Source organism: Pararge aegeria, chromosome 17, assembly GCF_905163445.1.
Source record: "Pararge aegeria chromosome 17, ilParAegt1.1, whole genome shotgun sequence".
Classification (NCBI taxonomy): domain Eukaryota; kingdom Metazoa; phylum Arthropoda; class Insecta; order Lepidoptera; family Nymphalidae; genus Pararge; species Pararge aegeria.
The window spans coordinates 12,985,925-13,130,103 of record NC_053196.1 but is presented as its reverse complement, the minus strand read 5'-3'; the positions used below and the strand labels follow the sequence as shown (position 1 = coordinate 13,130,103).

Below are 144,179 nucleotides of genomic sequence, written 5' to 3'. Positions count from 1 at the left end.
TAAATACCCCTAAATATACAGCACACGGTCTGACAGTAAGTAAATATAAAGTAGCGTATATTTAAATTAATATATTCATAGGCAGCGTTCTTGTAACGAGTGTATAGCGCAATAAAATTGCTGTGACATAGGAACCAGGCTTAGATTTTAATTAGTAAGCTCATGTTAATATGCAAATCGCGGCCTCGATAATGAGTGAAAATGATATGTATTATTACTGTGCGCATTCGCAAGCGGTAGCAAGCGGTAATCCATGCGGGCCAGCACTTTATAGGAGCAAAATATAACTGATAATAAATACAAATAAATATATCTGGTTGACTTAGATAATTCAAATAAGCATTGTTTTAGTGAGAATTTAAAAAAGTTACTAAACTATGCCAGCACTGGACTTTGATGATAAACTTTCAATACAAATAGATCCTGCCTTATTTTGGCATCTATACGCCGCTATATATTTAAGTATCTAAAAATATACTGTGGCGTAAAAGACTATATGACTTATGCAACTTTTTTTTTGTGTGCATGAGCTAAGCTTGCTAAGTTAGAGATTACTTATTGTAATTCAGAAAATTGCACAGCATAGCATTATGATATAAATATACTACTACTACTAGCTTTAGTGTATATTGCTACCGATCGCGACTAAGTCCACGTATTGTTCTGGAAACTTCCGAAGAAACAGTTACTTTCTCCGGGTTTAAAAGTATCCTAAGTCCATGCCCAGGATGTAATTCTGTCTCTAAAAAAATCTCACTCAGATCGGCTAAGTTTTAAAGCCGTGCAAAGGTAATTTTTTTAATTAGCCTGGCAACGTTATTCTGCTGCAGTGGTTAAGCAAAACAAAAATGACGCTTAAAATAAAAATAGCTGACCCGTGCTACTTAGTCTGCACCAAATCGGTTATTACAGGAAAACACAAATAAAATTACATTTTCTAAAAATGAATCCTAACTAGATCGATTTATCGCCCCGAAACCCCCTGTATGCTAAATTTAATGGAAATCGTTGGAGCCGATTAAAATTATATATATATAAGATTTGCTTGTTTTAAGATATAAGATAATAAAAGATAAGATAAGATAAATAGTCTTTAGAAAGGCATTCCACATCTACAATCATCATCATCAACGCATTACAGACCCACTACAGTCTCCTCTCCTAATGAGAAGGGCCTTAGTGAAGCCTTCCTTAGCCTCCACGCTGGCCAAGTGCGGGTGCCTTTGAGAACGATATAGAGAACTCTCAGGCGTGCAGGTTTCCTCACGATGTTTTCCTTCACCGTTGAAGCAAGTGATATTACAATTGGTTAAAATAAAAACGCACATTACTCTTAAAAGTTAGAGGTGCGTGCCGGGAAGCCGAAACCCTAGCCGTTTTAGGCTAGTACTACTTAAAAATATTATATTTTGATTATAATATCGTTATAGCATGTTTTGCATAGCACACGTAGTATTGCCTAACGCCATTCAAATTCGTGTGTGAAACGTGCAAAAATGTTATCCGTACACGCCATAAGTCCGGCGCGTCGTGAGCTATTAAGATACGTGAATATATTGCTGCGAGGGTTTATTGTTGCACCGTTTTTATTTAGAATGCACGTTAAAGCCACATGTATTGAACAATTGCATTTAGCTGTGTCGCGTATTGCCTAATTTATGGTACCACTAGCTGACCCGACATTGTCCTGTCAATCGATGCAAAGCTAAATTCCGATATCCTAATCTATACTTGCTATACATTTTCTATGGCAAAAGAAAAACGCAATATTTTTTTTTTCGCTACTCATCAAATAGACCTCCAGGTCCGTATCACCCTATGCTAAGAAACTACTCTTCCATCTTTTATACTCTTCGTATCTCGAAGACAACGAAGTTTGTCAATGGAAGTTTTGCCAAATAGCTTGTAGGTCTTTTTTAAGTAATGCCATTTTAAATTATTTTTATTTTTATTCTATATTTCAGAAATGGATGTGTAAATAAAGTTTATTATTATAAACAGAGCAACACTTCTCAGGGCAACTCGTCCTGCAACTTGCCACTCTCATCCGACATTAAAGCTGTTTGTAGTTTTCTTTTGTTTTAAATGTCATTCTCTGAAAGTAATCATTAATAACTATTGGAATATATAAAGTTTAGAATGAATAACAAATATAATACTTCTACTGGAGCATAAAAATGTTTTCAAATTAAATTCTATTACCATTTGCAGGATATTGTGCAATATGCATAAATATAATTTTCCCCTTGATTTCGCCCGAAGCTAAAAGTTACGTTGGCAGTAATCGCAGAGTAGGAAGTGTGTGGTGATAAGTAACTGTACTGAACTATAATGTTGTTTATATTATCTTATCTTTTATCTTAGTTATAGACTTTTTTTTTTTTAATACGATCCTACAAATGTATCACTAGTTCAGTAGTAAATGAACAATTGGATTGTTTTACAATTACGCAAAGGTATTTGTGATTTAAAATGTACCTTCGTAATAAATAAAACCTATAAATATTATACATCTAAATAATTTGTGAAGTTTTTACATATTTGTAGTTGATATGTGTACAATATGTTAATGAATGAAATAAATAAAGTAAATAAAAAAAAAAAAAATTGTACAGTGTATTGAGGTAATGTATTTATTTCTTTTTATTCTTGTCTTAATGCCGAATTCTTTGACGGCCGATTGGCGCAGTGGACAGCGACTCTGCTTTCTGAGTCCTGAGGCTGTGGGTTCGATTCCTACTACTGGAAAATGTTTGTGTGATGATCATTAATGATTTTAAGTGTCTTGGGTGGTTATTTATAAAAGTATTCGTCAGTCATCTTAATACCCATAACACAAGCTATGCTTACTTTGGGACTAGATGGCGATGTGTGTATTGTCTTAGTATATTTAGTAAGGCTTATCCGCACACTAAGTATATATACCTAAGTGCTATTTGTTCCAGGCTTAAATATCGTAGCTGTTGGGTTTTTCCAAAAACAATATCCAGTACCAAATTTTATAATTAAGAGCCCACCAATATTCGATATCCAATTCATGTATAGGACATCCATTATTACTAGGCTATAGGAATATTTATTATTACTCCTAGTACTTACATTTTAGATATAACAAATCTAATGTTTGTTTGTTGGTTTCTCCTTACTTCACGTCCTAACTAAGCAGATAATCTACTTAATATTTGGCATTCAGTAAGTTGAAATGACGGAGAGTATCAAAGGCTACTTTTGAACCTTGAAAAGCAACAAATTCCCAAGGGGGTTTACGCCTAACAAAGCAACCAAACGATAAATTGCAGCCAGTGGCGTGCACTTTATAGAAGCACAGATGCACTGCCTACCCTAAAAATTTCATACAACTTGTATAGAAGGAGAATTTTTCTGCTGCTGGTTAAAACCGCTATGCACGCCACAGGGCGCAGCTAATAATATAATAATTTGTATTTTTTTGGCTTACTCCGCGATTTATCTCGAAGTTTTCTAAACATTACTGCAATGGTATCGCTTTCGCGTATCAGAATTGCTAATAAAGGGAGAATGTGTGCCAACCGGGATTATAGGGTTGTCGACATAATTCTGCAATCATTTAAATAACATCTCTGTAAGCTCGAAGGCAGGTGATCGATTGTCAAAATATATCGACGACCTCCCACGGCAGTGGTGAGTGCTGTAGTCTTAAGTGGGAAGTCCCGGGCAATTTGGATATTTATAATTTCTGAATTTCATATTCTCCATCCGTGGCTTGTTACCCAGCCGATAGAAAAGTGGCGCCAAGCCGATTTCGGTGTCCCGTACGATGCCGTGTAGAAACCGTAGAGGTATGGGTTTCAAAATCAAAGTCAAATATTTCTGTATTCATATAGACACATAGATGGCACTTTTGATTCGTTGATTACATACAAAATGTGTATGTACACATTTTGTAGTGAATGGCGATAAATACATTCGTTAACTTTAAACTAAAGCTACAACCAACTTAGCCGCGTGTTATTTTTGTTATCACCATCTAACATCGTAATTAAAAATTTTTAAGAAGCAACCTGGTTATAGCAATAATAGTTCACACCGAAGCTTTTTTATCGTTCACTTAAGGTTAGCCCGCTGGCATTGCAGTCAAAGCGCTACCTTGTAGTGGAATAAATAAACCAAAAGACTGTTGAAGAAGTTTGAATAACACATGTTGTGTCTAAGGAGGATAAGGGCAGGAAAAGAAGATTTCTGTAATCAAAAAACACTTAATAATTAAACTTTTAATAACTATAAGTTGACACGTGCTATGTATTTTATTAAATAGATAAGCATTTTTACAAATTAAGAAAAATAAACTTTTAAATATAATAGTTAAAAGTTAGCAGCCCTGAACAAGTGCGCGGGCGCAGCTTAATGTGCAGTGGCGCCCTCCGGACAATCGGCCGTTACGTGAACTAGCGTGAATGAATTAATGGACACGTTCCAGTGCAACCTTTTTGCATATAGCTGCTTATGTTTGGTATTTAAGTCGGGCTCAATAGGCTATTTTGATAGCAATAGGAAATTTCTGTGAGTGGTGTACAATGAAAGTGTTTCATTCATTCATTCCATTATTCATGTTTTTTTTTTGTTATATAGGGCCAAACAGATGATGCCATGGTAGGAATTGGCAGATCTTGGTAAGTGGTCTCCTTCTGCGAGGACGTGATGATGCAGAACGAGGTGCATTTCGTACAAGCACAAAAGCATTGCCTACCCTAAAATTGATACATAACTGGGATAGAAGGAGAATTTTTGCCCTTCTTGTGCAATTGACCTTCTGAATGCATACCCTGGTAAGGAATGAGATGCACGCCTTTGCTGCTCCCTTGTGAAGGACCTCTGTAATTCTATCGCCCATCGGTGAAAAGAGTCCGACATAACTACTGCACCTCCCCGTGATGTAATGGTATCCCCACGAGAAATAAAATCAAAAAGGGCCAGATGATGCGTTTCTTTGCTACAAGAAATAGGACTTTTGAACTCCTTGAGCCATAGAAGTGAGTAGCTTGGTAGAAATATTTGTTCATTTAATATTTAAGCCAATGCTTTATGGCCCATTGTGTACAAATCGGCATATGAAATAGGTACAAGAGCAACAGCCGATACATTCCGTTTTTCATCCATTCCAGAATGCAGAATCAATTTACCATCACTATTATAATATCTACGCAGGTTCCCATGCGCCCGATGCATTTATTAGCATTAAACCGCCGATACAATGTAGATACATGCATCTGTAACATGCGATATACTAAACTGGCGTCCGTTAACTGAAACTCAGCAAACCTTACAAAGTAAATTTTGCGATGCAAGTTATCGACATAAAAATTGATGCACTAATCTGCTTTCCTAATCATTAGTGCAGTATTTAAAAAATAAGAATATTAAAAAAAATAGAAGCCTTTTGAACGAATATATCTAATTTTACACCAAAAACAGTGGCGTGCACTTCATACACGTCAAAAGCTCTGCCTACCCAAATTATTTGATATAGCTCGTATTGGAGGGTAATTATTCCTTTTTATGCCATGTATCTGCTTTATGCATACCCTGGCCGAAGACCCTGTGTCATACGCCATGGACCTTATGCTGCATAGCGATCTCTTCCAGGCAAGTTATGGCGTATAAAATCATAGCCTTAGTAGGTGTAGGATTTCATCCGATTTCTGACAACATCCGAATGTGAGTCCTTACCACGATAACGGAGGCGTTCGAATTAAACTCGAGACCAAAAAGCCAAACTTGTCCATAAACCAAGGTCCGAGCCCTCACATGAGACACCCCACCCAGGAGCTAAACTCCTGGCGGCAAACACTCTATGACGCTGCTACGACTTCGAACCTTAAGCACGTTAAGAGGTCGGCTAAGAGAAGAAAGATCTACGATCCTTCCAAAATTAAAGTAAAACTATATGGTTTGTACGTTCCTAATCAGAGCTTGATTTTGACGAACGATAGTGACATGTTACAGAGATCAAATTTATGAATATATCTACAGTAAAGCTTAAACTATGTTGAAACAGAATATTCACTGAATAATGTTGTTGGATTCATATAAAGGCACATACTCACACACACGCCTTCCACACATACACACACACACCACACACACACACACGTATACGCACTCACTCACACACACACACATATACACACACATTCACACACACACACACACACACACACACACACAAACACAACAATTGACAGTTTAAAAAAATAGGTTTACAGTATAAACTACTGTAAAACTAGTTGCTTTGGGTCCATTTGCTTTGACGTTACAGTGTTTCTATTCTGTGGAGGAATATTCCATGCCATATACTTAGTGACGATTGAAGAGCACTCTTTGATTTTTTTTATTACTTTCTTCATTTTGCAATATCAAATCAATAAAATAAAACAAAAAATCTCCTACTATAGATTAAATTAAACACAGTTAGTCCATACACTTACCGTCAAATTAAAGTTTCTAAAAAAAATACTACATAACATTTCCAACGTTATGCCGCGTTTATAAGCGCCTTATAGTAGTTTCAGAAAATCTAAAAAGTAAGTATAGGTTAGGTATGTTTACAAAGCGGCAGTATTGTATGTCCACATATAACCATGTACAATATAACATAACACTGAACAACATACTCGATACAAAATCGCATATGCAAATGAAATGCAGTGCAATAATCCGCACAAAATGGCCGATTTGTCAGGCTAATATATGAAACTCACGGCTTATTACGTCAAGCGATTTTATGTGGCCAATAACAGTTTATCGGTTCGTAATTCTAGCATTCTATTAATGCGCTATCTATAATAATATCGGTGTGATAAAACGGCACACTCGCCTTCCACTTATGGTTGGTGCTAAGCTTTGCCCGCAGTTTCTCCTGCGTTTACTATAAGCTTGCTTATTTACGCCCGGAGTTCGTAATTAGAAGCTTTGCTGTGTTCCCTTTTGCCTGAAGGACGTGGTTGTCGGTGCACTTACAGGTAAATGAGGCTTAACACCTACGCTTTAGGTTGATGGACACAGTTTTAGATCGTGCCCTGCGAAGTTTTCATATTCGTGGTCCGTCAATTATTTCTATAAAAATACTTACTTAGGCAAAAAGAAGGTATAAAAATATAAACTACGACAATACACCCAACGCCATCCAGCCCTAAAGTAAGCGTAGCTTGTGTTATGGGTACTAAGATGACTGGTAAATATATTTAAGAATAATATACAGATAACTAAAAAACATTCATGTACATCACACAAACATTTTCCAGTTGTGGGAATAGAACCCCCGGCCTTCAATTCAATTCAATTCAATTCAATTTTATTTATTTGCTGATACAGGTAAATAGGTGTTACAGGAAAAAAAATATATGCAGATCTTAACTGTACCACGCCAAATTGGCATGCAAATTGTTTTCAGGGTAGTGTTTAAAATTTTAATTTGTTACTACTAGGTACAATTAAAATATTGGCAATTTCAATGTTTATAATAACACAAATACAATTAATAAAATAATAAATTACAATTAAGTTTATATGTCAAAGAAATACAAATAAATTAATAATCACTAACAAATGTCATTTTAAATATTCATCAATAGTATAAAAAATATTCATCAAGAGCCTTGGACTCAGAAAAATGAATCGCTGCACACTGCGCCAATCGGCCGTAAAGGTATGACATTATTGTCACTTATGTGACCTATGACTTAAGAATAGATTTCGTAAGACATTACTTCTAAATTGCATACTACACAAAACTCTGTTTGAACTCCACTCCACGCCTCGATCTAACAGGAGAATGACCAACCAACATAAATACTATCGCTTTTATAATATCAGTAATACTAAGAGTAGGTATGTTAGTGCATATTCCGACAAGTAAATGGCTTAGAAACTGCATCATTATATCGACACCGGATATATTATGCAAACAGTAAAATTATTAGCTCATTCTGTTGGCAAGGGCATGAATTGTATTAGAGCTTAGCTTAATGGCTTTAAAGGGATTTAAAAAAACAGCTATATAACAACCTATTGGTTTGGCGCGGAGTGATGGCAAGAGACCTGATGGTATGAAGCTCATTCCTTGGAGGCTAGGAAGTATACAATTTTACAATAAACTACCAGTTGATATCTCGGAGATGTATTTTAAAAAGTTCAAAGTTTGTATTAAATGTAAGCTTATAGAAAAGTCCTATTATAGTATTAAGGACAACGTTAACGATACAAAGGCTTGGGTGAAAATATTGCTCAAACCAGATTGCTTCTTTTATAGTTTTAAATGACAATGAGAGATGGTGATGGAGATAATGATTTCAATTAAGTTTTATTTTAAGTTTTTGAAGTTATGCTTCTTTAGCGGCGTTACGAAAAAATCATGATAGTGGAATTAAAGATGTAACGAAATGCGCGCGCAAATGGGTTACACGATTTTAACAGGATGAAGGTAGTTGCGAAACCGAGTGTGTGGGGATACACCGTGCGCCAGCTCACTTTTTGTCGATGCGCGGACCAACCGTCAAAAAACCGACACACTGAAGAAGCTATAAGGTTTGACATTGTACACTTTCAATTGACAAAGTCTGCGGGCTCATTCCGGTGACATAATTGTACAAAAATTACAAATTTTAATGTTCATTGATACTTAGTGGTCTGATATTTAGATAACTGACAATGCGTTATAATTAAACTTTCAATGTATTACCTTTATACCTTTTTTCTATTATTAGCGTCGTTTCTTTACAAAAGTATAATAAAATTTTTGAAAAGATTTTATCTTGTTACGCCAAAGAAGTAAAACTTCCAACGCGAGTGCATAAGTACACACACGTTTTTTTTTTATTAACTTTACATAAATGTGTTTTCGCTTCTAATTCTTAGACAGCCGGTTAGCGCAGTGGGCCGTGGCTCGGTTCCCACAACTGAAAAAAAATGTTTGTGTGATGAACATGAATGTTTTTCAGTGTTCGGTGTTTAACTATATATTATAAGTATTTATGTTAATTATCAAATCAAATCAAATCAAATCGTTTATTTGCAGATTGGTATTAATTTGTTGGTAGGTACACAAAACATAGGGACAAACAATCCGCCTTAGATGGCATGCAAAAAATATATATGATCGTACAATAATTATACAATAATAATACTATCTTAAATCAATCGATATTATTAAAATAAGAATAAAATTTAAGAGTGATATCAAAAGTACAAATATTATTTATTATTCATGTCAAATTATAATCACTGTAAATGTCAAACCTATAATATTGTGTCTGTTAAATATTCTTGGATGGTATAATACGGTTTACACGTATCTGTGGGACGCAAGTGACATATAGCTCTTAGACACTTCTTTTGACATTTAAATATTCGCTCTCTATCAGACGAATTACCCCAAAATATTATACCATATCTTAAACTTGCTGTGACATACGCATTGTATGCAATTATATTCATTAAAATATTCATCAGCTATCTTAATACCCATAACACAAGCTGCGCTTACTTTAGGGCTAGATGGCGATGTGTGTATTGTCGTGGTTTATTCGTAGTTAATTTATAATAAACGAACTAACTAAAACACAACCCAGCTAGATTTATGTGAACCACTACTACGGGCAACTAACTATTTATTTATTTATTTATACTCTTTATTTTAACACCACTCTAAAAAAAACTATAAAAAAAGAACAAACACATGAAGAATGAAGCAGGATACACAAGGCGGCCTTATCGCTAAGTAGCGATCTCTGCCAGGCAAGCTTACGATTAGGAAAACCAAAGTGAAAAACGAAAAGGTGGGGTACACTATTTGGAACATACATACGAATAATTACATGCTAATACATAAACCAGACTACACAAATACAACAATACTATTCATAGATATTAAAAATAAATATACTAATAAATATTTTTACATACCATAAATTCTCAAATATGATTAAGAGTACATAAATAAATTTATTGAGCAAGATAATGAGCCTTAACAGCATTTAACTATGAGGTGTAAAGCTATAGTGTAAAGCTATTGATAGTGTCGCGCCATCCAATAATTTAAATCAATCTAAATCACACTTGGTCGCTCCGCACAAGGAAGCTGGGCATCTGTGTCCGTTACCAGTTATCACTGTATTGATCAGGGACGTTCGCCGGTGTCTCATTAATATTTCACGTTTTCCATTTACATTAAAATACGCAACACTGAATAATATACTATCTAGTGACAATTGGTTAGCTTAGGAGTTCTCTTTAGCATGTGTTCTGTTAGGAGGCTTCGGCCGCAGTTAGCTACCACTCTTCCGCCAAAGACGTGCCGCTAAGCGATTTAGCGTCCCGGCACGTAGTATGTGTTCTGTTGTCTGGGGGGAGACTTCGGACGTGGTTAGTTGTCACTCTGCCGCCAAAGACGTGCCGCTAAGCGATTTAGCATCCCGGCACGTAGTATGTGTTCTGTTGTCTGGGGGGAGACTTCGGACGTGGTTAGTTGTCACTCTGCCGCCAAAGACGTGCCGCTAAGCGATTTAGCATCCCGGCACGTAGTATGTGTTCTGTTGTCTGGGGGGAGACTTCGGCCTTGGTTAGTTGTCACTCTGCCGCCAAAGACGTGCCGCTAAGCGATTTAGCGTCCCGGCACGTAGTATGTGTTCTGTTGTCTGGCGGGGGACTTTGGCCGTGGTTAGTTGTCATTCTGCCGCCAAACACGTGCCGCTTAGCGATTTAGCGTCCCGGCACGATGACGCGCAGTAACCGTTTTGTGGTATGAGTTTAATATAAATACCATATTCCCTTACAGGTGAGCCCGCTACTATCTTAGACTGCATCATCACTTAACACCAGATGAGATTGCAGTCAAGGGCTCGTAGAGGAATGAAAAAATGATGATGATGTTTTCCTTCACCGTTGAAGAAAGTGATATTTAATTGGTTAAATTAATACTTCGAAAATTAAGAGGTGCATGGTGGGATTGGAACTTGGCCCCCCGAAAGTGATATAGTAATACATCCTAAATATCAGTATTACATTATTAAGGCCGGATCATTGACAAAAAAAAAGCATCGCTTTATTGGTGCTTAAACACAGCCGCTTAGACAGCCGATTGGCGCAGTGGGCAGCGACCCTGCTTTCTGAGTCCAAGACCGTGGGTTCGATTCTCACAACTGGAAAATGCTTGTGTGATGAACATGAATGTTTTTCAATGGGGTTTATCTGTATATTGTATTTATGTGTATTATATTCATAAAAATATTCATCAGCTATCTTAGTACCCATAACACAAGCTACGCTTACTTTGTGGCTAGATGGCGATGTGTGTACTGTCGTAGTATATTTATTATTATTTATTATATCCTAATAAAAAAATTAAAAAAAAACGTTTTAAGAGCTCCAGCACGTTATAACTTTGCAATGCCGACCTGACATTGATAGTAGGATTTAACTTAATACAACAAACGATCCCTCACCTGACGATAGGTATTTTCGCACTTTCATACTAATATTAATAACAATAAAACGACGCCGCTAGACTCGTGGTTTTCTAGTTCATGAGTATACATATAACAAAGTACAAAATTTTTTTTTTTTGCCTTGGCGTTTACACTATTTCGTACTTTTTGCAGTCAGTACAAAAACTACTAGTAATACATTTTCCTCGATGTCATTAGAGTAATGAGAGAGACTGACAGGTATCAAACTGCTCAATGGATCGAAACAACCGCCAAGGACAAAAGTGACACTTTTTTGTTTTAATACCTAGTACCTACTCTTACACATTGTAACACATTTATCTCTATGTACAAACTAAAACAGTAATATAGTTTGGCCTTAAAGGACTTGAATCCATGGCCGTAGAATAAATCTAAAAAAAAAAGTAATATAGTTTAATAATAAAGCTGAAGAGGTTTTTGTTTGTTTGTTTGTTTGAACGCGAATCGGATTTGATGTATTTTTTCTTGAATTCCCGAGGAAGGCTAACTAATTTTTAAATTCTACCCCTTAAGAAGTTAAAACAGAAGTTTATTTATTAGAAAGCTTTAGTTATTTAACATCACACTACTAACTTTGGATGTCGGGCAACGGGTGTGCGATAAAATGCGGATGATCGTAGAGAAGCTTGCATGGAACAAATTTACTCATACCAAAGTATTGTTAGCGAGGCACCACCAGTATAATACATAAAAACTGTTCCTATTTCAACAATACCCTTGATAATCTCTTTTTCTCTCTTTTCTTCTCTTTCTTTGAGTTCCATGGAAAACCAGCGGTCTCACCAATGTTGATATTCACTGGATCCAGTGAATGGAACAATGTGAGCTGGCCATAACAGCAATAAAACACTTCAGCTAAATCAATGTAGTAAGTATATTTATCTTCTGGTGGCATCTGGATTGTAGACGGTGTATTATTCCTCCTTAAAAGACAATAATTCACGCATTCAAATTGCATGCCGCCATTTTTTATATCGCGTGTGTTTAGCGCCTTTTTCGGGTGCGGGCGCGTCCTTAATAAAATTAAGCTTGAAATATATAGAGCTATATGATATTAGATGTGGCAAAATAAAATATATGTGCATTGATTAAATAAGTTTTTTTGTTTGAACTACGAGTAAAAGCAAGATTTCAAGCGTGGAAAGTTATATAGGCCAAGATAAAGATTTAAAAATTGATTCTGCTTTTGTCAGTTAACAGTTTGTTTTAATTTATGAAGGGAGGAAATAATTAAATTATTCACATTTCGGAAACTAAGATTCTGTTTCAACAAAAATCTTAATCAAACCCTTTTAAGCACCTAACATAAATCCAGGCTTAATTAGGTCCAAAATTAGCATAGACGCCTTCCAAAAGCCACTTAAGACTTAGCAGAAAGCGCCACTAAAAATTTTAGACCCTGCGAAGGCGAATCGGATTCGACTCCGTTACGACACACTAATTTGTAGATAAGTCTCTTGTACGTACAAAATTGTTGATTAGTTATTTGTATACTTGTATACAATTTAAAAAGAACAGCTGGCAACGCGAAGGCTAAAATGGTAACTCACATATACTGACACTTTGCTTAAAATTGTATTATGTTTTTTTTTCGTCAGTAAAATAATTTTTGGAAAACCAAAGAGTATTAATAAATTATAAGGCTTATTTGTATTAGGCATTAAGTAAAATCTTAATAAGCGCTAAAGGCAATTTATCATGTTTAGTAAAACCTGTCTGATAACCTGAGAAATATAGAAAAGGTGCATATCAAATTAATGCTCTAATCATTATTATGATGAAGAGATAGGAGTTAAGGATGATTTATTAAGATGTCAGTTTTGTTACTTTATTACCTAACTATAAGCTAAGAGGTTTTAAGACCAGCGATAAACAGAGTCTTGAGTGTTGTTTCCTAAAGTAAGTAACTTTACAAACGAGATACAGAAATTAGTTTTGTTCGGGACTACATAAAATACGGCTTATTCACTAACTAACACACGTAGTAATACTTGTTAAACGGTAGACACGTAGTAGTTCCTATGCCTCCGAGGGGAAGTTATGAAGACTGTGTGAATTTTAATTAGTTAATTTTTGTTTAAAAGATTATCACATTTCTTGTTCAGAGTAATAATATTTAAAAAAAAATCCGGTCCATTGAAAATACCGAATTTACACCAACTGAAGATTGAATTTTTCATTAACTTTAATAAATTTTACTATTTGGTTTAACTAAGATGCTAATAACGAAAACCTCCATACTGGCATCGCAATATTAATTTAACATTGTTAATGTTTTGTTACTTTTAGGACGTCATGATATGTCAAATAAACAGCTATGCTAATACAAAACTGTTTTAAGCGACGCGAGGGTAAGACCCAATGCCAAAGAATTTTGGTATAGCAGATACAATCCGTTGATGTAAATGGTACTTCAGTGACAATGAAATATACAATCGCATCATTTACGCCAGCTCTAACACTTGCCAGGTCTGTAGTAGGCGACCATAAATTCCGGGATACATTTCTTGTCTTGCCTTCCCAATGTTGATTTAACGCGGTTTTAGTCTTATTGATTCTTTACGCGGCATTGTCTATGCGCACGCGATGCTTAATTAATACACGAGCCTTTTGTGTTCCCCTGATGTATGTTTATTGTTTTGTGTTTACTTTTCGGCGGCAATTAAATTATATTATCATAACAGTTCACCGCTGGGCTAATGGCCTCTCCCATCGGGAGGTTTTGGCCATATTAACCAATATTGGATAGAAGCACCGAGATCTCAAGTCAAGATCCTCGGCAATGTACCCTCTACGCACGTTTCGCTCCGAAACCGAAGCATCCTCAGGAGATGTTGACTTTACAATGACTAATTGTTAAGTGAACAATTAACTTTACAATGAATAATTGTTAAGTGAACAATTAACAATTATTCATTGGGGATCTGTTTGGTGTGGAGTATACGGATTGAAGTAATTATAAATTACACAATACAGTTTCTGCTGCTGTTCGCGGAGTATAGCAAATTAAGCTTAATTTTCATATCATATTTACCAAGCTGGGCGGACGGGTTAGCGATCGCATTAGATGTTAGTAGAACAGAAAACGATGGTCTCCGCTCTCCGTTATAATATTCCCTTATTCGCCTCGTACGAAACCTGCGGGTGTGGCGAAATTATTTTATACATATCTAAAAAAGCAGCGATAGCCTAGTGGTTAGGACTTCGGCTTTACTTTCGGGAGTGCTTAGTTCGGACCCGGGCATGTACCTCTAACTTTTTTAAGTAATGTGTGTTAAATAATTAAATGTCACCCATTTTAAATTTTAGTTCTCGATCATGTTCTGTATTCTGTGATTTTAAGTGGGGTTTTAAACGGGATTCGAACCCGAGGAATATTGGAGGAAGGCTTCCGCCGTGGCCAGCTACCACCTTCTCGTCAGAAACGTGCCGTTAAGCGATAGTTTCGCGTGGAAATTGCTTAGGAGTATGAAATTAATATATCTGCCATACTCCCTAGCAGGTTAGCCAGCTGCCATCTTAAACTGTATCATCACTGACCATCAGGGAAATTGCAGTCAAGGGCTAACTTGTAGCAAAATAAAATAAATTAAAAAAAAATCACCGTGTCACTTAATTTATGAATTTTAAGATTCGTAGGCAATTGACAAGAAGTGATTATTGTAAGGCTGCGTATAATCTATATTTTTTCCAGCTAGGCTATAGCTGACATCATCAAAGAATTCTATAGCCCGTTTACGTGCAACTTCAAGTACTCCGGCTATTCGATGGAAGTTTCGCTAATAAATCGGATGGATGTAACGCGGAAATTCCCCCGCCTCGATAATATTTCGCATAGTTCTGTATTTTAATGGCTAAAGATCTCCAGGCGGGATATCCGTTCGTCCCGCGTTAAGTTTAACGGATAAAAAGAGATTCCATTCCTTATACTCGAGTTTATAGACCATCAAGATTAGTTCATGGAAAATAATATCACGAATATATAACCAACTACCCACAGCCGAGTGGTGACAGCAGGACGGAATGCAGTTGTCACCGCCCCCCCCCCCCCCCTCCTTCTCCCTCGGGTGTCGTACGAGACGATTAAGGAATATCAATAGGAATGTTACGGAGGACGGGCAGCAGCGTCCTCTGTGCTACTTCTGCCACCAAACATTCCGCCCAGTGTTGGGACTGTGGGCCAACCCTCCCGATGGGAGAGACCTTTAGTCGCCCAGCGTTCAAATACAATGCCGTGTAGAAACCGATATCTGTATGGGTTAAGTGTAAAACCCTAAAAGGTTAATCCGCGGATTTTTTTTTAATTCCATCACAACTTAGCCCTTAACTGCAAGACCTTGATCTCATCATCATAACACCACATTAACGGCACATAACAGAGCACATGTCTCCTCCCACAATTAGAGGGGGTTAAGGCCGTAGACCACACTGGTCCAGTGCGGATTGGTAGACTGCAATCTCACCTGGTGGTGATTGATGATGCAGTCTAATATGGTAGCGGGCTAACCTATTAATGAGTATGGCAGTTATATTTAACCCCTAATCGGTTTCTCTACGACATCATAACGGCGCTAAATCGCTGAGCGACACGACTTTGTTGGTACGGTGTAACTAGCCGCGGCCGAAGCCTCGCACCAGACCAGCCCAGGGAAAATTCAGAAATAATAATTTGTCAAATCTCCCATGCCCCAGAAAAGAACGACTGAACGAACCCTGGACCTCCAACTTAAAACCACAGCGCACCCCTTTTCGCCAGGGAAGTCGACAAAAATAGCAGGATTGTAGTTAAAGGCTAACTTCAATACACAAAGGTTATAATCTCTATTAATTGATTCCAAATCACTGTGCAGTAAAATTACAACCCATTAACGGCACACTACAAAAGGGCTCCTCTTAGAATTTAGGGTTTAGGCCGTAATCTATAGTACGTATTGGTAGACCTCACACATCTTTCAGTACATTATGGAGACCTCTCATGTATGCAGCCCTTACAATGTTTGTTGTCATAACTAAAGCATACTTTAAATTCCTAAAATTTAAAACGCACATACCTCCAAAAAGTGCAGGTAGGGGATCGAACTCGGTCACACGCAATGGGAGGCTTTTTGCATCACAATATGCAAAAGATTTTGAGACAAAGAAAATACATGTAATTATCAATCAAATCCTTGAAACACAGTAGTGATTTTTCGAGTCGGTCCAATCGGTTGAAGTAATGATTATAACGCTAAAACGACGGGGTGTTATAAGTTGGACGTACTCGTACATCCGTTTGTTCGTGTGTGTATGCGTGTGTATGCGTGTGTCTGTGTGAGTGTGTGTGTGTGTGAGTGTGTGTAGAGGTCACCCGGAAAGGGAGGCTGAAACTCTTATAACTAGGACACCGCTTTTGCAGCACAATAGTAAGTGCTTAATGTACTTAATATGTTTATGCATATTTTTTCACAACTTCCTCAATATCGGTATCAAATGTAGACGATATTAAAAGTCGGGGTGTTATTTTAATGTAAAAAACTACGTTTATTAATACCATAATACGGTATAGGTATAGTCTGACTAGCCTTTTATAAGCTTCGAAATAAAGTCTACATCTAGATATCTTATACATAGTATACGGTTTGAATTGGCTTTGTATTGGCTCATACTCAGACCGAGTGAGCAGTAGGCATAAGTTATACCATTCGCGAACACTGTTGAATGCAAGGCTACCACCCACGTGATCTCAATTTTAATGCCCCCATATCAGCCGGTATAAATACGATCGGAGCGAATTTAATATAAATTGTAATCAGATCGGTTCAACAGGTGAAATCTCGTTAACGTTGGTACTGTTTATACTCGCGTAGCATAAACTAAGGGGTCGAACAACTTTTTGACGACCTCACTGGCGCAATGGTAAGTATTGTGGTCTTATACGTGGTAGGTTTTTCCGGAGAAAGCCAATTGGGAATTTATTATTTTTAAATTTTCTCTGGTCTGGTTAGGTTGGGAATTTATAATTTCCAAAGTGGAAATCCCGGGTTTTATCTTCATCGAGGGAAATTCTGGAATAATAATTTCTGTATTTAATCTAGTCTGGTATGTTGAGAGGTTTCGGCTGTTGCTAGGCACCATCCTACGAACAAACACGTGCGGGAAAGCGATTTAGTGTTCCGGTACGACGCCGATAAGACGTTTAAATGAATTAGCTCTCTACCATCTTAGAATGTTCAATGTATAATCACTTACCACCAAATAAAATTACAGTCACTTTTAGTGATAAGGCCGCCATTGCACCCTGGCACTAAGTACTATTACTGTTTTCCTTTGTGTTGTGTTGCAATAAAGTTTTTCTATTCTATTCCATTCAACGGCTAACTTGTTGTTTGCTTTTTTGTACGTCATTGTCGGCAGCATGGTAACTAACCACGGGCGAAACCTCCCACCAGACCGGAGAACATTCAAAAATTATGATTTACCAAACTAGATGCCGAGGATAGTTCTCGGGACCTCCCACTTAAAAACCGCAGTTGTTTATAAGTGAGTGGGGCTACAAAAACATAACCCACCCCTTGGACCAACAAAGAATTCAGTATTACATAAACGAAGAAGAATTAGATCAACCAGGAAGTCAGTATGACATAAACAAAGAAGAATTTGACCATCGAGGAATTCAGTATGACGTAAACGAAGAAGAATTAGACCAACGAGGAAGTCAGTATGACATAAACGAAGAAGAATTAGACCAATGAGGAAGTCAGTATGACACAAACGAAGAAGAATTAGTCCAATGAGGAAGTCAGTATGACATAAACTAAGAATTATTAGAACAACGAGGAATTCAGTATGACTTAGACGAAGAAGAATTTGACCAACGAGGAAGTCAGCATGACCTAAACGCTATATGTTTTCTTAAATGGGATGTAAATGGCAGAATAGAAATATTATTCATCCGATTTAACATGTTTATAACGTTATTTCCACAGATTAATAGGTCTACAGAAGCCGTCGACGCGACATGTCACTTGAATGGACGCCCGTATTCCGACTATTTACATATTTAATGACGTAAAACGTCGAGTGCCCGCTTAATGAGATACACTATCGGGTTGAATAAACGCGCAGCATCATTGAGCCAAGCTGTCTCAAGGGCGAGAAGGTATATGCAATAATTGTGCAAATACAAGACCCCTTGGTCCATATAAATATGTAGTTCTCAAAAAGTGTGTTTTCCTTTTCGATAACCATCCGCAAACTAGTCGGTCGGAAAATATCCGGTAAAATACGAGTGATTTCAGCCGTTAATTACGCATTATAAAAATAAAATTATAAATAAAAAAATATATGTTTATTGTTTTCACCTTCGTAACCCTTCTGAGCAGTAGTAGAGCATTTTGTGACACAGTAAGAGGGAAGAATGACTGGCATGCTTAATTCTGCCCCCAAGAAGTTCTGCTCTGTTCCGGTTTTGAAGACCTAGTGTTTCTTGCATGCCGTGGGAAGTGTTGATCGGTTTTTACCCGATGTTTTTCCACTTACCATTAGGTGGGCCATCTGCTTGGTCTGTCAATTATTAATTGCATATTAGCTGTTTTCCGCATTTTTCGTCCGTGCTTATTATGTTTTTTTTTTTTCAAATCGCGTGGGAACTAAGTGTTTTCGTGGGATAAAAAATTATAATATTAGCTAGGATATCAGACAAGAGAGCCTTCTCTTAGGCGAGCTGCTCAATGAGCAGCCTCGTTTACGTCTCCAGTGCGAGACGTGAATTTAGGTGAAGTGGAGGTAAAATAATGGATGGAATTGTTTGATTTCGTTAAAAACCCTGGGAGCTAGTGCTGTTTTTATAGGACTTCAAACAGATTATCCATACTAATATTATAAATTTGAAAGTCGGTCTGTTTGTTGAAATTTGCACCGATCTAGATGAAAATTTGCACACTTTATTTAACGATGTCATGACGTCCGTCTGTCGTTGCAAAGGATTACCGCTTTGCCATGTATACGTTTCAAAAAAGATATCAAAACTATTTTAATTTAAGAATATTTATCGGAGACTAAGTTCATTTATCTCAAAGATTACATTTATAAGATAAGGTGTAAAAATAATTCGCTCACAATAATATCAATTAATACAATCATAAAAAATTGAGAATCTATAATAAAAAGACAATATATTAATTCCTAGCTACTACCCTATCGTAACAGACGTGCTGCTAAGCGATTTAGCGTTCTAGTACGTTCGGATTAGTGGTATAGGTTTAATATAGCTGCCACACCACCACCATCACTTACCACCAGGAGATATTTCAGTCAAGGGCTTATTTTTAGTGTAATTTAAAACTATATTTCAAAGTCAAAAATTCAAGATGGAACTTTTCATGCGTACATTTCATGAGAAATGTGTACACGGTAGTGAGCTGATTATTAAGTTTTATTTATTATGTAATAAATTTTATATAAAATTAAAAGCAGGACTCACTCTTGCGCATACGCATGGCACCATTATTTAATTATTGTCATTCGTGCATATTTTTAATTAATTCTTGCTAATCTTTTCAGCTATGTCGGTGAAATAGGTTCTCCTACCAAATACCTTGTTACATATTTATTTATTTATTTATTTATTAGCTTTTCAAGGGAAACAAACAGTATAATTATACATAAAAGTAATGCCGTATTTTTGTATCACATAGACCAATGAAGTTTCCACAACTTGGTTATACATATAACACGATAACATTAACCACAATTGCTTAGGAGTAAGTACCTAGCAAGCAATTATTATACAAAAAAAAAAAAAATAATAATAATAATGTAATTAAAACAAAAATGAAAAACAAAAACTTTAAAGCTATAGTACTTATTTTGTCATAATACATTTTCTAAACGTGCCAATTTTGACATGAAAAATGTCCGTCTCACAATATTTGTTGTTAAAAGCATTGCACGCACGAGATAAAAAGTTATTTGCCGAATACCTTGTCTTCCATCTATATTATATTTTTCAAATTGAACTTTCTAATCCTTTGAGCTATATAGGTTCTCCTACCAACTGCCCTGTTGTGATTTTTGTCCCAAGATCACTTCCAAAACCGCTTCAACTTGCAAATATTTTAAGATATGTAGGTGAAACAGGTGCTCCTACCAAATGTCTTGTTACTTATTGTCCCGTAGATAAACTTACAAAAAGATACACTTTTTAATACAATCCCTTATAAAAGTTCAACTGATATGAACAACAGTGCTAACAGTCCACGCACCTCTAACAAGGCCCACATAAATCACACATTCCGCAACATAACAGTAAACCGCACAGAAGCGATTTCTTCGCAATGGCCCATTCAGCCACTTGCGCACACGCATGGCGCCATAATGAGGGCGGTGCGGAATCGCAGGATTGTCATTTGTGCGCTATTGTTCACTCTATACAGTGAGAGCCTTATACGGCCGCGTAACCGCGCATGCGTCTTCTCGATTTGGACGTGTCTAAATAGGCGTAGATCTATGTGCGCGGCATCGCTTGATACTAACTCCAATATAACTTGATCCTATCTGATATCTACTATTTGCGGGTATTATCACATGAATTGAATAAAAGTACGTGTTATTTTGAGGAATATAAATATAACCTAAAATAAACGAATTGTTTTATAAATATAACATAAAATAAACTCTTTAAAACCAAATAAATCTAAAACGTCCTCGAAACCACCGCAGCGAGGCACAGTTCCTAAGATGCTGGCAGCATTGCCCCTTTGGATGGCCAAACTAATTCGTTGGCCAAGGTAACTGCCCGCTTTGAGGAATAAGTTTTGAGGAATTCCTTGATATGTTATGAAAATTAAGCTTAATTTGCTAATAAGAACTGTTAAGTCACAAAAATTATTCATTGTAAAGTCAACATATCAATGGTCCGGTGTCGAAGCGAAACGTGCGTAGAGAGTACATTGACATGTATTTTGTTTATTTCGTATTCTATATATTTTTGAGAGTTCTTTTATTATTTATTTATTTATTTAAATTTTTTTTATTTATGTATTTATAGTAGAGTATTTGTATGTTTGTATGTTTGTGTAAGTGTATGGAATATATATTATATTTTTGCACATATCTTTAATATGTTATGTTTAATATTTTTTTTTTTTTGCATATTTTTTTTTCTATTTCATTTTCATTTCAATTATGTTCTATGTTATATGTTTATTTTAGGCAAATTTAGTTTAAAATCCTAATATTTCACTAATGTTTGTTGTACCCTACCTACTAATTTCGTATAGCATTTTTTTGTATGCCTTTGTTTGCCTTTAAGAGATCGTTATTTAGCGATAAGGCCGCCAAATTGTACGTTCTACCGTTGTATCTCTGTAAATTTTCTCTGTGGTGTACAATAAAAGTGTAGTCATTTATTCATTCATTGCCGAAGATGCAGCTTGTGTGTAGCTGTATGCAGCTGTATGGAATATAAAGATTAATGAAATTATATATTACCGATTCTCCTGCTTTTAACGGAGTATAGCAAATTAAGGTTAAACATGTTATACTTTCATGTACACCAATCCGCACTGGACAAGCGTGGTGGATTACGGCCTTAACCCCTTCTCATTGTGGGGGGAGATCCGTGCCCTGTTGTGGGCCGGTAATGGGTTGATATGATTTATTTATTTTTATTTATTTTTATTTTTTATGATGATTTTATAATGCGGCTGCTGAATAAAGTACCAGATGCCTGTCAGTTAAAGCGAAATTAAATGAAAATACACTTTATTGTACACCTTATGTACAGTAGCAACAACCATTTTTATGTAGTAGCAGAGCTTTTTGTGACAGAGTCCGTCAGGGGAAGTACCTACCACCATCGCAGAGCAGTAGTGTTGCAATGCTGTGAAAAGGCAGATGAGACACCTATGTCTTAGGTTGATGGACACAGGGGGTTTAAAGGCGATGATTTCCATCACCATCAGCACGGTTAGCTTGGGCAGGAGATAATTATCTCCCCAAGGAAAGGATAAAAAATGTCTCTCTCTCTTCTCCCACGGCTGTATAAACTGGCTGTATAACTTATTTATCGATAACACAATTAAAGAATGAAATAACTAAACTGCTTCGCGAGAGGATAATAAATGATGTGAAATCATTAATTTAAGATTGATTAAGATTGCACTTCTACATAAATGAAGACTCACACACGCACCCAAGCACCTACGTTTGCACACTTATCAACACACGCACACACTTACGCACACTCACACCCACTCACACTCATTCATGCTGTTGTGAATATCGTAACTGATTATTTTGTATATCTTGTACTTGCACCTATTGCTTTATTGTCACAGTTTTTATATGTAATCTAGATTTGCCTTATTTTAGTATTAAGATAAACCCTTAACCAAAATAGTTTGTAACGCTGTTGGATTACTAATAAAAAAATAAATAACAGAGCACTGGCGCACAAGTGAAAATAATATCTAAACAATATACTTATGTGTAATATTAAACGTGGGCAAACTTCGCCTATTCTTGTTACCGTGCTTAAGCAGTTAATATCTGTTTGCTTGGTTCGCCAATTAGTACTATACATTAAACATTTAAGAAACCACCTACAGAATATAAAGCAATGTTATTCGCCTTTTTCTGGTGGCGATCCGATAAGGGATTACAAACACACACACACGCACGCATACACACGCACACACGCACACAAACACACGCACACACGAACACACAAACGCACACACACACAGGCACACTAAGAATAACGTCGTTTTTACGTCGGAGGTTAAAAGAAAATCTTATATTGGCTGTTGATGATTATCAGGAAAGGCACTGTTTGTAATTCCAAAGCCAACAGTGTCTCAAATGGATACGCAGCTTTAGATAAACGATAGAACCAAAAGTTACCAGTGTAAATTTATCCTAAGAGTAGTTAGAGGATCAAGATTTTCTGGTCGTTTCCATAGATTGTTACGTATGGAGTAACGTTGTCAAAGCTACAGTTTTCTTCTCGGTTGTTGACTTAATTAGCGAGTTGGATATGTGAATGGCAGCGCAATGCATTCTATACCGAGCCTAGTTAAACTTACGTAAATCTAGGAACATCGTTATGGTTAAAATACGGTTGTCGGTCGATCGCTGCGATTGTGACGTCTCTTTGTATACCTAATCCGTTTTGTTGTTCGGGCTGTTTACGATAATTGCGATTTATGAGGTACTTTGCTTGAGCGGTGTGTCATTTGTTTTATTTTTAGATAGGTATACCGCCGGTGTCTTGTGGGAGGCTTCCGCTGTGGCCAGTTACCTTTCTGCAGACAAATACGTGCCGCCAAGCAATTTAAACATAAATACATAAATAAATAAATATATTAGACAATGCTGTAGGCTCAGAGTTACTCAGCGGGCGATGGAGAGAGCTATGTTAGGAGTATCTCTACGTGGTCAAATCAGAAGTGAGGAGATCCGTACGAGAGCTCTATAGAGTTACCGACATAGCTCAGCGAGTTCCGAAACTGAAGTGGCAATGGGCAGAGAACATAGCTCGGAGAACCGTTGCCGAACCGTAAACGCAGCATAAGTTGGCCCCCAACGCGGTGTACAGATGAGATCAGGCGTGTCGCTGGGAGCCGCTGGAGGCAAGCGGTCCAAGACCGTGGATTGTGGAACTCCCTACAAAAGATCTATGTCCAGCAGTAGACGTCCATTGGTTGAAATGATGATGACGATGATTACTACAATACACATAGCACCAGACAGCGTAAGCCTTCCTTGTGTTATAGGACACAGAATTAAGAACATACAGAAACCGTGTACACGACTAATACTGAAGCATCAAAACCACTCAACTTTAGTGTTTCTTGAAAGTTTAATTCCGTTCAGCAGTTGACAGTAATTATTTTACCTCTTATGTTCTAAACGTTTAACATAATATAGGAAACATGGGAAAAGTTTGTGAGCTAGTAACATTCCGCGGGTGTGAAGTGAGAAGTACGTGAAGTGGTTTCGATTTTCGGATAGAAACTTGCCGATAACCACCTGAGGGGTTGCTACGGCGTCACGGGGGGAGTGGGGCCTGCGCAAAAGCTCATCATGAGCGGTTTGGTTTGAATGAGGGATATGTTTTTAATTCTATGGGTACTAAGATATCTGATGAACTATTTTGTATATTATTATTTATGAATAATAATATACAAAATACAGTGATAAAAAAGCTTGGGTATGAATTTCTCTAACTTCGTAGCTCAACATTAACTAGACAGAGAGCCGGTTGTTGTGGGCTCTTCTTAGACCGGGGTGCTTTTGGAACCCTCCTAGCTTTAGTTTTAAGTTAACGAATTCAGTTATCGCCATCACTGACATTAGTGTAACATATTATGAAAATTTAGCTTAATTTGTTATAGTCCGCGAAAAGCAGGAGAATCTGTATGGTGTAATTTATAATTTCTTCAATCCTTATACTCCTTACCAAACAGATCTTCGACAATGCATCAATCTTCATAAGTGCCTGTAATAAGGTCTACATGAATAAAACATTTTTGAATTTGAATTTGTGCTCTGTTATAAGGCTATGGTTCTCTATTTTCCATCAATTAGGCCATCTAAGATGGTAGCGGGCTAACTGCTAGGGAGTATTACAATTATATAAAATCAATCCCAAATCGGTTAGTCTTTGAGCGGGTAGTAACTAGCTACGATCGAAGCCTCTCACCAGACCAGACAAGAAAAATCAGAAATTATAAATTCCTCCCCGCCAGGAATCGAACCCGGTACTCCACCTACCCCTCCAACTTAAAATCACAGCGCTCACCGCTACGTCAGGGAGGTCGTCGATAAACAATATAAAAATAGGTACCTCTACGTAACATTAAATACAGAATTTCCTCTGAAGTTATTTCTCCTTTTCGCTCGGCGCACGCAGACTTCGTCACCTCGTCGCAAATTACTTTAGCGATCGCCTTCACTGAGGCCCCAGGGATCCGTGGACTATTTTATGTTTTTTTTTTTTATATACAATTTTATTATCCTGAACCCTCATAGAACGTAAAGTAATTTTTTAACCCTATATCTATATATATATATATTTATATAAAGCATATAGATCTTTTAGGTGAAAACTGAAAAGACAACAAAAACTGTCCGAATATCCGTTTTTCATTCATTTCAAACAAACTTACATTCACATTTATAAAATATTCACATTTATAAAATAAGGAGGTTTTATTAATTATTATATGTAATGTATGTATTATTATAGGCAAAATAACTGCAAAACCTATATTTTTTAGCAAAAACTTACAGCAATGACTGAGAAATAAATAGAAAAAAGCACTACAAGTCTTTTATTTGTCTAGTTTTTGACTGTGTTGCTTTAATATGGTCTTACGGAATCAGTTGAGAAAGATTCGTCTTTTGGCTGCCACCTACAATAGATTACTTACTTCATGCACGTTAAATTGTTGAAAATTTACAAATTAATTCGCCACAGTTGCAAAATTGAAGCGATAAATGTGGCTTTAACTTTACGCAAGATGAGATTTCAATAATATGTAAATAGTGTGTACAAAAAAGCGAACAATTTTTGGACAATGCTCTCCACGAAATACTTAATTTAAAAAAACCTGAATTGTTTAACGTGCTGGTCAGGGGACAAAAAGAGGTATGCTCACGTTAGCTCATTAAGTTTATGTACATTTATTTTACACACTGGACGCTTTGACGGTCCTGTGGCCAGCACCTTTTAGGGATGGAAGAGATAGAAAAGGTTTTTTTTCGGTTTCTAGTCATCTTACTAGGAATCTAAATCGCTTGGCTCTTGGAACGTCTTAATCGTTGCAAAACCTACGGGAACACACAGGGTAGACCTATTGAAAATTTAGTGAGCAATAGCTAGATAATATTATTGCGCTTGCCGTTAGCATATTGTTCTTGTAGAAAAACAACAGGAGAATAATTTTCACAATTTTTTTTCATATACCGTTTACTAAATCCGTATATGTGCGAAATACAACGAGTTATCTAAAAAGATACCTGGCATCGATATGACTCACACACAGCTTTTAGGAAAAATCTCACCGAGCACTTATCGGTGAGTTAAATTTTTTGGCAAATTAAGTTAACATCACGCTTTGTCAATGCTATGTGCACTCGTAATTTTGTGTGTGTGCTATATTTTAAAACGTGGAATATGCACGTTGTTAGTGCTTTTATTAAATAAATAAATAAACAAATTTTCACTTAAAATAAGTCATATATACCTAAAGAGAATAAAACAATGGAACCTGGCGATTATGCTCACTAATAAACTTTTCTCAGATATTAAGTTCTTGCATATCTGACCTATTTCAATAGTTCTGGCTCTTAGAAACTGACGAATTAACATAGATGAATTTTGTTGAGTAGAAGTTGGATGAATTTAGTAAGCAACTCGGACGTAGTTATGAGGTATTTTAAAAGCCTTTAACTCGAAACAACATCATCAAACAATTTCTTGTAAGACTCAAATTATTTTCTGAGCTAAATAGTAGATTGTACATGTTTCTATTACCCCACCTAACTCTGTGTCATTTTTAAGAAGATAAGTAACAAATAATCTCCCTTATGGATACGATGTGAAAAAGAGCTACTGCTGAGTTTCTCGCCGACTTCTTCTCGGCAGAATCTGACTTCCGAACCGGCGGTAGAGTCACTACAAACAGACAGACTTGACGTTTCAAAAGTGCTTATATTAGAGCTACTTGAAATATATGAATTTTGAGTTTGAATTTGATTTCCTGAAAGTGGTAAATATTTTTTTATTTTAAGTCAAATCATAATCATTGCCCACTTTTAGATTAGACTTATAAAAACTTACTTCAATTACCAATTTAAACAAAATGCCTAAAATGAAATGTGATTGAATATTAACAGTCAACAAAACATTTTGGAAACAATCTTTTCGCCATAAAAGAATTCCACCGTTGCCACTTAACTAGTATTATTTCCAGTTCTATTAATTCAACTGGTAATATTCATAATATCGTAAGTTAGTGTTCATTTTTTATAAGAGCAGAATATTGTATTCTTAAGGAATATACAAACGCTGGTAGAGTCACTGCATACGGAGATACTTGACGTTTCAATCTCACCTCGTGGTAAGTGATGATACAGTCTAATATGGTAGCAGCGTATGGCCCGTAGCAATATACAGCTTTTGTTAAGTGGCCAATCCGACACTGCTTTAGCACGTAAGTCCTACGTTCATCGGACCTATTAAAAAAAGAAAGAAAGAAAGAAACATTTATTTTTTACATTGCGCCACACATTACAATATTCACAACACCACATATGTTATGTGTGGCACAACCTAGAAAAAAGGTGCCAGCTCAGCATTGTGCTGCATGCGCCAGTGGGAGCATACAGCGCTGATTTTCAGTTTGCACCTTGTACCAGGTAACACCACGGAAATACGTAGCCATCCACTGACCACATTTTAAGCTTAGTTTAAAAAAAAAAAAACTAACTTAATAAATCCACAACTATAATAATAATAACTATGTGTCCCATCCATCGCCACTTCTGATGCTCAACACGAAGACGGGTTAAGGCCACCAATCCACACTGGGCCGGCGTGGTGGACTACGGCCTAAACCCTTTGGATTGAGGAGACCAGTGCCCTGTATTGGGCCTGAATAAAGGCCTCTTCCAACCGGAGGATCTCGTCATAATCACCACGCTGGACAGACGGGTTGGTGATTGCAGTAGATTGTAGTAGTAGCACGGAGGACCCTGCTGCCCGTTCCTCACGATTGATGAATTCCTTAACGACAAGGCTGCTTGGAAGCAGGCCACTCCGCTCTCATCTCTCACAAAACAGAAAAATTCTAAATATTGTTAAACTTTCAAAATGATGTTGGAAAAGAGCAATCTGCTGAGTTCCTTGCCGGCTCTTCTCAGTGGAATCTGCCTTCCGAACAGATGGTGGAACAGACTTGACGTTTTAAAAGCGCTTATTAATTAGGCCTACTTTAAATAAATGTTTTTTTTTTAATTTTCTTCGTTATATCCCCTTAGTCGACTCGCACGACACCCGCGGGAATAGGAGGGTTGGTGGCAACTGGATTTCTTGTCTGCCGTCACCATATGGTATAACAGAAGATATACGGAACCTTCGGTCATAATATCCAGAACGTTTTCTGTAAATTTTTTATCGCTAAAATTAGCCTTCGTATTGTTATTGGTTAAATTATTCAGACGGCGTCCGATGCTCTAAGTGAATTTCGCGATCGGCCACCGTTCACCGCCACGCGATCGCGCTTAGCTACTGTTGCTATATTGATCAGGACGTAAAAACGTTTAAAAAAAATATACACTGGCCATTTTGAACATCACACTACTTTTATTTAATAATATATTTTTGACGTATATTTAGTCCACCAGTCCGCACTGGGCCAGCGTGGACTTCGGCCTTGGGCTGCCAGTCCACCGGAGCGGAGCGAGCCAGCGGAGCCGAGAAACAGAGAAATATTAGCCAATAGAATTGCACAAAATCTCCGCTCCTCTTAAGTAGACAGGGACTTGTGAGCTAGTTTAAAAATTCATATAAAACCGGTAAGCGGAGCGGGGAAACGGGGCGGAGCTTGAAATCACTCGTCGCAACACAGTAAAAACACAGCAACTCCGCTTCGTATTACTCTCTCACTTCGCTCCGCAGCCTCGCTCCGCTCCGGTGGACAAACACAGTACGCAACTCCGCTCCGCATTAGTCCGTTCCTCGGCTCCGCTGCTTCTAGAGCGGATCTAGTGGACTGGCAGCCTTAACCTCTTTTTGTTATGGTAGGAGACCCGTGCCCTGTAGTGGACCGGTTATGGGTCGATATGATGAGATATATTTGGTAAGTTATATACAAACCAAATCCTAGTCCTAGTCTAGTCCCATCTCAAAAAAAAATTATATATATTATTATTAACCAGGATATCATGCACCAAGCTTGTCAAGCGCATATTGGTGGACTCCACACGACTGTGAGAATATTATGGAGAACTCTCAGGCATGCAGGTTTCCTCACCATGTTCTCCTTCACCGTTGCAGTGATATCTTAAAACGAACATAACTCCGAAAAGTTAGAGGTGCTGGGATCGAACATAGTGCCCCGAAAGGGAGGGTCGTGGCCTATCATAGTTGGCTATATTGCTAAAATATAGCCGTCGTAAATGCACTATTCAAACGCCTGCTTCTTAGTATTGCTATGCCTAGCCGTTAGCGTCAGCTCTTGGTCACCAGGCGATTTTAAGCGTTGATACCTAAACGGACAGAATATAGGTTGGTAACATTTTACCATTTAACCATTTTTTTATGTAACTTTTTACAAAAGTCATAATTTTCTACCTGCTTTTTGTTTTTTTTACATTCGATTCACTTTTAGAGAAATGTATGTAAAAATAAATCCAGACCACCCATCATGGTTCTGTAAACGATAATGGCTTTAGGAAAATGTGATTTACAGAAGTCTACAATCAATTATACAAAAATGGAAAGAGTGCGTCAACAATTGCGAAACCAACTTTCATTCTTTTGATAAACCATAACAGCAATTTTGTTACCTACGTCACACTCCACCCTTCGCTGTTTCACTTTCTAAACAAATAATCACGTGTGCCCAAAATTGCCGTAGTTTCGAAACAATTAGGATGTTTTCCCAACAAAATGGTATCGACAACTTTCGTCTACGTGACTTCTTGTCGTGAAAATGTCAACCCACGATTGCCTTTTCAACAACTTTTTTAAAGTTTATTCTTGCATTGTAATTTTTACACTGTTCTTTTTTTAAAATAGCTTGTTCTTACGTAGCCAATGCCCTTTTGTCTAAAGAAACATGCTAAGAAGTGGGATTGCGTTCCATAATGATGGACAGCTGAATTTGATCATTATTATGGAACTATCCATCTAATCTTTGACAAACTCATTATGTAACTTTAGTTGTAGACACTACACAGACAGATCTCTGTCTGTCATCTGTTAGCAAGGTGCTTAATAAAGTCTTTATAACTATAAAAATAATAATAAAGCCTTTATGACACAGAATTTTACAATTTATTAATATACTCTGGTTAGTCTCTGGTTAGACTCTGGTACTCGAAGACACCGAAAACTTAATCTGTTTGCCCAACGTTGGCAAAGACCTCATCCATTCCTTTCCATTATTTTCTGTTTATAAGTTTACCTAGTGCTGGTTTTCCCTGCTATTGTTTTTATTTCGTCTTTCACAACTATCTATCCCGACTCCTTTTCCTATTTATTGGGTACAAAAATAAAATATTTTTGTTCTATTTCTCGATACCTCTTATTACATGCCCCGTCCATATCCACTTTCGAACGTTTTCTGATGGGAAAAAAGTTTTGATTTTATAAAGTGACACACAGACAATTTTTTTTCATTGGCTTCTTCTTCCTCATAAATACTTAGTCTTACATGAAGCCACTCTGTTTGTAGTGACTCTTACGCCAATTTGGATATTTCATCGAGAAAAAGAGATCAAAATATTTTTTTATAGAAATAAATTGAAAACAAAAATCTGAGGCTAAGCACGCTCTATAGAGAGAGATAGAGTTTCGTCTGGTGAGAGGCTTCGGCCGTAGCTAGTTACCACCCACCCTACCGACAAAGACATGTCACCAAGGAATTTAACTTTCTATTTCCACGAACGGACAGCTTGGTTTAATATAACAGCCGACCTCAAATAGCTTAACCTGCTACAGTCTTAGACTGCATCTTCACTGGAGAGTCATTGACTAACGTATAGACGAATTAAATTTTAAAGAGTTCATCAAACACTCAAAGCACTCGATTTCTATGGAAGATCCTGACATGGTGACATCGAATTACTTTAAGATAGAAATCTGTTCACAACTGATGCAGTAATCGGTGAACGAACATAAACTGTATGTATTTTTTACGGCAATCATAGAACCTCCTCTTTTTTTGAATTTCATCAAAAATAGTCCTCGTAGCACATTCTTTTTTTGAATTTAGTTAAAAATTATCCTCGTAGCACATTTTTTTTTTTTAATTTAATTAAAAATTATCCTCGTTGTACATTCTAAGTGCAAGATTAATAAAGATATAGAACATGAAATCAATATTGTCCAGAGAATTACAGCCTGAGGGCGTTATGCTAAAATATGTTTCCGTTAGTAATAAATGGCGATAATTGGACACTTCGGGTAATAAACAACTAATCAAAACAGGAATTCCGATAGCCTGTGTGCTGTGGCGTAATTCCAGCACTAACTAAACTTGTACGGTTATACAATATACCTACTAGTTGCAGGCACAAATAGTTTTGCTTGTATTTAAACGCCAGGTATTTATAACCTAAGCGATTAAAGAATAGTTTTTTAAAAGGCGACCAGTGTCGTGTATTTTCTTACTCACAATATAGGCCTGTATGATATGCGAAAGACACCCGCCGCCGTCTGCAGGGCTAGCACAGGAAGGAGATAAAAATGATGTATATATATATATATATATATATATAATTTTTATCTCCTTCCTATATATCTATATACTTATACTTCCTATATATATAATTAACGTGTCCACCAGCTAAAGCACGCGAACATGGAACTGGAGAAGTTTGCCCTCGTTTATTATTACACATATGTTATGTGGATAATATTTCCACTTGTGCGCAAGTGCTCTGAGAGTTGATAAAGCTGTGGGAGGAGATAAATTTTTATCCTTTCGCAGCAGGGCTATCACGGGCAGGAGATAAAAATTATAACCAACGATTATACCCCCTTACAAGGGATATAATTAACGTGTCCACCTGATAAAGCACGGGAACATGGAATAGGAGAAATTTAACCCCGTTTATTAAAACACATGTATTATTTGGATATTATTTCCACTTGTGCACCAATGCTCTTAGAGAAAAAGCTGTGGGAGAAGAAAAAATTTTATCCTCTCCCCGGGGATGTGTTGTGAAAGGTTATTCCTAATGTTACAAAATAAATCCAAATCCGTGCCTAACCTAACCCAACAAAATTGATTTACAAAATAATCTTCAAATAAATAACTATATTTAGTTACTCATAGCTTTTAGATCCGATGGACCGATGGCTCCAAGATGTTAGATATATAATTATATATTAATAATAATATATTAATAATAATTATATATTAATAATTTTTACGGCAAACATAGAACCTCCTCTTTTTTTGAATTTCATCAAAAATAGTCCTCGCACATTCTTTTTTTGAATTTAGTTAAAAATTATACTCGTAGCACATTCTTTTTTTGAATTTAGTTAAAAATTATCCTCGTAGCACATTCTTTTTTTGAATTTAGTTAAAAATGATCCTCGTAGCACAATATAAATGTATATTAGACCCCTGAAAATCTCCGATAACCGCTGATATCAAGCAAATCGTAGAAAGCCCCTATAGACACATGTGGTAACTGAAAGTTATTTTGTACATGTGCAATAACACGTTTTTAAATATTGTTAAACTTTAAGTGTTAACGATTATCTCAGGTATTGAAACAGCACACCCTCACACAGTATGCTTTTCTTTCTATAATTGTTTTTAGTTTTAGACAGTATATTTAGTTCTACAATTTACTTCTTTCTATATATTTCTTTTTTTTTTTTTTTTTCCTATTGTTATCCTGCAATCAGTCCTTGACTATGAGCAGATGTGTTCATAGATATTTTTAATTATTTTATGATAATTTCCCATTGGAAATTGTCATATTGAGGAAAGACTGGTTTAGCATTTATTTAGGTCTAGAATTTTTTTTCTTTTTAGCCGGCTGAGACAATCTGGTACGGTGAGTTGAACTGCCAGCTGGTTGGGATGGTGCCTAAGTCGTATTTGGTAGTTGTTACTACACTGTTGCAGTTCTTCTTTTACGTTCCTGATCCTCAGATGCTCGTGGATCTCATTGTTCTTGATAAACCAAGGGGAGTTCGTTATTTGTTTGAGAATAGAGTCTTCAGCTCTTTGGATTATTTTGATGTTGGAATCGCAGGCGGAGCCCCAGAGCTGTAATCCGTATGTCCATATGGGTTTGAGTACTGTTTTGTATATCAGGAGTTTGTTGTCTGTAGACAGCTTAGAGTTTCTAGCAAGCAGCCAATAGAGTCCTCTATATTTAAGGTTTAATTCGTCGCGCTTAGCTTGGATATGTTTTTTCCACGTGAGTTTACGATCCAAGTGCATACCCAGGTATCTTACACACCGAGTGTGGGGTAATTCGTTGTTACCAAGTTTAACTGGAGGGCAATCACCTGTTCTCAGAGTAAAAGTTATGTGCAGAGATTTTGCTGGGCTAGCTGTTATTCTCCATTTCTCCATCCACATCTGGGTCTCTAGAAGGCTTTTTTGTAGGATTTCAGATGCTTTAACGGGATTTGTGTGAGACGCAAGTATTGCAGTGTCATCAGCAAAAGTTGCCACTGTTACTCCAGGACTTTGAGGTAAATCTACAGTAAATAATGTGTAGAGAACTGGGCCCAATACAGAACCCTGAGGCACTCCAGCATTGATATCATAGAATCCAGACATACATTCGCCTTCCCTAACTTGAAAGATTCTACACGTAAGATAAGATTTTAGTAATGTATAAAAAGAGTGTGGTAGCAACATTTTAATTTTACATAGCAATCCTTTGTGCCAAACTTTATCAAAGGCCTGCTGTATGTCCAGGAAAGCGGAGGAACAATATTCTTTCTGTTCAAGGGACTTTCTAATAACTTGGCATACACGATGAACTTGTTCGACAGTCGCATGTTCCCGCCTAAAGCCAAATTGATGATCTGGTAGAATCTTCCTCTCAGCTATTGCGCCAAGTAGCCTTTTCAATAAGATCATCTCAAACAACTTAGACAGTAACGGCAGCAGACTTATGGGTCTGTAAGACACAATATCATGATTAGGTTTACCAGGTTTGCAGATCATTATTATCTGTGAAACCTTCCACAATAGCGGGAAATATCCTATCCTAATAATACTATTAAAAAGTATAGTGAGAAACATAAAGCCCTTTCTAGGGAGTTCCATAAGTACTTTTTTGTCTATTAGATCAAATCCGGGGGCTTTTTTATCTTTCAGAGTACAAACCGTTCTTCGAATCTCTTTGGGTGTGACACATTCAAGCGGTAGATCTAGTTGAAAGTCCCGGCGCAATATCTCATCTATGTTAGATTCATCCACATTTGGTGATGCAGCGTTTGGCATGAATATATTTGCTAGATGATTTGCAAATAAATCGGCCTTCTCTTGTGGGCTTCTCGCCCAAGGATGCGCTTTTAAAGGTGGTTTGGCAATAACAGGTCGGCTTATGTTTTTAAATTCTTTCCATAGAGAATAATTTGAGGCTTTGTTAGGAGAAAGTGATTCAATACGAGTTTGATTTGTTGCATCATTTGCTTCAATTATCATATCTTTTAATTCTCGTATAGATCTATTAAATGCAGTTTTATCATCGGGATGTCGAGTATCGTGCCATATTCTACGGAGGCGTCTTTTCTCTTGAATTTTTGATTTTATCTGCCATGGAACAGTTTTTTGACGAGGTTGTAACCGTACTATTTCAGGAGTGGACTTCCAACAAGCTTCTTGGATTCTCATAGTGATTTCCTTAGTTGCATTTTCAATATCTACTTCTGACTTCAAGGTCACTTGAAGTTGCAATGTATCCTCAAGTATCTCTCGAAAAGCATCCCAGTCTGTTCGATAATTGTGGAGTATTAGGGGTTTTTCATAATTGAGGACCGTAGTACTAGCAGTAAGGACGACAGGAACGTGGTCAGATGAACCATCCAAACACGTCTCTACGCCAAAGAAAAATCGTGCTAAGCCTTTGGTTATGAAGAAATCCAACACATCTGGTTGCCTATTGTTGTCTGTTGGCCAATATGTTGGTTCAGAAGGGGACAAGGTTTCAAGGTGTAGAGAGTCTATAGTTTTTTTTAGTTCTCTACCTCTAGTGGTCGCCAATCTAGATCCCCAGTGGACATGTTTTGCATTCCAGTCTCCACCCACTATAAAGCGATTGCCTAAGCTCACAAGATACTGCGAGAATAACTCCCTGGTTATTTTGTGTTTTGGTGGGCAGTAAACAGCGGATATTGCGAAGTTCCCATGTTTGTCCTCTACTGAAACAGTGGTAGCTTGAATATGTTCAGTTTTGAAATTTGGGAGTTCGTAATGTTTTATTGAAGATTTTATAAAAATTGCAGTGCCACCATGTGCAGAACCATCAGAATGATCAGTGTTATACATGTCATAGTATTGAATTTTTACTTTACTACGAGAAGTGAAATGGGTCTCAGATACAAGCAGTATGTCGAGTTTGTGAAGTTGAAGTAGAGTTTCCACTTCGTATTTATTTGGGGCTAGTCCATTGATGTTCCATGTTGCAATTTTTAAGGAGCTAAAAGCGATAGTTTACTTACAAGTGAGGTAATGAGACTCATCAATGTGCTCATTTGTTGTAGGATTAAGTCGAATTTTTCAGATTGTTTTAAGATTAATTGTTCTAGTGTTGAGTAGTTGATAGGTTTCTCATTATCCCTGCTCACATGTGGTTTGGGCGATTTTAAGGTTTCTGCATAAGTTCTCCTGTCTGATTTATTTTCTGGCCTGTTTTGTTCATGGTTTGCTTTGGTAGGGTCTGAATCTTCTTGAAATTTTGTTATTTTGTAAGACTGTACTTTATTTTTCCTTTGTAGTATTTCTGTATATACTTGACACCCCTTATAGTTTGCAGGATGTGCACCAAGGCAAAGGGCACATGTAGCTGGGGTGTTACGGTTAGTTTTTGGACATTCTGACGTTTTATGACCTTGTGCACACTTTACACATCTATATGGTCTTAAGCAATAATTTTTTGAGTGTCCATATTGTTGACATCTTTGGCACTGTATCACAGTCGTCCTTTTCTTAGGGTCTTCGATAATAACAGATTGGTGATAAATAAATTTAATGTCTTTGGCCATTTTGTTGTTAGGTCCAGGGTTGAGATTAACAAAGAATGTTGAGGTTGGTATTTTTTCTGGACCATATCGAGCGTTGATAATTTCGCCAGCAATAGTGTTGCCTGTGTTCTCTATTGATTCCTTTATGGCATCATGAGGAGTTGTGTGGTGTAGATTTTTAATAACTATTCGATAACATCTCGCATCTTTTCTATTGAATGTATGTCCTATCAATCCATTCTCCCTAACCAAGGACATTATTTTTTTGTACACCTCTGTAACGCTGCAGTTTATCCTTAGTTGGTTTCTATTGACAATTCTGTATGTAAAAGCAGACTTTCCAGCCACAGTTTCTAATAATTCTGTGAGTTTATTGACATCTTCTATGCCATATAGTATTATTGGTGGTGGCTTTGGAGTCTTTCTTTCCTTAGTTTTACTTTCAAGTTCTGGTTGGTCTACAGGTAGCTGGCTAAATCTGTTTGCAGTATCAATACCCTCTAGAGGTGGTGAGGTCGATGTTTTCTTTCTTTTTGGATATCTGAGACTGGGCACTCTTTGCCAAGAAGGGTGTTTATTACTTTCTGTATTGTCATCTGATAGTTGAGTAATATATGAATCATGAACACCATGGTGGTGATCATATTGTATGTCTATAGTAGAGGATGGATTTGGAGCACTAAAACTTCCAACTGATGAACTCCTAGGTCTTTGTAAAAAGAAACTTCGATGGAAGACTTGTTGCACACACTTTTTGTTTCTATATATAGGTATTATATGTATATTTATATTCACCACCTACCTCTTTTCTTGAGCTGTGTGTTTGGTTGCGCCATTGGTAGCCTGGAAGAGATCGCTATATAGCGATAAGGCCGGCAAATTGTATACTTTGTGTTAAACTTTTATTTACAATGTTTATGTGGTGTGCAATAAAAGTGTATTCGTTCATTCATGATATGACTGTAATCGTTGTGCCGCGTAAACTTTTCGCATGAAACATTCTGCGTGCCGCTGAGTCGCGATTTCGTATACCAAGTTATTAATTACGGCACGGGCATTGAAGGGTTTGTGCATACTAACCGGTGTGATTTATTGTTGAAATACCGACGATACGTGCTGATACGTATTTCGGCGTTACTATTTTTATGAGCCGGCTGCACGCGAATGTTGTCAGTTAGCTAATTTGATAAATAATATCACTATTTGTCATGTTAAGTAACTACTAACTAAGTAGAAATAATGACAGCTTTAAAGCTTATATTTTCACTCTGCTGCCGTAGAAAGAGGGTTATATTCCTCGGGTTTTTCGATAAATAGAATATAATATGGATTTATTGCTTTATCTGTGTACATTATATATAGTTTTAGTATAATTTATTTTACCTTATAGGGAAATATGTATTAGTTTATTTTATTTATTTTATATATGTACTGTTGTTGTAATTATTAATATGTATGTATATTCTTAGAGCTTTGCGCACCGCTATAAGGATTTATTGGATAGGATATATTACCTCTATTGTGAGCCAATTCCTCATAATGGTTGCCTGGAAGAAATCCCTATAAGTGATAAGGCCGCCTTTGTTACAAAAATTTAAATGACTTGTACCTTTGTCCTCTTTTATTTATTTCAATTGCAATAAATTATTTTAGATTCATTGATTGATTGATAATATTGTTTTGATACACATGCTTATATATTTTTTATTATTTATTTGTTAGCCCTTGACTTCAAACTCACCTGGTGGTAAGTGATAATGCAGTGTATGAAATGAAGTGAAATTAAATGAAATGTATTTATTTGTATGAATATCTGATAAAACGTTCTTAACAAAATAAAAAGTCGCAACATATTCGGTCAGACAACCCCAACATACAAAATTTGGATACAGAAATTTATCAATTCAATAAAATACGTTACTCAATAGCCATTTTTGTTTCACACAATGTATTCTTATTTTTTTTCTTTTCTAATACAAAAAGGCCTGAAACATATCTTCTACAGTAGTTGATTATTATGGAAAATATCCATCTAATCTCCGACAAACTCATTATGTAACTTTAGTGATAGACAGCGATATTACCAAGGTGCTTTTCTTTTATATTTTTTCATTAGTAATTTTGAAAGTACTTTAAAAGAAACTTCAAAATTCAAAAACTCAAAATTCATAAATTCAAAATTCAAAAATTCAAAATTCAAAATTCATTTATTTCAAGTAGGCCTAATATAAGTACTTTTGAAACGTCAAGTCTGTCTGTGTGTAGTGACTCTACCAATAGTATTATATTAGTGTCACTGCAAGGAATAAAATAGAACTATATCTGTGTCAGACACATGTGTGTCATAAAGGCTTTATTATTATAAATATTTCTTCGATCCCACAATGAAACCCAAAGGTTTCCATTAGCCTCGTAACCAGTAGTGTCTACTGAACCGGCTAAAAACAGTGCATGGACGCTGCAACTATCTTTCGTCTTATATCGTATTATCTTACGTATAAGTAGGGTTGGAAACCGTCTGCTACATGTGGCTATGGTGAAGAAGATCAGACGGTTTAGCACATAATCCAGCGCTGCCCCATATTTTCATACCAGGGATTGCCCAACGATCTTTTTGATCTCCCTGCTCGGACCGTCACATGGTTGGAGAATCTGGACATTGACTTGCAACTTATGAATTTGTAGATAATATCAGTAATTAAAACCGTTTATTCGTAGAAAATGTCATACGACTAAATAAATAAATTATAACACACAGAATTTTAGAATTTATACTTATATTAACGACTCAGGTGGTTATAATCTGCCATAGCCAGATGAACCTAAATTAAAGTTTGTATGAAAAAACCGTAGGCTGTAGGGGTTTGAACCCATACGGCGGAGTCGACCGCAAATTTCCTGCTCTTCCGATGTGATTGAGGATTCATGCTCCACTCCACACACCTGCTGCGGTTTGAGAAACATTATAAAACGATGATCTGCTCATATTTGCGTTTACACTCGCACTAAAGTGGTATACGGTTCAATGATTGGTATTATCCTGACAAAACTTGTTGTACCGTGTTCAAGCAAAAAAAAAACATTAAAGTGGTGACAGCCTCGTGGTTAGGACGACGACGATCGACCCCCGATACGATAACTTTCAAAGTGCATTTTAAGCACTTGACATAGATGCAGTGGCGTGCATAGAGGGTATGCACAGGGTATGCAGATGATATAAATTGAAGAAAATCTCCAGTAGGGACGAGTTATAAAAAACTTACGGATTGGCATTGTAACAGTTTTACAAAACATAACCTTAAGTATTTTTAACTAGTACTGGAGATTTTCTTCATTTTATATCATCTGCATACCCTGTGCATACCATGTATGCACGCCAATGCCCTCGATACGACCTTTAACTTTCAAAGTGAATTTAAAGCAATTGAATAGGACATGGATAAATGAATGAACGAACGAATGAATGAATGAATTAATACACCTTTATTATACACCACATAAAAATACAGGCTAACGCAATGCTACAATCTATCGCTACACGGATCTTTTCCTGTTTCACAAACACACACACATGGTCGTTAGCGACCATGTGTGTGTGTAGTAGTGTATGGTTGTAAATAAAAAGTATGGGCCTCATAAGAAGGATCAGAGTCATTCAGCGGCCGCGAAGCTGAAGTGGCAATGGGCGGGCACATAGCTCGGAGAAAGGATGACGTTGGGGTCCCAAGGGCAGCCCCGCTGGAATGGCAGCCCCGCACTGGTAAGCGCAGCGTTGGTCAACCCCCAAAACGGTGGACAGACAAAATTAAGCGCGTCGCAGGTAGCCGCTGGACCCAAGCGGCACAAAACCGTGAAATTTGAAACTCCCTTCAAAAGACCTATGTCCAGCAGTGGACGTCTATCGGTTGATATCAAGATGAGATCTTTTCCAGGTAACCTATTAGAGTTATGGGTAACCGGTTAGACCAAAAGAAACCAAGGTTCCAAGCGTAAAACACCGCTAAGATAAGTTTTTTTTATATTTTTATTTAAGGGACTTTTATACCTATATGTCAGCCCCATCGTTCCACACAATATGAATCCTAGATACACATAAATATTAAACTACAACAAATTGAGATAATCACCAACCAATAAATCTATAAAGAGAGTTAATAAATAAAATTAGATAAAGTTTCATTGCCGAAATGCTTAACGGTTCTATCAACAAATTCTTAGTACCAACCCGGTGTTTTGAATTTGGCTGTGGTTCATCCTCGTGCCTCGAATAGCACGTTGAGCTGTCCTCCGGCACCTGATCTCTTTCCGGTAGTGTCAGAGAGAATAGAGTGTGCAACTGTGTAGTAGTTAGAAAATCTCTCTAGAAACTGACCACCCTGCTAGAAATCTGTCAGGGAAAATGTGAGTGTGTATGTGTGTACCCTTTAATTCTTTCTTATTCAAAATACATTAATAAAAATGAATAAATGCAGCACGTTATTCATCTACCAATATATTCTACCTATTATTTATTGTATATACGAGTTATGTGAATGAGAATTTATGTATATACCAGTAGATCAACACTCTTAGCACGATCCCGTTCTCTTGCTGTAAGTCCTGTCTAAAAGGTTGCCTGTAAGAGATTGCTTGCAGCAATAAAACCGCCTTTGCATGTCTACATTGTGTACTGTCTACTCTGTACATCTCTCTGGAGATTGACCACCCTGCTAGAAATCTGTCAGGGAAAATGTGAGTGTGTGCGTGTACCCTTTAATTCTTTCTTATTCAAAATACATTAATAAAAATGAATAAATGCGGACGTTTTTCTTTTACCTATATATATATATTACGTTTATTTATTTAAATAATCTATGTATTTGTATCAATACATTAAGGTATTTATAATAAAAATAATTGTCTTTATTGTGTATTTACAACGGATTCTTATAATCTAAGGAACGGTAACAACTGTGTTAGTTAGAAACTGTGTTACAGCTATTAACGCCCACCTCCGGGTTTGCTTAAATACAAAAAGACTAAAACAAAGTATATACGAGTTATGTGAATGAGAATTTATGTATATACGAGTAGATCAACACTCTTAGCGCGATCCCGTTCTCTTGCTGTAAGTCCTGTCTAATAGGTTGCCTGTAAGAGATTGCTTGCAGCAATAAGGCCGGCTTTGCATGTCTACATTGTGTACTGTATACTCCTTATTGTTTATCTGTATGTTATACGTGCAATAAAGTGTTTCTTCTTCTTCTTCTGACCATACAATTTATTTATTAGATCTATAAAAGCGCTCGACAAAGACATCTGAAGCACCAGAAAACAACATAACGAGCCAAAGTTAAAACTGTCATTTGGAAGCAACCCGCTAATTCTAAACGTGACTAAACTAAATATAAACTCAACCACAATACTTTAACGTAACTCGCCAACTTGGATAACCTTAAAAATACTTCAAACTATAGCACTAAAAAACTTTCGCGATTCATTTCGTACTAACCGCAGCCACTACTATGTGTATACTGTAGAAACTTCAAAATATATAATAGGTAGTACTTGGCCACGACTAAGTTGACTAAGAAACGCTGCTAAATACGACCGACCGAGAAGAAGATATAAGTCAGCGCTTGTCACTGCACCAAGGAGCAGTTTATCTTCTTCTTTAACTTAAGAACTTGAGCTTTTGTGTGTTCTCTATCCATGGCTCTCTCTTCCACATCTTTATAAAACCACACCCCATCTTTTCGTTTTAGATGTCCTACAAAATCCAGTCTCGGTCGTCCTAAGGCCCCTCTTTCCCTCTCAATATTTGTTTCAAACAATAAATGTTTTCTGAAAAAAAAAAAAATTACGGGTAACTGCAACGTTTATAAAGTTCTATAAATAATTGCTAAATTTATTCAAAACGTAACTATGTGTATTTAAATGCCACAGACAAAACTAGAATATCCTCTTTGCCAAAAACTAGCACTATGTTAAAAAAAACATGTTTTATATTTAGTAGATATCCATAAATTGGTGGAAAACTCGAGAATATTTGAAGAAAGAAAATTATTTATTCGACATCACAAAAACTGATCGAAGTAAAATAAGTCGGCCTTCAAAGAACAATAAAAACCGTATAATTCCCTATAAAAAGGTAAATCTTCAGCCTACGTGTGCTGTTTCTATGTCACACACAATCATTCTTTTTACGAAGTGACCGCCCGCGATACGCTCCAACTGATCGTCACAATGGCTGCCTCAAAAACACTCAACTTTACGCTAAAGTAATTCTTACTACTATCACGATAGAGTTCAAATTAAATTACATAATCTACAACAGCTGCAATACTTTTTTTAATTAATTCCGTGCTCTTTTTCTAGTCATCGACGATTTGTTTTCTTGGAAATCGTGACTAGTTTAACGACATCTAATTTTCTGTACACAGTAAGTACCTATACTTAGAGGCAAGTAGATATTGCAATATGTCGTTATTATATTTTTATTGTATTCTTTATTACCTGAGATGGGACCCCACCCAAAACAAACGCAACATCCTCAAAAACCTTAATCAGGGACTTCAAAGAGTATAGTAATCCAAAAAACACACCTCTCCACGGAAATCCCTTAATACGTCGTAAAAAATATCCGAGTCTCGTACGAAGGACTAGGGTAGCAGTAAGTGTACCTACTAGGGTGTGTATACATGAACGCCTCAAGAATTAAAAAAGGAAGGCGCGCACAAAAGTCCACAATGTCAAAAAAGTCTCCATCAACAAACAAAGTGAGTGAAAAAAGTAAAAGAAAATACGAGCTCCACATTCTTAATTTAACTTGAGTCACTCTTAACATCCCTCCTTGAATGGAAACCGCTTTTCCTTGGCCCTCCCTTCCCCTTGCCAATTGAACATAGTAAGGCCCTGGAGAGGTATTATTACCCTAATGTGTAGTTCAAGATATAATGGACGTGAGACGGTATAGGGAGGCAAAAGTAAGGCCCCCATTTCTTGAGGCGGTACACTTATTCTTTTTATATGTGTGTGATACTTAGCCGATTTCATTTGGGGTTCACCTTGACACGCCGTTTGCGGCTACGTTACGCCGAATTGGGGAAAACATCGCGTTTTTTGGGCGAATTTTCTCTTGTCATAAGTACCTTACTGTTGCTCTGAGCTTATTAGCTTTAATTACTTTTCGAGTCATCTGTTTTTTGCGTTTAATTTATTATTATTTTTTGCTTACTCATTTAAAGCTTCGTACAGCTTTTATTTCAATATTTTAATAAATCATACATATAACATTGAAGCAGTTATTTTAGAATGTTTAAAATTAGCTGAATATAGTTTTCGAGCACTTGATGTTAAAATTAAGCTTATTTAATAACATGGTTTTATTGTTCACCATGAAAAGAAAGCCATACAATTTGTTACAAAATAGTATTGTTGAAATATCAACTAAAATAACAAATTCTGTTACGATCAAGACCATCCAAAAAAGTGACCAATTTCAATATCAGTAGAAAAAATGGATAATTTCCGTTTCTAAAAGTCAAAAGGAAAATGCTTAAAAACATCAAATCGTCGGCAAACACTAAATAAAAGAAGATCCTAATTAAAATTCTTAAAATGAATAGCAGACAACGTACACCCCTCTGCAAATGAAAAAAAAATCTAAACAAAATTATTCTAAGATCAATACCCGAATATAATCATCCCTTACGAACTGTCATGTGCGATTTATAATCCTCCCCCACATGCACACAAACAAACACACACGCACACACTTGCCACTCATTATGAGGGTAACTAATCACTGCTATGAAAAAACGAGAATTTTTTTATTCATTAACCACCCTCCTTAGAATTCGGTTCATAAATCACAAGGGAAACTACGGAGCGCCTTTGCGTTAATAACTTTGGTATGCATATTGGAAAGTTAAAGAACTTTGAATACTATCTAATAATATATATACAGTTTTATGTCATATGAAATCCATTTAAACGACGATTTTCTCTGCATCTCTTTTTCCGATTGTGTATCAATGTCTCAATATTTTGACTTTAACATCATATTTAACTAACACACTTTTAATAATATTTTACCTACAGGTTTTCTTATTTTAACCCCAAGATTTATATTATAATAAAAAAGATTAGGAAAAAAGAATTAGGAAATGATTTATAGCACCTATCTGCCAACTGCTATTTGTCATATTATACGTTTAATAGTTGCTTTTTGTCTTAAGATTCAATGGCAAATTGGAAGTCAGTACAAGTGATTCGCTATTGTACGTCCAATAATTGTCGTCACACTGCCTCTCTTTACGTACGTAACAGAAAAAGAAAGAAAGTTTACAAAGAGTTATTATTGTTCGTCAAAACAGTGAAACTACAAGTAAAGGTATATACCTAATGGATATCATTAATGAGGAGTGTCTTTGATCAACAATCTGTTTATTACTACACTTAAAGTTGTTGGGGTCGGTTGACTGCAATCTCACTTGGTGTGTGGCTTACCTATTAGGGGTTTGACAGTCATATTAAAACCTTTGCAGTGACCAACACCATACCACTATTCGTTTTTTAAACGTCTTCCCTTACTTGCTTGGTAACTTACAAAAACCCGTCAGACTACAGTTATTTCATTTTATGAACATTATTTATATATTATGAATAGTTTTTCTTATATATCTATATATATATATCCACTCCACAGTTTTCTCTATCCGCTATCCGCACACGACACACTGTAGAGAAGCATGAATTTGCATATCCGAGCGGGCTAAGTGCAATAGCGTGTCTGTACGCACTCCAACACTCGTATTTACCCTACTTCTCGCCTCGTCCCAATTAATACGCTTTTTGTATATAATTACAATAATGTCATTGGATTTGTTTAAGCGCGCAGTTGTGGTAAAAAAAAAATAGTTTTCCCTTACAAAATGCGAAGCACACAAACAAATGTTAATCGTTTATTTCGTGTTAAAAAAATCGTTGATTTCGTTTCTAGTTTATCAAAATACCTGCGTCAAGAGGCCTCACTCTTCCATAGCAAAGACAAAATTAAATTAAAAAAATAAAACGATGGAGTAGTGTGTCTTGGTGTGTGTTTGGTGTGAGTGCGTGTGTTATACATGTTATAAAGTGCGTCTATATCCGTTATATTTTAAATAGAAATAAATTGAAGAAGCTCCTCAGTTTCTTCATAGGTTAGTGTCTTCAGCCAGGCTGTCAAAGTTTTGTTGCTGTTCAAAAAATGTTTTTTGGTATAAAGCAATTTTTTTATAAACTTTATTGTAAAGAGCTGTGATGCGTGATGTATTTATTGTTCATGAGCAAAAGCAGTCCTAGTTCTGAGTAAAACATTGCATGTTCTTCGCTTCGCACTTAGTTGACTAGTATCAAACTTTGTTGTTTTATGAAATACGCTATTCCTTTTTTTTTATTCCACTACAAGTTAGCCCTTCACTGCAACCTTACCTGCTAGTAGGTGATGATGCAGTCATAGATGCTAACCTGATATGCCTGATATGATATGCATGTAAAGAAAAACATCCGGGGCAGTCTCTGGGGACTGCCGTTGAAGTGAAAATTAAGTAATTTGTGAATTGTATCCTCGATATATATTATTTTCGAATTATTTTTTGGTTTATAAGCCTTTAAAAAGAAGTGTTCTTATAATCACTTCTTTATAAACCAAGCCAGTTTAATCCTTTGGATGTAAAATTCGCAGGAATTTTTCATACGTGTGTTTTATAATATAATTTGAGCGGTAATTTGTTAACTTTAAACTTTCTTTATAAGTACATATGAAAAAAACGAGACAAGAATTTTCTATGGTGCGGTAGACAAACACAAAGAAGCTCTGCGAGCCGACACACAGTGCCAGGGCACTAATCAAACAGACGCTTTCTCAGCACCTAATTTCAATATCCGGAGACGGACGCAACCGTTCCAAAACTCTCCGAGAATAAATTACTCAAGTCTATTCAATATTTCATCAGGGCAAGAGGCCGGCTTGAATATTCAAAACTAGAGGAGACGTACGTAAAGGCACGCGCAAGCCATTTTTCGCGCCTATCATCTCGGTAACAAAACGCACTCGTAATTACCCCCCGGCCCCCCATCGCCAGTAACCGCTCCCCCTCCCGGAGGGGGTGCCCGCCCAGTGACAATTATTGATCAAAAATTCTCTCTCTTCTTTCGCAAAAGAAAACTTGGACGGGTTATGTGTCAACCGGTGTAGCTTGATCGTTGTAATTAGATAATTTTAATGTTTTTTTTTATTTTATTTTCATAACTCACTAGCTGCATAAACCTTTATTCGTTTTGTGACTTCATTTCACAATGACTTAATGAATCCTTATTGCAAGATTAGTAATAGTTAAGGGAAGAATTGAAATCGCATTGTTAGTTGATTCGCATGCCAAAAGTTAACCAAGTAAATTACCAACATATTTTAATCCAGTCCTAACACTAAGGTCCTCATAATGTGACAACACTTCATGTTTTTAGTATCGAGGAGTTCTGTTGTCTTTATCTCCCATCACAATCATCAGATCTACACGTAATCATAACAAAACTGATAGTATAACCTACAAAGTATAAAAAGAATTATTTATATTAGTGGTCAGTGGCGTGCACTTCATACATGCACAAAAGCACTGCCTACCCTTTATTTTGCCTTTTTTGCAATTTTCCTGCTGTATACCCTGTTAAGCCAGTGCACGCCACTGCGATTAAGCGTTTACGATAAAGAGATAGATCTTTATTTACATAATACACACGTTTACATAGATGCCATTAAAATATCAATTACGAAGTCATTAGCTGGCATGCAAAGACTACAAGCAAAATCGCAATTAACACTTAATACAATACAGTAATAACAAGAGTAAGAAAAAAAAAAAAAAAAAGTGTCATAGAAACCATGGCGGGTTTGATATAACTGCCATACCCCTAACAGGTCAGCTTATTACTATCTCAAACTGCATCATTGATTACCAGCAGGTAATATTGTCTACGGCTCACTTGTAGTGGAATAGAAAAAGAAGTTGTATGTTTTTATCATAATATGTAAAATGATGCGTGTCGGTCGGTCGCACTACACGCGGCCTCGGCATATTAATTGCACGCGGCGCTACCGGGAGGCAAGACGCGGGGTGGGCCGCGAGGTCAAACGTCGCCGCGCCATTGTTTTGCGTTACGCGCGTCGCCCGGTACGTCTAATGTAACACCCTGTATACTGGGAACGACTGGTTTATAATACATACACAGCATATAGAGGCTATGCAAAGCCTATAACAGTCCACTGAACTAGAAGCCTTAAGAACTTAGTCATCTCGCACGGCCTTAAAATATCGCCCAAAAATACGTTCCCTGTAAGCTGGAAAACATTATTTTAAATACATACGTAGGCAAATAGCCAGATACCTAGAAGTTATAACAATAACTACTTACACATTTGAGTCAACTCTACTAGCAAGACAACCAATACGTCACTACGCTATTGGATTGCGTAACGCGCTTCGCCCGGTACGTCTACTGTATAACCGTGTTTATTGGAAATACCTTTATAAATACATACGAAGGCAAATATCCAGACACTTAGAGGTTATATTAATAACTACTTACACATTTTAGTCAACTTCTTTGGCAAGACAACCAATACGTCACTACGCTATTGGACGTCTACTGTAACATCCTGCATATTGGAAATACCATTTTAACATAGTTACGTAGGCAAATAGCCAGGTACCTAGAGGTTATATCAATAACTACTTACACCTTTTAGGCCACTCTAGTGGCAAGACAAACGATACATCACTACGCTATTGGATTGCGTTACGCGCGTCGCCTGGTACGTCTACTCTAACACCCTGTATATTGATAATACCATTTTAAATACATACGTAGGCAAATACCCAGATACCTAGAGGTTATATTTAATAGCTACTTAAACATTTGAGTCAAAAACAATGGCATGGTAACAAATACGTCACTACGCTGTTGTTTGGTGTAACATGCGTCGCCCGGTACATCTCCTGTATCATCCTGCATAATGCAAAAGACATGTTTCTTTCTGCTGTTCCGCTGTTCTGTCAAGCTGGGCAGACTTGGTAACTTTTCTCCGTAATTCCTACGGAACCCTGAAAATCACAAACAGCACCCCGCCGAGTTCGTTACACATCAAGCGAACACCAATCAAGCTTTCATTAGTCACAAAACAATCAATATTCATATCCCATGCGAAATCTTCATAACCGTCCGCGACGAACAAAAAAAAACATCCATGATAGATGATCCGCCGACTGCGCCGCATTCGCAAAACGAAATTAAAAAGAACAAGCCATATCACTTAGCCGCACACAGAAGCTTGGTTTTATTAAAAAATTCTACATATCTTGCGCGTCTTCGCCGCCTTTATCTTTACCCCACCCCCTTCACATAAAAAAGAGATGGAGGGAAAAAATTCCGCCGCCAGACAAGGACGAAATAGAATACGAAAATTATAATTGCCAACTGTACGTAAATTAACACCGTGGATTTGGCTTTTGTCTCTCTCTGTCGTTGTGATGGCGTAGGAGCGAGAGGTTTGTTTGTGTGCGGAAAACTGATTTGCATACATGGCTCACAAACACAACAATGGCAAAGCGAAAATCGAAGGACGCTGGAACGGGATCGGTGTCCCGATTTGATTTATTCGGTGCATTTCGGATGCGCGAATGCATAATGGATATGAGATGAACTATCCGGAGGTTTTATCTGTCGGGACTCGGAAATCACTATTACTGCGGATGGTGATTTGTGAGACGCTCAAGAAAGGGACGACTGAATTGAAGGAAACTTCTGTTTGAACTCATTATTTTGTTTAGTTAGATAAAGGGCTATGATAACCTTGTGGTTAGGACTTCGGCTACGCTTGCGAAACTCGAGTTCGAATCCCTCGCACCTCTGAATTCTCTAAGTTATCCACATTTTAAGCAATTTGAAGGCCGATTGGCCCTGCTTTCTGAGTCCAAGGGTTCGATTCCCACAACTGGAAAATGTTTGTGTGATGAGCATGAATGGTTTTCAGTGTCTGCGTGTTTATATGTATATTATAAATATTTATGTATATTATTCATAAAAATATTCATCTCAGTACCCATAACACAAGCTACGCTTACTTTGGGGCTAGATGGCGATTTGTGCGTTGTCGTAGTATATAAATAAATAAAAAAAAGTATAAAAAGTATAATTATAATATCACTTGTTTCTACGATGAATGAAAAAATCCTCAAGAAATCTGCAAGCCCGTGAGTTCTACATAATGTTTTCAAAGGCGTGTGGAGTCCACCAATCAGCACTGGGCCAGCGTAGTGGACAACTGCACTGGGCAGTAGTTTCTTACCAGTGTATGCATACAGCAGACAAATTGCGTAAAACGACAAAAATCCTCCTCTTAAACGGATTATATTTAAATTTTAGGGTAGGCATTGCTTTTGTCCATGTATGAAGTGCACACGACTGCAACTGCCTAAACCCTTGTCATTGTGTTCTACTCCAGTATTTGTGTTTCTCTCTATTCGTCCTTTATTTAGCTATGTAGTGGGGTCAAATGAAGAGTCTAAATAAATAATTAAAATAAATTGTGGGAGAAGACCCATGCCCTGTAGTGGGACGGTGATGAGAGGATATGATGATGATGATGATGATGACTTAGTTAGAAATTCGATATACTTAAATAGTTTAAGAAATAACTAAAAATACTTTAGTAGGTGTATTAACGTAAGAAATGTTATCGAAATGATGCAATCCAATTAGCTATAGAAATTGAATTTGAATATTGAAAATCAAACATAAATAAATCCTTTTAGTTGTAACGAATTCTAAGACACTTCTACGAATTCTAAGACATCTTACTTAAAATGCAGATAACTTAGAAAAGTTAGAGCTGCGTGTCGGGGTTTGAACTTCGCCCTACCGAAATTGAAGCCGTCTTGCTAACTACCAAGCTTTCGCCGCTTATGGAATTATTGAGACGGAATTATTTGATATCACGGACAGATCTTTCAATTGTATTTTCATATTAGCGGTTTCTCGCGACTTCGTCCGCGTCTAAGTCCACCTTAAAAAATTGACATTTGCTGTCGCGGACTTTTTTTTTTAATTCTTAAATGGGAACAACTTTGTCATACATGATTTTATCGAAACTTGAACAGTTTACGCAGCGCACGCAGAGGAAGGGCAAAAACCAGTTTTAAAACATTTTTCATTAGTGCTCTTATTGGTCATAGCGTTATGATAAATTGGCTTCAAAGTAAATAATTCCTGAGATCATCGCGTTCAAGTAAACAAACAAACAAACTCTTCAGCTTCATATATTAGTATAATATTTGTATCGAATTATTAACGGGAAATAAAAGCCGTAGCGGTTCGTAGAACCAAGCATTTATGAGCTACACACATGGTTCATTATATGAAAGAATTCAACGCGAAGCATATGTACTATGAAAACGCTCGGAAAATAAGACGTGATAAAAGATGTGATGGGCTGTCGCTGATTCCTTGGTAACTGGACGAGGTTGTTTGTCATCCTAGCTTCAGTTTTAAGATAAGAAATGCAGTTATCACCATCACATTAGTGTTAATATGTTAAAAGTATGAACGCTTCTTAAGTGCCTATGATAAGGTCTACATTCATGAAACATTTGAATTTGAATTTTGAATATGGAATTTGTGGGATGTAACATGAATGAGCCCTTACCCTCCCTGGTGCAGCGGTGTACGCTGAGATTTTAAATTGAAGGTCCCGGTTTTGATTCCCATACTTGAAATAAATGAATTTTGTTTTTTTTTAATGTTGTCAGACTATCCATACTCGTGCGTACAAGTGCTACCTCCGCTGGGGTTCAGGTGAGACAAAAACAAAAAAAAGTATATTACTTTTTAAACACTAAAAAGCATTCACCTAGCAATCACATCTATCAGGGCGGAACATCATCTGTCGGTGACTTTGCGTTAACACCCCCTGCATTCGGCCGTGAAGGAACTATGAAGGATTGAAAATGCCATACTTTACTTGGAACCTGTCCTCAATCAAAAATCAACTCTAAACTAACATTCCTTAAACTACAAATACCTTTGACAGTTATGTGTTGGAAAATTGGTAAGAGTTATTGGATTTTGTGTTGTATCAAGTTGGTATAAGGTAGGTTTTTTGTTGTAGGCAGCGTTGGTCAGTTATCGTTCTGGTTGCGTGGTGCGCGTCGAATTGTCTTCCGGCGTACGACGTGATTTCTTAAAGAAAGCCGAATCAATGGACATGGTGGACGTTGGCCTCCGATTGTATTAGAAACGGGGCCATGGGAACAGCGGAATAGACTGCCACGTACTATAATATAAATATATGTTCTTTATGAATTATATAATAAAAATATAAAGCTGCGCCCTAGAAAATAAGTATGAACATTGCAATTATATACTGTAAAAAAGTATATACTTCTTTACAGTTGCAATGTTCATACTTATTTTACCTTTATCGTTACCCATGGGAGTGAAAAAATATAAATTAGTACTTTTTTAATAAACTTCAATCCATACTAAAAATGTAAATATTAAAATATAAAAACAAAACAAAACAAACCTACCATAATATAACCTAACTTGTCTATGCTTCTTGTTACAAGGCGAGTTATTTTGTGTTTGTATTATCAAATTTTAATTTTTCGTATTGATTGAAGTGTATTAAAAGAAAACGAATTTATTTTTATCATCTGTCAAGTGTCAGTTTACGGGACCCTAAACTTTAAGATTCGCCAAATCGGTGACGTAACTTTAGCATCAAAGCATCCGATTAAGGTGATTCCTACGTTTGGTTAAAACGGGCATAAGTATTTCAACTCCTTTGTCATTTTTAACTAAAAATACTGCATTTTAGTAACTAAGAACAATGATATATAATTAAGCAAAACAAAACTGAACTGTCAAATAATTCGGTCGCCATCTTTAAAACACGCATTCCGTGGCCACCCTGCATGCCTAGTTAGCTTGTGAGAGCGTTTATGAATAGACGTTTTTTATGCCTCCCGGGATAGGAATCGATTGATAGCCACAATTACGCCGTTTTTTGTTTCGTGACTTAATGCCTCTGCTGTATAAAAGTTTAATAAACACAGTTAAAAATGTATTATCATAGTTATTTCTATGTCGTTATTATATTTATGCTGATAAAGATGGAAGGATGTACCTATTACGAGGTAGTAATGTAAATGTATTCGATAAAATATAGTTGCGAAAATCCTTCTTTATTAGAAACTAGCTATCCCCGCGAATTTCATTTCGCCTTAATATATTTTACATCTCAATGTCTTTAAAAAGTACAATACATAAAACTCATCTTACTCCGAAACCTCTCTATAGGTCACATCAACAGTTTTACGATTAGGTATAGACAACTTGACGAGCGCTGTCAATTGTGTTTTGTTACTAATGAACGGCTAGATAATTGTTTTGATTTTAAATTAAAAAAAAATATTGTTTAATACTTATTCTCCTATTCCGGATTAAAAGGAATCAAAGAAGTCAAAAATAATGAAAATCGGTCCATCCGTTTTCACGTTATAAATGGTGTAACTAACACGACTTTGTTTTATAGATGTAGAATATAGATATATATATAAGGACTGTCGAACGGGATAAACAGTATCCTATGTCCGTCTCCTGGTTCTAAGCTACCCACCCACCAATTTTCAGCCATATCGGTACAGCCGTTCTTGAGTTATAAATAGTGTAACTAACGGGACTTTCTTTTATATATATAAGATATACGTAAACAAATGTTTAGGATAAACTACAAAGCGTTATAAAATAAATTTAGTTCAGAACTGGCAACACTGATACATTGAAATAGAATACGCTTTTGTTACCTGCTATGTGGTGGTACCTTTTCTTTCCGCGGGTGTCGTACGAGGCGACTAAGAGAATATAACAGAGAGCTGGCAGCAGCGTCCTTCGTGCTACTACTACCATGTACTCATTCGCGATTCCGCCCCCACCGAGGGGAATTTACGATCATCTGATGCCACTTACACTCTAATATTTTTACCGTTTTATTTTTATTTTTTTTAATGTTAACAAAGTAATTGATCTATGAATGAATTAATTAATGCATGGTAGTAGTAACATCATCACCATGCCACCCAGTGTGGTGATTATGGGCAAACTCTCCAGTTGGGAGAGGCCTTTAGTCCAGCAGTAAATAAATAAATATATTACGACAATGATTACATCGTCATCTAGTCCCAAAGTAAGCGTAGCTTGTTTTATAAATTTAAAATGTATATAAAAAATAAAAACTAATAAAAATTATAAAAATATAAAAAAGCAATGTGTCATCTCTTGTTTCAAACATGTCTCATTGGAATATGGACCTTTGAAAAGTAGATTGAAACTGCAACGTTTCCTACTAGATGACGCTACAGTCGCTATAAGACTGATGTGAAATGCATATACTAATTTCGGCATCGACGGTAGGAGAGCCGTAGCTTAATTGGTGAAAGCGCTCAGGCCGTGATTGCCCGAGAGTCGCAGGTTCAAATCCTGTCGGTTCCGAAATTTTTTATATGCATTTTAAATTTATAAAATTGATAATTCCTCCAAGTGTAGGTAAAAACACTAATAAAACTTATAAAAAGCGTAGCTTATGTGTTATGGGTACTAAGATGACTGTTGAATATTTTTATGTTTATTGTTTATTGTTATAAGGTACACAAAACAGGTAATAACTAAAAGTAGATCTAAATATGAGTAATAACAAGTTTTGTTCTAAGCTACAACCGCTACAACTTCAAAGTATGTGTACACAACTTGGAATTAAATTCAAAAAAAATTAAAGATAAAATTAAAATTGAAACTAAAAAGAAACACTTAAATAATAATACAGATATAATTTCCCTAAAGATTATGTGATATGAATAATATACATAAATACATATAATATACAGGACACCCAGACACTGAAATACATTCATGCATTCAGCTGTAATAAGTCTATTAATAACGATAAGGCCGCCTTTACGCATATATTTTCTATTATCATTTGTTTTGTTAACCTAGATTTCTAGTATGTGCAATAAAGACTTCTTCTATTATATTCTATTCTATAAGTATAGTTAGAGCCTTTTTTTTTTTAGTTATCAATCCCACAGGTTAGCCCTTGACTGCAATCTCACCTGATGGTAAGTGATGATGCAGTCTAAGATTTATAACCCTAATTGGTCTTACGCGACATCATAAAATCGCTAAGCGTCACGACTTTGTCAGTAACGTGGTAACTAGCCAAGGCCGTAGTCTTCCGACGAAGTTAAGTAAAGAAAAGACCCCTATACATTTTGGCCAGGTCATTGAACCGTCCTAAATCTGCTGGGTGATATCAAAGTGCAAAGCGCCAGTAACCTCGAAGCACGGAGTTTTTAATTTCAATAGTGGGGTCGCGGTTCAAGGCCGCCCCCACCGAGGGGACTTTACGATCAGCTGATGCCACTTACACTTTAATATTTTTACCGTTTTATTTTTATATTTTTCAATGTTAAAAGTAATTACTATAATTGTTCGTTTTAGCTTATTTAAGTTTGTTTTGTTACCTTATTTTAAGATCCTTTCTTTTTTTTTATATAGTTTAAGTTGTCGATGACAAATTTTTTATGTAACTCGTACTTTATATGTTAATTGCTGTGTGATATTTTTTTCCAAAATAAAAGATTTAATTTTTATTTTTTATTAATTGATCTATGAATGAATGAATAAATACACTTTTATTGTACACCACAGAGAAAATTCACAGATATACATATACAACGGCACAATAAGGTAGAACGTACAATTTGGCGGCCTTATCGCTATATAGCGATCTCTTAAAGGCAACCGAAGGCATACGAGAAAATCAAATCTATTATAGAAAATTTAGTCAAAGGCCGAATGATTTTAAACCGGACTGCACTTTTGAATCATAATTTTTTAATTTTTCTTATTGTTACAAGAAAGCCCCAAAGTAAGCGTAGCTTGTGTTATGGGTACTAAGATTACTGATGAATATTTTTCAGAAAATTATACATAAATACTTAGGTTAAATCTTAACTTTTAATAAAATAAAAGAACCGCGTCTTATTTTTACAAGGCAGTCCTAAAAAGTGACGTAAGTAAGTACTAAGTAAAATTTGTTGTTAGCGGTGATAGCTCAGTGAGTACGACTCCGACTTCTCTTTCGGGGGCCAAATTCGTATCCCAGCACGCAGCTCTAACTTTTCTAAGTTTTGGGCAATCCAAATACCACTTGCTTCAACGGTGAAGGAAAACATCGTGAGAAAACCTGCAAGCCTGAGAGATCTCCATAATGTTCTCAAGGATGCGTGGAGTCCACCAATCCGTAATAGGCCAGCGTGGTGGACTTAGGCCTTAATCCCTTCTCATTGTGGGAGGAGACCTGTGCCCTGAGAAGAAGTGGACCGGTATTTGGTTGATATGATGATGATGATGATGAAGTAAAGTAAAGTGAGTTAGAAGAGGTAAGTAGAGTGTAATTATTTAGGGTTAACTGCGTCGTTGGTCTCGTGGTTAGCATGTTCAACTTCGGATCACAAGGTCATGGGTTTGTATCCCGTGTCGGACCAAAAATTGTTTATCGTTATCATTACCAACCATTTACCGGCCCACTATACGGGTTTGGGCCACAGTCCACCACGCTGGTCAAGTGCGTATTGGTAAACTTCACTTGCCTTTTGATAACGTTTGGAGAGCTCTCAGGCATGCAGGATATTTCACGACATATTCTTTCTCCATTTAACTGGAACGCGCACATAACTCCGAAAAGTTAGAGTTCCGTGCCAGGGATCGAACTCGCTCCCGTCGAAAGATAGGGAAACGCCCTAAGCACTAGGCTATTACCGCTTTAAAATTATACGTTATTGTTTTGTTTCTGTGAAAGCATTTTCAATTCCAGCCCAAGTTAGGAAGATGGCGGTGCCCTGTGCTTTATAGAACACGTTAAGCCGTCTTGTCGGTACCGGTTACTATGACTAACTTGTGATAGTCGTTAACACCAGCCCGCATTGAAGCGTCGTCGTGGGTAAATGCTCCAAAACTATATCTTCTATGCGATGAGCTGATAATAATGTTCTTAGTCAGACATACCTTGTTTTGTTTTTTAAGGGCTATGCAGTTAGAACAAATAAATACTTCGTTATACCTACCTGAACTGTTTTATAAGGTTCCGTACAAAAATGGTTCAAATGGAACCCTTTTTCCGTCCATAGATAGAAAGCCAATACCTAAAACTTCATGGCCCAATTCAGGAATTGAATCTAGGACCTAGTGCTCATGCTCATAACTAGACTTGTGCGGCATTTTATTCATTAAAAATAATATTGCACAAAGTGGTAAATAACTTGCAATTTATTATTGAATTGCCTTCTATGCAAAGCGGAAAAATTTGCGGAAAAAAATAAGTTGAAATAAGTTTGAACTTGAAAGCAACTTTTCTTTTGGAATACTATAAGGGGATGAAGCAATGAAGTGACCCACCCCCCGATCGCCGCACGGAGGGGTGGGTCATCTCCCTCCCCGTTTTTATCTCAAGTCAAGGGCGCGTAGGGCAGGTCCACCGGCCGGCGGCTATTGACATTGTATTTTGAAATTTACCTACTTTTTTCGCCATTGTCCGTAACTTTTTAACGGTAGGTCGTTGAACTGAATGGACACTCTTTATTTTTGTAAAGAACGCGTTCTGACATCTGTCTTTAGGCCTTCAAAACATAAAGTTTATACAAACAGTTGACTTAGCCTTATATTAAGCAAAACTGCTTTTGCCTTTTTTTTTTAAAACGATCTTAGATCGGGATGGCAAAAGTTATGCATTATATGCGAACTGGTGGAAATTTAAAAAAAAAGGAATTCAGATTCGTTAAACGGGTAAATAAAAAAAACAATCTTGGTTCGAGGTGGTATTGTGGCTTAGAAAAAGATTTGAAAAAGGAACGCTACTGAAGAAAATAAAGAGGCAGGAATGGACGAAAGGAGAATGAATAAGATATTATTATAGTTTTGTTTGAGTTTACAATAAGTTATGTTGTACAATAAAGACGTAAGATTAAACTCTGATATTTATAATTCTTTTGAAATTAGAAAATCTCCTCCAAATTCTTCTTCTTGACCAATATATATCATTAATTTTAAGGTCCGAGCTAATGAAATTTCCATTAAAATCCGAGTGTTAAAACTATCTTCGAAGAATCGTGGCCCGTGGCCGCCATTTAAGATCCGCCCGATATCTCACGTCTGTACACAACTTAATACCATCAATGTAATTATTACATGTTGCAGTCAAACTGGCAATCACTGGAACTTCGATAAATATCGGCAACGTAAAATGAAACTGTATCCATCATCATGATCAACCGCAACCAATTCCAACTGCTGGGAACGTCCTAAACTCTCATAGTAGAGACTGTTTTAGAGAATAGACTTTATAGAGTATAAACTATAGACTTTTAAGGCTATAAACTGTATTAGCCGATGATATACCTACCTAACGTGCTGGCAACAGGACAAATTGCGTCGCATGAATTTGCGGGCGATGTAAATAAATGTATGTATGGTTAGCGACGTTCCGCCGATCGCCACTATTGTGGTATACATACTTGGTTTTATTTCGTACATTTGTTTCAATCACTAGACGCTTTGCCAGTCGCCCTATGCGCGTTGCCAGTACGACAGCCGATTTTTATAAACATCATAACCAAAATAAATGTACTTATTCAGTTCGAATATCTCATATACTTATCTACGGATGCATTTTATTTAATTTAGTATACATATATATAAATATATATATATATACATTATATCTACAACTACAAACTATTTAATCTAGGAAAAATAATCTGTCACTATTCATACTGACCAGATTCCATCCTTAACTGCAACACAGCGATATATTATTATTACTTATCAAGGAACGTATAAAAACCAAAAACGTTTGAGTGACAGGACCGCCGTAGAAAAATCGATATCGATATTCGATACGGCCAACAAAGCACCCGCCGGCCCATCTCTATTGACACGACGGGCAAGAGCGTGTGCTATGTGTGAATGTTATCGATATATCGAGATATGTCGTCGATAACTCGACTATTACTTGCACGTAATGTCTTGGGAAACGAAATGAGCCAGATTTAATCGAAATCTTTTGTAACATGTTAAGTTACTGAGCAACACTTTCTGTTTGAGTCTTGTATAGAATTGGGGATTAAATTATCCAAATTTGTAAAGGCTGTGTTTTTGTATTGCAGAAGGCTTCTGCCGTGGATACCAACATAATATAACATCAAGACATTATCATATAAACGGATTACCGGCCCACTATAGAGACCAAAGTCCTCCCTCAATGAGAAGAGTTCAGACCGTAGTCCACCCCGCTGACCTGGTGCGGATTGGTGGACTGCACACGCCTTCGAGAACATTATGGAGAACTCTCAGGCATGCGGGTATCCTCATGATGTTTTTCTTTCATCGCTGAAGCAAGTGATAGTTTAATTAAAACGCACAGAAAAGTTAGAGGTGTGTGCTGGGATTCAATATCAACCCTTCGTAAGTGAAGCCGAAGTCTTAACCACGGGATTTCCACCGCTTCATTTGTGTTAAAAAAAAATAGGTAGAAAATTCTATCTATCCATGTATAAAAAAATCGTTTCTTTATTGCACATAAAGAAAGAAAACGAAAATTAAAATTATAAAAAAATAAAAATAAGCATATATAGCTTGGAGCGATGTCCAGACAATCCTTAGTTGAGGAATCAAAAAAACATGAATAATATTTCCTTGTTGTTCAGTAAACCATAATCATAAGACATTACATATACCTAAACGTCAAATATCTTCGGAATTGACGGCTGATTGGCGCAGTGGGCAACGAACCTGCTTTCTGAGCCAAGGCCGTGGGTTCGATTCCCACAACTGGACAATGTTTGTGTGATGAACATGAATGTTTTTCAGTGTCTAGGTTTTTATCTATATATTATAAGTATTTACGTATATTATTCATATAATAATTCATCAGTTATCTTAGTATCCATAACACAAGCTACGCTTAGTTCGGGGCTAGATGGCGATGTGTTTATTGTAAAAAAAAAAAAAATAAGATAAATAATGTAAACCAGTACGTTAACATTGCCTATTAATAGAGTTATGTTTCGCGGTCATGCATGGAACATGTCCCATAAAGTGCCGCTTTGTGTCTAACCTGAGGGTTTGTTTGGGCCTCGTGTACCTGTAATAACAGCAGCAACCAAGTCCTTTAAACCGGAACACAGCAATGCTACTTGGCGGCAGAAAGAAGCATGGCTGTAGTACCTACCACTTTTTAATTGTTAGATAATGAGTTTGTCTATCTACGAAGTGCCGCAATTAGGCGGTGTTCACACCCCGTGCTTTGTAAACACGTAAAGCGGTATCTTGCTGTATTATCACTATCATGTGTTATTAATTAAAGCCCGCAAAGCAGCATTAGAACAGCGTTGTGGGTCAATGCTTTTATTCCCTCTCTCCTATTAGAATAGTACCAGTTCAAAAAGGGAGTGAGAGTGATAGTGAGACGGTGAAAAATGTAAAAAAAAAAAAAAAAAAAATGGGGAAATCATAAGGCCTGCAGATTGAAGTAAAAACTCAAAACAGTGGCGCGGTCACTTTCCTTTAACGTTGAAGGAAAATATAGTGAGGAAACCAGCATGCAGCAGCAGAGTTCTGCATAATGTTCTCAGAGGTGTGTGAAGTGTATCAATTCGCAATAAAATAAACTGCTGTACACTGCTATACTATACGCGTCGCTAGTGTGGCGAAATACGTCAGCAAGTCAACGTCATTGGTGACGCAAACCGGCACGTTTTTACCAGACCAAAAATTTGTCCGTGTACTTTGACCCATTGCAACACGAAATAGTAGAATTCTACTTTGCCTATTGGAATAAAATCACTTATCACCGTGTCCCTTATTTAATTGGACTTTCCTTTACATTTTTTTACAATTTCCATATAAAAGCTTTAAATATATTGAACATACTAGTCAAGTACCCTTTCATTTAATACCGATCTCACTCCCTCAAGAGTAGTGAAAAATTTTTAAACCCGCCATTTTGTGGTGGCGGCCATCTTGGACCGATTTTCATCAAAAATAGCTAAGAACACTCCCGATCAATTTCAAAAACAAAATAATTAAAATCCGTTATTAAATTCGGGCCGATGACGCAACAGACAGACAGACACACAAACACACGGGGTATTGCGGGGGGTCAATAATAAACATGAAAAAAAGGACAGGCAGTACACAATGATAACTTATCTCTTAAGATATTTATATCAGGAGCCTTCAAATGTGAGACAAAATTTAACGCATAAAATTATAGTGACATTGCTACCAAGCGACACAACTTTTTTTTTCAATAATCCAAAAGGTCATTGAACCCGCGTTTTGGCGGGAGGCGCGTGCTACGGCCAGACAGATGTGCCAGTCACGTCATAATCAGAATGGCGGACGATACATAAAGCCCAATCAAATCTCGGAGATATCTCGACCGGATTACTTTACAGAATTCCAACTACAATAATTACGTTACTGTTAAATCGGAGGTACGCGTTATTTGATCTCTAATAACGAACGTTTTAATTTGATATAGATAATAGAAATAACTTTGAAACAATACACAGGTATCATCGTCATCTTAAGCGGTGGACGTCAACTGCTGGGCATCCAAGTCTTTGAAATTCACTATTATTTGTTCTCTACATGTCAACTAATGGACGTCCAATGCTGAAAAAGGTATACCTATTGTAGGGAGTTCTTAATAGTATTGCCTTTTTGAGTTGTTGAGTCGCAGAGAGCCGCTTCGGTCCAGCAGCTCTCTACCACTCGTTTGATGTCATCTGTCCACCTCGTCGGGGGTCTATCAACGCTCTGCGAGGTTACTAGTGCGAGGTCGCCATTCCATTACCTTATGGCGCTAACATCCAACGAATCTCCAAGCTATGTGCCCACCCATTACCATTCCAACTTCACGACTCGTTGAGCTATGTCGGTAACACTAGTTACCGTCCGTACGTATCTACGGATGTCCTTATTCCTGATTTGATAAATTATAGATAATCGGAGCAAAACTCTCCATCGCCCGCTCAGTTACCGTGATCCTTCTTAAGAGAGCCATAGTGGCCTCGTTTCATCCATAGCAACACACTTTTATAATCTACAGTAGGTATTTAATAAAATAAAAATCAAAGAGCCTTTTATTTCTTGCAACATCTATTTACTTATCTAAAATTATTAAAGACAGTAGGTACATAATGTACGTCTAAAGCCTGTGAAGTATAATGTAGTTTGCATTAACGCGTTGTATAAATAAAATGTGATTTTTTTTTTATTTTTTTATTAAAATAATAATTATACTACGGCAATACACACATCGCCATCTAGCCCCAAAGAAAGCGTAGCTTGTGTTATGGGTACCAAAATGACTGATGAATATTTTTTAATGAATAATATACATAAATACTTATAACATTCATATAAACACCCATACACAGAAAATCATCATCAGTTCATCACACAAACATTTTCCGTTAAACTGCACATGGGTATTTGTTTTCTAAACAACAATCGATCGAAATTCGAAAACAACAATCAACATCGTCGCAACATCGATTACCCTCGAGTTAACGAATCCAAATGGGCGTATGACTACACGCTATGATGACAGAAAAAAAAACCATATCACTCCCACTCTTCACCGGATGCAATCAACTAATAATAGAGCAAAGGATGCTGAAATATAGTCTTTATTGCAGTGGAATAAGAGTGTTTAGTTGCGCCGGTGAATCTGCAGTCACCACGCCTCAACACCCGTCATTGGCAGAAATAAAAACGGCGACCACGCGTAGTTCGTCACGTCTCGCCGGTCAGCGAAATCGTGCGGCCGCTGACAATGTGTCACAACGCCAAATTACAACGGCCTCCCTCGCCCCCCGCACTCGTTACAATAACCCCAGATAACTACCAGGTGAACCGCTGGACACGGGCCAAGATAAAACGGCCGCTTGACAGTGTTGAGTCGCCGGCGTGCCTTATGAAATGACAATTGAGGCTTCGATAAGCAAACATTTAAAGGTGGGATTACACCGTAGTAGTTCGTCGATTTACTGGGAGGCTTCGGGCGCTAGATACCACCCAACCGAAAAAGACGTGCCGCTAAACGATTTAGCGTTCCGGTACGATGTCACGTAGAAACCGATTAGAGGTATGGGTTAAATATAACTGCCATACTGGTTAACACGCTACCATCTTGCTGCATCATCACTTACCACCAGGGAGAATGCAGTCAAGGGCTATCTTGTAAAAGAATAAAAATACTACCATACTGTATGTGTAAAATAAATTGTCGGACAAAAGAGTTATCAAGGGTCATTTTCCATGATTTTATCCGAGAATATCTTATAAGACTAAATTAATACTATTTCTGGCGAAAATACTACTTCTTATAAGAGTTCAATCCAAAATTAGTGTCATGAAATTATTTGTTTTTAAGTTTTTTACACAGAATTAAGAAAACACAGAAACCGTGTATACGACTAACATTAAGGCATCAAAACCACTCCACTTTAGATTGGTTTCTCGAACAAACGGTTCGTTACTTCATACAATTTAGAAGTTGACAGTAATTATTTTACCTCTAATGTTTTAAGCGTTCACAATAAAATAGCAAAATGGGAAAAAAATTGGGACCTAGCAACATTCCGCGGGTGTAAATTGAGACTTGCGCGGGGCGTTTTCACTATTTTTGGATACAGTGCACTGCATACAATAATGGCTGATTAAGTATGCTCTTAATTAAATGGTTTTGTATAACATGACATTACCAGTATCGTTGAAATATTCACTTATACATAATAACAATAAGAGGGTACTTCTAAATGCTAATAAGAATTGTTTCCAACTGGTTTTGTGTCTTACTACCTAGACCCTCTTCGGTGACTACGCATGAAAATCTGACTTTATCTTATTCCAGTCGTGATTATTAAATTGTTCAAGTAAATCCGTCTTGTAGACGATTAAGATCAAATAAAAATATACGAAGAAAAATCGCCAGCGACAATGTTTTATGTTAAATGTACGTTTTTTTTCTTATAAGCCACGTTCAGGATTGCTCTCTCTCTTGGGAGAGAATAATATAGAGCATTGGCACAACTCAGCTCCAATCTCTCTATATCTATATGTAGATATAGTAATAATAATGTTGAAGAGTTTGTTTGAATGCGCTTATCTCAGACACTGCTATTCTGATTCAAAAAGTCTTATTTGAATAGAGATTAGCCCAATTCTTGCGAAATACTATGATTAAGCCTATATAACTTTTTAAATTTTCACCCCTGGGGAGCTCAAAAGGGGGATTTTTTTTTTGACAAAACGCACTAACTCGCGATATTGACATTTTGCTAATGACGAGACGATTTGCAAATTACTTTTTGCAATTGATTGCCCAATTCTTGAGGCAGGTGGGTGAGTCGACGTGGTTTGACAGGGTTAATTGTGTACCTACTATAGAACCGCTAATCCTTGCCTAATATTATAAATATGGATGTATGTTTGTTTGTCCATTTTCTTGTCGTCCGCCCTAACGTACAACGAATCAACTTGATTTTTGGCATAGTTGAAAGGATAGCAATTAACATAGGCTCCTTTTTATCCCAGAAAATCAACAGGTTCTGACAGGATTTGTGAAAAACCATAATTAATGCGTGCAACAGCACGTATGACATATAAGTTCAACAAAAAACAAACAACCGGAGAATGATTAAAAACTAAAAGTACAGTGTTCTTTCTCATCCATGAAAACTCGCCTTATCCCGCAAAAGAAAATTTCATAGATCACGCTCACAAATTGCTACGCAAGAATCTAGATGTAAATTACTTAAACAATGGACACCGTTATATTGAAAAATCGATTCCACCTAATCGATCTGTCACAGTATCATTTACGCGGTCCGTTAGGACATCTGCTTGTCCCACGGTCGATATGGTATGGCATTGGGACTAGAAGCGTTATCTTTCGTTTTTCTTTTTATATCACTAAGAAAGAAAATATATTTATTACTAAAATAAACAGAATTAAGAGTACACAAAACCGTGTGCACGACTAATATTGAAGCATCAAAAACCACTTTAGTAGTATTTCTCGAACAGTTTTTGTCACTTCATTCCATTTAGCAGTTAACAGTGATTATTTTTCCTCTAATGTTCTAAAATGTTACCATAAAATTTGTAAATTGACAAAAGTTTTGTTAGCTAGCAACATTCGGCGTGTGTGAAGTGAGGCGTGCGCAAGGCGTTTTCACTGTTTTTGGAAACAATGCACTCCATGCAATAATGACTGAGTGAGCATTGAAATGAAATAAAAATACACTTTATTTTACACCTAATAAACAAAAAAAAAACACTAAATAAAACACAGATACAATGGGCGGCCTTATCGCTAAAAGCGATCTCTACCAGGCAACCCAACAAAGGAAAGAGAAAAAAAAACACTTTAGTGTTCGGTTTCACACAAGAAGAAGTTACCAAATTGAAAAAATACAAATATATTAATTTTTATATCATACAAAGTATAAGCCTACAAAACAAAGGAAAATGACGCAAAAGCAAAAAAAAAAATAATTAGGGTGGCATAAACTGGGTTCTGTTTAATCTTAATTCTGTTCTCAACTAGTGGCATAGTTTAGTAATAAAATATCTTCTTTCTTAGTGAATTAAAAAAACTAAACTTTACAGTATTATTAACGCTATGCCCCTTCGTACTGGATGACACTATGGGCCCACGTTAATTGAACACATAAATAACTCTATCCTCAAATATCAGAAGCGCCAAGATAACTCTAAGATCAGTTTTGTGCTACATTCTTTGCAGTAGCGTGCATAGAGGGTATGCACATATAAAATGAAGAAAATCTCCAGTACGAATTAAAAAAACTTAAGGGTAGGCTTTTTATTACTCTTACAAAACCTATTCCTAAGTTTTTTATAACTCGTACTGGAGATTTTTTTTCATTTTATAGTATCTGCTCGCTTAGTACATTCCCTGTGCATACCCTGTATGCACGCCACTGATCCTTTGTAAGCTGATATTCAGCAATTCCAATTCCACTCTTGGTGACGCCATGGAAATAATTATTCTATCTCTACACCTATAGGAAAATACTATAAGTTAGCCTCCTAGTTAGGACTCTAATCTCAACTGGTGGTAAGTACTCTATCCTCGAATAACAGAAGCGCCAGGATAACTCTTGTCAAGTTTCGCACAACCTAGTATAGCTAACCATCTCAGCATTGTTCTACATTCCTTTGTAAACTGGTTATCAGATCCACTCCAAACCTTGTGACGCCACGGAAATAATTATTCTATACACCTATAGGAAAATACTGTAAGTTAGCCCTGTAGTTTGGAATCAAATCTCAACAGAAAGCTAACGGAGTGGGGCTGGTGGCGGAATAAAAAAAGCAGAAGTCGAACTGATTGGTCTTATACTCCACTACAAGTTAGCCCATGATTGCAATAGTAACATAAATAGCCCTGGTTGTAGCGGGCCATCCTGCTAAGAATACGGCAGTTATATTAAAACCGTACCTCTAATGACTTTCTACGTGAATTCGTACCGGAAATTAGGATTGTAATTAGCTACGACCGAAACCTCCCAGACAAAACATCATCTTGCTTGTTTTCCGCAATTTATGTTAAAAAAATACGTATGGCAACACGGAGCTGGTTCGATATTGCAAACTAATCGAGCGTTAAATCGTTTCGAAATATCGTACAGTTTCTCTATATTTTGCCCAAAAACTTTGCGCGGCATTCGCATTGCGGAACATGAGTTTATTGACCATTTACGGAATGAGCATTCAGACGTTCTATTCTCTACTATACTAGGTTCATCGTTGATTTCGCAATAAAATTTTCAAGCAAACACACAGTACATAAAACAAAAAACAGTTTTGTTAAATTTAATTTTCTTTTCAATTATTCATTGTAAAGCCAACATCTCCGGTTTCGGAGCGAAACGTGCGAAGATCAGTTTGGTGGTGTCGAATATAAGTATTGAAGAAATTATAAATTACACCACACAGATTCTCCTGCTTTACGCGGAGTATAGCAAATTAGGCTTAATTTTCATAATCTTTATATATATATTTCTTGTGTGCGTGTGTATGTCACTGAACTCCTCCTAAACGGCTGGACCGATTTGAATGATTTTTTTGGTATGCGTTTGGGTGGCACCCTGGATGGTTTAGATTCACTAATCAGCCCGACAGATGGCGCTGGGGTCCGCTAGTATATTATAGATTTCCGCAAAGCAACGCTGCTTCTATCCAATTATTTTCTTTCGTTTTGAAAACATCTTTACACAACGTTTTGTAATCATAATGTAAGCTAAGAGGTGATAGCCTAGTGGGTGGGGCTTTGGCTTTCCTTTCTTGGAGACCGAGTTCGATCTCCGGATTTTTCGGAGTTTTGTGCTTTATTTGTTTAAGTAATTTAAATATCATTTTCTTCAACGGTGAAGGAAAACACCGTGAGGAAACCTCCATGCCTGAGAGTTCTAGATAATGTTCTCAACGTCGCGTGAACTATCCGCACCTGGCCCAGCGTGGTGCAGCCTAAACCCTTCTCATTCTGAGAAGAGGCCCGTGCCTTGTAGTGGTCCGGTACATGATGAAGAAAATTTGTACCTAATACGTATTCTTTAGTTATTTAAACTTTGGGATAAAAAAAAAAAAATACTATAGGTATATGCAGACATTACTGTATATTAGTGTATTAAAATGATTTTTTTAATTTGATATTTCCTCCAATCTTATTTAAATACAATTTAAAAACAAAATTATTATGACCTCGACGTCTCATCAAAAATTGTAATAAATAAGCAATTCCGGTCAGGTCACGATCTTAAGCTCTTAATTTTGGATAAGCGGACGCTTCAATATTTTTTTTTCTGCCCGCGTTCTTCATTTGCGTTTGATACGGTATTCAAAAAATCCCGCAGAATCGTTTTATTTCCTTGAATAAAATGTTAAATCTATGCCAAAAAACAAAGTTGATTGGTCGTTTAATTAGGGCGTTAAAAAGGACAAACAAACAAAAACACAAACACACTATCACATTTATTACATTATAGTATGGAGTCCAACAATACGCACTAGGCCAGCGTGGTGGAATTCAGACTCGTGCCCTGCAGTGTACGATATAGTGAGGAAGCAAGGAATTCCCTTTTTTCTAAGTGTATTTTATTTATTTTCAACGTCAGCGTTGTAAGCGAGGTTGCAGCCTTAGATAATAGCAGTCAAATAGATAATGGCCAGTGTGTGTCACGCCTTGCCGACTTCTAATCTTAATCCTTAACGAAAAAACTGGAGGCTATTTCAAAATCTAGACCAGATCATTGTCGCTAATCTCCGATTAACAGCACTGTAACCGGTAATTCTTTATCCATTATTAAAGACTAACCTTTGCCCTCGACTTGGTCCTCGTTTTATCGTTTGGTTTCCTGAAAATCCCACGCGAATTTTCCCAGGGTTAAAAGTACGTCTCCTAAAACCTAGCTATCTCTAAGCAATACTACGTCAATATCGGTTTAGCGGGTTTTTTGAAACACCTGGGAACATAAACAACTCACGTGTTGTACCGGGATAAAAGTAAGATTTCTCCATAATGTTCTTAAAGGAGTGTGGAGTCCACCAACTGGGCCAATGTGGTTGGCTTCGCCTTAACCCCTTCTCATTGTGGGAGAAGACCCGTGCCGTAGTGAGCCGTTAATAGCTTGATATGATGATGATACAAACAGACATGCAAACTGTCGCATCTATAGCGGGTACCTATTAGTATAGATTGTCACGCCACCGAAGCGTTCACGAAGTCGCCCCGTACAGTTCGTGAGTAATGTTTGAACGAAGTCAATAAAAAGAGCACAAAAAGCAAAGTTTCACTACACAAATGTTTACTTGTGAAATGTAAGGCAACGTTTACACGTACAATAGTACTAGACTACGCTCCTGATAACTTGGATAGCTATAGTAATAAAAAATATTTAAATCGATAAATTAGCCCTCAAAAACTATTAAGACTAAGGCGCACTATTATAAATTAACTACTATAAATTGATTTTATTTTAACGGGGAATCCGTTGTATACTTCCCAGACGTCTTCCAACAACCTGTAATACCTAATACTTATATAAGAGTGTACTAACTAACACGTAAATATGGAGTATGCTGCAATATTATGTTTAAAAAACATTGCATAATCCACTTGGGTGCCTATAGTCAGTGGCACTTCATACATGCACAAAAGCAATGCATACCCTTAGGCCGCCTTTTGTATCCTGCTTTATTCTTCATGTGTTTGTTCTTTTTTTTGTCTCGTTTTTCTGAGTGGTGTTATAAAGAGATGTGATGTGGAACGAAAAATGAAAAGTGTACCTATTTAAAATACTACTTTTCATCTATTCTTTGATGAATGTATTTTACGAGCGTCAAGTATCTCGATTTTTAGTGACTTTGGAACACAGATCCTACTTAAAATAAGCCAGCAATAAACTCAGTAGTTACTGCTTTCCACACAGTACATCCTCATTATAATTTTTATTATATATTGTGGGCAGTTCTATGATGACACTTAACATGAATAAATGTACATATATGTGTGTTCTTAATAAGATGTGCCTCTATTGTATCTAATATATTTCTTACCTTCCCTGTGTTCAGTGGAAGGCAGATAGTTAACAAGTATAAGAGTTCTCGTTTAATATTGATCTGGGAACTTTTTTGCGATAGGTACGAGTATATGTCATCGATGTTCGTATCTTCAAAACTCTATTCATCGATGTTTGTATCTTCAAAACTACTATCTTCATGTGAACGAGGTTTAATAGTTAGCAAGGATAGATTAGTAATCATACACACATGGAAGTTAGACGGGCAATTATACAGGGTGTGCCGGCGCGGCCTGGCACGGACCATGCCCAAATTTGCGCCATGCTCATACAGGCTGTGTTTTTTTTTTGGCAGTCATTATAAAAAGTTCGGCGCTGTTTCCAGCCTATCTAGATTGTAGAACATTCAACAATGAAAGACGAGCTATGCTATGTAACTTTACGATCCACTTTATGTTTGTACTTACTTATTACTGTTTTCAGTACAATAGATGTCGTTTGTTCGGATACGTAATGACAAATTATTGACGACGAATTTCTTCATGAATCTGTCTGCAAAAAAAAGACAGAATAATAATTTGTAAAAGAACATATTGTGATGTAAAATGTACATACCTAATAATTAGAATTTATAAATATTATACATCTAAATAATTTGTGAACTTTTTATATCTCTGTAGTGAATATATATAGATATGCGATGGTTAATAAAAGCGATGATAGCGTAGTTGGTAAGGCATCGGCTTCCCTTTCCTCAGCACGCACCTCTAATTTTACGAAGTTATATGCGTTTTTAAATTAAGCAATTAAATATTACTTTAAGGAAAAAAATCGTGAAGAAATGTGCATGCCTGAGAGTTCTCATAATGTTCTCAACGCCCTTGAGAACATTATGAGAACTCTCAGGCATGCAGTACAGTATATATATATATATATATATATGCACCACTTGCTGTGTTTTACGCCATCGGGTGCCTGGAATAGATCGGTATGTAGCGATTAGGCCTCCTAATTGTAAACTAGGTATTTATAATTTTTCCTGTATTTTTATGTGGTGTTCAATAAGAGTGTATTCATTCATTCATTCATTCTGAGAGGATAACCGTGCCCTGAAGTAAACCGATTATGAGTCGAAGATGTGCAATGGTTGTGTGTAAAATGAACCAATTGTTTTTTCCAAATTTTAAACACATTTTAAGTAACTTAGCTTGAGCCTATGTGTGGCATGAAGTCCAAATTTTGGAAAAGCCATTTTGTATGTGCAGTAAACACTTTGTATTCAATTCTAATAATATAAATGCAAAAGTGTGTTTGTTCATCCTATTTTACGCCCTAACTAAGAAATCAATCAAATTAATTTTTGGTATAGAGTTAGTTAAAAGGACGGAGAGCAACATAAGATACATATTTACTTTCTAACATATTTTTTTAAATACCTAATAAACGCGGACGCACAACGTGGGCAACAGCTATTTTTAATATAATTTTCTGTTTACAAGACACTGAAGACAATTTTGATTTTAAAATTGTGATTTAAAAAAAAAATATTAATCAAAATGTCCTTAAAGTTAAGGTATCTTTAACCAAAGCTTTTATTATATGATTCCACTAAAAGCTAAGATGGTAGCGGGCAAACCTGTTAGTGAGTATGGTAGTCATACCCAAATTTTGGAAAAGCCATTTTGTATGTGCAGTAAACACTTTGTATTCAATTCTAATAATATAAATGCAAAAGTGTGTTTGTTCATCCTATTTTACGCCCTAACTAAGAAATCAATCAAATTAATTTTTGGTATAGAGTTAGTTAAAAGGACGGAGAGCAACATAAGATACATATTTACTTTCTAACATATTTTTTTAAATACCTAATAAACGCGGACGCACAACGTGGGCAACAGCTATTTTTAATATAATTTTCTGTTTACAAGACACTGAAGACAATTTTGATTTTAAAATTGTGATTTAAAAAAAAAATATTAATCAAAATGTCCTTAAAGTTAAGGTATCTTTAACCAAAGCTTTTATTATATGATTCCACTAAAAGCTAAGATGGTAGCGGGCAAACCTGTTAGTGAGTATGGTAGTCATACCCTAATCGGTTTCTACGCGACATCGCATCGGAACACTAAATCGCTTAGCGGCACGTCTTTGTCCGCAGGGTGGTAACTAGCCGCGGCCTAACCAGGCCAGACCATAGAAAATTCAGAAATTATAAATTGCGACTGTCGGGAATCGATCCCGGTACCTCTTGCTTAATTCACAGCGCTCACCGTCGCGCCAGGGAGGTCATCATAAAAAAAAACCTATAACCTAACCATTAAATTGATGAAAGATCATAGATGTTGTGAAACAAATCATCCTATACTTAGTTAATATGAAAGCTTATTCATTTGCATTAGTCTCGGAAGGCACGTGTGCAAGCTCGCGTGCCGCCGATGTATTATCAAATACATTCGGGTATTCGAACACGTTACTGCAGAACTGACAATAGGCAGAAACTAGTCGACGATAACATTTAAGTTGCTAAGTTCAAAGGTTGTCTGTTGATATAATCATTCAGGCCTTGTCGACTATATTAGACGATTCAAACTTTGTGTCTGAGGCAATTTCTGGGCGACAATTTTGTCCACACTTGCTACAGCGAAACCTGACGTCACTGTTTAACGCTACCCTCATTGCAAGAACATCAAACCATGCGGTATCGTGGATTCCACACCCTTTCCCTTAAAAACCTCTCCATCTACCCCTGTCGTTTATGAGCCTCTTCCAATCTTTGCGATTAATACGAGTATAAAAGTCGATCATGTCTTTAGATAAGGTATAAAAATATATTGTATGTTATGTTATTGTTGTTGACGGTCGATTGGCGCAGTGGGCAGTTAAATAAATAAATAATTAAATAAACTACTACAATACACACACCGCCATCTAGTCACAAAGTAAGCGTAGCTTATGTTACCCTGCTTTCTGAGTTCGAGGCCGTGGGTTCGATTCCCACAAATGGGAATTATTGTGTGGTGAACATGACAATTTTTCAGTGTCTGGGTGTTCATGTATATAATATAAGTATTTTTGTATCTTATAGTTATCTTAGTACCCATAACAGAAGCTACGCTTTCTTTGGGGCTAGATCGCGATGTGTGTATTGTCGTATTATAAAAACCAAGACTAACGCATATACTCCTATACGTAGTTAATATGAACGCTAAATCATTTGCATTGCATTTGCATTGGTCGCGGAAGGCACGTGTGCCGGCTCGCGTGCCGCAGATTTATTATCAAATACATTCGGGTATGCGATCTTACTGCAGAACTGGCAGCAGGCAGAAACCAACCAATGATAAAAATTTACGAATATGAAAATTTCATTATAACGAATTATCTAGTTAAATAAAGTTTATTTAAATATCACCAATAAAATTCATATCGTGAATACCTTTATTTGTCAGTTCTCACGCACATATGTGTCCTTACTTTTACTTTGTGGACTATAACTTATCAGGGTGTGAATATTTTTTTTTAAATAATCAAAATCCTATGAATTACAACAACTGAATCTTTCGTTAATATATATAAGTATAATAGTTGAGATTCTTCACATCTGGCAATTGTGTTGAACCTTTAAATTTTTTTTAAATGATTTTTTTTAATTTTTATAGTCTTTGACCACAGACGGTTGTATGTGCCGGCGATGTATCGCCTAATGAATCACAACCCCCGAACTGTTTCGTAACCCTCATTAATACTTGTGTGATCAATATTGTACGGCGGACGGGTTGGATACGATTCCGTTTTAAAATTTTATGTAATCACCATACAATTGTAAGGTAGCGGTGATAGTCTCGTGGTTATGACTTCGGCTTCACTTTGGGGAGCCGGATACGAACCCCGGCACGCACCTCTAACTTTTTGTGTTAAGTGAGTTTAAATTTGTCGTTATCTCAAAAATTATACATATAATATTCATCTTTACTGTTAACATTTTAGCTAGATGGCGATGTGTGTACTGTCTAGTGTATAGTTTATTTATTGAAGTTAGTGTTTTGGCGCGTTACGGAATAAATGACAGTATATTTTTACGATGCGCGCGCACACCGTCACAAAAAAGCGACTCCCTGAAGTTAGCTATATATATATATATGGATTGACAGTGCACACTTACAATTGTCAAGGTCTGGGGGCTCATTCCGATTTAATTGATATAATTGAAGAAAAATCTCAAATTTTAATGTTGAGTGATACTTGGCTGTCCGATAATGAGTCGATTAGTATTCCAAATTTAATTATGTTTATTATGTCCATTTCTTTTGTTATGTAGTTTTTTTTTTTTGGGATATTTAAATGAACAGTATTTAACTACATAATGCGCTATAATAAAACTTTAAATGTATTAAATACCTTTTCTCTATTGTTAGTGGTTTTTTCTACATAAGGCAAAAGATAAAATTTTTGGATTTTTTTTTATCTTGTTACGCCAAAGATGTATAACTTCTGATGCGTGTACATAAGTATTAAATACCTTTTTCTATTGTTAGTGGTTTTTTCTACATAAGGCAAAAGATAAAATTTTTGGAAAGATTTTTATCTTGTTACGCCAAAGATGTATAACTTCTGATGCGTGTACATAACTACACACACGTTTTTTTATTTATTTATTTTATAGTTAAATTAACACAACAAATAAGTTGCTTAAGTTATTTTTATTGTTATTATATATTATTTTTAAGAAATTGATATAACTTTTGTACATAAAGAATATTATTATTACTATCACTTGCTTTAACGATGAGGGAAAAATACGTGAGACTACCTGCATGCCTGAGAGTTCTCAATAATGTTCTCAGAAGCGTGTGAAGTCCACCAATACGCACTTAGCCAGCGTGGTGGACTACGGCGTAAACCTTTCTCATCTGGTTGGTGACAATGATGTTGCTTCAATATTAGTCGTGTATTCTTCTTCTTCTCTATGTTCTATGTGATGTCGGCGTCTGTATGTTCTTAATTCTGTGATCAAGACGAGTAAGTGACTAACCAAACACTCGTAAGTCACATAATTTCTTAAACGACTACTTATCAATTAATCTCAGTTTAGACAGCGATTAAGGCGCACATTAGTCAGGTTAAACTGTAGTTACGGCGCTTCAAACTAAACCTCACCGTGTTTATGATGGTTAAGTGCCACGCAGTTAATGCCATGCTATTAATTTTAAGTTTTGTTACAAATAAGCGTCTCCCAAACTTAAAGCAACTTTTTAAAATTAGAATTAGTACTGTTTAAAATATTATATTTAATTAATTTTAAACAGTACTAATATTTATAATATTAGAACTGATAAAAATTATATCATTTTTTACATATTTGTACATGTTTATGTACGACATTTTGAGTTTTTTTCCTTTTTTTAATGTACCTACTACCACATCCCAAACCTAGTCCCAAAGAAAGCGAAGTTTGTGTTATGGGTACTTAGATAACTGATGAATTATTTTATGAATAATATATATATATACTTATAATATATAAACACCCAGACACTGAAAAACATTAATGTTCATCACACAAACATTTTCCAGTTGTGGGAATCTAACCCACGGCCTTGTACTCAGAAAGCAGGCTCGCAGCCCACTGCGCCAATCGGCCCTCCAAGTTGAGGGAAGTCATCACTACGTATTAAGAAAATTTAATTTTTACTTTGGTATTTAAGACGCGTCCTATATCGAATGTCAGTGGTGCGGTGCGGCGGCGGTTTCAGAGAGTGAGAACATTATGGACAAATCTCAGGGTATGCAGTTTTCCGCACTATATTTACCTGCACCGTTAAAGCTAGTGATATATAATTACTTAAAATAAAAAGCTGTATCCACGGCATCTACCTCTAACTAAAGTTATGTAAAAAGAAAAGGTGAGTACTTATGTCTTCATTACTTATCAATATATCTCCGTGTGTCCGTTATTCTTTTGTATTTGATGATACCCTCGGCGTCAGGCCTACACACATTGTCCTATTCCGAGCCTTTTTTAGAATTCCGCACTAGAACGACGGAGTCCTTATAATTTCATTGGCATTTTTAAAGTCAAATGTTGCTATTAATATGGCGACATTACAAATCCGTTGGACAAACACATAGGTGTAGTCGGTGGCCACTTATTTAATTAAGTAGTGGTTTTATGTGATCAAAAATGGCAGCGTTAGAGGTTACCGTATAGTCAGCACAACGGCAGCCATCGACTACGCCTTTTGGTTAAATTTATAAGATCTTTGTTATGAATGCAGGGCTTAAAACTTTCTATAGGTACGTACTTGCTTTCAGCTTTTAGGCAGCCTCGTTTTAGATTTATCTCCGTAGTCAGGCCTCTATTGCAATAGTACGCAGTTTGCAGCGACCCTGCTTTCCGAGCTCAAGGCCGTGGGTTCGATTTCCACGACTGGAAAATGTTTGTGAGCCTGAAGGTTTTTCAGTGTCTGAGTGTTTATATGTATATTCTAAGTGTTTATGTATATAATTCATAAAAATATTCATCAGGCATCTTAGCACCCATAACACAAGCTACGCTTACTTTGGGGCTAGATGGCGATGTGTGTATTGTCGTAGTATATTTATTTATTGAAGCAACAATTCGCATGGCAAGAAGGGACAACGTCATACAACGTGACGCCATGTGTCCCTTAGCTTGAGGCGTGGGTGTTAAGCCTCATGAGCCAGTAATTATGACGGCAACCACGCATTTCAAAGCGGAACAGCAGCAAATACACTTTATGGTACACCAAAGACAAAGCAAAAAAAGTATGTGTGTTACCTTTACGCGCGATTGAAATAGCAGTAAGCTATGTCATCGAGCAGGTTAGCCCTGTTTTCCGAGACACAGTCTCAACTAGTTCAGAGAACAGGTACACTTTTTATCTGTGCAAACTAAAACAAAGTTAAACTATTTTATGTGTTATGTTTAAGTACTTTTCATTCTGTTTTGTTTTTCTTTATGACAATAAAGCATTTTTTCATTTTCAAATAAAACTTTTATTATTATTTATTGATGAAAAAGTAAAATGTTACTGGGACTCCGCCATTTAATTTAATATTCACTATTTCATTTTACATGATATTTAAAATTCATTAATATCACTTTCACATTTTATAAATATTTTCATTTGTTAAATAGAATAATTGAGAGTAGAAAATTGAAGGTTAGATCAGCACATGTCAATGTAACCTTGTCATTGAATATTATGGAATGTCGCAATCATGAGGTAATTTTTTAATAATTTATTTATTTTTTTACAAAAGTAATAAATAAACAAGTATTTTTAGAGCTTTTCAAAAAACTTTTGCAATTTGAAATACTTTTTCTAAAACTGTTTAAGTTTTATTCACTTTGTTATTCACAATTGATCCGTTTGAAAATATTGGAAATAAATAATCCTAAATAATTAAGATATTTGTCACTAGCTGTCAAGTCAAGTCAACAAGCGTGGCGTATATGACATATACTTACGACCATTTCAAATTATTATATATAAATAGCGGAAACTACATAGACGTCTGACGTAAGCGTTACTTCCGTCAGAAAAAAATCTAAGTTACTCCCTAGTCGCCCATAACTAAGTTTTACTTCAATAAAAAACACACAATTGAAAGAAAGACAGAAAAGGTCTACTGGGTGGCCTTATCGCTTAAAATCGATCGCTACCAGGCAATCTACCAAAGTAGGTACGTACATGAAGTTAAGAAGTAGGGTAGGGTGGGGTGTACGCAAAATAATATTTAAATAATAAAAATAAATTACAAGAAAATATATAAATAATAATTAATTAAATAAAATTTACTTACTATATACTTTAATTAACAATGTTTTGCAGCTGAAATTATGGTGGTAGCATTGCCCCGGCCGAGATGTCGCAAAAAGCTCTGACACTACTATCACTGTCATAATGTCATAACGGAACCCAACCTTATGCGTGTGCTGAAACGCACTTGGCCACTTACGCCACCTCTCTATGCCTTCTGAACGTACCGACATACAAACAATACTTGCAATGTTTATTGCTTATATCCTTTTACGATTCCTTTATGTTACAAGTCTACCTGTGTATCGTAAATGTTTGGGACTTTTTGGTGAATTGAAGGTGTGTGGAATATTATATTTTTTTTTATTCCAAAAGTTTGACCTTGACTTCAATCTCACCTGTTGGTAAGTGGTGTGGTCTCAGCACGACTAGCATGGGCAGTATACAATTATATCCCCGGGGAAAGGATAAAAATGTATCTTCTCCCACAGCTTTATCAACTCTCAGAGCACTGGCGCACAAGTCGAAATAATATCCGAATCTATATTTATTTATTTAATAGACAATAACTCTTATAAAACTAAACAAAAAATTAAGAAACATATTAATGTTATATTGTAGACCCACTTAAAGACTGCCACAACTTGCGAATAAAAAACTAGAAAGTAGTTACAAAGTGAAAAAAACGAGAAGAGAGACATGAGAGTATGAGCTGTAAGATCCATCAAGCTGTGACATAAACTAGCCGGATCTAGCGCCGCGAACAAAAACATACTTACAAAAAAAACCAAATACTTACTTGAATTTATATATAAAAAAATATAGACTCATCACGATATCTCTGGAACCATAAGGCGAAGAGACTTGAAATTTTGCAGTCGCAGTCTCAGTCTCAGTCGCAGTCGCAGTCGCAGTCGCAGTCGCTGTCGCTGTCGCTATCGCTATCGCTATCACAATCACAACATAAACGAACTGGAAAACTACCTCATTGTATGGTTGAAAGGCTAATAAATAATATATAGGCTAAATTATTTATAAAGTTTAGTTTAGTTTAATAGGATATGAAAATGTGAATCAAGCAGAAGTCGTCTTCCGCGTTTATTAAAGTTTTCAAGAAATCCCGTAGGAACCCGTCTGTTTTTCTGGGATACAAAATAGCCTTCTTCTTCAGTCTTTCCAACTAACTCTATGCCAAAAATCAAGTAGATTAACAGGGCGTGTTACTGGGTCTTTTGCTTTTAATAAAAACTTTTAAAAAAAATATTATAAATAAACGAACATGTCGCATTTATTTAATGTAAGTAAGAATCTTGCAATCACAAAACAAAAGTTTAAGTAACGCAATGAAATCGTACGATTTATTTTAATTTCCCTTATTTTCCACATGCGTAGGTAATGGGCGATTAAGGTCACCGTAATCGCTTAAGCGTCGCGTGCAAGAAACCAACACATGACCTCAAGACAGCCGAAACCACCACGTACTGCCGAAAATGCTAATGCACGATCCTTATCTAACCCTTAACGCGTGAGCCGGACCACGCATACGAAAATGTAACCCCAAAACTATCAGATAACGCAAACATGACCGACGTTAAAAGAACCAAGCGTTCTAACAAAATTCAAGCTCGCAAAGCTCAGGTAACACTGGCCAAACGTACATGCGATCGCCTGAAATATGTGGAGTGACGTCACATTTATGTCAGTCAATCCATTAATGCCCTTATCTCAACTTCCGAAATCGTGTTTTGTAAAGTGTGTGCAGAGCTTTATAGTTTGGAAGCATGATATGGTGGCTTTTTGAATTTAGAACAAATATTTGTCTAGAGCTATGTGATGGCAATACGCCTTCAATTTGAAATGCAATATCCTATTTTCATTCGAATTTTAAATTCAATCATAAACACGGTATAGTACGGTCTGCGCAAAATGTTGAGGGTATCATTTTTTAATGTACCTACTAATTGGTAAATAATAAATATGCTTTACCTCTTTTAAAATTATTTTACAATGTTTTTCATTACAATTCTCATTACGTTTTATGTCATTTCGGCAGCATTCATTTTTTGCACTTTATAATAAATTAAGGTCTATTTTTTTTATTACTCTCCACGTTAGCCCTTGATTGCAACATATTTGACATACTCCTAATCTATGTTCGTGGTAAAATAATACTAATCAACTGAGTATAAACGTTTCGGTAAAAGTGCACTCAAATACGTGTCTTTATCTGCTTCTTCCTGGACATAATGCATAACTATTATTATTTTCTCACATAACTATGCGCCCTGTATTGTTTTGCCTTTATCTTTTCCAGGAAAAAAGATGTGTGTATGGTAAGTCCGGAGTCAGGTAAAATCCGCTTTGTTTTTAACACCACTACACATAACAAAGCGATGGGTAACATGCCCGAATGTTTATTACCTTACTTTATGACCGTTAGTGTATTGTATCTAACTTTCTATTCTATACTTAGTCACTCACATACGTATTATTTCAACTTATTATAAAATTAAGGGATTATAAAATTCTACATAATAGTTAATGTGCAAGTGACAAAAAACTTGGGTGAATTGTAACTATGCTTTCATTTTTCTTGTATTTTAATTATACCAACTTCAACTAACGTAAAAAAGTTATGTAATAAAACGTAACACGTAATTGTTTCGAGAAGTAATTATCGTGATAAAATTAGGTAGATACTTACTTACCTAATATACTAAGTTAGTCGACTGACACATGCAATATAAACTACTTACATGTTATACGTATTTGCATAACATATAAAAAAATAACTATATTTTGGAATAAGTTTCGTTTCAAATTTATACATTGGAAATTTCTGTATCTTAAGACTCAAAGCAAGATCTTGGTTTTAACAATTAAGCTTTTATTAAACATAGTTCACGAGTTTCCGATCTGGTTACTCAGATGATACAAAACCGAACATTCTACGTCAATACCAATTTTAGGTACTTTAAATGTAAAGATTGCAAACCGCGGCAACTAACTATTAAAAAACCTCTATTTTAAAACCATTCAATGCCCGTCGGTAATTTAAAAAATCCGATAAGCACCAACAACAATTTTATTATTCAGCGGAACTTTAACACACGATTCCTGTTCCCTATTCTCTCTTTGCTTTAACAAGCAGGTAAAAACAACACATGTACCTAATTATCCGACGTACGCCCCGCTTAAAATGTAAATACGGAAAAAATAAGGCAAACAGGAAAGTTGGCTCGCGGCGTACAAAGAACCACGTGCGAGTTCAGCGAGGGCGTCGTGTGAACGAGTTTAAAAACAACCCTGTTGTGTGCGTGGAGCTTTATTTTCTTTATTCTTGCGCTTTACTCATTTGCAATAAAACATAGAGCTATAAGGGCAAGTGTCCATTGCATTCATCATTGTATTTAAGATGCTAATTTTTTTTAATTTATGTATTGTTTATTTTAATTGCGATTTCCCGTCTCTCATGTTTTGTTGTGTAGGTACTTTCGGTAAGGTTACCTGGCAGAGATCACTTTTAGTGATAAGGTCGCCTTTTGCTTTTAATTTTTTGTTTAACTATATTTGTAATTTTTCCTTTATTACGCAATAAAGATGTTTAAATAAATAAAATAAATATTTTTTAAATGCACTGTCTTTATTGAGACTGAGAGTCCCCAACCCAAACGAGTATTAGCACCGCGGTAGGTCTATAAAAAATCTGCCATAAAAATGGGACCTGTTTCTGGTTTATATATACCTATATTAGCCTGAAGATAGCATATGACCTTGAGAGAATAGTTTGAGCAGTGAAGTATGGACAAGGAGAACATAATTAGCAGCAGCTTCAGACTATGTCTATGTCTTTTACCAAGTGGGATGCTAAATGTTTTGAGTAGGGTAGTTGTAATAATACAACAATATGTATTATTAGTACATTATGACAAGTCCGAAATTTTAACTTCAGTAAGCATGTAACACCGTATACCTTTCAACCCTTATTGAATCAGCCTGGAGCTACTAATCCTCTTAATCCTGGGAGACCTTTTCAGTAGTGGAACAAATAGGCTGGGATGGATGATAATTCAGAATCGTACGTTCGAAAAATATAGCGCATGTAAAACGTTATTAATAAAAATGTATAAAATATCCCATGTCGTAATATTTTAAATTAACATAAACACATCTAACGTACGTATACATCATCATAATTATATCAACCCTTTACTGGCCCACTATGGGGCAAAGGAAGGGGTTGTTGGATTTCACATGGTTAGGTATGGAGAACTCTCAGGCTTGCAGATTTCCTCAGGAATCAGGATGTCTTCCTTCACCGTTAAAGCAAGAGGTATTTTATTTACTTCAAATAAACTTAACTTAGAAAAGTAAGAGGTGCGTGTCGAAGTCGACCCCCTAAACGTAAAGCCGAAGTCCTAACCACTAAGCTGTAACCGCTTTAACGTATATTTACGATACATATGAATAACGAGTAAGTATAGGCCCGCAACTGCAGTGAAAACATTGAAAATTTGGCGCTTATCGGGCCGAATTTAACTTTTATTTCGTGCTCCAGGCGAGCCGTGCACGAATTAACTGCAGAGTTAACAACCTATAGACAGTGCTACGCTATATAATTAAAATCTTCTTAAATCTCAAATATAGCCATTATTACTTAGATGAATGCATAGATATGGTAGAACTTATTGAAGTACTTAGATTAGTAGGACTTCCACTGCTGGACATAGATAATTTGATTTCAGGTTTATACACGCCACGGTCTTGAGCCGCATGTAAACAGGCGTAGGGATCTAGCAATGCTGCAGCACTCTAGCATTCCTACCTAACCCCCTAACTCATTGCCACTTCAACCAATTAATAATTGGCATATTTAAGGGGTATTCATTATGCAAATTATATTGGTCATTTATGGCTCTTAACTTAACTTGGGGGGCGGTTTAAAACGCAAATTTATTATAAAAATATTATGTACCTTAATATCGCATATACGTTAGCAATATGCTTGTTTAATTTCAATAATATTTAATTTTAAATATATAATCGATTAAAAAGTTTTCCACTTTAAAATAGAGTTTTGGAAATTTATATTTCTCTCCGTTCCAAATCCAAGTAACATTGCACGCGAGCCAATATTAACGGCCTGTATTTCGGCCGTGTGTTCTCACACGTCTCCGATACACATCTGATTCATTACCGCGCACCGCGATCTATATTGTATATACCCACATAGACACGAGCACGGCATAGACAAGCCCCGCGTCAGCCCGGAGGTGGAATCATGATATACAGACTTCATGCTCGCTTAATCACTTTTAATAGCTTTTAATCCTGTTAGAGATTATGTCCAACTTGAGTTCAGTTAAAAATGAAATATAGATTTCATTACCCAGTGGGTAAGATGCCGTCGAAATTTTTGATAGCATGATTTTTTTGTGCAAAATTAAATATTTTATGTATTATATTTTCTTTTTCTGCATATAATTCCTAGTAACTAAGTTTTTAATATGTCAAACGATAATATTTCACTGCTACGTTTTTCCCAGACACACAATATAAGTATTTCGAATATTTAAAAAACGGAACATTCATAGACTAACAAAAAACTTTCTGTGACAAAACGTGGCCAGGCAAAGATTTTTCCACATTCATCCTACACGAAAGTTCGGAACAACTTCGGAACTAATCTAAGTGCCAAGCTTGTACAAGTTGGCAGACAAGTGCCGACGTGCCTTTTTTTATTTTCAACCTTCAGTGAGCAACCAACCAGTGATATGAACGTAACATGCATGGAAAGGCGGACAGAGTAATTTTTTTCAGACTCTACATAAAATTCTACTTTAAAAAAATATTGCAAAAAAGATTTTTACTTTATAGTGTACTGTTAAGAGTTTACTTATATACCTAGTTATAGCTCTAGGCGTCTTCTACCACAGAGGAACGGATTTAGAACTAAGACCTTCCACGCTAAGCCGCTGATGTCTTTAACAACTGTTATCAAACGCGGTGGCTCTCTGCCACACAGGGTTGGACATAGCAAACTTTCCTAGTCTTCTCATTGTTAGAAAATAGAGAAATTCTTAGCAGAAATACCTAACGCTGTTTAAACTGACCTGAAATATCCAGGAAGTTATGATGATACTAATACACGCTTAGCTAATGAGGCAGGTTTTTTAAACAATACCTATTACAAAAATATACTCATTTTAGACTAAATTCAGTATTAAATCTCCGAACGCAACTTTTGTTTAATTCTTTTAATTTTACTCTCATAAGTACGTCATTCATAACGTAAAAGCATAACTACCTTTAAAAATAAGAAGTAATTTGCTGTCAAATACTTGATTGCAGCACCTAGGAAAAAAAAAGATCTCGTAGCTTAGTTATTGAGGAATCTCTATGGGAAAGCTGCTCTGTGCATTTTCCTCAAGACGCGGTGCGGGACTGTGAACTTGTGAAGCCAAAACATTCATTTCTTCCGGTCGCACGCCTCGGCTGCAGCTAGGTATTGTTAGCACGGGAAAAGAAAACTGTACCTTCAGAAACGCGAACGATATGTTCGCGTTATTATTAGGTAGGCAATTACATTAATTTACTACGAGTACTGCGATCTCACCTGCTGGTAAGTGATGAAGCAGTGTAAGATGGCAGCGGGCTGTTAAGATTATATTCACAGATCTATAAATAAAATAATCAATAAATTATAAAATATATATTATAAGTGCCCTTATAACCCGCGTCATACTACAATTTTATAATAAATTACCGGTTGATATCTTGGGGATGTCACTAAAGAAGTTCAAAGTTTGTATTAAGTGAAAGCTTATAGAAAAGCCATATTATAAGTAGTATACAGAATTACGTAAACGATAAAAAAGCTTGGGTATGAACAATTGCTCTAACCAGGTAGCTTCTTAAATATTTTCTAATCACAATGTGAGATGGTGATAACAAAAAGAACACCCGGCTAAGTTTGTTGTGGGCTTCTTCTTAAACCAGGGCGCGATTGGAACCCTCGTAGCTTTAGTTTTAAGTTTACGATTGTAGTTATCGCCGTCACTACTCACTGCTATGTACACATTTTGTATATAATAACGCATCAAAAGTGCCATCTATGTGCCTATTTGAATAAATAAATATTTGACTTTGACATTGACTACAAATTGCTTTAACGCTTCGTGTTTCTATCTCCCTGGTACTTTACTTGCAGAGAATGATCTTGCGTCATATTAAACGGCAGTTATATTAAAACCGTACCTACCCCTTTTAAGCGGTTTCCAAGCTTTTTTTTCTGTTCAACGATTCAGCGTTCCGGCATCGTACCGGAACGCTGAATCGTTCGTCGTTAGGCCACGTCTTTGTGGTAATTAGTGACGGCCAAAGCCTCCCATCAGACCAGATCAGAGACAACTAAATTTAATTACTAAATTATTCAAAATGACCCCGGGTCTTCCGGCATAAAAAAACCTCAGCGCAAGTCACAACGCCATCCAGGGAGTTTGCCAAACATCATATTCACAATGTCTTATGATCGTAGAAGAGTTATAGAACTGCGCCTTCATCTTTTGACGACCGATTGGCGCAGTGGGCAGCGACCCTGCTTTCTGAGTCCAAGGCCGTGGGTTCGATTCCCACAACTGGAAAATGTTTGTGTGATGGACATGAATGTTTTTCAGTGTCTGGGTTTTTATATGTATATTATAAGTATTTTATGTATATAACCTATTCATAAAAATATTCATAAGTCATCTCAGTACCCATAACAGAAGACACGCTTACTTTGGGGCTAGATGGCGATGTTTGATCTCGTTTTCCCGCTATTAATATTTAAAAAAAAAACCTGGCCAAAGCTTACAGATTGCCCCGGGAAATTCATTGATACTCTGGGGCCAACGGGGTCACTTAAATAAACGATGATTTCGTTACCTAAGGGAAAATAACCTAACTAGTTAAGGATAAATATAACTGTCAAAACATCTTCATCAAAATATAACCTACTCACTATATGACGTTTAGCATTTAGGTTTAAAAAAAAAGCCTAAAACATTTTTAGGTTTTTTTAAATACTTTTACAAAAATGTATCTATGTGTTGTTAACAATAAAGCATATTTGTTAAATTTATAATTTAATATAATCCAAAAAAACCTGTTAAACTTAAACAAATAAATAAATTTGACCCAGCTAAGTTTTGTGTATTCATTTCTAAGTACTTACCCAAAGAGGATACAAAAACTAATTTATAAAAATACATTGTTTTGCACGTTTTTAAAATCATGCCGTACTCAAACCATGACCTATTCTCCTACATATTGTCTACATTCAAGTTCACCCACTTTAGTTAATTTCAATAATTTAATCATTGTCATATTACTCATCAATAATGATCGGTGATCATTATCGACATGCAGGTGTTCGTGATTAAACTACTCTTTCGTAATCATGACGTGATTAGTTTAAACGTTCTTGTTACCAACAAAAGGTGTCTATGTCTGAAATTAGTTATTTGTTTTAACCTCATTAAAGGCACAATCTAAGTTACAATATATGTCATCATCATCTTCATCAATCCATTACCGACCCACTACAGGTAGGGTTGCCAGACGATCGGGAATTGGCGGGATTCTCCCGAATTTTTGTATGTCCTCCCGACTCCCGACAAAGCAAATAATCTCCCGAAAAACAAGTTCGATAATTTTAAGTTCACATTTTCGTCTAACGAAACTTGCAAACAACACGCAAAAAAAATACAAATACTTATGGCAAGAACAAAAACAATAAACATGCTCATTCGGTTCTTATCTTAAATGTCACAAATACCTACTTTGTTTTTTTTTCTTATATCTGCATACAGTGCTATGCAAAAATATGTTTGTTTACTTAATATATTATGTATAATTAATATTATTAACTTATTTTTTTATTTCTCCCGACCAAAGCCCTAAAATCGGTTATTAACCCCGATAACAGGAAGATCTGGCAACCCTAACTACAGGGCGTGGGTCTCCTCTCAATATGAGAAGGGTTTAAGGCCGCGCTGGCCAAGTGCGGATTGGTAGACTTCACACACCTTTGATGGAAAACTCTGCATGCGCTCAATGCGCCTTAGAGATCTATAAAATACCATAAATAATTACAGTGGACCCCCTGTAATCCAACATGTCCAGTGGCGTGCACTGAATTTCTTACCAGGTTATGCTTACAGCGGAAAAATTGCGTAAATGGCAAAAATCCTCCTCCCATACGAGTTATATATCAATTTTAGGGTAGGCAGTGCTTTTGTGCATGTATGAATGTGCAAGCCACTGAACATGTCTGATGTTGTTGAAATGACTGACTGATGTTGAAAAAATCTTTTTTTTTCGTCAATCTTCGTTAATATATATAATGCATGATTGAACAGGTTATTTTAAATTTGACGACCTCCCTGGCGCAGCGGTGAGCGCTGTGAATTTAAGTAGGAGGTTCCGGGGTCGATTCCCGGCAGGAGCAATTTGCGAATTTATAATTTGTGAATTTTCTCTGGTCTGGTCTGGTGGGAGGCTTTGGCCGTGGCTAGTTACCACCCTACATGCAAAGACGTGCCACTAAGCGATTAGTGTTCCGGTGCGATGTCGCGGCTGGTCAGAGGTGCTCTGGTTGCTTGATCTCTTTTTGCGACCCCGGGAAGATTGCAGTTCGTTGTGACACGAGCTGCCGTTCGAATGAGGTTGGGGGACATTTTTAACCGAGATGAGCCTTATGGGCATTACGTTAGGGAAGCACCGGTGTGTTTTCAGAAGATCCACGGATCAGAAGTGGCTAACAATCCCACATAACCCAAGCTACCCCAGGAAGCGGGGTATCTCATAAGGAGATTTTCCCCCCCGAAAAAAAACAAAAATTTATTTCGGGGGTCTTAGTAGTAGTACTATAGTTCGACACTGCCCTGCAAAACGTTTGTCGGACTACCGGGGGTCCACAGTACTTAACTACATATTTCCTTCAGATCATCATCATCTTTAGTAGGGAATTCCAAATTCCACGGTTTTGTGCCGCTTGGATCCAGCGGCTACCTGCGACGCGCTTAATGTCGTCTGTCCACCTCGTTGGGGGTCGACCAACGCTGTGCTTACCAGTGCGGGGCTGCCATTCCAGCACCCCAACGTCCATCCTTTCTCCGAACTAAGTGCCCCGCCCATTGCCATCAGCTTCGCGACTCGTTGAGCTATGTCGGTAACTCTGGTTCTTTCAGATCAGCTTAGTTAAATTTGTATAAAACAAAAGGTATCGTTCGACTTGCAGGCACTTAACCCTGCGTGCGCCATACATCAACCCGAATTACCCTTACGTGTGCACCATTAGTGTGTGCCGCGGCGATAATATCAGCTGACCTCACTTAATATCACCATAGCTTTTCGGTAATAATGGTACACCTTCACTTATACATGTTTAAACATGTTTATTTGGATTGAGAGCGTGATATGACTTGGGTCTGTGTTTGGAGGGACCGTGTTTATAAATAACTTATTGGTTAAGTACTTAATACTTTTATCTTCATCACACATTTATTAATCGGTTAGGTACCTATACCCAGTGGGGTGCATAGAGGTTATGCACAGGGTATGCAGATGATATAAAATGAAGAAAATCCTTAATACGAGTTATAAATACTTCAGAGTAGGCTTTTTATAACTCTTAAAATGCCTATCCTTAAGCTATTTATAACTCATACTGGAGATTTTCTTCATTTTATATCATCTGCATACCCTGTGCATACCCTCTATGCACGCCACAGCCTATACCTATTAAGGGAGGTAGGTATACCTGACCGATTAATGTATAATTTATACAGGTTATTAGATTATAGGAATATTATGTTATAATAAGACCCTTTATTTACCTTACCCTTTATAACCAGTTTTTGAACATATATTTATTATACACACTATCGGTTCAATATGTACAATATGTACCTACCGCTAATGTGTATAATAAATATAAGTTCAAAAACTGGTAATAAAGATAAGGTTATTAAATCGTCTTATTAATAATAATACTTAATAATTTATTATTATTTGTTATTAATCTAAATACTTGGACCTTGCTCACGAGATTACCGCCATGTGGAGTGTTGAGTCGACCGTTGTTGTTCCGATCGTCGTTTCAGTCAATGGTCTTCTCGCGAAAAGCTTCGACCAACATCTCAAGAAGCTTTCGCTTGGTTGTTGGATCAAGGGTCGGATACAGAAGGCAGTAGTCCTTGAAACGGCGCGTATTGTGAGGAGGTTTCTCACTCTGGAGCCCTGACCACCGGTTGCTTGGGCATTCAAAAGCCCCGCAAGCGGAGGGTGGAAGTTTTTTTTTTTTATAAATTTTTAATAGTGTTTTTAATTTATTCTTAAGCATTGTTAATAAAAAAAAAAAAAAAGAAAAATAATAAATGATAGAAATAAAATAATACTTATAATATTCTTTCAAACTATTAACCCATTAAAGGCCCACTGTAGGGCACGGGTCTCCTCCCACAATGAGAAGGGGGTTAAGGCCGTAGTTCATCACGCTGGCCCAGTCCGGATTGATGGACTACACACACCTTTGAGAACATTATAAAGAACTGTCAGGCATGCAGGTTTCCTCACGATGTTTTCCTTCACCGTCGAAGCAAGTGATATTTTAATTGGTAAAATCGCACATAACTTAGAAAACGTTAGAAGTGCGTGCAGGGATTCGAACTCGCACTCGCAAAAGTGAAGTCGAATTCCTACCCACTGGGATAAAACACACTTTCATTATTCTACTATAAAGCGAAATTGGAAGTGCACAACAAGAACAATCATTATACATGTATACAAAATCTTGTTGAGCAAGCATTGAAAGATAACTAATTAACTTATACAGATAATGTTAATGTTATCATAGTTATGTCAAATAATAATATCCTGCTAATAATATAATATGATAATCTTATATCTTTAAACGAGCAATTCTTGTATATATATGATTGGAATCTCGGAATCGGCTCCAACGATTTTCATGTAATTTAGTATACAGGGGGTTTCGGGGGCGGTAAATCGATCTAGCTAGGATTCATTTATATTTTAATCTGGGGCATAAACTGCAAAAAATATCCTTTTTGAGAGATTCTGATGCGTGCGATGCGTGAACGGTAAACGTTACGCCAAACGACGGAATTATATAGTAAGTAGGTATATCGGAATTGTCGGAATTGTTGTTTCTTTAAAGTTCTATAAAACAGTCCGCGACGAATATTTTTTTAAGTGGGCTCATTCGCGGAAAAATATTAGTCCGCTAGTAATATTATAAATGCGAAAGTGTGGACGTTTGTTACTCAAAACAGCTGAACGGCTTTGGATGAAATTTGACATGCATGTAGCCTTTAAAATGGAAAATAACATACACTATTTTTTATCTCCGGAGATAAGAGAGTTCCTGCGGTAATAAAAACCTTAGTCCAGCGAACGAAATCGCGGGTGTCAGTTAGTAATATATAAATCAATGTCAGATATTCGGATATTTTATATTTTTATTATATTTTTATTTATTTTATTTTATTATATTTTTAAACATTTTGTGCACAGTCAATGTTCCAGATTCTTCTTAAATAAAGGCGTAAGTTGATGGTGAATATCCTATATATAAGTACATCCGTTACTATTTCAATGATTTCTAGTGCTTAGCTAGCACGGCCAGGAGACCTTCTTTTCTACGGGGAAAGGACAAAATAAATATCTTCTCCCACAGTTTTATCCACTCTCCAAGCGTTGGCGCAGTAGGTTATTAAATATACAAATCTTATTTTATATCTTTAAACGAACAATTCTGGAATTGCAATCTAGGAATCGGCTCCAACGATTTTCACGAAATTTACTATACGGGGGGTTGGGGGGCGATAAATCGATCTAGCTAGGATTCATTTTTAGAAAATGTCATTTTATTCGTGTTTTCCGGTAATAACCGATTTGGTGCAGACGAAGTTGCCCGGGTCAGGTAAGTAATATTTAAAGTGAAAAGCGGCGATGGCCTAATGGGTAAAACTTCTGCTTCACTTTCGGGGGGCTGGGTTCATAATCCTTGTCGTAATACTTAGGTTACTAACACTTCGGAGTCAAGTGCGTTTTTAATTCAAGCCATTAAAATTTTTTTTTTAGATATGTCAAACTGGATCCGTATTAGGGTGAAGTAAAGTTTGTAGAAAAATAATAGTTACGATACTGGTAAAAAAACCTTCAATTTCGTAAAATTCAGAAGATTTAATTGTGTCTTTTTACCTTCAATTGAGATTTTGTAAATGCTGTATGTAGTAAAATAATCAATAAGAACTAAAACTCTGTTAATGTTAAATAGTTGTAAGTGTACTTCTTGGCATATTTAAATAACTTCATTGAAGCGGTGATAGCCTAGTGGTTACGGCTTCGGTTGCCCTTTCGGAGAGACCTAGTTCGAATCCCGATGCCCACCTCCAACAGTCAATGTTAGTGAACACTGGTGTAGGTACAAGCTCAAATTCAAGAGCAAAATTCATTTATTTAAAATAGGCCTATTAAAAGCAGAAACGTCAAGATAGGAATTATATAAATGTTGACTAGATAAGGGATGTATATATTATATACATCGTATACAAATAACTGTTCCTATTTCAATGATTTTCAGTACCCAACAAAAATTAAGAAATAGCCTGTAATAGCCTGTTTTTAATGAATTATTAATTAAAACACATTTTTAATTATACTTCTCGAAATCACCAATAATTAATCTGACTTAATCCTAAAATATTTACATAAGTCCTACATGTAGGTATGTACATACTTACTTACTGACCTACATCGGGGCATTAATTCTAATAAACATTAAGTATAATTTATGGCGCAGTGGGCAGAGACCCTACTTTCTGAGCCCAAGGCCGTGGGTTCGATTCCCACAACTGGAAAATGTTTGTGTGATGAACATGAATGTTTTTCAGTGTCTGGGTGTTTATCTTTATATTATAAGTATTCATGTATATTATTCATAAAAATATTCATCAGTCATCTTAGTACCCATAACACAAGCTACGCTTACTTCGGGGCTAGATGGCGATGTGTGCATTGTCGTAGTATATTTATTATTATTATTATCTTATCTTATTATAGGTATTTACACCTGTAATATTACGTACTGAAATTTGGATAAAGGTAGGTAGGTATATTTTAGATATGAATCAAGTTGGGTTTTTTAAATAAGAAGTTTTCATTTTAGTTTGTGTCAATTTATACCAGTGGTAATTTTTACTACTGACCTACTTGCGACGATACTAGATCGGTACTTAAACACTCTTCCTGCATCATGTTAGAAGTAGGTAAGTACTTAGGTAGATGAAACTGTTCTATTAATAGCTCCGGCCCACCTGAAATATCTCCAGCGAACACGTTTGTTATTCAACCAAGTACCTTGGTAGGTAGCTGAGTCAAGCTATACAGTCGATCATAATATAAAACATTTTCCGAGTGGCCACTCTCTCTGTTCGAGTATATTCATCAGCGATCACGCGATACTCCCGAGAGAAACGCTCATTAAAATAAGCCCGCTCCTAAAGCATGCCGAAGCTCGTTTCGCTCGCTCTCGACCTACGCCAGCTCGGAGATATCTCACTCGCCGGTCCGATGCCGAGTGGCAGCGCTATCACCGAAGCATTCGACAGCTTCCGAGTCAAGTGTAGGTATCCGAAAAAATACATAATGTGTAGGAGGCGTCACATGTGTCCGTGTGCATGTGTCATGTGTGGCGCGCGCGTGTGTGCGCAGGGCGGGGCCGGGGGCGGGCCCGCACGCCCGCCGCCGCCACTCGCCAGTGCTCCGCTCCGCCGCTCCGTGGTCGCGCGCTCCTCCGGCTCACTCCGCGTCCGCGACTCGTCCACGTCGCACGTCGACCGTACCCGCGAGCCTTGCCCAGTGCCGTGCCGTGCAGTGCCACCGAACTTTACCGAGCGATGCGAGGCTCTCGCTCCGGGAGAGCGATCTGAGCGAAAGGGTTGGAGCGTGCAGCGGGCGGGCGGGTTCGGGCGGCGCTGAGCCGCGCACGCGCCCTCAGCTTCCGCGCTCGCGGCACACGCGTCCGCACCGGCACGCGCGATGGACGACAAGCCGGCCGGCGAGGAGCACTACAGCCTGCGCTGGAACAACCACCAGGCGCATCTGCTGCGCTCCTTCGAGGCGCTGCTGCACGCGGAGACGCTCGTCGACGTCACGCTCGTGTGCGCCGAGCGCCGCGTCCGCGCGCACAAGGTGCTACTCGGCGCGTGCAGCCCGCTGTTCCGCCGCATCTTCAGCGAGAATCCGTGCAAGCACCCGGTGATCGTGCTTAAGGACTTCCAGGGATGGGAGGTGCAGGCGGTGGTGGACTTCATGTACCGCGGGGAGGTGTCGGTGGCGCAGGAGCAACTGGGAACCGTGATCCGCGCCGGCGAGTCGCTGCAGGTGCGAGGCCTGGCCGACCAGGACGCGGCCGACTGCGCCGAGGCCGAGCGCTCTCCCGCCGGCACGCCGCAGGGCCCGGCCGCGTCGCCGCCCGCCAGCCCGCACAGCCCGCAGCCGCGCCGCAAGCAGGCGCGTCCGCGACGCCGCTCCGGAGAGTCAGACACGCCAGAGAACCTGTCCATGCGCCGCTCGCCCGGCGGGCTCAAGGCGGTGCGCCTGGCGCGAGGCCGCTCGCCACACAAGCAAGAGCCCGAAGAGCCCGAGCCCGAAGCACCTCCGCCGCCGAGGATGTTCCCGCCGCACCAGGACCTGTTCCCGCCACCCTCGGCAGTTTCTGCGTTGTCCCTGACGCCCCCACACAGTGAGTAACGCTTTATTTCTTACCATAACAACTCTTCAGAATCTCTATCGAGGCTAGGCAGTGAAAGGATACAATCCGAATGAGAAGCTAGTTGAGAATTGCATATTTGTGATTAATTAAGTGATAAGAAATGAAGGTAGTAGTGAATAGCTTGTTTGTAGTTACACGTTTGCTCAACGATTGCGTCTCGCAAATCAAACGCAGGAATGTTGCGATCTTTGAGCGTGTCATTATAAGATTCGTATTTATTGACAAGTGATTAAAGTGATATTAAACTTGTAAGAAACTTGTGCAGTAAACTGTAACGGTAGTGTCCAGTGCAGTAGGTATATCGCTGGTACATAAAAAGTAAAAGGTCAATAACAACAATGTCGATTTGGATGAACAATTGCCAAACGATAAATAAAATAGCTAACGGCCAACAAAAACAACTGACCTCGCTTACTCATTGTCGAATAAGGTTCTTATATTTATTATTGCCAATGCTAAACAATTTATTGATAAACCTGCGTAAATAATTAGTACAATAAATCACAATATTTTCGTTCGTAACTTAAATCCGAAACATAATAATTTCAAATTTTCTTAACACTTTCTAATAGATTGATGCAAATCGCAAACGTAATCGGTAGATGTTTGAAATAAAAGAATGTCAAATAGAATTCTAGGTATTCTAATTTCTAAACTTACCGTGGACCTAACTATCCATTAGTTATCCATTTATCGATATATCAAATCGCATGTAGGTTTAATGATTCGATTAGCGATCGACGCGGAGTGTTAACCGGAACCTTTCACAGATAAATTAAGATCACCCATTCATACGTCGGATTCCTTATCTGTGGTATCCAAAGAGGTTCCAGCTTTATATGGTCTATTAAGTTTGCATGTCTCCAGGACTCGTTTGTAAAATGTAAAGTATTATAAAGATAAATTCCATTTTATCCTTTGCATGTGGTAATCCAGTGTCCGTATGAATTTTACTCTTCAATAATTACTTGAGTTCCTTACGCGCTTGAGGAGGAAGCAATCAGAGCAGGCATCTTGTTTTACGAGCCCTTTTCGATTTCTAAACGTGTTTATATTGCGGAAATTGATAGTGATTTTGCGATCTTAAGTCGGTATCTTGTGCAGGATATATTTGTTCAGTCCAACAATGGGTTTTAAACTTATTGAATTCTGATATAATTATATTGTATCTGATAAAAACATTTTTTGCATTTAACCAAAAACTGACAACAATAAAACCATTTATTCAAAATAAATTATAAGAATTATGGCAGGCTACAGAAGTGTTTTTTTTTTTTTATAAAATTGGGAAAATGTTTCTTTCTGTATGAAAATGTAATTTGCATGAATTATGCGAGTTGTCCTTACATCTAAGTGAAAATTATCGTAAAATGGAAAATGATGTCTAGATAGTTACTAAATTACCAATTTAGGTTTACCTAATTATGTATATTTTTACGTACAGCTGTTTATTTAAGATTAAGTAATTTTAAAATAGAAAACTAGGAAAATTATAGGTCGGGACGAACATATAAAGTAATATTATTTTTCCTATCGTTATCTTTTTTCGACTTGGGCTTATTCCACACTAAGTGGGGTTTCCGAAACATGTCTTCTTTTCCCACTTACTTCTATTAGCCGGTGTCTCATAATAAACTCATTTTACACAAGCTGTCGATCTCTTCTTTGGTCTTTCTCCAGTCTTCTGTCCTTCCACGGAAGAATTTTAAACATTTTTCTGGCAATATGATTTTCTTTCCTTGGCATTAGGTACTCGATCAATGATTGTACAAAGTTATATACTGATTACTCATCTTTTTTATCACTTTCACTACGTTTAAACTGCTACTTTCATATTTATTTCTTACATATTAACCATTCTGTTATACTTCTCATCCATCTCAACATTCTCATTTCGGTTGTCATCAATAAATCTAATTGTTAAATAATTTACTGCCTCGTTTAAACTGTCGGAAAGATCACCAGGTATTGGGTTCTATGTTATGGGCCAAAAATTTATTAGGTCTTCATTATCTCTGTCAATTCCTACTTATTTTTAATTCCCGCCAAACCGCTTTTAATCTGCGTAGTAAATCTAAGCTGTAAATCTTTCTCTTCTATGAGATTAGCCCTGTGCCCAGCAGTGGGCTATTAATAAAAGGATGGTCCTTTTATATTTGCAACTGAACTATGGAGCCAGTGCTTCCACGATTCTAAGTAACCTGCCAGTATCAGTAAATCGACATAATTACTCACGCGCTAATTAATTTAACACAGCCTATAAAAACCATTAAAGTCAAAGTCAAAGTCAAAAATATCTTTATTCAAGTAGGCCCACAGGTGGCACTTTTGATGCGCACATAAGAACCACACGGTAGTGAGATGATGGCGATAACCACATTCGTAAACTTAAAACTAACGCGTTCCAACTAAACGGTTCCAAACGCGTCCTGGTCTAAGAAGAAGCCCACAACAAACTTAGCCGGGTGTTTTTTTTTTTTTTTTTGTTATCACCATCTCACAATGTCATTTTAAATTATTAGAAGAGCAACCTGGTTAGAGCAATAATTTACACCCAAGCTTTTTTATCGTTTACGTAGTCCTTTATACTATAATAGGACTTTTCTATAAGCTTACGTTTAATACAATACATTATTAAATAAATATATATGTGAACCTTCGTAAAGCAAGTAGGTACCAAATATTTCGTTAACCTGACTAGGTATCTAGAAATTGCAGCCTCATTAAAAATTTTTGGCTATCAACAAAAACTGCACTCAATCTCCAAAAACTACACTTCAACGGATGGTGTTAAATTTTTACGTTTTTTATTTTACTGACTCTACAGTTCATATGTGGAGGGCCTGATTACGTCATAATGATAGTCGTGCGGGCTTTAAATGAAGGGTTGCACGCACTCCTTACCCCGATGACGTGCGTAGGGAAACTAAATACACCCGAGGGGAAGTTTCTGAACGATTCCTTTCCGTATTCAATTCGCTACAGATTCTAAGTTTGAAATAAATAGTCGTGTTTTTCGTACGCTGGTTCGTTTAATTAGAATAAATCTACTTTAAAAAACTAATATTAATTTCGTTTAGCCGCAGCAATATTGTAGGTAGATCACGTCCATAGATAAGTTTTGTAAAATAGGATTTTGGCGATTTAAATTAAAAATATAATATGATGTTTCGGAGGGTTTTTCATTAATTTGGAAGTTCATTTAGAAAAGACATAGACTTTAAGTTGATACAACTATTTCGCCATGAAATAAATTTGAAGAATGGTAATATAACGCAATTATTGTATTTATTTAAAATTAATCATTTACCTCCATCTACAAAGTATATTTGTGCGCTTACATTTAACGGTGTTTAAGTAGGTAATGCTATATCCTTAATGTGACGATCAAAAACACTAGAATTCTGATCCTTGAAGCCAAAATAAATCTGTGATAAGATGGAACGGATAAAAACTTAAGAGGGCTTTAACCCGAAGCCGTGAAGCCATTAAAAAAAATAGATAAATTTAATGTGTTCTATATTTAATTTAAATTAAAGAATGAAACAATACGCAATCTTTCTTATGTTCTTACGGTTGTTGTCGGGGATAATTTTAATAAGTGTTCATTTTATTGTTTCCTCCATCTCCGTGTGTGATGAGAGGTTGATTATGCTTAATGGTGGTGCGTAAATGTAATTGAGGGGTTGGCGGTGACTGCTGGCAATCACGCTGGCTTCCTGATTGTGATTGTACCCACTCGAAGTCGTCAAACAATTCCAAATTTGAATTCCTCGCTAGTTTCTTTTTCTTTGTTTCTCGGTTTATTCCGTTCAGGGCAGGCAAAGATCGATTACCACACGAATTAACATGTTGTATTCTCATTGTATTATTTTCCTTTCGGTTAGGGGTGTCAGTTTTGTGCTCATTTTTGCTTACTCTTTGGTTTACACAATATGGAGAATATAATTTATTTTTAATAACTACCGCTTTTTTAGTTTGGGCATAAAGGTTGAGCTTACGTTATATATCGAAACTTATTTTGTAGATGGAACTTAAACTGTGAGACTTAAAATTGTCTAATATTACAGAAAAGGAATATGTTATATTAGTAGTGTATCTAGACATTTCGCCTCATTTGACGTACTACTTCATTTTGGAAGTATTCGAATACAGACATAAAGGGCAGTTACAAGACGTCGGGCAATTTGATCAGCTTCCCGAATCACTGACTCACTCTATAGGAGTTTGGACTTTATCTGTACTTTGTTTGGACCCCCAAAACAAAGCATTTCTTTCCAACGACCACGCGAAATGCGACACTTCTACCTATTCATTTATTACCATCGCGTGGAAAATCTCTCTATTCTCCAGTGACCAGCATGAACATTTCATAAGAATATTGTGCAAGACTGCACCTTTTGCTTCAATCTGCAGAGGTCAATAACTTTACTAGCGCCAGCCCTAGAGTTCAGGAGCACCGAGATAGTGATGATTATTGCTACCACTATAATATTATAGTCCGTGGCATGTCGTAAATGGTGCGTAAAATGTGGTAATTGTTTTGTTTTAAAACAATTATTGGCTGTAAAGTGCGTAGAGCAATTCGGATTACCAACGTGTGTGGCGTTCGGAAATCGGTTTTGTTTTAGTTCCTAAACTGAAGAGTATGTTTTTAATAAGCTTGTTGTGTTTTTGGTATTGGTCTCGGGAACTACCTGCCAGTGGCGTGCATAGAAAGTATGCATATGATACTCGTATAAAACGAAGAAAATCCCCTATACGACTTATAGATACATAAGAGTAAGTTTTTTATTACTCTTACTGGAGATTTTCTTAATTATAATCATCTGCATACCCCGTTGTATACCATCTTTGCACGCCACTGCTACCTGCCCAATAAAAAAAAGACTTATTCAAATTTAATTGTTGGGTAAGAGCTTCCTAGGACGATGACGACGGCTTCCTTCTATAAGCGAGATATTTAGAACATAGACCCGCTACGTAGCTCCAATGCGGATTGACGGACTTTAATTATTATTATTACACATTAATGATATCTAATAATAGGTAGCCTAAAGATGCCGAATCCCTAACTTCTAGACTATCGCCGCTTTACTAATTGACAAAGCTCTTTTAAAGTAAGAAAAAATATGAAAAAATTATAGGTAGTAATATATATAGGTAGATAAATTTAAAATGTATTAATCTCCCGGACTTCCAATGTGGTGTACGTTATTCTATTAGTCGAGCGGTGTGTGAGAGTGTGAAAAAAACGTAATTCTCCAGTTTGTGGTGGCGGCTATCTTGGATTTGAAATTTGACATAGTGTATAGCATTCTACTAGTCAAGCCCTTTCATTTGATAGCCATATTGAGGGAGTTGTGAGAAAAAATATATAAACCGCCATTTTTTAACGGCGGCCATCTTTAACCGATAATAATTAAACTGAGCTAAGAACACTTCCAAACATTACCACTCAAAAAAAAAATCACAATTAGATAATTTTTCCAGGCGCTACGATGCCATAGACAGACTCGACAAACTTATTACACCCGTCGTTTTTGCGTTAAAAAATTGCATAACGGACTGCGGCGTAAACCCTTCCCATTATGACAGAAGCCCCGTGCCCTGAAATGGGTCGTTAATTGGTTATTGGTGATAAACAATAAAATACAAAAAAAACCTGGCCAGAAAATACAGTTAATTACCGCGAATTGATAACGGAAATGCATCACTTGAACTTCTACATAATACAACACAGATTACTAATAACCTATACCTACGCATGTTTAGGCGCCATTACTGTACAAATTAAACGCCCACATGACGCACAAATACATGTGTCATACAGATATGTGCATTGTTAAGTCATTTAATTCATAGTAATTACTATAAGTTAATATAATACCACTTGCTGTCATCTTAATGTTTAGGCTTACAGGTTAAGTGATGTGTCATAATTGATAATCTCAACTAATATTATGAATGCGAAAGTGGGTTTGATTGTTTGTTTGTTCTTCACGCCCTAAATAAGAAACCAATCAATTTGATTTTTGGCATAGAGTTAGTTGAAAAAACGTAGAGTAACATAGGGTACTTTCCATTATTTTTTTTTTTATTCCTATCGTTGAGGTTACCTGTCAGAGATCATTTTTAGTGATAAGGTCGCCTTTTGCTACTACTTTTTTTTTAAGTATATTTTTAATTTCTCCTTTACTACGCAATAAATAAATAAATAATACTTTTTAGCCCAGGAAAACTCCCGTTTCCACGGGATTTGTAACATAGCATAATAAACGCGATCGAAGAACGCAGACAACAGCTAGTCTTATAATATCTTCATCATCATCATCATAATCACTATATCAACCGATTAACGTCCACTGAATTATATTTAAAAAAAAAAGGCTTTAAAAGTCCATCTTTGAAAAAATATATAATTAAAATTCATTCACAGAATACGCTAAAAAATACTTATACTCTTCAAAAACAGCTGTAACAACTGACAATAATTTATCAACTAAACAGATAAAATAATTTCCTTTATTCTTTACTTACCTACTTCGCACAAACTGAAAATAGCTTTTGTAGAGAGTTACAAAGTCCACGGTCATGGGCCGCTTGTTTCCAGCGGGTTTCAGCAAACCGTTTGATGTCGTCTGTCCAACTCATTGGTGGTCGTTCAACGCTGGGGTGGCGGGATCACAATTCCAACACCTCCGGACCCCATCGTCCATCAGTTCTCCGAGATATTTGCGACGATGACACAGGCAATATCGGATAGAAGCATTTCTTTGCGGAATTCCATGATGTATTATGAAAATTAAGCTTACTTTGCTATACTCCGCGAAAAGCAGGAGAATCTGCCTGGTATAATTTATGATTTCTTCAATCCTTATACTCCACACAGATCTTCGGCAATGTACCCTCTACGCATGTTTCGCTCCGAAAGCGGAGCATCGTCAGGAGACGTTGACTTTACAATGAATAATTATCTATTAACAATTGTTTACTCCTTTTCGCGCAAACAAAGCTTAATTTTCATAATACATTATACAGTCAATATCGTCATAATTTTCAGGCCGCCTAAAATTAAAAAAAAATCTTAATAGTTAAGTATGCTAGTGCGATAAAAAGCCACTGTTAAGATACGATCATTGGAAACAAGTGCCGCAAAATTCGATGACCTGTTAGATGACGTTGACCTTTTGCCACCGAAAAAAATTAAAGAGTGTAACCAGTAATACGCGATTTATTGATTTATTTATCATTGTTACACTGATAAAATCATATTTTACAAAAGAAGTCATAGTTTGAAATTTAGTTAATCTCTTTAATATAACGTACCTACACTAAATTTTACAAGACTTTTTGTGTTCTTATCCACTTTATTTTGGCAGTAATTTCAAACTCATTTACCTACATCCTAAATGTTTTTGAGATTCCAAACATCGTGTTTAGTAAACATAAGAAGTGGTAGAGTTTTTTGTTCGTCGGGTTCGTCCGGGGAAGTACCTACTACCACCATCTCATTTCTGCCGCTTAACAGCAATGTTGTGTTCCAGTTTAAAAAGGGCGTGGGTGCTAGGGCAATTGCAGGCATATGAGGCATATACCCTACGGCTCAGGTTGATGGACACAGCACGGTACAGGGCGTGTTCCTTGCATGCCCAGCGATATTTTGCTCTATTTATAGAAGTTTTCAACTAACTACTTAAAAAAAAACCCAGTATCAGCCCAGTAGTCAAGAATTTGTACACTATCATGTCTCGGAGAGGAAGTTAAACCTACTTGATGATAGTTTTAGAGCCCGCCTTTGGGACAGCGGGACAGCGAAGTCGATGATGAGTACTCTGGTAAATTCGATTGTGATAATCTTTCACTGCTACTACTCACGTTATTTTTTGCTGTTATTTTTAGTTGTGTGGCCAAACTTGCTCGTCGAGCATGTATGCGGATACAGTGTTGCAGGAACAACATGCCCCCGCATTTCAAAAGTCACCTGTGAAATAAATAGCAGATAGAAATGTTCACAATAAATTATTCCAACACTACTTTAATGCGAGAAACGCCTACAATTTCCTATGTGTCCCAAGTAGGGTGGTTACGTCACGAGGATCATTTTTCCGGGACTTTACAGTCCCTTTTGGTAAACACTACATCTAGTAGGTATTTTGAGGTCTAAATTACAGGCCTTCTAAAATGAGCTATTTATCGAAATTCATCGCTCGAAAACTAACAGTTCTTGTAATCAACAACAAAAGTGATCAAGCCGCAGTCATTCCTAGCCATATACGAGTAACTCTTTTTAAATAAGAAACGTCACGTCTTTATTTTTCCTATTATATTACCAAAATGATGATTGTTTAATATGATTTATCGCAACAAGATTTGAATAGAAATAAGTGAAAGTAACAGAAGTAGAAGTAAGTAAGTAATTACAATTTATTTAGTTTTTGGAGAGAGCGTTGCCGAAATATCTCGCGCTAAAAATTCTCTAATTGTCTTAAGTGTTTGTGGTAAATATTATAGATTCATATAAATTATTCATTGCAATTTTCTTAAATTACTATGATATTCTTAAAGGAGACGAAAACGATTACATACTAACTTGGGCCCAAACTGTAACAAGATGAAATTGATGTGAACTAATAGGTTGACACCAATCAGTCCTTCCTTTAGGTATAGTGCGTCAACTTTAACTAAAGAGTAATTTTTTGAAAATGTGATTCAGAAATTAAAAACAATTATACTAAGTATGCGAATAACTTCAACCTCTATATAAGACGTATGATTGCAAAAAAACTAAATTCATCATAAGACCACAAGAAACGTAATAACATTTTTTATTAAACATACATCAATTTCCTGGAAAAACCGATTTCAATGCTTAGAATAAAACGTATGAAAAATTTAAGCTTCATCATTCCATGTCCATTGTTCACTGATTTGTACGTGCCTTTTTTTTAAATACTTCTAGTGTTTACATTTTTGGTTATTTTTGTACGAACATATATGATAGAAGTACACGAGCGTTTGAAATTATATCTATCATAATTACATGAAAAGTGAACAACATTTTTTTATATGAATGGACGTTTGATTAAGTCCCATCCAAATTTCACCAATGAAAGTAAATCTGATGTAGATATCTGAAAATGAAATCTATAAAAGACATCAGTAAATCGGTCTGATGGAGACAGAATTTTTCACTAGATATCCGCTTTATAGTAAATTTTGTCGCACACCTAGGAACTATTTAGAATGATGTTAATGAGTAATTTGTGGACACTAGTGTATAACCAGGATCCGATAACGGACCGAGCATTAAATTAGTTGATTTATAAAACATATGTAATATTATTAATTACGCTATGAGTATAGCTCTTACCCCACTCTAAGTGTAACGTGAGGACTATTAAATTACGATAACCTGGTTGGCGAGTTCAGAAGAATGCCCTTCTCCATTTTCCCCACTACCTATAATATGAGTACCTTCCAATCAAGAGTGACTAGGCATATTCTAGGCGAGCACGCTCCATCTTAGGCTGCAAGATCACTTACCCTGGTGTGATTGCAGTCAAGCGCATACCTATATATAAAAAAAAAACTTGACTTGCAAAGAATACCAATCTGCACTTTGCCAGCGTAATGAAATAGACCGGTATTGGATTGATAATAATGATGATAATAATCGTCATCATCATCATCATATCAACCCATTACCGGTCAACTGCAGGGCACGGGTCTCCTCCCACAATGTGAAGTGGTTAAGGCCGTTGTCCACCACCCTGGCCCAGCGCGGATTGGTGAACTCCACACATCTTTGAGGATATTGTAGGCATGCAGGTTTCCACACGATGTTTTCCCTCACCGTTGAAGCAAGTGTTATTTTAATTGCTTTTAAACTCACATAACTTAATGTTCGAGGTGCGTGCTGGGATTCAATCTCGGCCCCCCGAAAGTGAAGTCGAAGTCCTACCCACTAACTAGGCTATCACTGCTTCATCATTATTAAAGCGGTAGTAGGACTTTCACAGATTAAAATAAAAAAAATCCCAGATTAAAATAAAAACCTAAGCCATTTCTCTTTCGTGGACAGACTCAATATCTCCAACATGTGGTGACCCTACTCAGAGGCCTATTTAAGTCATTCGCTATCTCGTTGGCCGATAGCTCGCCGATTGATATCGGCTTTCGCTATATCTTCTAGGTACCTACTATACAAGATACGGAACCTCAAGATAATATTTCAAGATGTGTCACGAATATTTTCACAAATAACCCTATTTTATAGGAGGATTTTTCTTAAATGCGGGTACATTGCCCAGTAGAAAGTTTTGTTAAGTTCTCCACAGAGAATTCAAGTCTCTAAAAGATACTTAGATACTTTATTTTACGTTTACAGGCTGAAGGTGCTGATGATTTTTAATAAGCACTTACATTTCCTCTGGTATTCTCATTGGAGAAGTTTTTGCCTTGGGTAATTAACACCCTTACGGCAAAGATGGTACCGATTAGGCGCATTATTTTTTCATCACTCTTTTATACACTTCTACCTTCTGACGTCCAAGTTAGCCCTTGTCTGTAATCTCACCTGGTGGTTAGTTATGTTGTGATAGCGGGCTAACCTGTACGAGTATGGCAGTTTTATTAAACCCATACCGCACGAGTTCTACGCGTCATCGCACCGGAACGTAAGTTACTTAGTGTCTCCGTTAGTAGGGGTTTGTGAGCAACAGGCAAAGCCTTCCGGCAGGCTAGACCAGAGAAAATTTCACCGAGGTCATCCAAAGTAGCATACACCAGCAGGGCTAGCACGGGCGGGAGATAAAAATTATATCCCCCGATTATATCCCGTAACAAGGGATATAAATAACGTGCCCACCTCTAAAGCCCGCGAACATGGAATAGGAGACGTTTACCCCCGTTTATTACACATGTAATATTCGGATATTATTTAGACGTGCGCGCTAGTGCTTTGAGATTTGATAAAGCTGTGGGAGAAGATAAGTTTTTATCCCTTCCCGGGGATATAATTGTCTCCTGCCCATGCTAGCAGTGCTGAAGGGCTAACTTTTACTAGGATACAACTACGATAGTAAAATACCAAATGAATGGGATAAAAGAAAAAAAGAATACTTGCTAATGAGTAATTCAGTTTTTACAAGCGCAGCTATTATGAGAGACGCCGCACTTGTATTGTTTGTTGCTGGAACGTATGTGCCGGGCGCCGCAAAAACTGCAAGTTTACCACACAATGGATGAGTGCGGTAATTATAGCGAGCACGGCATGCATGTGTTACAGACGAATCTCGCGGTATTGGCAAAGCTAACTATGCCCGGGCAGAGTTTTTATTGCAAAGAGCATCTTAATATCAATTCGTTAGGTTGCTTTATCGGTATGTGGTGTTAAAATACGATCCTGTAAACCACTAAAAGGATCAGGATAAAAAGTAGCCTATATTATTCTCAGTCCCTTCAGATAGATAGATAAATACGAGTAGATGTCTTTATTGTACATACAGAAAAAAAAAATTAAACAAAACAAAAGGAAAATAAATATATGCGCAAAGGCAGCCTTATCACTTAAAGTGATCTCCTTCAGACAACCTTTGGTTGACGAAGCATGTTTCATGTTCGTACGGAAAACAAGATAGCTTCAGCTAACTCTATGCCAAAAATCAAATTGATTAAGTGTTTTTAGTTCAAGTTAAGGAAAAGCAAACAAACGCACATTCGCATTTATCAAGTATCAAGACTTGCTCACGCGAGTTAAACCGCATCGCGTGAGCAAGTCTTGATACCCACCTGCCTATTAACGTTACACTGCGGAGCTCAGGTCTCCTCTCTCATAGGAGAGAGGGTTTTTGTGAATATAATCACTTATATCACAAGTTCTAGACGGCCTAATGCTCTCCGAAGCACTGAGGTTCATTCCGCCAATTTTCTAACTCCAAGCTGGTATTGTGAGTATTTTAAAAAAGAAAAGTCAAAAATCCAATACTTAAAAATTTTTGGCCTCGTGTTCCGTAGTTAAAGCTTATGGCAAAGACTCCTAAATAGGTTTGAAACTAGTCAGGCATTTTCTACGAAAGTACTTGTGAATCTAGCTGTTGATAAAATTGATGAAGTTTTAAAATTTGAGATGTTATAAAATGATTTCCATACTTGAGAATATTGCATCGCTTAAGATTAGCAATACTCCTTGGAACTGGCTTAATTGGAAAGGTCCTGGAAATAACGTGAATCGACCTAAGTAACTGATGGATACAGGTCAGTTATAATAACTGACCTGTATCCATCAGTTACTTAGTTTCTTCCACAGATACTTATTTAATTCGATAATTATTTGGAGGGCGATTAATATGTATTAAAAAACTAGTCCAAAGTCAAAGTCGACTCTTACTGGGCAATATCCATTTTACAAAGCATTCGGACTTTCGCCGTAACATACCTGTGCGGTGTTCATAACAATCATAACACTGCCTTAAGCTATTTGTAGAACTCTAGATTTAAAAAACAGGTTTAATCGTTAATCGTTAATTAGGTTAGTAGAAACTGACGACTGAGCTAACGTTCGATTATGGAATATTTAACGTAGGCTACCTGACCTGCAGTGACAGGCTTACTATACATGTGTAAAGACACTGCCTGTTTGATAAAAAAAATATAAAATTAAAAGGTAAACTAGAGGTAGCTTAATGTAGAAGAAATAGTATCTATTTAAAATAAATTTCAGGATTTAGAAGAATTCCACCCTAGAAGGGTTCAAAAGAGAATTAAAGTTTATTAGTTAGAACGCGCTTTTATGCATTTGCAATGGCGCTGGTACTGCGGTATGTGCAGTATAGAGAGCACCAGTCCTTTACGAGGTAGATTTGAGGAAACGTTAGGGGGGCCGCGTCCGCCATGTGCGTAGTTTCCCGCCCTCTTCGTCAGTCAATTTCTCCTGATATTTTATATTTTTAGTTTCCCTTACTTTTCCAAAACATAAATATACACCTGACATTGGCAATCTGTGCAAAGCCAGAAGAAAAATAATAAGTTTCGCTTAAAAAAAAAGACTGCAGTTATGAAGCGATTTATCTCTACGATCTGCGTGCAATGAATGCTGTGACGAATTATTGGCCATATGACCCTTATGCATCCGCTACGTATACAGGTACGCGGGCGTCTAATAGTCTGTGGATAAAAAATACAAATCTAATTCTATTCAGGTATCTATTATATGTGTCTTGATATTATTTATGGCCGGTGGTTGCGCAAGCGTCGTAGACATAATGATATCATTATCGACTTCGCTTACACGGACAATGCAGTTGCTACATGTTTATTTATGCGTGTAATTATGTGAAAAAAACATATCTAATCAGCTAAGTACCTCCAACTAAGAAGGTAGAATCATTAACATAATTAAATTGTATTATACTGAATCAAGTCCACGTTATAAGCTAAATTAATTATTATTACGTAAAAATATCTTAGAAAAAATATAAAGATTATGAAATTCATAAAAGTGCAAGTTTTAGATCTTTTCGTCAAAAATCCCTCAGTGCCTGTATACCTAAGCGTAGCGTTGGTCAACCCCCAACGAGGTGGACAGAAGACATGGAGGCACAAAACCGTAAAATTTGGAACTCCCTACAATTTAGAGACCTATTTCCAGCAGTGGACGTGAATCGGTTGATAATATTATAATAAAAAATATTGTATTACATATTATGTAACAAATTGTTCAGTTTCCATAGCAACTTAAATAGGAAAAAAATGTGTTATTCTTTCGCATTCTCTCCCATACATTTTTTATCGTCTCCCATACATTCTTTATCGTGACGTATTTTTGTTTTGTCTAGTATAAAATTAGCGATGATTCTAAAGAAGTATCACTCCAGAAACGGACAAAAAGTTATCATGTAAATAATAACCAATGTACCTCTGAATCCTTGTTAGAGGGCAGTTGTACGCGATGAGAATCGCAAGTAGGTCACCAGCGCAAAGTGTCGATTGAATGTAAATGCGTGGGCGCTTCACTATCATCCGCTAGGGTGCACATGTCTACACTTTCAATATGGATTTTATATCGATTAAGTGTTTTTGAATAGATAAGATATTTAATTTTTCGTCGACAATTTCGAGTGTAGTGCTCTCAATGATTACTGGTTGAAGCGGAACATGATCTTCGTTTTGCCGAGATAGCTCAATGAGTTCCGAAGTTGATGTGGTAATAGGCGGCCTACAGAACCGGTCCCAAGGATGACGTATCGTACGGACCCACTAGACACACAAACCGCGGTGTTTTTAGAATTCCCCGCAAAAGATCCCCAGCAGCGGACGTGCATTGGTTGACATGATGACGAGTATGATTTAATTTTTATAACCGATGAAATGGTTGTAAAAAAATTTTTACTATTTGATGCGCTATTAAATCAAAATTAAATTCAATTGAACATTCGAAAATAATATGTAACAAGATGATACAATATAAATCTTTAGGGTCCTACAAATAAAGCTGATATAACGCCAGTAAAATAACATATTACAGAGTACATTGCCGAAGGTCTGTTTGGTGTGGAGTATAAAGATTGAAGAAATTATAAAGTACACCTTTCTGTTACAGACAGTAAAGTTACCTTAGCCTTACAAAATATGATTTATGACGTGATCTGTACTAAAGGCATACTTTCCTTTCACCAACATCTTCACTGTCCCACCTCAATCAGCGCCGCGTGGTCGCCCTACACACCCTTGCGTGTGCGCAGCTTCGTGCCAATGTCTCGGGCCTCTTTTTTGCCACCCTTGAAGGTCATGTGCTCGATGAATTCACCTTGCTGTTGCGTGTGCATTAATGTTAACGATTGTTGTACGCGACATTACTGTAGTCTTATCACAAGATTTGTTCGCTCGCAATGGAGGAGTCATTTTCACATATCAAACTGTGTATATTTAAAGAATAATAGTCCTAAAATCACACGTATTAGAGTCGCAAATCCTGTATTTCTGATTTGTGTTTCAAAAACGATCTGCCGATAGCCATAGCTAAAAAAATGTAGGCAATTTTAACCTTTAACACAATGCAAACACGATCCATTTTAATACGATCAGTTCAAGTATTTCATATTCGAAAACGACTCCTCGATTCCGAACGAGCAAATCTTGTATTAAGACTACTGGTAGATAATAATAATAACAAAAAACTCTCTATTGCACACCAAGGAATATAAGCGGTGATAGTCTAGGTAAGACTTGGCCTCCTATCACGGGGACCGAGTTCTCTAACGTATTCGAGTTATGTGTTTAAAACCATGAAATATCACTTGTTTTTATGGTGACGGAAAACATCGTGAGGAAACCTGCATGCATGAGAATTCTTCACATCGCACTCAAAGGCGTGTAAAGTCTACCAACCCGAATCGGCCAGCATGGTGGACTTGGCCTAAACCCTTCTCATTCTACGAAAAATGTGCCTTGCTTTGGATCGGATGGTCATATATTTAGGTTTGTATCCTCTTTGACAACAGATAAAAGGCAATTGTCTGCATGTCAAAGACTAAAGACCTGTTTACATGCTCGCGAACATTACGAAATAGCAACGATGATGGACGGCATAGTCGACAACAATTACCGACATGGGGGCCATGTCAACGGACATTATATTTCGCTTATGTATCCACTTATTCGTTTGGGTAATGTGAGAATGTGTCGATTAAACTAAAATTACCGCCATGGTAATGACGGGTAAGCGCAAACGGTACAGAAAATGAAAACAAACACCTGTATTTCCACCATTGGGCAAAAAGTTTAATAAGAAAACATTTATTTCCTAATAGATTCAGGTTGCAAACAAGTTGTCTCCATATACCAACACGTGATTGGACAATGGCTGCAGTTGTGCACTAAGTACCCAAATATTGTATAGCGATGACAGACGCCACCGGTTAACAGTTGTTAGAAATGTAACAAAAGAATGATGTAAGTTTCAAACTCGCGGCACCTGATTAAGTCCTAACCACTTAGCTATCACGTTTTTACGACATAAGTTAATTTTAATTGGACTTAAGTTGCGCACGCGCAGGCCAATGCGTCTTTTATGTTCCCGCCATAAATTATTCAATTTACGACGCACTGTAGTTATCAATAATAGTAATATCTTTGCATCGAGAGCAGCCTTAATATCAAATTCAAGACAGCCCGAACGATTTAAGGTCTCACAACACAGGTTTATGTAAATAACAGCCAATTTACAATACAGCATTACGCAGTAACATTTGTTTTGTCAGATCCCATAAAACATCTATAGACTTGCCAACTGCCAATTCCGACTTACGTCAGTTAACGTTTTTTCATATATACGACTGTAACACGGAAGGTTGGTCCGCTATTTTGACATTTATGACCGTTTTAATCATAAACAACCCAGAACTCCTCCTCAAAGAATGAAAAAGGCTTAGGCCATAGTCCACCACTCTCATGCAAGCAGGTTCCCTCACGATGTTTGATGATGTTTCCTTCACCGATAAAGCAAGTGTAAAATAAGCATGGCGGTAGAAAGTACTTCCACAGACAAGCCCGATCACATAAAGCTTTACTACTACAGCAATATTATATATCTTTAGAAAACGTCGGCTTGCTAGTTTGGAACGTTAGCCAATTTGTCAGCACATCTGAAGAAGCTAATAAAGAACAGTTAGCAACATTCCCATCGCGCAACCGGAACTAGAATCACACATTATATTTAATTTTATACGAATTTAATAACGAGTGAGATGCGCAACGACCATTGTCTGTGGCATGACCATGTGAATCGGCCGCCCGATTTTTTGCCGCCGATAAAGAGGTGCCGACACACAATCCGGAGCAAGATTGATGTTCAGCTACGATTCGTATGCCCGCTGCGAGCGCCGGCCGTAATAATTAATATTCCATAATCCATTCATTCTAATATATTACTATCAATAAGCAACGCCCCAACATTACATTAGATTGGAAGGAGATATACGTAATTCACCCCCTTTCGAAGTACTAGACCCATGGGTCAAACATTAAATAATATAATTAAGGGCTGCATTTTCATTTGTTACATAACCTAAGTTAGAAGCTTTTTGACGATTCAAAATGGAACATTATTTAGAATGATTACCTGTCTAGAGGGCGAAACCCGCGAACGTTAACCCTGTCTAAGCTTTGCAATAAGAGATGAAGCCGCTGACCAATATAAAGAAAGATTAGGTTAACGTTAGATGTTCGTGTATTTTTGGTGCTAGGTCGTGAGATGGGCGCATTGATTCATACCTACGTCTACAAAGCACGAAAGCAGCACAAACATTTTTAACTGCTTCTTTCCTTTTGTTAATATGGAAATTCTCTTAAAATACTACAGGATATTTAAGCACTTAAAAGCAGCTTTAGTAATCAAAGTCAGCTTTATTGGAAAGCTATGTCCCCTCCTAGTCGAGCAGCTCGATGTATCTAATACATTACGATACGATTCCCTTTCACTAGGTTATTAAAACCTCAGCTTTATTACCAGTAGCGGTGTCGCCGTCACACAACACACCAAATTGATTTCGCCCGTTAAATTTGAATGAGTGTGCCGTGAATGAGAATCGAAATAAGATCACGAGCTCAGTGCGTCCGTCACTTCGGGGACTCGCTGCTCTTCCTGGGCACAATGACCGCGGTAGTGTTGTGCAGAACTTATGAGAGTTAGTTCATTTTGGCCGTTGAAGCGAACTATTTACCTCACGGGCTGACAAAAGGAGCAATAAATAAATTTGTATAACGTCATCATGATTATAAACCCATAAACTCGACTCTCCCCTTAGAATAGAAGGATATAGGCCGTAGTCCACAAAGCTGGCCAAGTACGGATTTGAGAACATTATGGAGTACTCTCAGGCGAGCTGGTTTCCTCACGAATCTATCATCACCACCATCAACCCATTACATTACACTACAGCGCACGGGTCTCCTCCCACAATGAGAAGGGGTTAAGGGGTTTTAATTTTATGTATTTTCTATTTATTATTATATATGACGCATATTTATTGAAATTATCTGTGTATTAGTATCTATAAATTTTGGTATTTATGTATATATACTCTTGGCACTATCCCGTTCTCTTGCTCTAAGCCCTTTCTACAAAGGTTGCCAGAAAGAGATCGCTTGCAGCAATAAGGCCGCCGTTGCATGTCTACATTGTTTATTGTTTCTTTAATGTTTCTTTTCCTATATGTATGTTATATGTATGCAATAAAGTGTTTCTTCTTAAGACTTCTTTATTTGTACACCACAAATAGAAAAAAAAACAATGGACAAATGGAGGGGAGCATAGATTAATAATATAATGAGTGATGCAGCACAAGTTTTTGTGAAGCCGTGGTTAAAGTTAGAGGAGCCCACTAAGATTTACTGGGGTCGCATCTCTAACTTTTAACAGATATATATGCATTTTTAATCGAAGCAAAAAAAGTAAGTGATGCTTTAAAAATTAATAAAGAGATGAGTAAGAGATGCTTTAAATATAAGACAGTCCACCAATCCGCACTGGACCAGCCTGGTGGACTACGGCCTTAACCCCTTCTTATTATGGGAGGAGACCCGTGCCCTGTAGTGAGCCGGTAACGGGTTGATATGATGATGATGATGATACGGGCGTCAAAGCTAACCTCACATCACCTCATCTCCATCACCACCTATCGCTTCATAAGATGTATTAGATGTGTGACATTAAACTGCTTCATTAAAAAGAGTTACATCTAGCTAACTCACTCAGACCAACATTACCAGATCCAGAGTTCAAGATAAAAACAAAAAAACGCCACGAAAAACTACATGTCATGCACCTACGCTACGTGTGCTAGTCAATTTCACAGTCCGTCATGGGAGTCGAGCGACGAATGGACTTTAGAAAGCAATTAAAATCCGTGCACTCGACAAGTATCTATTGAGCTTCCAAAAAGTGCCATCGGACGCGTGGATTTGTCGACTCGCGACTTGCATTGTGAACGGAATCTTTTTAAAATCTACGCTTGAATTCCGAACGATTGCACGATCGATGGCCGATGCTCATTTCTTTCAAATAATTGTAGGAATGGAGTAAAAGATTGTGGCTTAAAAAAAAATTCCGACCAAATAGTTATGGATTTACTTTGACATACAATGTATTGATTTTAGCACATTGAAGTCTAGGGGGCTAAAGAACGACGTTTGGCTAATATTGTTGATATGAGAATGTTGCATTTTAAGACACAACTATATCTTTTAAGCAAGGTGTTTAAAAAAAATACACACACATAATTAAAAAATCACCAACAAGCAACTTATCTTCCAATGGAAATTTAAAAAAAGATGCGGAGCAGTTCTTGGGGACTGCCGATTGAAAGAAACTAAATCTATTTACATGTATACCTACGCAGTATACATATATCTCAGAGATAGCGTTCGGTGCCGATTTTTCGCGTCATCGCGAAAGTAGTTTTCACGTATTCAACACATTACCCTCCTGTAGGCGGATTTGGAGTCACTCCAAATAGAAACTGTTACGTTAGAAACAATCCTCATTTATGTGGGATCCAATACCACAAAAGGGGAGCATACAGTTCACAACCTTATTTCACTTTTAACAGTCACAAAAAGCTCGGCAAGAAATTGAAGTCAGATTACGTGCGCCGCGATTATAAAGTTTTCGAACTGAACAAAGCGCGGGAAACCGCAAGTTTGCTCCGAAATATGTAACCATCGAAATTCAAACCACATTTGATGTTACATATACATTGACATAGCTATATTTAAAATGAAACGTTGGACCACGAATAATATCGATGTCCGATACTCGAGTATACTTTAATGTAAGTAAGTTCATGTACTGGATTTTTCTGTAAAGAAATTTTCGTCAACATCTCGGAGAAAATTAGAAATTTTAGTCGCCCCCAGTAATTATTTTCACTGACATGATAATAAACATTAAGCCCCGCCATTACGCATTGGACCATGTATGGTCTAGATCCCTCTCTCCTAAGAGAAATAAGATATGATAACGATTTGAACTTTCTCCTACGAAAGAGACGAGAGAAGAAGAAGAAACGCTTTATTGCACGTATAACATACATGAAAAGAAACAGTAAGGAGTATACAATACACAATGTAGACATGCAAAGGCGGCCTTATTGCTGCAAGCAATAGTAGAGAAATTAAGAGAAATTAAGAGAATAGTTTTACTAAGCCAAGATGATGAGTTAATCTCTCTCTAATAAGATACCCTCTATAAACATAATATGGTTTGCGTATTAATTATTAGAAGGCAGAAATTAGCACCAAAAACATAATAGGACACGGGAAATAACATATGAGACTCATAAACGTATGACATATTGTATTTCATATATTACCTGGTATATGGTCAAAGTCATTGAGATCTTCCAAGTAATTCCATTACAAAATATAAACTCATATTGCTGTGCCACAGACAAAAGAACGAGATAGACGGAAACCTAGCGATTGTATGCCCAGCGAATAAACTCGCTGGGCATACTATCCGCGTCCTCCGTACTATAAGATGCATTAACAACGAAAATACATTTATTTTATTGTCTTACTCCTGTAGTTAAAGTTCAGTGGTTGAGTTATACATAGGTAACAAACATACAAACAGTATTTTATGTTTTCTCTAAAATCTAAGCTATTTAATTTGTGATTGAAGTAGAATGGTTGAACCTAACAACTATTCACAACCTAAGCCTCTCAACAGACTACACTTAGAGAAAATTCATACTTTATAAACACTAAACTTGTCTCACTTGTCGCTCAATTTTTATTTTTACGGCCGAGTGGCGCAGTGTGCAGCGACCCTGCTTTCTGAGTGCAAGGTCGTGGGTTCGATTCCCACAACTGCAAAATGTTTGTGTGATGAACATGAATGTTTTTCAGTGTCTGGGTGTTTATCTGTATATTATAAGTATTTATGTGTATCATATATTCATAAAAAAATATTCATCAGTACCCATAACACAAGCTACGCTTGCTTTGGGGCTAGATGGCGATGTGTGTATTGTCGTAGTATATTTATTTATTTATGTTTAGTATTCCGTTTGTCGTATTTTCTTTCTAGTCTGTGTGCCACGTATGAGTCAACGGTCGCACATGATTCAAAGAAGGAAGAAATCCACTTTTGTGGCCAACCACACACGTAAACAGCAATTTTGAATCAATCTCAGCTTTTTGTTGCTCCAGTATCAATAGACTTTCGATGCTGGATGTATGATTAGGGTTGGCAGCGAGATTTTTTTTGTTATTATTTTCCTTTTTTCATACATTTTGTATAATTAAAAAAAAACAATATTTATGATAATTTAAGGTGAGGAGTCAGTATTTTATTTTTATTGTATTCATAGATTGGCTTATTGTGGGCTATCTTGTTTACAAGCGACAAAATGTAGGTACTAATGAAAAAATCCTAATGTTTGGAAGTCCCTATTAAAGGAATTTTTCCAGCAGTGGACGTCCATTGGTTGGCAAGATGATTATGATTATGATGATGATGGTGATGATGATAACCATTTATTTCTATAGAAATATTTTATGTGTAACTCTAATGAAAATTAAGCTTATCTTGCTATATTCTGAAGAGCAGGAGAAGCGGTGTAATATATAATAACGCCATACTCGTTATACACAAATTTCAACTAAATTGACAACTCTCAAAAGTAGTGCCATACCATTCATTGTTTTCTTCTAAATAGGATAGCACTGTTTTTAGACATATTTTTTTTTTAAATCTATTTATTTAAGGGACTTTTATAGGTTACCTATATGTCAGCCCCATCGTTACACACGATATGAATCCTAAATAAACATAAATCTTAAACTTTTTAGACATTTAGATCTTTGTTAATTTAGTTTAGTTTAGAGATCAGAAGACATACATCAGAATCGGCATCATTGTTTATATATTTTAAGTTTTAATTTCTTTTTTTAGACTATTTATCTATTTGCCACCTTTTACTACGAGTAGGTACTATTTATAATTATTTGATAAAAGAAAGTATTGGTAGTTTCTTGTTTTATAAGGTGTATTAATTTAACTGTGCGTGCATCATGCAAAATCCCATGGTCAAAAATTTAACTAAAACGGTAAACTAGACCGCAACATATTATAGTATTTAGGCATTTTATATACGTAAAATTCTTTACACTCGTGTTTTTTTCTTTTAGAGGGTTATCATGATAAACCCATTAACAAATATATTGTAACATAGAAATTTGAGAATTTGAACTTGTTTACTTAACTTAACCTTTAAGAAGTCCGACAATGTGCAATTTCGCCCAAGTTGACTGGGTTTTTGCTTCCATCGGTCAGCATACATTACCTATACCTGAAAACCTATTATGTTGTCCTATTACCATAAACTTTGCCTTCTTTTTAAACTAGATTATTCAGTTTTTACTTACACTGGAAAGACGTAAGATTTTTTTGAACAGCACTCAGTTAAGTTGAAGTACGAAGTCCACCCATATTCATCTATTGAATTTCCACTTCACATTGAATTTAATGAACTTTTTATTATCTCCCCTTCATATTTTAAAGTCATTATCTCAAACTAAAAACTTGGTTATTGAAGGTATGGATAAACATATTTTATAGCCTACACACAAATGCTTCAGGTGTCCATCCATGGCTGAAGATAGTTTACTTAACATGAGGTTGCATACCCGATTGTTTATTTGCTTTATCTTTATGTATATAATTCTACTGTACTGCATGTCACTGAACTCTTCCTAAACGCCTGGACCGATTTTAATGTTTGTTTTTGTATGGGTTTGGGTTTTCACAAATCAGCCCAACAGATTGCGCTGGGGTCCGCTCAGTGGCGTGCATAGAGGGTATGCACAGGGTATGCAGATGATATAAAATGAAAAAAATCGCCATAATCTTAATATATATAAATCTCCTGTCACGATGTTTGTCCGCGATGGACTCCTAAACTACTGAACCGATTTTAAATTAAATTGGCACACCGTGAGCAGTCTGGTCCAACTTAAGAGATAGGATAGCTTAGATCTTTAAGTAAAGTCACAATTTTATTTTATTGCAAATTATTTGTCTACAATTAATTTACAGTCACATGTTATATGTATATACAACTATACTCATTTAAGGCTTAGCGATACTAAATACTTTAAAAACAAAATCAAACGCAGACGAAGTCGCGGGCAACAGCTAGTGAAATATAAATACTTGAGGGTAGGCTTTTTAAAACTCAATGCCTAGCCTGAAGTTTTTTATAACTCGTGCGGGAGACTTTCTTCATTTTATATCTTCGCATACCCTGTGCATGCACTATGCACGCCACTGGGTCCGCTAGTATATATATAAATATATATATTATATATATATATATATAATAATAATAATAATAATATTATAAATGTCAATGTAAGTTTGTTTGTTACGCTTTCACGCAAAAACTACTTAACCGATCCTCGTGAAACTTTGTACACATATTCTTGGAAGTATTAGACGTAATATATTATGCCTAAATTAAGAGATACAGAACTCCTCAGCGGTCAGCAGCAAACCCCTCATTTAAGGCTTAGCGATACTGAAAATACTAGTTTTTTTACAAGAGTTGGTATTCCTAAATTTTTTTAGAACTGCAAGTAACTAAAACAAAGTCAAACGCAGACGAAGTCGCGGGCAACAGCTAGTATATATATATATAAAGCTAAAAGTTTGTGGTATTTTCAACGTACATAAAAGGAAATCTCAATCTCGAATTGGTAATTTTTTTCGTTCCGTTTCATTGTAGATAGTATATCTACAGTCTAGGCCTATCCAAATTAACTAAATAAATGAAGAGTTTGTATTTTAACTTATCTCTGAAATAACCAGTTGGATTACGATATTGTTTACATTAAATAACCCAATTTTTTGTAGGTATAACGCAGGTGAAATCAAAGTCAGTCAAAGTAAAAAAAATCTTTATTCAAGGACGCCCATAGGTGGCACTTTTGATGCGTACATTAGGTACATGAGAATTAAACGGTATTGAGATGATGGCGATAACCATATTCCTAAACTTAAAACTAAAGCTACGAGGGTTCCAAACGCGTCCTGGTCTACGAAGAATCCCGCAACAAACTTAGCCGGGGGTTTTTTTTTGTTATCACCATCTCACATTGTCATTTAAAATTATTAGAAGAGCAAACTGGTTAGAGCAATATTTCAAATAATTCAGTCAACTTGGTAAAAATTTTACTTAAAATTTGAGGTTGAGAACGTTTAATTTCAAAATAGATATTACAATTTCACTTAATAAAAATGTACCAAACATATTAAAGATAAATTTAATATAAACAGAAAGCGGATATTTTTTTTAATTAGATTTTGTGTCGAATATTTATTACTATTATGAAGTTTTCGACAGCCCTGTTTGTGATTGCAACATGTTATAGGTTTATTTTTTTGTTAATGAAACTGTAATTACAATGTAACTCGTATTGTCATAACAAAAGGCAGTTAATATATTATTAGACGTAGGTACTCTCTGTTTCACTATCGTGACTCAAAACTTAAAGCTGACCCGCCCCTTAGGGAGAGGCTACACAGAGCTCCAATATACCGGACCAGTTGGTCAAACAAGTATTATGTAGTATCATGAATTATTCAGTCGTCTATTGTTGCTTAAAATTGTTTTATTTTCTATGTATGGCGAAAAAAGGCCAACAGCCATCATTATTGGACATGCTTACTCACTTGCTTACAAAAAAAGTAATTTTGCCTCTGACATAATTTACACTCCTTTATAATGGATCAGTACACGGTGTTTTCTATTTGACGTGTATGCTTTTGCTGAGAATGAAATGTTTTTTACTAAACGTCTGCCACCAACCCACCCGTTTCCCAGTCAACTTCACCCAGCCTTTCCACAACTCCTAACTACGGTAAAATTTTTAAAGTATTATATTTTCATGGGAATAGAAATATCTAAATACCAGAACCTTTCACAACGGATTAGATCGCTGTGTCTTCTCCTAATCGTGCTGCTTTATGTCTGTGACGTAATATGTGATATCGGACCACATTGGACTGAAACGTTACATGGTACAATTAATGTTTTGCAAATGTAATATAACATTTATTACTACGTATGTCCTATTATGTAAGATTTGATTTCATTTCTCCATTATGTTAATTGTATGTAATGTTTTGTACTAAATTGCCTATAAAACCCGCCGTCCACTACCGAGAATGGTACAAAATCGTCGATGATTATTCAACGAGTGCATAAAACAAGCTATTTTAAGTGTTCTTAAATAGCTCATTAATATATTTTTAATAGAAATTTTAATGACAGATTATCGGCCCAGTCAACGATCACTACAGGGTAAAGGCGATAGATAAATGTACTTTCCGGAGCTCGGAGAAAAGTTAAAGGCCTAGGTCGTATACCCACCGTTATGTGTTATTATAAAAGTAAAAATAAAAATAAAAATTTGAGACTAAATTAATTTAAAAAAATCAAATATTAAAGTAGGTCCGATATTTATTAAAGCGCCCTAAATATTTTTAAAAGTAAGACGGTAGGTAAACTTTAAACCACAGTATTAGGACCATACAGAAACCGTGTACACGACTTATAATGAACCATAAAAAACCACTCGCTTTAGGAGTTGTTTCTCGTACAAACGATTAGTCAATTCATACCATTTAGCAGTTGAAAGTTATTATTTTACCCCTGATCTAAACGTTCGCCATAAAATGGGAAAATGAGAAAAGGTTTGTGAGCTAACAACATTCCCCGCGTGTAAAGTGAGACGTGCGCAGGGCTTTTTCACTATTTTTGGACACAATGCATCGCATAAAATAATGGCTGGATGAGGATTCTGTATGCTCTTAAATCTGTGCTCTAAGCATGCTGTGAACAGAAAAAAATATTTTACCCCTGATCTAAACTTTTACCATAAAATGGGAAAATGAGAATAAGTTTGTGAGCAAGAAACATTCTGCGGGTGTAAAGTGAAACGTGCGCGGGGCATCCCACTGTTTTTGGGCACAATGCAGTGCATACAATAATGGCTGAATGAGGATTCTGTCTGTTCCTTATTCTTTGCTCTAAGCAATAGAAAATAAAAATAGTCATAATAAATTAAAAATGCTGAGAAACGTTTTTAAATATAGCATATACAAGAATACTCTTGTCTACATGTAATTTGCAAATATTGGACCTCACCCTGGCAAATTAATTTACGATTTTTATTGTTGTCTGAGCGTTATAGATACGGTACCAATATGACAGGAATACAAACAGTGGAATGTGTCTGAGATAATCTGTAAAAATAACATTCCATACCTAACTTGCAACGCAGTTTCATAACATGCGATTAACTTTAAAGTTGCGTTAAAAGCTTTGAACTTATAAACAATTAACTCAATACCGTCGTTAGATACACGTACGTTTTTAATCGATAGGTACGATACGATTACGATAAGGATGTCAATGTCGCTTGATCGATTGATTAGGCGATTCAATGATAGGTATTTTATCGATATCGATAATTTAATAGGAAACCCACATATTTATTGGCATTGCAAAACAAAAGTTTTGTTATTGTGTCGAACTAAGCTTTAATTATTATTGACTAGCTTTTGCCCACGACTGCGTCTACGTAGATACCATAGAAAGATCTATCAATGACTTACATTTATCGAAACTATGGTCCTGATAAGAAAACTCTAGAATCACTCTACGAGTGATGAAGAAAGGACTTTTCGTTCGGCCCGGGGTATGATTAAAATGTTTAATACTATTTGTTTTTGGGAAATTCACTACTGAAAAAGACGTGACACCAAGCGATATACCGTTCCAGTACGATGCTTCGTAAAAAGGAAAAACACCAGGCTAAGTTTGATCTGTGTTTCTTTTTGATCACCAAGCGTGTTTGAAATGTTCGTAGATTCCGTTTGTACTTATTATAGTTAAGCATTTATTATAACATTTTTATTTATTTTGTATATAATATAATATGTACAAATGTTATTCTGTATAAGTATGTAGAATCTTTTTATTATTTAGATATATTGCATATTTTTAGTAGTTATCATTTAGTATGTACCTTTATTTGACCTATACCAGAATAAACTGATCTTACTCACATCCTGGGGTACCTGGAAAAGATCTCTTATAGAGATAAGCTTTCCATTGTACACTTCATGTATCTTATGTTCACAATCACAATTCATGGGACATAAGTAATAAATAAATAAAAATTAGCACTATCATCTTACTACAAAGGAAAAATATGTGTGTACGTATCAATGCCCTGTATTATGGTATTCGACTTTGACATACAAAGGCACATACCTACTACTGAAAAGTGGATAAAAAGTACAGCAGAATCTTACACAAAGGCAATGGCTATGTGAACTGTTTCACTAAAATATAATAATAGGTATTCTTTAGATATACTCTGTGGTCATAAAACCAATCCCTGACTTCCGTTACGTATGTAATCTATCATGTGAAAATAAGAAGTAAAACGATTGCGGTCCGCGAGAATCGATTTAACTGCCAACAATGATACGAATAAATAAAAATCGACACGGTCGTTATTCTTTATCGATATTATACTCAGGTTGATACTTTCTCCGCATAAAGTAAACAAATTGGTAAATTTTGATGTGTGAAATTAGTCTAACTGTATTTAAGATTAAAGTTTGTCAGCTTTATTATTTTCTTCGCACAGTTTACAACTAAAAATTTTGATAAAGAATTGCATTTAAAAATTTAGATACAATTTTAATTTCGTTCACGGTTTGTTCATGATTTTGTTCATTTCTATAAGGTTATAATTAACTCGTAGACTATGATCGATCGATTAATGAGTCAATTAATTAATCAAATTTTTATATTAGAAAATAAGATGATCGGCTTAGTACCTAAAAAATTAATTGTAACCTTTCGAAAGCTAAAATAAGTGTGAGCAAGCTAAATGTTATTTGGATAAGTACCTCTATGTAGATTTATAAATGTAGGCTTTGGAGAAAGTGGTGTAAAATGGTTGCTTAAGGTTGCGCGGCCCGCGCATTTCTCTAAATAAACTCTCTTTAAAAATGATTTGATCACATTACCTTCTATTTATTAATCACGATCGTGGAAGATTCTATCATATCATTACCTACAACCCTAACCAAACAGTAGGTATACAGTGAGTGAACCCAATATTATCTACCTACCATTATATTTAAGTACAAATTGCAATATAAATTCACTCTATCACCTACATCACATATATTATTTATTAAATTGATATTTATACAAAAAAAAATAGTTTAGATCGAAACATTGCACGTATTTTTCCTTAGTACCTATAATCAACTCATACTTAAATACTAAATTAAATAGCATCATATTTTTTAAGCTTAATTGTTTCCCAATAAAAATTTGACAGAGAAAAAAAAACTACAGGTCAGCATGCTCTTATCAAATTCTACTTTTATATATTGTTAAAACGTCCTAAAAACCGTAAGTTACAAAACTTAACGCAAGTAACTTAATTCGGTCTAATAACAAAACGTTTACCAATCGAACCAAATAATCAAATCGGACACCGCTAAACCTCCGAAAAAAAGTCGATTGATTGCCGATTCAAATAATGACAGTTCAACATCAGCGGTTTTTTAACAATGCCCAATTTCGAGTGTGAATGTCGCGAGCTCAATAGGGAAAGAAATTAAGCAAATCGTAAAGCAAATCGTGCTTCGAAAAAAAAAAAGAAAACTTGATGTCAGATATTAAATCTCCTTCGTTTCGAAAAAAAGTTTTAAAGCTCTATGCAAACTACGAAGAATTAATTTGTTCGACTGCGGATCGTATTCACATCGTATCGTTTGCTTTTTTTTGTGATGACAAAGTTTTTTTTTAATATTACATAGGCTTGCGCTTGACGGCTATCATGCCAGATGGAAAGCATTGATAAGATCTAGATTTAGGAGCGCTTGCATAGAAAATTCCTATAGTCTTGCGTTGAAGGTACTAAAGTTACACGTGTTGCAAAATACAGATTAAAGAAATCCGAAAGAAGTCTACATCTTTGGTATGAAAAATATGGAAGAAAAAGTTTGACTGTGTCTATATTATTGATAATAAACGTGTTTTATTTATTTAACTTAGTCCCAGACTGCAATCTCATACAGACAAAGCTGGTAGCGAGGATAGACAACCTGTTAATGTTGAATTTTAGAGTAAGACATTTTATCAAAAATATTTATAATCTTTAGTAGGATAGTTGGGGCATCGTTTGTCTTAAACAATAATTAAAGGAATTTTTTTTCGTTTCGGAAGTGGCAATGGTCGAACCCCATACAGTCTATTTTTTATCTTCACTATTACAATCGTATTTTTTAGGGCATAGACAATTGTTCGACGCCAAAAACAATGGCTCTTCACACGGAACGGGTAATATGGAAAGTAACGAAAACACATTTCAAAAGCTCAGAACCAAATTGGTTGAATAAAAATTAACACGTTACCAGCAATTCATTTGTATTATACGGATGCTCCCAGGCTTTTGCGTGTGTGATTCGAATAATCGCTAATGTGATCTTGTATGCGTAGGGTTGTCCATTAATTATTTTTAATTTATTTGTGCAAAGGTTTATATAAAACATTAATTTTTTTTTTTTGCTACTTCATGCGTGATAACTACTTAGTTCTCGGATTTATGAGAACTAAGTATCAACATTGCATACTCGGTTCGGATAAACTAGACTTGAGGAGTTTTAATAATCTTTCTTTCTTTATAAACCGAGATATATGCATATATCTCGTTTTATAAGCAGATACTATACTAACTTACATTATGGTAGGTATTGAAAATCTCTCCGCAGAAGAGATCGTTATCGTGTGATAGAATATTGAATATTAATAAGCTTTGCATGGAATACCCTTAAAAGAAATCCAGCAGAAATTTTCTATGAATAATGTGTTAAAACGTAGGTAATAGATTACAATATTAAATAGAAGGATAATGTTATATTATAATATTTTAATAATACAATAGTACGCCTAGTGTTTGGTTTCAAAATGTCGGCGCACAGCAATTAGAACTATAAAAACGCAATATTGTAATTGTGGCAGGGACAGTAACTTTTAAATGTGGACGTGTAAAATAAACTAGAATAAAAATCGATTTCAAATCTTCTCTCGCCATAGCACCATCAACGACATCATCCGGCGATCTCTTGCTACCGCTCACGTACCAGCTGTATTAGAACCTATTGGTTTGGCGCGGAGCGATGGCAAGAGACCTGATGGTATGACGCTCATACCTTGGAGGCTTGGAAGGTCACTTCTGTGGGATGCAACTTGTGTTGATACCCTAGCTGCATCACACATCCAGGCCACCTCGTCAATGGTAGGTGCGGCTGCTACCAGTGCCAAGCAGGCCAAGAGGCGTAAATATGAAAACCTGGATAGCAGCTTCATTTTGGAGTAGAGACTTTGGGACCGTGGGTTTGGTGAAAGGGTTTGGGTTGGGTGAAAGGGTTATCGAGTCTTCCGGTGATCCTAGAGCGGACAGTTAGTTACCTTGGCCAACGAATTAGTTTGACCATCCAAAGGGGCAATGCTGCCAGCATCTTAGGAACTGTGCCTCGCTGGTTTCGAGGACGTTTTAGATTTTATTTAGTTTTAAATAGTTATTTTAGGTTATATTTATAAAACAATTATATTAAATGGATAAACTTAATTATAGGTTTCAGAATCATAATATCGGATTTATCGACGTCAATCGTAAAGATTTATCAACGAGACTGAAATTTTAAATATCAAACCCTAAGGCCTGCTTGCGGTCCTGGCCTCAAAAAGACAAATAATAAGTGGATCATCGCATTCGTCATTTACAAGGAATTCTGAAACCTTTAAAAAATACGTTTGAGTACTAATAGTGACGTATATATTATAAAATATCTAAAATGATTCAAACATTGCATATTTTTCTTATTAAAATATTTTTATATTTATATTTCTCATAATTAGATTATTTCGTATTTAAATCGTTCTTACCGCAAAAGATAATTAAACAATTCAAAGCAAAACAATCAAGAAAAAACAATGTACAGCTACGCTACACATCTACGTTGATAGTGATAGCCCTGCGAATTCGAATTCGGAACTTTAATTCAAAAACCGTGTACTAATGAAATAAGCTGACAATAATAATTATTATTGTTTTGAGTGAAAGATTAATATAATCGAGTCGTAACAGTTTCTCTTTGAAACGTACATTTACGGGACACTTGGAGAAAAGGTAAAAGTTATTACCCTATCATAAATCAGTAGTTCAATAAAATGTAAATACAATTCCGGAATTAATTTTAATCGTCCGCAAAAAAAATATGGTAAACTTGCTTTTGCCTGCACATACTTCCGCATGGTTTTTGAGTTCTCGAAATTCAAAACATTTTTTCTCGACATAATCACCTAGATTACCCTACGTCGTGTATATCTTTTTTTTTTTTATAACTTGTCTTATAAAGTCATCGATATATATAATAATTTGAAGTCGTTTGACGTAAAAAAAATATTTGTTTTCTAGTTTTATTTAATTAAACACACTTCTTTTTCTTTCTATTTCAAAAATAGAATAGCTTTTCGAGAAAAGTTTACTTACATTAAAAGATACGTTAAAAACAGGAACATGGTTTAAGAAGCCAACGCCCACTTAAAAAAAGCCTTGCTAAAATTTTTGCTAAAGCAATCTTAAGGTTTATTAAATAAAATAAAGGGTATAGATATTTCTAAATGTATGTTTAAATTACAACAACCGAAATACCTACAACCGAATTGAAAAGCTCCCCCTTATTTAAACGGTTATTAAAAATATCATTTTTTAATTAAAAAATGTCCTACTTATAATGAATTTTCCGTTATCTGGTCCTTCAAACTAGTAAGGGGATTCGCCAAAGGGAACTGAATTATCGATAGATTTTTTTTTTACTATAAAAGCGTTATAGTTTCGATATGTCAAGGTAAGCTGTTAGATACCAAGCTGATGAGACCGTGGAATTTAGAACTCCAAAAGAACTAATGTCCAGCATTAGTTGGCATACTTAACCAACATTTTAAAATACATTACAAGTTAGCCCTCGACTGCAATCTCAACTTATGGTCTAAGATGGTAGCGGGCTAATAGGGCGGGATATGGCATTTAAATTACATCAATACTTCTTAATCTGTATAAATTATTTTTTAATTGGTTTCAACGCGACGGCGCTTGGTGGCACGTCTTTCACGGTAACTAGCCACGGCCGAAGAGACCCTAACCAAAATAAAGAATACTGAGTAATTAAAACTCCGAAAAACTAACCGATTTTTATCATAATTTATTTAGACGTAAAAATCGAATAACACAAAAACTATATCACTTTCTCGCAAAGCACAATTTGACAAAGGCGTAATAAGCTAGGTATATTATAACAGTTGGAACGACAACGTTTCATTTTTTGTCTTGTAATGCCGAAGTTTATTTACATTTATTGCGAATGTACCGTATGACATAATTATTTGTTTTTGTCACAAAGTCATTGTCAATAGCGCTGGCTATTAAAATGACAGTTCTTCAGAATTGTGATTACATTAATTGTCTTCATTCATATTGTTTTCATTCTGTAAATTAGACGGTTATTTTTTACAACGCTACAAGTTAGCCCTTGACCGCAATCTCACTTGGTGTTAAGTGATGAATAAGTGATGCAGTCTTAGTTAAGGCTTAGTCGACTCGTACGACCGAGGGTCGGTGACAACTGTATTCTGATTTGCCATCCCCACAAAGTACCGACTTATTATATAACAAAAAGCTGCGAGGGTTCCAAACGCGTCCTGGTCTAAGAAGCCCACAACAAACTTAGCCGGGTGTTTTTTTTTGTTATCACCATCTCACATTGTCATTTAAACTTATTAGAAAAACAATCTGGTTAGAGCAATAATTCACACCCAAGCTTTTTTATCCATTACGTAGTCCTTTATACTATAACAGGACTTTTCTATAAGCTTACGTTTAATACAAACTTTGAACTTTTTAAGAGATATTTACAAGATGTCAATGGATAGTTTATTGTAGAAAAGTATGCAATATTTACGCAATTTTTACGGCGATTAATTTTCTCAACTCTTGATGTCGCCGTGCCCTCGATTCGAGAGGCGTCTGGGGACTTCGGGGACAGTTCCCTCTAATCTTATCGGAAAATTTTATTCCGGTCTTTTAAATAAGTGCGCTTATTGTTTAAGATTATGCGTCGATATTTCTTATTAGCTCCTTCATCAATTATTAATAATTCATTTCTCACTCTCGTTGTGTTATAAGTATTATTAGCCATCCCGGCGAACTTCGTACCGCGGATCATTTTTTTTTTGATGAATGTTATTTTATTATACAAATTATCCTAAATTTTGAATGTGGAATTATAGCTGTGCTGTGTGCATATGCGACCAAATTTTTCAAAAGGTCTTTTACTCTGGTGGCTACGGCTGAAGTTGGGAGGCTTACAAAGTCGTACCCCAAAATAAATTTACGCTTTATGCTTTGGAATGGCAACTAAAATAGCCATGTCTGAAGCCTTATCGCTATTAAGCGATAAGGCCGCATATTGTATTTTACTTCTTTCTTCATCTTTCTGTTTTCTTTTTTCTTTATGTTAATGATGTGGTTAACAAATAAAGAGTTAAATAAGCCGACCATCGGACCAGACCTGAGAAAATATTGAAATTCCTGACCGGGGATTGAACCTAGAAGCTCCCACTTATATTATCACAGCGCTAACAACTGTCTACCGATCCGCTCTGGGGTCCACCAATCTGCTCTCGGCCAGCGTTATGGACTACGGCCTAAACCCTCTTCGGAGGAGACTCGTACCCTATAGTGGGCAGATAATGGGTTAATATGACGATGATCACGGCTCACCAGTACGCCAGGGAGATCGTCAAAAACCTAAGTGTCTATTAATACTATTATTAAATTCTTTATTGCACACACAAAAACAAAATACAAGGAGAAACAAAAAAGATTAAAATAAAAAACTAGTTAAGATTTTTTTTATATTAACGATAGGCCAGCGCTTGACGAAAATTATGCCCATTAGAAAGCAGTGATCTAGGTTGGAGCACGCTTGCCTAGAAAAAGCCTATTCACTCTAGCCTTGAAGGTACTCAAATTATACGTGGCAGGAAACACAGTTGCCGGGAGGGCGTTCCACATCTTAGCGGCACGTATCAGAAACGTGGATAAAAAGGGTTAAGCGCGTGTTGATGGAATATCAACCACATAAGGATGCCACCGCTCACGGTGTCGCGCTGTTCTGTCGTAGAACGGGGAAGGAGGAACAAGATTGTGAAGTTCCTGAGCACACTCACCGAAGTATAACCGGTAAAAAACCGATAAGCATGCAACATTGCGTCGGTGCTGGAGACTATGTAGTTTCGCCAGTACGTGTGTGTGTCTTTGTGATATTTTTTGGTCTATTCTAGGTGATTTCTTTGGTCCCTTGCTTAGATAGGTACGTGGTTGATTTCTGTCATGCGATGCAACCAGTCAAGGTTTACAAGCTAAGTAAATAACAAGTTTCCTTCATAAGTCATCACCGGTACATACCTGTCCAGCCCCCATGATTTATGTAATGAGGACTTATACTGGACACGCGATCGTGTCGAACAATGCAAGGATAGGCTTCGACTGACCTAGACTTCTTTCTGTAGGTAATTAGTAAGTCTCCACATCGATTACTATGTATACGGTTAGATATAAAAACGATTATTAACTGTCCTACTTTTTAACAAATTAAAAAAAGAAGATACCTACTCCAAGTGCAATCCCAGGAGCCAGGCTGTTTTGCCTTAGGCTTACTTAACACATAAGAGATATGATTCCAGTTAACTTTTTCATCATCTTAGAAAACGGACACAATGCTGCTATTCATTGCTTACAACTCAAATGAAATAAAGCCATAATGGTATAAGAAACACCATTTTTTTTGGCGTGGTGGAAAAGCTTTATTGCTACCTCCGACCCTTGAGCAGGAAGGAGGTTATGTGGGACGCCCGGGGAACGTATAAGAAACACCCTGAAGCAAGTGCAAGGGACGCGGCGCGGCGGTGGTTTTACTGACTATTTCGGCAGCTTATTTTATATCACAAAGCGAAGTAAATAAACACAATAAGAATGTTAACTTGCTCCGTGTGCTGCTTAGGTTTCACCACATCCCCTTTTCCCTCGGGTGTCGTATGAGGAAGAATAAGGGAATAAACCGGAGATCGGGCAGCACGTCCCCCGTGCTATTTCTACCATCTACTGCTTTTACAAACCTTCAGCTTGGTGATTATCGACCAAACCACCCGTTGGGAGAGGCCTTTAGTCCATCAGTGGACTGTTATAGGTTATTGATTGGTTGATTGATTGAGATACCATAGATCGAATTGGTATGGCTGACCGAACATATTTTAGTCAAGCTCAACGTCAACTCTAGGGTTTTCGCCAGTCGCTAGCTCAATAGCGAGCATAACTTATATACGAGGAGTATATTAAACGTAAATATATCTGTCTAATAGTGGGGGTAAAAGCTTTATGATTAAAAAGCGTTTTACTCTGGTTTTAACTGCACTGAGTTTGGGCGCGAAATATGAGCAGTGTCTGTGACTTTGTTTTTGAATACAGCAGTATTACTTTTCTTTTGCGATTTTTCCAAAATAGGAAAAAAGCACCGTTGTAAGAAAAACTACGACTAAGGTGCCGCTTGCATTCTTATACTTTTTCCGCCTGCTTAACACGTTAAACCTCAGTTTTCATACACTATTTCCTCGTGCATATTTGTGTGTTTGTCATGACGCATTTTGGCCCTATTTTGAAACAAGTAGATACTTTCCTAGTGTAAAAGAATTTTTTTTTTTCCGGTATACCACAGACAATGCATCAACTATACACGATGTATATTGTAGTTACAAGAATTCGTCCGTTGTAACTTTCGCGTCCTTGGCGTGCACCGCTATCTATCGTGTGATCTATTGTACGGAGTCGACATCGGCCCTAAGATTAGAGCGATAATTAATGCTGATTCCATACGACCTACATTCGGGTCCGCTCGATAAAGTTAATTTACAGTTATAGTTGTAAATCTAGTTGCAAAATAAACGGCCTGCACGCGCTGCCTGACCATAGACAACACGCGGCGACTCCCACACGTCTCTAGAGTCTTTATACGTCACAGTTACGCCCGCTCGCCCCAGTGTGTGGCGAATGAATGAGTCTGTAGCTTCCGAGTTCCGACCTAGCACCACGTGACGTGCGATATGCGTATAACCCGACCTCGAAGAGATACATCCCGATGCAACCCTTTCCATCCGCGGCGGCGTCTATTTCCGTCCGCCGGGTTACTGGATATACGTATAAATACGCATACGGAGCGAGACACAACACAACAACATATGTGCGTGACCCTGAGAGGGTGAGGGAGTGAGAGGGTGCATTAAACTTTGTCTGAATGAACGTTACGTGGTGAACTTCGACAAGTTATTGGCGCGAAAGGGTTGAGCCGAGTTCGTAGTATAGAGAGCGCTTTCGTTTTCGATGTGTTACACTCCATATGGGGCGCCGGCGATCGATCATAAACTTTGTTGTCTATTCGAGTTAGTTGTTACCAATTGCGTTAAGCTGTTTCGATTGAAGCTCCAGTTTGTAACTAAGTAGTTTGGTTCAATGGAAACCGCTTTAGTTTTAGAAATGTTCCTAATACAGGTAATCTGTAGGTATATTAAAACGCAATCTTATACTCTTATAAAGCACATTAAGGGCAGATAGTGTGGTATTTTTGAACAGGATTTTCGACCAATAAGCAACCTTTACTGGAATCTCGACCGTAACTTTGTACCTATATCACCAGATCACATATATACGCGAAATACACGTTTATTCCACCACAAGTTAGCCCTTGACTGCAATCTCACATGATGATATATATGTTCTTGAGCTCTCTTCTTGAGCTGTGTACGCCATTGTTTGCCCGGAAGAGATCGCTATGTAGCGATAAGGCCGCCAAATTGTATACTTTTCGTTAATTATTTATTTACAATTTTTCTATATGTTTATGTGTTGTACAATAAAAGTGTATTTATTCATTCCTTTATGATTGTAAGTGATGATGCAGTCTAAGCTGACAGTTATACTAAGCCCGTAACCCTAATCAGTTTCAACGCGACATCGTATCGGAACGCTAAATCGCTACACGTCACGTACCTATTTGTCGGTAGGATGGTAACTACGACCGAAGCAAGACCAGAAATTATAATTCAGAAATTATAATTTCCCAAAGTGACCCTACCCCAGGATCGAACCTGAAACCACCCACTTTAATCCACAGCGCCATTGAGGTCCTATAAATAAAAACACTCTTTAACTTTAAATTAAAGATACGGGGATTGTATACAGGTGCAAATTCTATTTATTGTACACAAATATCTTAACTAAATTGACAGGTAAATATAGGTAATAATGCTTTCGCTTCCCAGAAAATTGTTTAAGGGACATCACTACGTCTTCTAGACCTGTCAATTTAGTTTAGTTAATACATTTGTGGACAAGAGACATTGGTGTCAATTCTGGTGTACAGAAATCTCTAAATTAAAATGACCAGATCTAAAAACATTACCTCCCTATCTCCGGATTATTTTTAAAAGGGCATCACTACTTCCCGTTTAAAAAAGTTTATAAAACAGAGTTGGCACCATTGTCATTATTTAGTTCCCAAAAACACTATTAAGACGCTATTATAAATTATTCAAGTTCTGAAAAAGTTCTTACTAGATTTTGCAAGAAAAAAGATGATTCAACGCAACGTAATGTAACTATCCTCTTTGCGCAACGTACAGTTTCTAGGTTTCTATTGTCAATTATTTTGGTTCTGTAAAAGTTTGAACAAAAATTTCGTACTATCGTCTTGGTAGTTGGGTAGGTATATTGCAGTGTATCGGTGGCGTGTTTCGCAAATCATTGTTTATGGTCGAATAGTTCCGCGAGGTGTCTCAAACACTGGAATTAGAAAGCGTCAAGCGAGCCGACGCGACGCCGCGACATAGACTAATTGACCGCAAGGTTTACTCTGTTCTCATAGAAATTTGAAATTTTGCTTGTTACAAAAACAATTCCGATGATCATGATCTTAGATTGGTCTACGATTTCAACTAGATAGCTCTTTAATTATTATTGTATCCGTAAACTGGTTAGAACGTTTAACTCGTCTAGCGGTGATAGCCTAGTGGGTAATACTTCGACCTGCCTTTTTAGGGGACCGAGTTCGATCCCCGACCTCTAACTATTCAGCATTTGCGTTTTTAATTTAACGGTGAAGGCAAACATCATAAGGAAACCTGTATGCCGGCGATATTCGGTAGGTGATGTTCTCAGAACGTTTTAAGTCTAGTGTTGGACTACGGCCTAAGACATTTTTATTCTACGACGAGACTCCTATCAGTTGTACCTACCCGTAAACTAGTTCACCAGGTTTTTGCATATTTTTTGAATATAGAAACCATCCTAAGTACGTATTTTTTGTCTTAAATTATTGTCTTTCTGTATCAACTGTAATATAACCTTAATCAGTATTGTTTATATTTTTTGTGAGAAAAGGAGTAAATGTAATGTAACCTTTTATAGATCACATATAGAAAAATATAAACTGGAAATATCCCGACTGACTACCTACGCCGAATTCGTCGTCGTATTTATTATCTTCTGTATTTTAGTAGAATGTTGGCAAATGGGACGCACCGTAGACCAATCAGTAATCTAGCATCACAATGAAAAGACATATAGCACATTTACATTAAATGGTAGGTACACTTTTAGTTTCCCGCTCGAAAATTATGGATACTTTAAATAACATTTCTGCCTATTTTAGGCGGAAAACCTACCCTATGAGGGATCCTTACTAGTCACTTAAAGCCAGACCAGGAAATTAAAAAACCTAGTCTGGAAGCGCTACATTTGAATGGCAATTTTTGACATTTGACAGAGTAATAATATATAAATAGTTTTTTTTTAATTTCTGGTCAGGCTTTAAATGGCTAGTTAACAAAGGTGAATCCACGGGGCATAGCGAGTATTCATAATTATAAATACTGGTGACCGTTAAAGCCCCTGTACACGGTCAGGCCAATTGGCCGGAGATGCGAATGTGTATTGATTGCGGGTAATTATGCAAATCACGAGTGCATATCTGAGCTGGCCTTAACAAGTGATACAAATTAACGGTTCGTTAGCTCCGGGGCAATAAAGTGCGGGAAATGGACTTCGCTAGGGTTACCAAGAGTTCTGAGTTTTCCAGGAAGACTCTATTTCAACGGAGACACCTAATTTTTTGTCTGCAACCGTTGTTTCTGAATACATGAGATGTAACAGGCTTATTTCAATAATTATAAAAACATTTATTGCTTAAAACTCGCTACACACTCCGGGAACCCTGGGTACCTTGAAACAAATAATCGCTGAAATCCTTACAACAGCAAATAAATCAGTAACGAGAGCATATACAATCACCAAACACATAGCACATAAGCTAAGTTCTACAGAGACTCCTAAAATACACTTACAATCACAGTAAACATACTTTCGAAATAAAAATAACATACTTAGTCCTCTCGTTTGAGCTATGCGTTATTGGTCTAATACGTGGACTAATTTGCCGCAGATTAAACATCGCTTAAAGAATTATTACTTATCTATGTAATTGAGTAGTATGTAAGTTTATAATAGCATAAATATATATCACATATATCTATCATAGTATATATAAATTTATGTAGGTATTTGTGTAGTTAATATGTAAATGTAGTATGTATGTTCATGTAAGTTTATATTACATTTCTTTTTTTTTGTTTTTTTTTTTGTAACTTACTTTATGCACCATCCATTTTCCACTCTTTTATCGGCTTCGTACGCTCAGGTTGCCTTTAAAAGATCACTTTTAGTGATAAGGCTGCCTTTGCACCCTAGCACTAAGTACTATTACTGTTTTCCTTGTATTTTCCTTTTTTTTGGTGTGTTGCAATAAAGTTTTTCTATTATATTCTATTCTATTAACTGACATAACATCCTTCTCTTTGGGTTAAAACTATTATATTTAGCATAATTATGGTACCAGAGTTTGTGTGCAACAGAGTTGACAGGAATGCTGGGCTATGCCTCCTTTCTCACAGAATAGAGATATTTAGAGGCTTAAAAGGTTCTACGCTGTGCAAATGTTCGTTGAAGTACCTTTTGCATCGGGGGAAAAAAAGTCCCAATATGGAACCAAAAAGTTCCCGATATAATTTGTGTGGCTAACCTACTCTGACTTGTACCCACGTATGACTTTACTTTAGTACTGCCTTGTAATTTGGCAGTACGCCAACTAACTACAGTAGTAAAAGAATACAATAACAAATGACTGGTACATAAAAATATGGTGTTTTTGTCCCGTTCTTATTACTGAGTCACATAGAGAAAAACAATGCCTTTTATATAGCGCGCTAGGGACTTTTTTTCTGCGATCTAATGTGTCTAACTGGGTATATGAACCAAGAGTTTTATTTATACATGAATTGAATTGCATTTATGTTATAAGACTGCCCGTTTTTCACTAATGAAGAAAAAGGCGATGCCTAAATAAGTAACGCCTAAGCGAAGGCATACATCGACCGTTCACCTATAGTTATCACCTAAGAGTTGGTGAAACGTTTTTTCTCTATAGACATGGCCTAGACCATTAGGCATTCGATTTGGGCGATGCCTAGATTTTGTGAAAATGCTTCAATGAATAATTTAGATACACAACAAGTTTAAAGACACAATGAAAAAAAAACAAATTCGCAAAGGCGGCCTTATCGCTTAAAGTGATCTCCTCAAGTCACATTATAGAAGGAGCACGTATATAGACTATCGAATAAAAATTCAACAGAATTCAGTGAGCTTATACGATGGTAACATATTAAACCAATGCTGGAAAAACCTAAACTTTGACAGCCGTTGGTTCGATTCTCACAACTTGAGATTTTTTGTGGAATGAGCATTAAATATTTTTCATTGTCTGGGTGTTTGTCGGTATATTATAAGTTTTTATGTATATTATTTGTAGAAAGTATTCATCAGTCATCTTAGTACTCATAACACAAGCTACGCTTACTTTTGGGGCTAGAGTGCGATGTGTGATATTTTTATTATTGTTATTATTATTATTAATGAAGCAGCACGAATGTATATTATATAATGTTTAATATGTAATGCTCTAATGTATAATGGACCTAAACAGTACACTCCCATACAAAATAATATAATGCAACAAAATATGTTCATATCAAAAACGCAATCAAGTAACTTTTTGGAAGTCGGTATGACTAAAGCGTATCACGTATAATACCGAACTTTCACCCACACTGCACTGTGCTGGAATTGCATTATAATAACTTCAATATACGAATTATTTATTGACACTAAAAGAACCAATTTCAGGCACGATAAACAATTTTATAGCCAATTCTGTTTTAAACTATAATGCTGACCTGTAATGAAGTATATAAACTGATATATTAATAAAAAGTAATCATACATTTAGAGTGTTTTTATGTCATTACATAACTTTTTTTTAATTCATTTTATTTTACTACAGCCCGTTGCCTGCGATTTCGGCTTTTGGATTGACGTATTTTTTTGCACGCATACCTACGCGCTGGGGCGTTAAAAACTACTTTTTATCCCGGAAAAATGGCCAGTTCCTATGGGATAGACTTTCCGTTGTAAGCTCTCCACGTCTATTCGCATTTTAAACATTAGTTAGAAGCTAGGGATACAGTACGTGCGAATAGCGAAAGCGAAAATTTTAACCTAATTTATTGCTTAAAACGTTCATCACCTAATAAAAATAAAAATACTTATAAACTTTTATTCTAATCGCCGAGAAAAGGTCTCCGGAAGAGATGATAAATGATGGTAGCGATCTACAGCCAGCGACATCGTATTGAAACGCTAAAGTCTTTGTCGGATAGCTTAAAGAGATCTAAAAAAAATCAAAAGTGTCTCCATTTTATTATCTTCTATTTTTATTCTTTGTGAGTGTGAATTATCTCTTTTCGTCGTCAGCATAAGATGTCTAACACATCCTCTGCTGGACCTAGATCTTTTGTTAGTATTCCCACGATCATGTCCAGCTACTCTCTGCGACTCCCTTGATATCATCTGTCCACCACACTGTAAGCCTCATACTAGATGGACTTGAATAAATCCACAATGAAATAAAATGTAGGCTGTCACGATACACTACCCGGCAGATGAGTGGAAATCACAAAATAAGAGGGGGCGTGATGACATGGCGTGATGAGCGTTAGGTCATTTGCCGTGACGGCATACGATTTGGTTTCACTACCAAGGTCTACTACAGCGCCAATAGATGATTTCATCATCATCACCAATAGGCTATAACAGTCAACTGCTGAACTAAAGGCCTAACCCAACTGAAGGATTTGCCATTAATCAGCACGCTGAGTAGATCGCAGTAGATATTCCCTTAGATGATATACATCAAATAATTAAGAAAAATAAGTTACCTACTGACTGGATTAAAAGCGAACTCGCAGCACCCATACATCTTACCATTGGCAGCTAATAATTAACTAGTTCTGCGCGCGGTTTCACCCGCCGTCACACTAACCACAGCCTAGCGAGCCTTTCGTAATATTAATGCGTATGCCGTGGATCTAATATCCCATGCAATTAGTGCGTTGTTATGAAATACTTCCCAGCTTCTGTATAATAACGTGGTAGGATAACTTGTATTCTGGGAGCTAGTGAGAAATATGGTCGAAGTGTTTATACCGATTAGCTACTGTATAGAAGCTAGCTAAAAATATCAATAATATGTTTACAACTATGTCATAAATTCATGTTAAAGTTACGTGATAAAACCTATGTCACTTTCCAGCTCAAAGAATCAATCAATAAATAGCCCAAAGTGGACACTACTGGAGCCTGGACTAAAGGCCTTTCCAAACGGGCGGTTTTGCCCATAGTCAACAGGCTGGGCAAATGGGTTGGTAAGAAGACGTCACAGGAGACGAAAACTATATTCTGATCGGACGTCACGTCACGCCAATCCTTTGCTGCGTGAAACAATGATAACTTTAAAATCTCCAGATATCAGAGTTTTCTAGTATTCAAACGTCTTTCGAATCTTTGAATATTTTGATATTTTGATATGAAACTATCAATTATTAAATTTAACTTTCACTAGGTCATGACTTTAAAAACTAAAGCAATTCCGCTAGCTTTAGTTACAAATAGTTCAAGCGAAGTTTAAATTGACATTTATATTCCAAACAAATATTAAAAAGCTCAGGTATGTAACCAAGAAGACTAAACGCAATAATTATAAAAATATTGTTGAATATGCTATGTTACACGCTTTATATCAGCTTCACTTGTATGTTTGTATGTTTGTTTTTACCGAAAGTTAGGCTGTGGACGGGTACTAACATATCAGCCGCTTGCTCTTCGACCATTACGTATGTGCTTGCTGCTAATAATATATTATTAAAGATATACCGAGTTTTGCGGAGCGGATTTGCGTCTTGGAAACACAGTTCTGCCGGTTAAGTCATATATCTAAATGTTGCCACAACATATAACTTGATTGACCCAATATCCTTAATCATAAATGTATTTTTTCTACATGAAAAATTACATTTATATGTTTATATAAATGTAATTTTTCACTCGATTTGAAATACGGCACGGCAAAGTAGCCCGTTGGATAATTTAGCAAAAGCAAAAAGGAATCGGAGTTATACCCACTCATATACCTAAAGTATTAATCGATTGAAAATTCTGCTTTCTAGACACATGTTGATTCGTGTAAAATTAAATTAATAAGAAGAGTGCACTATGCACAGGGTATGCAGATGATATAAAGTGAAGAAAATCTCCAGTACGAGTTATGAGATCTAAAGGGTAGGCTTTTTCTAAACTCTTACGATGCCTATCCTCATTTTTTTTATATCTCTTACTATAGTCGAGTTTTTTTCATTTTATATCCTTTGCTTAAACTCTACATACCCTCTATGCACGCCACTGGCTATAAGGGCCCCTTTGAGTGCACTTTAAAGGCAACTTCTCGAGAACTTAAAGCAGACGTAACTGTGTTTTAACGGAGTCATTCCAACTTCATCATCAGCAAATTAACGACCCACTATAAAGAGAAGCACAGCGAAGGCCCACTACTCTGCTCCAGTTGGGGTTGGCGGGTGGAGTAATTTATTTTATCTCATGAAAATTTATCGTAATTATAGCGGTCAGATATCGTTCCTTTTTTAGCCTTTGTAACTAATCATCTCATAGCCTATAACAATCCACTGATAAGCTAAAGGCCTCTCCCAACAGGAAGGATTTGCCTATAATCACCACGCTGTATATAGTAGTAGTAGCACAGAGTACGCCGCCCGTACTCCAACACACAGTAACAACTAGATCTAAGCTGTGAAAATCATTTTGATGTCTTAATTGTACGAATACAGCTTCAGTAGATACCTACGTAGTCGTAGAGGTATGAATTATCAAATCCTGTCTCGACTGACTTATTCCGATCCCCGGTCCACAGTTTCTCTTTAGCTAGATGTAAATAAGCCTGGAGGTGTCTTCGACTGAGCGCGACAAATCGATACCTTCACGTTATTACTGTGGATATATTTACTGTGTATTGCCCGTTTCACTTGAGTTTCACTGGGCAGCTCTAAAATTCAATTATTCACGTTATATTATAAACAGTAGAAAGACTAAACAGTTTTCATTGTTTTTGAAGGCGGGAAGCCTGCTTTCTGAATCCAAGGCCGTGGGTTCGTTTCTCGCAAGTGGAAAATGTCTGTCTGATGAATATTTTTCATTTTCTGGGTGTTTATTTGTATATTATAAGTATTTATGTATATTACCTATGCAGAAAAATATTCATCAGACATCAGTACCCATAATACAAGCTACGCTTACTTTGGAGCAGATGGCGATGTGTTTATTGTAAAAAGAAAAAAAAAATCGAAAAAAAAAAAATCGCTTTGGTATACAAATTATTTACGAAAACGTCAAAATCCATTTAATAAAATTCAATATCAATTTGCCAAATATTGTGGCAAGAATAAAAAGTGTTAGTTTGTCTAAGACAAACAATTAATTGCATTGTAACCGCTTTTGTGTACAAATAATTTTCAAAGACGTCATAGCTTGACGTTATTCATTTAATAAAACTAAATATTTGCCGAGTAACATTGTTATTCAAAAATTCAATTTTCGACGTTCGATTTTCGAATGTTCGATGTTCAAACGAAACGAGTTTAGGAATAAGGGTTAATAAAAATCCCAGTCTTTTTAAAAAGTATTCTTTTGTTTACCATTAATAATTTAAAAAAATAATTTTAATAATTAAATAGAAGTCCAACCTCCCGATCGATATCTGACTTCATCTAAATGCCGGAAGGTAATGGACTTTAATAGTGAAATTAACAGTGTTTTTTTGCGAAATTGGTAACTAATTCGAGATGTCAATGGCTGTATTTGTGCATGTAGCCATTACTCTCCTATTTTCTGAAAGCAGCCACAATCTCTTATGTTAACATCTATCATCACGTACGTTTCTTTTAAAAAGGATGATAAGTTTTTGTACACCAGAAAGAGCACAAGATATATAAATATTTATGTGTTTGTATACTCTTTATTTAACCACTCTGAAATCAGTTATACTCTATTTTTTTTTGAATAATTATTGGCAACCCTACTAACCAGACAAAAGAAGATGACGGGTGTACCAGGACGTATAGTATGCAGATATAAACCATTTTTCATTAAACTAGTATTGATTAGTCCATAGTTCAACGGACACCTCGTGGGTAGCTATTTACCGCCACGGACCGCCGTCGCGTAATCCGCCATTTATTATCGCAACAGCCACACAGCCTCACAGACAATGGAAATGTATTTTTATCCATCTGGCCCACCGTTAGCGACATTTTATAGCGGCACTTTGTACCTGTTTCGGTTTCATTGGTGATTTCTATACTTTGGTGGCTGCTGTTTAACAGAAATCAGCAGGAACACAAAAAAATATGTTTTCTGTAATCACTCATTAAAAGTATTAATGATATTATACTAAGTGAAACGGAATTACGAAAAACTGTTGAAGGGTGCATAATTATATTTTATAAGGAATCGCCGTGTTAAAATATGAAATCGAGATAAGCATATTTATTTTTCCATACAAACTAATTCACAACATTCTAAGTGACAACCCTATTGACAATAAAATACCGACACGTGCAAGCAAGCCTTTTAGAACGTCAAGTATTTAAGTCTACCACCGGTTCGGAAGGCAGATTCTACCGTAGCCGGCAAGAGACTCAGCAGTTGCAGATGAGGCCTACTTGAAATAGATAATTTTGAATTTCGTGGCTTTTGAAAATGCCTAAATTAATTGGCCTTCTTGAAATAAATGAATTCTAGGTTTCTATTTGACTCAAGGGTCGAAAATGGTAGTTATTTGGTGTTTCTTAAACAATATTTCAAAGGAAAATTTTGACTATAAACCCAGAGTTAGAAAGTTGGTGTCGTCAATCCCCGTACTTACACTATCATGTGATTCATACGAATAATATTATACCTAAATGCGAAAGTATGTTTGTTTTTTTATTCCTCAGAACTGATCTTAATCGATATAGCGTGCATCCTAATGTGTATAATTTTTATCCTGGAATAGCTGCGCTTACATTTACATGGGATTCAAAAAATAGTATAATAGGTATACATAATCAATATAAAAAGTTCAATTCACATAAATAATGTCTTTTTTTAAATAGACAAATATAAATGATACAAAAATTATGACCCTTCCTTTAGGTAACTTTAAGAAGGCATATTTAAAAAGATGGTTACTAACTCAGTTTGACTTTGATTTAAAACTTTCTAAAGTTCGCCAGATATCTTCTCACATACTTTAAGTAAGCATTATTGTAGTGTCGTCGAATATAATTGGATGAATCGAATCTGCGAGAATCCTAGGATGTTTAGAAGTTGAAGGAATGGATAATTGGAAAACTAAGAAATATTGCGTACCTACTTATTCGTTTCTAAAGAATAAATTTTCATCATAAAAACTAAGTCAACTAATCTTTTTTTTCCTATGATTCACATATCACACAAATGATAATGTAATATTACAATAATTATGCGTAGCCGTGTTAAAACCTAGGTAACTTAAGGACATAAAAAAAAAAAGAAGTTTAGCAAGGCAGGCTTGGAACTTAATAATTTATCCTTTGCAGTAAAAACATTATTGTTTTAGAATATTTTTTGTGCTGTGAAAGTTCAATATACTCCACCGCAAGCCGTTTACGAAGTTTCGTAATATTCATTTAAGCTCGGTGAGATACTGCTAACGCCATCTAGTGTCGAGTAGCAAAGCTAAAAAAATGGTTCTTTTCAGCATTACATTTTGTATTGAACCTTGTTTATTAGATTTTTAACCTTTTATTTGACGCCTACTTTCTAAAGACTTCCAACCCAGTTTTTAATATTTTTTGCACAATAAAAATACTTGCCTACTAAATGTCAAATTTAAATATAGATAGGTACTATCCAAACTATACGTCTAGTTTAGTTTTAACATACAATGCTAGTTTTTTATAAATATTATTAGGTACCTAGCTTTTGTCCTAGACTTTTTAAGAGTCTAGACAAAAACTTAATAAAAAAGAGTTTGAAAAATCATTCAAACGACAAACGCTCGTTTGTCATTTGAATAATTCATTACTCAATTACACTTATCAACAATAATTGACAATATCTTAATTAAACTTTGGGATTTACATCAGATCAGAGAGAGCGTAAAAAAGTATGTCAAAATTGAGGTCAAAACTAAAACAAGTCTGTCTTCCTAGTTTGGGAAGATACTTTGTGCCGAGCCCTCATAACGTGGGATCAAGGCAAGAAAAAGAAGATAGAGATTTATGGTTTTTTTTTTGTTGCAGTGTTTGGTATGGAGTCACCCCTGGGCCTGTTCCCACCAGGCATGGAGCACAAGATGTATCCTCTGATGGATGTGGAACACCGCCCGCCACCCCTCGACGCACAGCTTTTCACGAGTGTAAAGAAAAAATGTGAGTAAAACCATCACTGTACTACCAGAGAAACATGAGTCCTTTAGGCCTGCCAGTATCGTTTATCACGCAAAAGTAGTTTCCTCTAATGAATGTCGAGGGTCGCCTTCATTGCCATAACTGTTAGTCTTTAAATCGTTCTTCTATAAGTGGTGAATTGGTTCCCAGCGCTTTGAGAACCTGTTTTCACTGATAGAGGTTCCATTATTGCTCAAACGTCAAAAAAATAAAACAAATAAACATGAGTCCTTAGTCCGATCCTAACGGGAGATGAAAAGCAAGTTATTACATTACTGTGCCACCATAGGAACATGAGGTTACCTTGGCCTGGACACCACAGTGTATGTACAGTATTTGTATTCTCTGGTAGAATAACTTAAGTATTGTTTATCATTATCTTACTAGGAGAACATGAATCCCCTGAAATTTGTGCCCAAGTTGACATATTCAAAAGATTGCGAGTTGCTTAGTATGAATTACTTGTATTGATACTTATTTTATGTCTCCAATTCAATCGGTAAGCAGGTATGCAGAAAATGTACTATAAATTGATTTATCTTTTCTACTTCCTAATTTTGCAATTTTGCGGTATCCGACAAAACTTTATACAGTTGAATGCCAATGCAAGAATTTCCTTCAAATTTAAATTAGATAAGTACAATTTTCCACAGTTGGAGGTCTACTTTTGTCCCTGGTCCAACAACAACTCACAATTATTGTTATCAAAAGATGCCATTATTTGTTGCAAACATAGTTCAAAACTAAAGATTAAATGGAACGCCCATATGTATAACAATAGCTGCAGTTGATATTAGCAAACAACAGATAGTGAGTGCATCCCATCACACATCTCGCAATCGCATCGAGCAAAATGTTAAACGACCATTGTTTCCCGGCGAATGTTTATTAAGACGATCTGATAGCGTATCTCATAGGGGAACAGAGCAGACGTCGAGTCTAACGTGTGCCTTGAATGAGCCTCAGCGGAGTGCCGAGCACAACGAGGCATGTACAATAGTCCTCGCCTCGATCGATCGCCCATCGCTCGAGCGGAGACGTCACATGCATGCCGAACGCCGATGCTCCCTTGTAAAATGCTAACGAGCACTAAATGGAAAACGTCTTTAATTTCCGCGCCCGGACTGCGCTCGCGTGACCCGCGATGACTATTAAAAGAAAAACTAATTTCCATAATAAAATATCATTCCGGCCGTAATCCGAAACGTTCCACGAATTATCTGATCGGAATCGAGTTAACGTGATCCGTTGAAATTATAAAACTATAAAGTTACATGGGGCGACGTCGCCGGCGTATGCAGGTCCGCTTTTCTTTTTGACAGACCCGCCTTAATAGTCGCGTGCTCGCGTCGAATTAATGACGAAGTACGAGACCGGCGTGTCGCGCGACGGGCCTTCGGGTCGCAACCCACTCATTTCGCCGTGTGTCGACTTTCGGTACCGAGTTATTGCTGAGCCAAAACACAGTTATTAGATAGTTGTGCATTCGGTAACGTTGTCGCGGGGAGCGACTCACGGCACATGTCGTGCAGTACCTACCTGCCCGCATTCCCGCCGACTTGCACCGCCTTCTGCCTGCATTCCGCCCGAACATAAATCACTGAATACGACATCCCCGACGTAATTAGCAAATTAAATATTTTACAACTTCGAACACGATTCAGAAATGAACATTTGATATTAATGTATTCAATATCAAACTCCTCGTTTTCCTTGCGTTGCTCGTGTTAGAAAATGTATTATTATAATGAATACAGTTACTGCTACCAACAGCCATATTGAACGATATGACAAATAAAGACTAGCGTATTTCCAGCACATTCATACTATAAAAATTTAGTTATCATACCAGGAAACAAAATTTACAAACCTTTTTTGCCAACAATATAATATTTAATTTAGGATACGATGAAACTGAGCTATGTGTGATGGATGTGAAAAAATCTAAAGCGATCAAAAAATTTGCTTGCATAACTAATGTATGATTTGTCTTCGACAGGGCGACCGAAGGGCCAGCACAGTGCGCCGCGTGGTGGCCCGCCTCGATCCTGGACAAATGCAGAACTAACGGAAGCTTTACAACACGTCTGGAACAAGAAAATGACCACGAGCCAAGCATCACGGATATTCGGTATACCATACAACTCACTGCTAATGTACGTGCGGGGTAAATACGGCAAGAGTTTAAAACTCGAGCAGCTAAGGAAAGATTGCATCGGAGGGCCACTAGAAGTGTTAAATCTGAACTCCGGAAACAACAACAACAACCACCCATCGAGCAAACACCATGAGAAAGACGAGCACCATCAGAACACTGGCCAAAGGCCGGCGAGTTCAGAGCCGGATATATCCTCGAATCCAATGTTTAATCCATTCCAGCAAGGGTTCTATCCAGAGTTCCCGCCAGGGTTTCCGATGCCGCTGAACATGCTGCATCTTCTACCGCCGAGTGAGAAAGCAAGAGAGTTGTATCAGTCAATGCCGATGGCGTTGGATTCGCTTTCGGGGGTCACGAAGGAAGAGGACTGTAAGAGTGATAGGTCAAAGGAGAATTCTGCGGACGAGGAAGGAGATCCGTATAGGCCCGGGCACGCTCCGCATGCGCCGGATAATCGTACGCTGCTCCACCATAATGGACAGGACTAAGCTTTCCATCTTCATTAGCTGAAACCTTCCTCCACTGTACCTTCTTTGCAACTCGTCTGTCTCTGACGCTTGTAAATCTTTATCCTTCTCTTTTCTATACCCGCGTGGCGAAAAGGACATAAGAGATTGCGATTTGCGCCACTAGAACCGGGATCCGTATAATTTATGGACGTGCAATCGCTCAGGTACGCTATACGAGTAATGAAACGAACGGTGAAACTGTAGTTTTATTAGTGTATACCCGATACGAGGTTTTTATTAAATTGAATTAAATTTTATTTATGTATTTAAATGATCACGTGCAATATCTATTCGCCGAGTAATACTTTGGTGTATACTGGAAGAATTTCAGTTTCACCCGGTCACATTGGAATGTTTCGATCTGTTTTCGTTCTACGGACGAGCGATGTCCAAATTTAAATTAGTTAAATTTATATTTAAAAGATGTGTTAATATTGTAAATGTATATTGAACGTCTCGTATAAGTGATAGCCGATAATTTATTATTCCGAAG

The 144,179-nt window shown here is 36.6% G+C and overlaps 1 protein-coding gene across 1 annotated transcript; it reads left to right on the top strand.

Annotated features, from left to right (window-relative positions):
- Positions 1 to 91,823: 91,823 nt before the first annotated feature.
- On the top strand, positions 91,824 to 143,872 carry LOC120630910 (protein jim lovell). The gene is made up of 3 exons (XM_039900251.1): positions 91,824 to 92,786; positions 140,873 to 141,001; positions 143,019 to 143,872. Exons 1-3 carry the CDS (start codon positions 92,081 to 92,083, stop codon positions 143,663 to 143,665), a joined length of 1,482 nt encoding a protein of 493 aa, XP_039756185.1. The 5' UTR covers positions 91,824 to 92,080; the 3' UTR covers positions 143,666 to 143,872.
- Positions 143,873 to 144,179: the final 307 nt, after the last annotated feature.

Coding starts and splice junctions, on each gene's coding strand:
- LOC120630910 (XM_039900251.1), top strand. CDS start 92,081: ATGGACGACAAGCCGGCCGGCGAGGAGCACTACAGCCTGCGCTGGAAC. Junction 92,787..140,872: donor GTCCCTGACGCCCCCACACA/GTGAGTAACGCT, acceptor TTTTTGTTGCAG/TGTTTGGTATGGAGTCACCC. Junction 141,002..143,018: donor CACGAGTGTAAAGAAAAAAT/GTGAGTAAAACC, acceptor TGTCTTCGACAG/GGCGACCGAAGGGCCAGCAC.